This window comes from Cryptomeria japonica, chromosome 8 (genome assembly GCF_030272615.1).
Source record: "Cryptomeria japonica chromosome 8, Sugi_1.0, whole genome shotgun sequence".
Taxonomy (NCBI): domain Eukaryota; kingdom Viridiplantae; phylum Streptophyta; class Pinopsida; order Cupressales; family Cupressaceae; genus Cryptomeria; species Cryptomeria japonica.
The window spans coordinates 99,566,598-99,710,776 of record NC_081412.1 but is presented as its reverse complement, the minus strand read 5'-3'; the positions used below and the strand labels follow the sequence as shown (position 1 = coordinate 99,710,776).

The 144,179-nt window shown below is 36.3% G+C and overlaps 1 long non-coding RNA gene across 14 annotated transcripts; it reads left to right on the top strand.

Moving 5' to 3' along the window:
* The first annotated feature begins 34,960 nt into the window (after nt 1-34,960).
* On the top strand, nt 34,961-89,184 carry LOC131063806 (uncharacterized). Of its 14 annotated transcripts, none has more exons than XR_009111159.2 (20): nt 34,963-35,048; nt 35,665-35,718; nt 41,215-41,276; nt 41,396-41,599; nt 41,684-41,794; nt 41,911-42,050; nt 42,155-42,245; nt 42,401-42,600; nt 43,871-82,470; nt 84,450-84,513; nt 84,847-84,914; nt 85,059-85,123; nt 85,649-85,705; nt 85,855-85,919; nt 86,053-86,108; nt 86,184-86,248; nt 86,389-86,456; nt 86,601-86,664; nt 88,512-88,605; nt 88,724-89,184. It is a non-coding gene; the product is annotated as an uncharacterized LOC131063806 (long non-coding RNA). The 14 variants fall into 14 exon arrangements; XR_009111148.2 differs by lacking the exon at nt 86,053-86,108 and adding an exon at nt 86,763-86,835 and having other exon boundaries at nt 34,964-35,048; nt 85,649-85,709; XR_009111146.2 differs by having other exon boundaries at nt 34,964-35,048; nt 85,649-85,709.
* The last annotated feature ends 54,995 nt before the right edge of the window (nt 89,185-144,179 follow it).

The window sequence follows — 144,179 nt, the reverse complement described above, 5'->3', positions numbered from 1 at the left end:
AAAAAATCCACAAATTACAAGTACTAGACAAGGAATATGACGGATACCCATCGCCCTACCCAAATGCATCCTTCTCCTGTCCAGCATTGACGGGGCCTCATACTCACAAACCTCCCACAGGTAAAAATTAGCTGCATCTAATCGGTACTCCAGGATGACGATGCGAATGGGGATCTTCAAGATCCTCCATACATCTAGTAGAGTCACCATCGCCTTGTCAGTAGGTAGGTGGAAGGTGTTATGCCTCCTATCCCACCTCTCCACTAAAGTCGTCATCATCGCAGTGTGGGCTCGAATCCTCGGCCACCTACCCACAAAATGCAACCCTGCAGCAGCTAGGATCTCTAACTCATCTGACCGCAACCATCAATATAATCTCATGGTTGTCAACTAGTGCTCCCTTGACGCCAATGGTCCCAAATCCGCCTGCATCCAACAATCCAATTCATCGTCTCATATCCTTAATCGCTATCCTAGTCCATGATGCACTTATACGTTACCCCAAGACAAAAAATCTAAGCCTATTTTTCATCCATTTCTTCCTTAGTGCACACGCTGATTTAATCAGCGCTCGCGCCCAACCCATGGCACTTGCGCCATTCTACAAACCCATGCGTTGACAAACCCCCAGTTGGGACCCTAGAATGAACTAGAGCAAGCGCACGCGTGGCGCTGCCTTTTTGTCCCTCTTGACCTAATCCTACCCTACCCTAGCACAAGCGCCCGTGCTACACTAACCCTTTTCCCTCCCTAACCTAACCCTATCTTGCCCTAGCATGATCATTCACATCATGCTCCCCTTTCCCAACCCTAACCCTAACCCTAACTATCCCCGAGCATGAGCACTATAAGCTTTTATCTACAACTTCTGGCTCTTATTGGCCCTATAAGCTGTTCTGGCATTCAGTTTGTTTACCCAAGGCTAGTTTTTTTGCTTGGTTGGTTGTCCAGGATAGAGTTCTTACAGGCATGCAGTTGGATAGATTAGGCATTAATGTGGCTTTTCCTTGTGTTCTTTGTAATAAGAACCTGGAGTCCTCCTCACATCTATTTCTCCATTGTGATTTTTCTTATGATTGTTGGAATTGGCTGCTTAGTAAATTGGGCTTATCTTATGTTATAGGCAAGGACCTTGCCTCTCATTTTTATTCCTGGCCTCTCATGTTTGCTTCTTCTTTTTATGCATGTCTTTGGGTTATCTCTCCATCTATTGTCATTTGGAATATTTGGTTGGAACGGAATAACAGGATTTTTAAGAAGGTTACTTCCTCGGTATCAGTGGCTCTGCATAAAATAGAAGCCTCGATTTCGGAGGTTGCTTTGTCTTATATCTATAAGAACTTGGGAAGTCAATATTCTTTCTCGCATTAGGATAGAAGGATTACTAGGGTTTGGGGAGCCTTCTCGACTTTACCCTCTCATGGCTCAATTTCCAAGAGTTATAATTCTCTTGCGAAGCGGGCACTGGCTAAATGGAAACCTCCGCCTTGGGGTCACTTTAAACTTAATTTTGATGGTGCCTCCTGGGGGAACCCTGGGAAGGCAGGGGTGGGGATGGCTATCTTTGATCATAACGCACATCTCATTCTTGCTAAATGCCATGATCTTGGATATAACACTAACAGTTTTGCTGAGTTTCAAGCTTTGTCTTTAGGGTTGGATATGGCAATTTCTCTAAAGATCAAGAACATAGTAATTGAAGGTAATTCAATGGTTATTATTCAGAGTGTTATGAAGAAGAAATCTAATCGTTAGAAGTTGCAGTATTTGTTGAATCAAATTTTACAGAAATTAGATGCTTTTGATTCTTTCCTAATATGTCATTGCTATAGGGAAATTAACAGAGTGGTTGATTTCCTGGCAAATCTTGCCATTGAAAGTAAAGCTCATTTCCGGTTGGTTGATTCATCTAAAATTCCTTCGACAGTTTGGGAAGGTGTTCAAAGTTATTTGCTTTTTGGCTGATTGGCTGCCCACCCTCCTTGATTGGTCAAGTTCATCTTCTTTTTCACTTTATGGATGACTTTGTATGTGCCTTATATCTGATGTAGAAACCATACTTATGTATCTGTCATATATAATGCCATTTATAGGGCAAGGACATGGTTGATCATGATTTTTTTAAGGGTGGTGGCATGTGTGTTTGAATGTCTTTTGTTTTCGATCCTTCATAGCTTTGTGGCATGTGTGTTACTTTTTAATGTGTTGTACGATCTTGGGTTATTATTATTTGTTGAGGATTGGTACTGCATCGTTGTTCGCGCTGTGTGAGTTTTCAGCCATGGCAGATTTGGTATTATGCGATGATCATTTGTTTTGGTGGTGGCATCCTCTCCTTGATTTTTAGTTATGTTTGTCAATTTTTAGGGTTGTTAACCCGTGTGAAATGTTCAAACCATGGAAGTTTGCAATGGATATTTTGCATATCTGTTCTTGTCATTATGGTAAGTTGATGGCAGTTTTTTCATTAATAATTTCATGTGTTATCTTGTTTTATTGTGAGAAAAGCAACATTTTGTGTTTTATGGTTCAGTGGTTTTTTCTGGAGTTTCTTCTTTCTGCAGATGTCGTCTTCCCTAGCCTCTGGTATATACAGAGTGGTGCTCAAAGCTGGGGTATCAGGGGATGAGAATGTGGATAATGGTGACAAGCTTGGTAAGGTCTTTAATTTGTTTTCTCCTATCGTGGCTTTTGAATTCTGGAAACTTCTGGGGTGTTGTTGGCTGGAAATTTACCCTCATATTTCTTATGCTGAGCTTTTGTCTTGATTTGTTACAATCTGTTATGATGTTTTACTTGACGATGATTTGGTATGCCTCTTGGTTTCCACATTCATTTTTCCAACAGTATGTAATTGGGATATGGTTTCTTCTGCATTGGTTGATTATCGTTTTGATGTGGGGTCTTTTTATTATGGTGGGTTTCTTTCTTGCCATGAGCTCATGGTTAATGGTCGGTTTGGTCAATTATTGTATGAATTAAGAATGGGGTTGATTTGTGACACCATGGAAGATACACAGTCTTCTATGGATTTTCTGTTGTATCTGGTTCCTGATCAGTATGTGGATAAAGCTTGGGTGGTTTTTGAGGCCTTACACTCGTTGCTTTCTTTGGACTTTTTGTTCACTGATGCTGCTCGTTTGGCACTTCCACTGAGGGTTATTCCTCCTCCGGATTCAGCCCATGATCCTCCGAAGGAGAGTACTAGTTCTTGGTTTTTGCATATCTGACTGTTTTTATCTTGGAGTTGGTGGTATGGTTTTTGGATGCAGATTCTGAGGTTTTTTTGGCTACTGTTATGCTAGAGTTTTCTGGCAGTATCATATCTTTCAAGGAGGCTCTCTTTGGTTTCAATGTGGAATTGGCAGAAGTTCCTACATTTCTATTGTTTCTTGTCTCCTTGGTGGTCCTTCACGATATATTGATGGAATTTTGTTATTCGGCCCTTTATTTGGCAGCAGACTAGTTTTTTTGTAAAAGTCCTATGGGACCCTTGTATAATTTCAGATGTAGGAGTTCGGGGGATCATACTGGATATGTAACAAATGATGTAAGGGTAGTGTTTAGTTTTTTTTATTTTAAGGCTACAACCGGAGGTTTTCTTGCGGGTTCTTTCCTGCCGGTATGCCTTTTTTGAACCCGATGTAAACATATTTATGAATAATAATTAAGTTTAGTGGCTTGTCCACTTTTATCAAAAAAAAAAAAAGATGAATATGATTTCTTTCTAAATATCTCTAAAACAATGTGAAAATCAATTCTCTACTCAATACATAACTCAATGGATTTACAATAGATTTTTAACAAGAAGTGCAACTCTAGCTTTTTATATGTAAGGCAATTTTGGGATAAAAGAAAAATAAAATAGTTGGCAATTCGCATAAACATGTAATAGACATTACACTCCACTATCAATACTTATAGCTAGAGATTGAAATTTTTCCTCTTAGCATAACTAGTCTTAAACATATATGTATGGAAAATTTGTTCTTATAGTAACCAAATAGGGAATTTAACTTATATTAGGTTTAAAATAATATCAACTATTTAATTCTTTATCTATTGCATATTAATACTCAAAATCTTATGCTCAACCTTTAGTATAAGGTTAAAGAATATTTTTATATTAAACTATACGAGATACAAAATGGGGGCATTATATAATTAAAATTGTTGATATAATGTAAGCTCTTATTTTTTGTCGATACACTCCTCATTTAAAATGACATTTAACTCCACAAACACCCAAATATTCATCCCTTATATAACCATGACAATTTGTCTATCTCATATCATTTCCACTGTTATAGGTTTAACATTACAAGCATGGAAGTGCCCCTAAAATATTAAATTTTAAATGATTCAAGTTCAATCAACTCCCACACATTCTACTACTTGTTATGAGCTAAGTAACATGTGTGTTCATGATTTGATACTACTTTTTATGAGATGTTCATTTAAATTAGTCTATGGCATGGAGGCCAAGTTACCAATCACTCTTGAGTTACCAATCTACAGGCTACTTTGATAGGATGAACAGAAATAAGTAGATTCCATTTCTCAAAACATGTATGAGGACCAAGTTTGAAGAAATAAGAAGGGCTGCCCATGAGAGAAGCTCGTTAAGACAAAATAAAATAAATGAAATGCATATTTGATAAGAAAGCTATCAAGAGAAGAAAGCTATCAAGAGGGAGTTAATGGATAAGGGAAAGTATCATAAATTTGATGCCTTATGGGTTAATGTGTATTTAAAGAGATATGCAAACTTGCATAATTAATAAGCCTTTTCTGTTAATATATTTTTTGAGCATTTTCTTTGCATTGGCTTTACATTGTCCTTAATATTATTTATGTATTAAACTTATCTAGTGATATGCCTCATACTTCAGAGTTTTGACAGGTAAATGGATTGAGTTTTGACAGGTAAATGGATTGCAATATGATAGAGTCTAAATCTATGGATCACATCTAATTTAAGCTTTTAAAATATTGTATATCTATGAAATTCAAATGAAAGATATAGAACAATGATATTATTACAAAGATTTTGTATTTATCATATTTATTTTTATAATATCGTAAGATTTTTTATCTATCATATCTATTTTTTATAATATCGTGAAATTAAAAATAGGAATAAATATTGCTAAAGTAAGGTATAATAATCATGATTTTTCATAATAAAATTAATTTATTATTGACCCCATTCAAAATATTCAAGGAGAATTTTTTTTTGTAAAATTTGCGATGTACATATCAACTTGAAGATGAATATGATTTCTTTCTAAATATCTCTAAAACAATGTGAGAATCAATTCTCGACTCAATACATAACTCAATGGATTTACAATATATTTTTAACAAGAAGTGCAACTCTAGTTTTTTATATGTAAGGCAATTTTTGGAATAAAAGAAAAATAAAATAGCTGACAATTACCATAAACATCTAATAGACATTACACTCCACTAACACTACTTATAGCAATTTTAACTTTTTCCTCTTAGCATAACTAGTCTTAAACAAATATGTAGATATTCTTCAATGGAAATTTGTTCTTTAAAGTAACCAAATAGGGAAAACTCATATCAGGTTTAAAATAATATCAGCTAATTATGGATGTGTTCAAGTGTATTCAACAAAGCAATGATAAAATCTATCCTCTATTTAAGTATTTATCTATTGCATATTAAAACTCAAAATCTTATGCTCAACCTTTAGTATAAGGTTTAAGAATAATTTTTTTCATTAAATTATACGAGATACAAAATGGGGGCATTTTATAATTAGAATTTACTATTGGTACAATGTAAGCTTTTATTTTTCGTTGATACACTCCTCATTTATCATGACATTTAACTCCGCAAACACCCAAATATCCATCCCTTATATAACCATGACAATTTATCTATCTCATATCATTTTCATTGTTATAGGTTTAACCTAACAAGCATGGAGGTGCCCCTAAAATATTAAATTTTAAATGATTCAAGTTCAATCAACTCACATGCATTCTACTACTTGTTATGAACTAACTAAAATGTGTGTTCATGATTTGATACTACTTTTTATGAGACAACTAAACATATGTTTACGCGTTTGCAAAATATTGTTGATGTGTGTTCACAATATTAGGTCTCATTAAAATCACCATCCCCTTATCATTTGCAAGGAATGGGAAGGTTGAGTCTAGTAGTAAATGCATCATAAATAAATAAAAAACTTAAATGAAAACAAGAAGAGATAAAATGATGAATTAATGTCTTTGTTTGGGCAGATAGGGTGACATCCAAGAAGCCTACCAAAAGATATCCATTTGAATTAGTCTATGGCATGGACGCCAAGCTACCAATCACTCTTGAGTTACCAATCTACAAACTACTTTGATAGATTGAAGGGAAAGAAGTAGATTTCATTTCTCAAAACATGTACGAGGACCAAGTTTGAAGAAATAAGAAGGGATACCCATGAGAGAAGCTTGTTAAGATAGCAAAAAATGAAATGCATATTTGATAAGAAAGCTATCAAGAGCGGGTTTTAGATCTAGGACCTTTTCCTCCTATGATATTCTAGATCCAAAGATAAGAGAAATTATAATAAGTTTTATGCCCTATGGGTTGAGCCCTATGAAGTTACTAACGAACATGATCAGGGTGTTTGTGAGAAGTTGAGTCCACTTTTTGGCCAAAAAGTGGAAGTGTTTTTCCTAATTTTCAGATTTTGCCATGTTTGACCTAAAAATTTGAAGCACTTAAAGATTGAATCTTGGAAAAAGTCAATAATAAAAAATGTAGCACTCGGAATCTAGTTTCCAAATATGTAATTATTTTAATACCCAGATAATATAAATTGACTTTCAAAAGTGATTTCTAAAAACCACTATTTAAAAATGTCTATTTTAGGATCATACCATGCACGTATACAACCACCACTTTTTGACACAAATAATATTTTTTCAAACCCTTTTGGGAAAATATTTGTAGCACATTGAATATTGATGAGGATATTTTTTGTAACTTTTTTTTATTAATATTCTGTTTGACTTATTTGTTGTTTTAAAAACCCATCGTATACGACCACCATAATTTGACCCGAACTTATCATTTTTTGGAAGATTTTTTTTAATATTGAGAATAATTCTTTGTAGATTGATGTCATATAATTTATTTTTCAAAAAACATAAAAACAAAAAAGTTATTAAATAAATAAGAAAACTGAATATTTCAAGTTTATGGACCAAATCCAATACAAATTAATTAAAAAATAGAAAAAATAATCAAATCTTTAAAAATTTAATATAATTAGAATCTACACAACATTTGTTTTGAAACAAAAATTAGGAAGGCAAAACCAAGTTGCAGATGCATTATACTTCTGACAACAATGGAGAATGAGGTAGTTGGTTTTGATGCAATCAAAGATTTGTATGTGTGGCAATGACTTCTGAGAGATTGTGGAATTGTTGAAGAATCCAATAGCTAGAAATATGTCTCATATTCAAGGTGAACACTTTATGCAATATGGCTATCTCTTCAAAGAGAAACAGTTATGCATTCCAGTTGATTCCATAAGGGAGAATGTCATCAGGAAATTTCATAGTAGTGGTTTGGCAGGACATTTTGGCAAGGATAAGACAATAGCCTTAATAGAAGATAAATACTACTGGCCAAAGATGGAAAGAGATATAATCATATATGTGGCAAGGTGTACGATCTGTCAGGTTGCTAAAGGACACTCACAGAATATAGGGTTGTACATGTCACTACCCGTACCTCTAGAACCATGGATAGATTTGAGCATGGACTTTGTTTTGGGATTTCCAAATATACAACGAGGTAATGACTCTATTTTTGTGGTTGTTGATAGATTCAGTAAAATGGCTCATTTTATTGTTTGTAAGAAAACTAGTGATGCAACACGGGTGGCTAAATTATTTTTTTCAAAAGTTGTTAGGTTGCATGGTGTGCCAAAGACCATTGTCTTTGATAGAGATACAAAGTTCTTAAGTCATTTTTGGAGGACTTTATGGAAGAAGATGGGGATTAAGTTGTAGTTTAGCAGTGCCTATCAACCTCAAACCGATGGGCAAACAAAGGTAGTCAACCGGAGTTTGGGAAACCTGTTAAGGTGGATTGTTGGAGAGAAGCCCAAGCAGTGGGATTTGGCATTGTCCCAAATAGATCTACAGGTAAATCCCCATTTTAAATTATTTTTTATAGGAATCCTAAGGGTTTTCTAGATTTGGTGCAATTGCCCCTTGGGGAAAGAATCAATGATAATGTAGTAGCATTTGCAGAACACCTTCACCAATTGCAAAAAGAGGCAAGACAAAAGTTGCAGGAAAGTAATGAGAATTAAAAATCTATAATAGATGTTGGTCGGTGATATCGAGTCGTTAAGGAAGGTGATTTAGTGATGGTTTATCTGTGGAAAGAGAGGTTTCCTATAGGCACATACCACAAGTTAAAGTATAAGAAAGTTGGTCCTTGCAGGGTTCTCAAGAAGATCAATGACAATGCTTATCAGGTTGATTTACCACCTGATCTTGATATCTCTCATGTATTTAATATTTTTTATCTATACATATTTCATGGTGACATTCATGATGATGGCGGTGAGGAGGAAGTAGATTGGCAGTGGACACTTCCCAGTAAGAAAAGGGAGAAGATTGCACAGATTCTAGATAAGAAGACTGTTTGCACTCAGCAAGGAGAATACCATAGATACTTGGTACAATGGGATGAATTAGCACCAGCAGAGAGCACATGGATTACAGATTGGGAATTGCAGAAGTTGGATTGAGGTCAGTGGCAGCAATTTGAGGACAACCACTTGCAGGAGCTGCGTTCTTTTCAACCAGAGGAGAATGATGCAGGGACTTTGCAAGGTCATAAGTTTTGACTCGGTTGTCCGAATGGGTTGAAATTTTACGTGGACGTGTATCTTGAGGAGTTGATTGGATTTTTTATGGAACCCGTTTCGGTAGGGCCTCAAAAAATTTAAATTTTTTGTGCCAGATTCCTTCATCCAAGGCCTCAAAATTGGCTTTTGCTGGTTTTTTGGGTTTTTAGAAAGTTGGTTTTTTAGTTAATTTTGAACTCGTAATCTTTATGAAGTTAGAAAGTTGGCAATTTGTGCCATAGGAATGTTTTTTAGATTTCTAGAAGATTTCGCAATTTTTGGGATAGATTTGAAAATTTCCATAAAAGGCAAATTTTGGAATTTGTAAAAATCTGCCCAAAAAGGAAATTTTTAGTTGTTGATTAAAATAGGGACTTTTTCATTGTAATTGCAGGACAGTTGGAGTTTGGAGAGAAATAATAATGAAGAACATTTGATCCAGATTTGTGTTAGTTTTCTATTTTTATTTATTACATTGATTATGTTTTAACTAGCTGCATCAATTTTAATTTTGTCTGATAATTTTGTAAAAATGAGCATAAAAAATATACTAGACGTTGGTATTTTGTTACATTGTCCAACCTTGTAGATCCAAGGCTTAGGTTTGAGCATTCTATACCTTACCTAAATCGAATCTTGAGGTATATGGTGGGGTAGTTTTCAAATTTTTAAATAATGGGGACCCGTTATATAAACAGGAACCTGTTTAAATAGCGGGCCCTCGTTATGTTTTTTGTTGTGAAAATACTTTCACGAAACGGGGCCTTGTTATTTTCAATCACAGGACCTTGACCCAAAATATGGCCTCATTTAGAAAATAACAAGGCCCCATTACTAGCAGTATTTTTCCTAATGTGCACACTTCTCCCTAATTGGGGCCCAACTTCTTGCATCCACCCTTTGGATTTTAATTTGCACAAGCACAAAGAGGGGAAAAATAGTTATGGTTATTGTTATCAATGATATTTGCACCATGTTGAACTTGAAGAGTTCAACAGTCTCTTGAAATATGGTAATGATCTCAAGGTGTGGGTACCTTATGTGAGATCAAACCTTCGGGTTAAAGGTTTAGCTCCCTTCAAAACTTACTCTAAAAACTACTCCTAAACTATTGACTTTTCTGAGGAAAAGGGAAAAGGATACTTGAAAATGAACCTACGACTATATTCGTGATGCACTAAATTTGATATTTCAGACCTAATCACTAATTTGACACATAATTCTCAGCTATTCAAGTGACCTTTATGTACAACTTTAAGCATTCCATACATCCATACATCAACATTTTGTAAGAAGGTTTGATTATACAAAGTTCAAAAGAAGGAAAAGAGATTTTTCACAACTAATGACTGACGTTGCATGCTACACAACTAACAACCTACATGAATATATGTGTTCTATTGTTCTAAAGTGCTGCAATTGAAACATCTATTCAAGGATTTCATAAAACTCACAAGAAAAAATGCATCAACTAATAGAACACACACAAAAGAACAAGCTTTTAAAGGCAACGAAATTAAATTTTAGTGATGGAAAGGTGCTTTTACAATGATAAGCTCTGGAAAATATTTGAAATTTTCTTGAAAATGAAAGCTTACATCTATTGTTTCTATCAAAAGTTGATTGATTCTGAGTTACAAGACAACCTTTTTGCTTCGAAGAGTTTCAAAAGCTACAATAGTTGCAAAGATGAAAGCTAGAACTAGCCTTCAAAAGGCTTGACAATTGAATATTTATAAGCTTTACATGCATAGAAAGCTTGTAACATGTGTTGTTGGAAAATATGACAAGTGTCCTTGACTTGATGGTTGAAGAAGTCCTCTTTCTCTTGCTAGGTCAGATGTAGTTGAAAATGGTCATTTAAGACCCCTAAAAATGCTCCAAACTGCCCCTTTGACTAGTCCATAAGAGGTGTTAAATTTTTGCCCCTAGATGCTTGGAAGTGGCTAGAAAAGGTCTTCAATTGCCCCTATATCTGCTCCATCATCTAGACAACTCACCAGTCTACCCCTAGATGCTCTCCACATGCTTGAACAATTGTCATTTTTGCTTCAACTATCGAGGGGTCAAACTCAACTGATTTTGGGTCATAAAGACCTCCATAAATGCTTCAAATAGTCATCTAATAGTTTTAAACTCTCATCCCACCATACCATTATCCATTGGGAAACTCAAAATTAACCAAAATGGCCATTACGAGGCCCCAAAACTGCATGCATTTTGATTCTTTGAATTCAACCCTACTCAATATTATCATTCATGCTTCTTTTTTAGGTTGTCTTACTTCAATTATGATTATATCCCTTATTACTGTCATGGCTAAGTGCATGATATTATCTTTATTTTATGATCGCCTTGATTGATACTCAACCTTGACTACCCTTTATCATTAAAGACTTTTTTATAGAGTTGAAAAAAATGTTAAAAGAGTAGTAGAAAAAATTATTAATTATTTTCTCATAAAATAAAAAACTAATTTTTAATGAATTTTTTAAAGCATATTTCTATCATTCCATTGCTTCTCCTCACAAAAATTTGGAGGTACCCACATCATGGATCTTAAGATTAAGAAAAAATGGTTGTTGGTGATGATGGCTGATTTTTTGAAATATGAACTAGGTTGGTTAGAAATTTACTAGGTTTTTTCAACTTAATTTTATCTCCTTTCTATCCAAAAATGATGAGAACCCAATTCACAAACCTCAAAATATGATGAAATCTTTATTTTCATCTTTACCAACAAAACTTTTATGGTCACCATTTCTACATAAGACGCTATTAAGACTTGAAGATGCCTTTATTTGATATGGACTTTGTGACTAACTTCAATACTATAATGTCATTCATCATACACTCAAGTCTCCCACATATTCTTAATCACAAGCTTCTATAGATCTAACTTTCCTCTATCTTGAAGCTTCTCTCTTTTCATTTGAAACCTTTGCTTTTTTGCTAATGGTGACAATATGAGATTGTGCTTTACCCCTTCTTGACTATCGTACTTCATAGAATTATCAAAACAAATGGATCAATACAGTTTTTATGCATTAAACTGAGTTATCTTTTGGTATGTCACTGCTCACTACTACTCTTCCTTTTATTTCTTACAGAAGATCTTCACAAAATCATATCTCTGCTCATTGCCATTCTTTATTTCCATATGCATACCCTTGTTTCAGAGGAAAATAACAATCTTTAATAGCCCTTCAACCATCCCAACACTCCTCTTACTCATCTTTCCTTTATTTCCACATGAAACATCCTTGAAACAAAGCTATCATGGCACATTTTGAAGTTGGAATTGACAACAAGAAGTTATACATATCCTCTATCTTCTAAAACTAATGAAATGAGGTTGTATTTGATATGTCTTGCTACGTAAACCCTCCCATAAAACCGAATCTAATAAAAAACAATAGATCGGTTGCCATTGTATGCTACAATCAAAGAGTTCAAAGAAACTAGGTTCCCTTAAACAAAACCTAAGTCCCTAACTCAACACCAAGGCTTAATACTTTATGACTTGACACCTTACATGTAAAAATGGCAATAAATGAGCTTGATTAAAATGTAAATGACCTTCCTTCCAAATCTCATCATGGTCTTGAAGATTTTAATGAAGACAACCTCAATTGCAATTATAAAGGGCTTGTAACATGGGTTTGACCTCAAAATGGAGCTCAAACTCTTTTTTAAACAACTTTCCACAGTTTAAATACAACGTGCCCTTTTGGAGCCTTTAATAAAAACATAGGATGAATGAATTTTTAATTTTTTTTAACATTTGACCTTCTAATGCACCAACAAGCAATGTGGAACTTTACTTAGGGTAATCAAAAAACAGAGAAAAAGGACTTGAATCCCTTTTAAATGGATTTTAATAATTACCTATTTTTGACAAAAAGACAAAAATGGTAACATAATTGGGAAGTCAAAAATAGGTAATAGTTATATATGAGTTTTCCTTAGTCAACCCCCCCATTTTGGTGTTTCCACCTTCATGAATAGCCAAGTTGGATATAAGATAAAAGTGTGTGTGTGTGTGTGTGTGTGTGTGTGTGTGTGTGTGTGTGTTTCAAACCTAAAATTGTGTGAATAATATTATGCTGAGCAATATTGTGTATAAACTTGACAAGGAAACCCTACTCAAGTGTTTTAGAGTGAGTTGTCGATGAATCAATCAAAGGGTAGTGTACAAACCAACCTAAGAGTGCCTAAACATGTAAATAAATTATTAATTTTTAATCTAAAGTTTAAAACTCATAAATGTAAAAACAATATAGAATCATACCCATCCCTTAAGGACAGGTATAAGTCAATCACCAGTTTATGACTCCATATCATCCTCTAACATTCTTTGAAGATTCAATCATCTTTACAATAATGGTGATTGAACAATGTTAAAGACTTGATGTTGTTGATTGTCCTTCAAATTTGCAGACCTATGTGGTCAATTTGGCAGAGCTTTGCTATCATAAAGATTGTATGTCCAAATGAGGAAAGCTATTAGCTTTTAGATGAGTCACGAGGTTGATTTTTTATTTAAAAAATAACATAAAAATATCATAAACAAAAATTGAGACCAAATCTTATAAATTCGAGGCTGACAATCATAACATTTAAAATTTTGAAATTTTTTGGTGAGACGTGTGTTGGGCACCCTAGTCCTACCAAAATAAGTTATTCAAAAGGGAGATATGAGAATCTAGGCCTACATGCAATCCTAATTTTAGTTTTTAATGATGACTAATTAATGTAGAATAAGATAGTTAAATTTAAAAAAGGGATAGGACACATATCCTTGAGTTGGGGGATTACATTCGAGTCTAAAAGTGGTCTTAAAATTATCTAGGGGAGTGGAAACTAAAGAAAGTGCTAAGGAGGGGGTGGAATTGGGCTCACAATTAAGGAGTAAAATTTATGACATTACATTTAGGCCCCACTTTAGCAGTCATGCGATATTATGTTAATATGCAAGTTATAATTGTTGGCATTGTGTTGTCATTGATGTCAATCGGTATGAGATGACTACTGGTAGTAGAGATGTATGTGTAACACTATTATGAAGGAGTATAGGATGTGATATCTTGGATATCACCTTGTGTTGCAGAACATCGGTAAGGTAAGGATGAATGACCACTGGGGTCACCGGTTCATAAGTTAGTGCATGACTTGTGGGGGATGAGATGTTAAGGTGATCAATCATGGTACAGTGTATCACCGACAAGAAAAGCATGTTGACTGGTAAATAATGTGTTGACATGGAGAAGTCTAATCAACCAAGTGAGTGGTTGTCAGCCTGCAAAGATCGTGACTAGTGTACAAGCATGAAGAGGCAGAATGCTTAGATGTTGTTTGTGATGAGGAGGCAGAATGTTACCTGAATCACATCAATACTGGAGGAGAAGAATGAATAGATCACAGGTATGCTGTGAAGTTACAAAACAACAAGACTCCCACCTGATGAAGATGCAGTCATCATGAGAAGCAATGACTAATAGTGAAAGTGCCATCATCGGATCACATGTGCTTGTTTGAAGATATGCTGCACAAACAGGGGAGCCACATGAGTACATTGCATGATGCAAAAGTCAAGGTGTCACTTCACTGGTAAGAGAAACTTATCTCCTATTATGCATTGTGTGCATCATAGTGTTGTGAGATAAGGAAGAAGAAGTGTGCTTCAAGTGCATGAAATCAGGGATATGCACTGAACCGACTGAGAAGGCATGATTTAGATGCTAGTACAGATCAAGAGTGTTTACCGGTATGTAAGTCCACCGACAATATGGGCAAGGTGCAGATGCAGATGTCCTCCCACATTGTGGGAATGTGCATGCTTGGGATACACATGTTTGAAGACCGATGTAGGTGTTCCACTGGTAGTTCAACAAGTGCAGACATGAGGTGTTAACTGGTAGAATGTGGAATATCGACAAGGTTTGTAAACCGGCAAGAAAGAGGAACCGGTAGAGGATTTGGTCAGTGATCCTATTTGGACCGACTTGAAGAGCCAAGCTGGCAGATGGTCGACACGGATGCCACATGGAGTCAAGGTGGTGAACCTGCATTCAGATGAAGAAGGAATGTACACCAATGGAGTAGTTGCAGAGTTGGTCGACATTAATGGAAGATCCCACAAATCACGAGACGTGTTGTAGAGTCCTTGCAGAGGTTTGCGACTCGAGGTTTGGAGGACAACTACGAGACAACTAAGAGTGATTGAGAAGATCAAGGCAAACAACAAGATAGATCTTGGTGTTTGACCAAGAGATCAGTCGATAGGGTAAAAGTCAATCACCAAAGATAGAAGGCGCGATCAAGAAGGCATGGTAATAGCAGAGATGTACAATTGGTCATCAGGGAGATCAGATCGAGCAAGATCTAATTGGATTTGGTTTTCCTTGAGGATGATGAGGAAACCCTAACTGTCTAGTTTTTGAATTGGCTTTTGGCGGGAAAAGCTAGCTATATATATGTAGGCCAAAGACATTGTTTGTTGCTGCTGAATAGAAGATATTGTGCTACTGCGAAGTGTGTTACTTTTGCATGTAAGAGAAAATCAGCCAAGTGCTCAACGAATATCTCAGAAGGGAGTGAGAGTGAGTGAGAATCAGGTTGAAGTGTTCAACTGGTAGAAGAGCAGAACTGGTAGTGACCATACCGACAGAGCATAAGTCAAGGAGGTTGCAGAGAAGGCAAACAGAGAACTGACAAAGTGCTATACTGGTGAAGAGCAGAGAGTAAGGTGGAGATCCAATAGAGAAGAAGGAGAGGAGAGGTGTATCGGTAGAGTTTACCAACAGTCAAGCAGTAGATGAGAGCAGCAAAAGAGTGAGTCGATGTAGCAGAGAAGGTATCTCATCGATAGAGTAAGGTATATGTAATGGTGGCAAGATTCACTTGTAACAAGATAACTACTTTTTTATTTGAAGTTTACATTGTGATCACTGAGTTGTAGCTCGGTGCAGGGGTTGTAGTTCCTTTGGGTTGTAGCCCATAAACAAGTTAGGGGTTGGTGATCCTTGGTTTGGTGCCCTAAACATTGTAACAGTTTTCATTGTGAGGTTGGATTGGAGTAGTAGATTCCAGTAGCATTGTTCACCGAGGTTTTTCCCATCTTGGGTTTTCCTCGTATATGTTGGTGTTATGTGATGTCCCCTTGTGTGTGATTGCATTTGCGTTGGTCTCCCCACTAACCGGTAAGTCTATATTGAGTTAGATTTATTAACCGGTATGCTCACATAAGATAGCTAAAGGGAAAAGTTGAGAACCACTAATTCACCCCCTCCCCCTCTTAGTGGTGCATTGTGTCTAACGATAATACATAAAATTAAACATTGATAAAAAAAGGGTGCTCATAAGGATACCAAATGTAATCCCTAATATAGTGATAAAACTACAATAAAATATTAAGAATTGCATCCTAAACATTCACTTTCTTAACAAAATCTAAAATAACCTAGAATGCTTACTAAAAGTGATGAAATTTGAGGGTAGATATATGCCCCCTTAATTTTGGTTGCTTCTTATGTGGGTTTAATTTTGTAAATTGAATCCCCTTTACAATTTTACACTCCTTTTTGGGCCCTTCCTTTAGTGTGCCTCGTTTTGGGTCTTTTTTCAACCCATATTTGCCTTATCACATCCAAATTGTTGTCATATGCTCATGAGGTGACCTGATCCAATATCCTAGGTCCGTGCAATCTGCAACTACCTTTATTTTATGTTTTTCTAGGTGGACTATGCTAGTTAGCACCATAGTCCCTCCAAAAGGGACTCAAACTTGAACGTGTCAAAGTGCTCATTTTCACCATTTGTAATCTACTCTAGATAAATTGATATGACCTTTTAAAGTTAGCCTAAAAGTGAAAGTACATTGAACACCCTATATAAAGGCAACATCTCTAATTCAATTGATCATCTTTCATATCCCACAAGTACTATTCAAGCACTTAATTCCTTTATTCAAGAGAAGATCTGAGTACAAGGAGCATCAACCTACAACAACGTATCTTCAAATATGTTTTCATACTAGATTTTGTTATGATTTATCATATAATTGCATCAACACTTGGAGGACTTATCTAAAGAGCTATAAGGACCCTACCCTCAATATCTAACATAATTAAATAAATTACTCATTTAACACATGATCATCAAACATAAATTATGATCAATACAATTATAGGGTTAATTCCAAGCCTAGGGTTTGACCTAGGCAAACCCATATTCCATAATTTCTCTTCTTCAATGAGCAGGTGATAAGTTTGGAAGATAATTGCATAATCAAATAAAGACAATTAGATCCAACTTTTGCAAAGGTGAAAAGTGGAGGACAAGGTCGACCCACACACCTATGTTCGACAACTTTTTGATGAGTCTTTAGGACTTCATTCTAGACTACATTTTGATCCCAAAAAGATATATGTTTCTCGCATCCAACATTCTAAGGACAAGATCTCCTAGAGCATCCTTATCCTACACTTTCAAGCCCATATTCCAAAAATAGGTTCTTCTCATCTTCCTTATTCCAAATCTATATTCATGTTTGCAAATCAAATCTAAAATTACTTGTTCATGCTCATTTATGTCAATTTTGCATCTTCAGCTCTAGAACTTGCATTCAATTTAAACATTTCCATAGTTCATTTTCAACTCAAACAAGGAGACCTAAATCCCTCTTGTGCTCAATCATTTTCAATCAAATTTTAGATTGAGCCAAGTAGATTCACACTCTCCTTAAATGTAAAACCATTTCGGAAATAGGTCTAGTTCCTAGTTTGCATGTCTAATCTTGTGAACCTCATTTCCCACCATTACAACTAATAGAGAGAGGGAGAGAGTGTCCAAGAGGGAGAGTATAAGAGGGATAAATTTATAATATAAAATTTTATATCAAGCATATATCTAATATTTCTTAATACATTTTATATTATTATTTTTTGATCGATAACCTGGATATTTTATATTTCTTAAAAAGGAAAGATTACAAGCATAAAGTTGTTCAACAACATACCGCTACATGGGGTCTCGCCCCTACAAAACCACCAAAACCCAAGATAGACACCAGACCTACAAGTCCTACCACCATAAAAACAAACCATTCTTAAAAACTTCCCCACCCAAAACCCGACAACCCCAAGGGACCAGCCTATCTAAACCAACCAAGGGGCTCTTCCCTTGAGAAATTAGGAATGCCCTGAATGGGGCCTCCCACATGAGTCTCCCGCCCACCACCTAACATGGTTCTCAGCCTGCCATCTCGAAGAAAACTGCGCTCCACCACCTTTTCTTGCTTCCGAGGAATTTGATATCGGATCAGTGGCCACCCATCATCATCCAATGGCACCTCCGACTTGATTGGGGTCTTCTTACCACATATTTTTGCTCTTTCTGCCGGTCCCAACTCCTGCACAAAATTCACCATGTCCCTCCACCCCTTTCTCGCGTCCTCCATCTAGACCTCCACAGTTTGGGAAGCCAACCAAAGCACCAACCACTGCACATCTCCCATTTTCACACCAATCCTCCACCACGGTTCTTGCAACATCCTCAAACCTTTGCCAATTTATGCACTCACCACCACTTCCTCCAGCCCTCCTGACCATTAGGTCTCAGCACCAAGGATGTCACCTTCAGCACCTCCGCAGTCGAGCCACCCACCATCAGGACCAACGCCACAAACAACAATGAAATGTCCAAATTTGTTCATGGTCTACAATCGGACACTAGAAATTCTTCCCCAACCATCAAGCGCACAACCCTCCATAACACATCTCCATCAACCCTGAAAACATTCGACAACCAATTACATGAAATGCTGGCATCTGACCGTCTGTAGATAGAGAGAAATTGGCTTTCATGCTTCCCCACACTCTCGTCTAAAACCTACACTCACAAACCAAAACTAAAACCAAAACCAAACACTGTGAAGTGCCAAAAAGCCAAGAGCCAAGACCCTAAAATAGTCAGCGCCACAACAAGGAATAATCACTCCACACATAGCACCTCAAACCAAGCATCATCAACTGGACAACCCTCCAAATGCCACCATCATCACTCCTACGCCATTGTTGCAACTTGCTACTTGATTGTAGATCACAATCCACGAGAAACATCACTTCCCACATATCCAATGTCAAAAACAAACCATACCAGACTCAAAAACACAACTTGGGTTCTCTTCCCACATCTTAAGCAAAATCAACCAAATTCACGAGGACAAACATTTCGTAGGTCCTCAAATAAATTAAAGTTGCTCTCCAAAGAACCATTAGCTCCAACATTCGAAAGCTTGTCAGCCTTGACAATAGCCTCCCTGAGTACATGCGACACCTTGAACTCATCAAACCCACATAGAAGGAGATTCGTTCTTCTAATGTGTTTGTCAAGTTGTCAGGCCTCCATCCGCCCTTTAGCAATCCCATTCAACATAATCTGGGAGTCCCCCTCCAGATGGAGTCTCTTCACTTCCAATTTCTTTGCCAGAAGAATGGCTTCTATAGCCGCTTGACACTCAGCCTCATTGTTCGAACCATCCACCAACCTTTTAGCTCCAAAAGCTAGAATGCTTCCACATTTGTCATGAGCTATAACCCCTACCCCGAAGGTCCCGAGATTCCCCCTAGAAGCATCGTCAAAATTGACCTTAACCCAAACCTTATCTGGCGGAACCCACTCCTGACTTATTTCACCCTTCCTGTGAGGATTAGCCCTCAAAAGCCCATTAGCAGGCCTAAATTTGATCAAGGGCCAAATCACCAATATTCCAACATCAAATTAAGTAAAAGGAATCTCTGCCAAGTTAACCTGGGAAGCAACATTAATGACTAATTCCAAAATAGCCCTCTCCAATCTAATCAAAAAGCGTTCCATAGTTTCTGCTTTATCCTCAAACAATCTTCGGTTTCGTTCTTTCCAGACTTCCCACATTAAAGTAGAAGGTATAATCCTCCAAATAGCAGCAATGATAGAAGACTTACCCATGGCTGGCCATGATTCCAGCCAATCGCACAAATTCCCTGCCATCGGTCCCTTCCAACTCAGCCTCTACAACCCAAAACACCAAGCTTCCTGGGCAAACTCGCAATTAAGCAGAAGGTGATCCACCTCTTCCTCCTCCTTCATACAAATCCCACAACAGAATGGGCCTGCAAACCCCATTTTCTTGAGTCTATCACTTGTCAGAATCCGCTTATTACCTATCAACCAAGAGAAGACACCCACTTTTGGTAAACACTCTTTAGTCTAGCATACCTTAGTTTCCCAAATCTTCTTCCTGCCTTCAGTCCCCAACAAAGAATACCCCAACTTGACAGAATAACTACCACTCTTAACACCACACCAGATTATTTCATCTACTTCCCTAGAGCACATCACCTCTCTGCTATCAAGGATATCCCTCAACAGTCTTTCACCCGCCTCCTCCAAGTTCAAAACACGGGGATCCTTCCAGAACATACGTAGGCCCAACTCAGAAGATTCATGAGACAAAAAATCACACACCTTGGTACCCCAATGTTGAGTAGTCTTTAGCATAATCCGCTGGGGGACCCTGGTATCCAGCGATGGGCAACCGTCCTAGGAATCCTACCAGAAGCACGCCTTGCACCCATCTCCAATCCTCCATGAATACATTTTATATATTAATATAATAAATTATATCATTATATATATATATGTATGTATATATATATATATATATATATATATATATATATATATATATATATATATATATATATATATGTATATATATATATATATAAACATTTATATATATTAAATTAAATATATAGAATGTATATTGATATTAAATATTGTAGAATTATATTTAAGATATTATAACATATTATATATTATAGACTAACAAATTAATTATCAAAATATGAAGTTGAATTAACAAATTAATTATAATAAATAAAGTAACAAACAATTAAAAAACACACAAAAGTAATAGATATCTATTAGCAACGAATATCCATTTTTCTAACAAAATTTGTAGTTGTGGGATTTCCCTCGGTATTGCTTTAGGATTTGGCTTGGACATGCCAAAATTGAAAAGTCAACAACAAAAATGCGTTTATAAGTTTTCCTTGGTTTTCTAAACTTTGTCCATGTAGCTGATGATGCTTTTAATCTGAATTCGATGAAACGAAAAGGGTTTATTAGGGAAATTGTCAGCTTTCCACCAATATAATTATGCCTTATTTTGAATTTAATAAATAATTATTATTGATTCTCTACGTGTGATATGACTAAAGTCCTGATTGATAAGTTGATTGAAAGACATCTATAACTTTCAAACAATTTTACATTTTTTGAATCTGAATGATGCACCACATTCTATGATTCCAATATTATAGGATAAAAAATAATAATTGAATTTCATAAAGTTTTGACCAATTTATTTTGATTAGCCAGATTAGTTTTTATATTTTTAAAAAGTTCAAGTAAAAATTCATAACTATTTATTTACTTGGAAAAAAGTTACAAAAAATATGTGGCACATCTAGGCATGTGTCCTTTACATATATTTAAAGTTTCAAAAAAACATATTATGTTTTTCTTGTACTTAGGTCGGTCATACCTACACATGTTTTTTTATCTTTTCTTCTGAAAAATTTAATACTATTACATTGAAATTTCAAATTTTCACCAAATAGACTTACTTTTTTTTTAGAAAACAACTAGTAGCTTAGAAACTAAATTTAATTCGCTACAAATTTTGTTTTTACATATTTTTGAAATTATTTTGATAGCCTATTCAATTTTTGATGTCAAGTTGCCTAACTTTATTTTTCTAAATTTTCATCACCACTTGAGGGCCTAGTTTCCCCCCTCATGATCTCACACATGGATACAATAGAAAAGTCAACTTTACTACGCAAATTATAACAAAATTTAATTTGATTGACATATTTATGATACTTCTCTCTGAAACATAAATGTATTGTTGTTATTTAAAGGTGTTTGCATTATGTCATATCATGCTTATAGATGATCATGAATGTGTAAATGAATGCATATGAATATCCAAGTAGATGAATGTGATAGTATTGCATATGAACAACCATGCAGATTAATTAAGCAATACAAATGCATATGAAAATCCATGTAGGTGAATGTAATAGTAGTGCATATGAACAACCATGTAGATTAATGAAGCAATACAAATGCATATGAAAATCCATGTAGATGAACGTAATAGTATTGCATATGAACAACCATGTAGATTAATGCATTAATATAAATGCATATAAATAACCATAGAGAAATGTATCAACATAACTTACCATAGGAAGGATACATTGACTTAGGATCATCGGCATATGATTGCATTATGTGTTGTTTAAGCTATATTTCCAAGAAAGAGTGTCGAATATGGGTAAACAAATAAGGATGATCCTCTTTCAAGGAAAATTTGAGTTTTAAAAGTACTTTGGCCAAAGCCTAGTTCATTGAAGTAGATGAATTTCCTAGCAAATATACTTAATATGTTTCTCTGTCATATTCTAATAATATAACATTGCAATATCATATAGTAGATGTGCATGAAGATGTATCAAGTTGCACCAAGATTTCCATCCTACCATTGTCTCCAAGTAGCTAGGCTCTTCATGCAGGGTTGACAGTTCTTCATGTCAAGAATAAATCTAGGGAAGCATAATTGCTTTATAGTTGGTTGGAAACATTCTTGGGCCATGTTCCCTTTCTTGGCTAGTAGATGACCTTGTAGTTGGTGGTGAGCAAGGACTATTGATATATGTATATTTGTACTTATTGTAAATTGTATTTCATGTTGGATTGTTATCATCGTGGCATATATGCCACTATTGTAATCATATCGTATGTATATGTCCTTTCGTAGAATGAGCACTGTAACTCCAAGTTGTATTTCATTATTTATTTATTTATAGTGAAATGAATTTTTCACTAGCATGCTAGCATGTGTAACATAATAACAACAAATTTTCTTCTTGAAGAGTTCCTTTAGCACTGTATCTTCACACAATATTGGAGTTTTTACTTTTTAGTCAGTATATTGTCTTTCTCTTAAATGGCTTAGATTCTCTTTCCTATGATAATAATAATGGTTGTTCTAGTGATTTTCAAATCAACATTCCTTGCATGTTTGAGGTCTGTCTTCTAAACCCTCTAAGTTTGCAAATGAATCATCACTATCCTTGACTATGTAAGGGCATTCTTCATGGTCTCAAGCTTAAGAATAACTTTCAATTTGAAGATCTTTCTTTACATTGTCTTGAAATTGCTACATACACAAACTAACACTCCCTCCCTGCTACCATACACCACTCACACTCATGCCTTCTTTAAAATGGAAAATTAAGCCTTCCTTCAGCCAAATGATAGCCACTAACTTGGTTATTTATTGCACCATAATGGAGGGCATTTCAAATGTAATTCATGCCCAAGAATAATGCTAATTGAATATGCATGTTGCCACCTCAGCTTGACATGTGAGCAAACAAATAAAATACTATAATCTAACTCATTTATGCATGCTTCATGGCGTATTGTTTGTTATTTAATAATTTTAAAGATATTAATGAAGGTAAGTTGTGTCCATGCTTGTAAGGATATAACCTACGCATGACTCCCATTCACAAGCAATTAGAATATCTTGAAATATTTAATGTTTGGTAATAACACATATTTAAAATAAATTTATTGCTTACAAAGATATTCATTTAATTTTTGAATATATACTTGAATAAAAATAATATAAACCTTGATAATGAACATTTAAACATGAATGACAACCATGGATAAAGTTAACACTTCTCATCCATTGTTACTATGACTAGCTCATAGGTCGAGTATGGTTTTGACATGGACTTTGACAAGACCTCACATGGTTAACTATTCGACAATACTAAAAAACTTAACAACATACTCTATTTAAAAAAATTCTTCAAGAATGGCAAAAAGCTAGTGGTGGTGCAAAATGGCTATGATTGCTTGGTCCTCCTACACCCTATGCAATTGTTAGTTATTTTGTTATGAAATACTTTACTTTGGAGGGTTGTTACACTACTGTGCACGGCTACCATTTCTATATCATCAACCACATAAGGCATGGAGATAGAATTAATCTGTCATATTACCTTTTTACCTCATTGACTACTAGCAGTTCAAAGGGTGTTACCCCGCCACTCCACCAAGGGCTTATTTATGCCCCTTACAAATATGTGTTTAATCATTGCCCTCACCAAAACTGTTTTCTAACCCTCCCTATGAATTTTTAACCAAGAGATGAGGCCTCTGACTCATCTGTGAGAATTGAGCTCATAGAAATTGATGCTTTGAAGACGGGATTAGTGGACAATAAAGAAATCATGTTAGTAAACTTTCAACCATAAGCATAACATGAAAATGAATCCATTTCAAAAGAATATCAAGAAAGATTAGTAACAAATCAAATAGGAAAATAAAGAATTAGACAACTCTAATAATCCCCCCTATGCTTGATGATGTTGTCTCTTCTTTGTTCCTCTCCTCTCCAAGTCCCAAATGAGTGTAGCTCTCAGCTTGTAGCACTATCCATGGATGCCATATGAAGATTCAAGATGGTTGTAAATGAAAAAAAATGCTTATGCAAGTGTAAAAGGTTTTCTACGAGAAAGCTCCTAATGTCTATGTGAATTTTACTATAATAACAATACTCTAAAATGCTCTCTCCATTCTTTTTTTTGCGTGGGAAATGAGGTCCTTTTATAGGGAAAAACGTTGATTGAATGGCTAAGATTGAGTAGGCTTGTGAAGGGTCAAGATTGATGGATCGAGGATCCATGTGATGGCTTTCAACCCAATCCCATGATGAAAAGTGTCAACATGAGATGGCTTGAGAGGAGAGGGAAGAAGCATTAAATGCTTGAGATGACATGAGGGTAACCTCACGTGGGTTGGGTTATTGGATAAATCTATTATCCAAGGGATAAAATCTTGTGCAAGAGTAAAAGGGATAACCATGGTCAAAGCAATGAATGCTTGAAGAGACACATGAGTTAAAAGATGGTTGATTTAGAGAGAAAGTCTCTAACCAAGGGTTGAGTTTGAGTTAACCATAAATGGTTATTGAAGACTTTGGAGGGTAAATTGTTGGAGACACAAAGCCTTTAATGGTTTGTGAAGACTTTGCATGTTTTGAGAAGTTACCTTTTTCTTAAGGAATGTGCAAATGATTAGGAGGTGGATTAGGCTAATTAGAAGGGGTTAGAAGAATCTAGAACGGGTTTAGAAGAATCTAGAAGGAAGTTAGTGAGCAAGTGGGTGAGGATAAAAGGGGATTTTAATTAAAATAAAATTCAATTATTTCAACTAAAATCATGCAACTTGCATTTGTAGGAGAATGCAAGTGGGAGGGTTTTAGGGATTTTAAATAAATGATTTATTTTAAATGTGGAGAGGGGTTAATTAAACAAATATGCTTTATTTATTTAATTAATTGTCAGAACACGGTTTAATGAATTAAATTAAATAACTTGAATAATTTATTTAATTAATAGGAGAAGATGATTAAGACGAAACAATTAAATAATTTAATTAACTGTTGATTGATGGTTAAATAATCAAATAAATACTAAGTATTCATTTAATTAAGTAGACAGATTTGGGTGTCTATAGAAACTAATCCTTTATCGTCGAATGAGCACACCCCTATCTCCAAGACTAAAGGGGAAAAAACCCATGGTTGAGTTAGCTTCTAAAGCCCTAAAATTTGCCTTGCTCAAGACTAACCATAAAAAAGGAAAGTTGCAACCCCTATAAATAGCCTGGCTAAGGCTAGAAAGACTCAAAAAGATTCTAATAAGAAGCAAATAGCAATTGACTTAGACTTGCATGATTCAAAAGCAAAAGAAGAAGACCTGCATGAGAAGGAGAATCCTGAAGGGAGTTATAGGGAAAGGAGATTGGATCCCCTCCTTTCCAAAGACAAGAAAGTGAAAATTGATATCGAAGAGGCATCCCCTGAGTCGACTGAATGATGATGATGGTTCCCCTAGTGAGGGATCGAAGAATAAAAAATTACATATGGAAGGGGAGGATCAAGGGGAAGATAGTAAAGATGATTCATAGGGCTTGAGTGATTCCCAGGAGGAAAAAGGTTGATTTGAAACAAAAATCCCCACCTTAGGTTGATTTTGAGGATGTGGAAACGGTGCCTTGCTATTAGGACTCTCCTACTATTAAGGAAAATTTTCGTACCAAAAAGAAGTAGAACCAAACAATTAATCTTCAGGTTAGGGTCATGAACCTTGAGGCGAAGGTGGAGGAATATAGGCAGGGGTATCGACTAATGGGGGATTCCTTAAATGCCCTATGTGCTATCACTTATGGGGTCATGTAGAAAGTGGCCATGGGGTTCATCTCGGGGCAGAGAAAGATAAAGCAAAAGGTAAAAAAGTTGAAGGGAATGACAATCTACAACTAGAGTAGAATAAATATATGTTGTGCCCTAACGTATGGCAGGAGCAGATGCAATGTCTTATGCAGAACTGGAATCTCATTAAGGATGATTAGGTTGTTGTTGGGTTGGTGGTTTTTTTGGACTATTTTAAGTTTGAATTTTGATAATGATAGCTTTTGTTCAGGTCTCTACAAGTTTTATTTTCTGCTTTATCACTATGGAAATATGTTTAATTAGGCATGTGTGCCTTATGTTGGATGTTTATATTCAGACTAAGTACTCTGATACTATTGTAGAATCTTTTACAATTATATGCTAGTAGTTGTAATATTGATAGAAGGAAGTTGGGTAGGGTTATCATGTTTAGCTATGTGGGTATGGTGGTTTTTTATTACTTTTGAGAGTTGTTTTTTGTGTTTTTTGGGTTCATGTTTGTCTAATGCCTGTGGTTGTTTGGTTTCTCTCTAATTTTGTTGTTTTGTAAGGGCTCAGGGCCCCCTCCTTACTAAAGTAATTAAAAAGAACATACTCAGATTTTGACGCAAGACTTATGTGAGTGTGTGTGTGCTTTACTTGAGATGGCAATCACATGCTCATTCACAATTTCTATACACCTCTCTCTAGTAATGCTCTCCCTCTCCATGTTGGAGGGGAAAATTATTCCTACATTCAACTTAGGAATCCATCACAATGGTTAGTCCATTAATAGCCATGATATCGTAATCATCAATAAAAAATAATAATCATCACAATTCTTTGATTCTTTAATGTAAACATTCATGTTGCATTGTGCTTTTATCTAGAGATCATTTGAAGTAAAATTATTGATTCATGCATAATTAAACACATATTTAATTTAAATATTAAAAGTAACTACAAATAAAAAATTGGGGTGTGACATAAGGTAAAGGGCAAGCAGCTTATGGCAGACCTGTTTATTGTTCAGAACGAATTAAAATAGAGGTATGTTATATAGGTATGTTAGTCTACTATGTTGATGATTCTAGGTGATGATGTTGGTGAACTTTATAACATGGTGACACACTAACATCAAATCCTCCACTGCATTGGTGTATGTTATTTTCTCCCATGTCAATGAATCACAAGGGCTTTGGCATCACTTAACACTTGATGGCATTATGGCCAACTAACCTAATAGTAATTTCATACTTCGATTTTTAATTAATACATGTTTTTAGTGCATAATTGTGAATTTGTAAGGCTCTTAATTGCTAAAAAGTAGAAGCAGCCGGACTACAAAAACATTGTTGATTCATTGTAAGAACATGATGGATTTGAGTATCATGAAAGAGACAATATAAGTACACAAATGACAAACGAGGTTCTTTTATCTTTTGTATTTTTTGTCGTGAGCATTAGTGGTATCTCAACATTAGGTGTTGGGAAAATATTTAATAGTTAATCTAGTTTAGGAACACATTAGAGTGATTTTATCAAAGGGATTATAGCTTTAACAGTTCTATGAATTTTGAAAACTTACTAACCTTTACATAAAATCAATCTTTTTTGGTCATTATATCTTGAATGTACTCACTAATTTTAGCTATAAGTTTGTCATGAATATTTGGTTTGATTTTTGTAGCATGATATCATTTCCCACTGGACTCTAGAAACTACATCATTCAGCCTTGAAGCTTTTTATTTCATTTATTTTTATATTTACATATTTGTGAAGATGGTGTATGTCGACCTATTTGATACATTCTTGTGTTCTAATTTTCACTTTTAGTTGTATTGGGTAATATTATCTAGCTTGCAAAGATAATTTGAAATATATCTAATTGACTTTTTGGATGATTAAAAATGTTATGTGACCTTTACTTTTGATTTCCTTATAAATAAACTATGCATATATTCCTTGCTTATTTTTCGTTATTGTCATGTTTCTCCTACCAAAAACTAAGTATAAGTTGTTTTATTTGATTTACGATTTATGAGACCTTTAAATGACAAGTTTTATTTCTTATTTATCAACTACAAAGTGTTTTATCATGATTGGTCTTATTTGCTAGTCTTTAGGGAAGGTTAAGGAAACTTGAATTCATAAAGGATCTTAGAGTTATTTTGGAGGTCATTTCTAGAACTAAAAAGTATTACAATGTAGATTCTCTTTTAGATGAATAAAATATTGATCAATAGCTACTTGTCTTTTATAATATTCTTTTAAAAAATATAGCTTATGTAGCTTACAAAACTAATTTTATCATAATTTATGGTCTAGTCATTTGTGAAATATAGTAAATTGTCATTCAATCACAAAGGTTGTTGTTTGTATGTTTTATAATTCTAATTACAACAAGATTTTGCATGCAATTATTGAGGATTTTTCTAAGGATTGTATATGGTTCTATCATTTGGTTGCTAGAAAGTTCCTCATCTTGTGCTTTTCTATAATCTCTAAAGTTTGAATTATGAGTCCTTGTTATTGCCTTTATAATGACCTTTATTATTTGTTGAGCATTGCTTTTGTGTCCATTATTAGAGTTTTGTAGATTTTCATGTAACATAAAAGACAAGCATCATATTGCAAGTGTTTATTGTTCGGAATGAATTGAAATAAATAGGTCTCTTATTACCTCTTACCTCCAATATATAGGTATGTTGGTCTACAATGTGGATGGTTCAAGGTGGCAATGCTGGTGAATTCGATAAAATGACAACATATTGTTGTTAGATCCTCCAACGTGTTTGGATACATTGTTTTATCGCGTGCTTATGAACCATTAGGGAGTTGGTAGGACTTAACATTCAGTAGCATTGATGTACAACTCACTTGATTTAATAATTTCATACTTAAATCTGTAAGGCTCTTAATTGCAACAAAGTAGTAGTCAAATTACAACAACAATCTTGATTCATAGTAAGAGACAATACAAGTACACAAATGATAAATAAGGCTCTTCTATCTTATACATTTTTGTCTTGAGCATTAAAGTGTATCTCAATGTTGGATGTTAGGAAGATATCTGATAGGCAAAGTATTGCTCATGAACATGATATGGAATTATAACCTTAGCAATTATAAATTTCAAAAAATTGTCAATCTTTAGATAAAATCAATCTTTCCCAACAACTATATATCAATTTTGTGCTTCATTTACTTTATGAAAAATAAAATAATTTAAGTTGTTTAACTCATGAATTTAAGAGTTCGATATTAGTTGTATTTCTAATTCTGTCTTTCTATTTAATTTTTACTTTGAATGGACTTGTATTTTTTTCCTCAATTTCATATGGCTCTTTCAGGAAATCTTTAGTACTTCTAGCTTCTTCCTCTTCTTCCCCAATCCCAAATATCTTGGCAAGGGCTTTTACCAAGTGTAGCATCATAAATTGTACACCTTTAATTGGGGTGTCCAATTCCATGCTCTCCTAGCACTCATTTTAGTGTGCCTCATTCTACTATGCATTATAAGACTTTCATACAAATTTAATAAATGATTAATTAAAGAATACGAGTCCTCTCTTAATTCAAATATCATCACACTCTCATTTGGGCCCTTAATTATAGGTGTCCCCTTTATATTTCATCATTTTAATTCATTCTAAGTTCTACCCTATTTCAAATCTCAAGACATGTTCCCCCCACTCAAACATTATAATTTTTAATAAAAAATACACTTTTGGCATTAGGACCCTATTATTTCATGACCCTAAAAATTAGGGCCTAAGTTTTCGGGACAATGGCACCCAAGTTCCAATGTCTCACACTTTTTGGCTAAAATTTCAAGACCTATAATAGGTTGGTCTTGTCTTTTCTAGAACTATCCTTGGTGTAAAAAAATGATAATTCTAAGTTGGTCTTTTATTGATTCAAAGTTAGAATATCATATATCAGAGTCATTTTCCTTATTTGTGGTATCAATTGAAGGTGCAACTTTATGATACAGCCTTATGATGCAAAAATGTTGCCTTATGTGAAGTTCCAGATCTACAAATTCAAAGACAAATCAACAAATATCAAGTCTTCATTCAAGTTTATTCAGCATGATAGAAGCTTCAAGAGATGTTGGAGGATGCTAAGGAATCATTGGCTAATGATTGGTGTGCACCTCTCCCTAAGGGGTTAGGTATGATTTCATGTTGTTCTCATATTTTTTATAATTAAGATTTAAATCTAAATTTTATCATTTCAAGTTAGACGATTCATGCATTCTTGAGCTTGTTTACAATTCACATATAATCATATCATTTAGGATTTTTCTGTAACACACTTGAGTAGGAAACTAGTTTACTTTTATTTTTAGCTCATAAAAATCTCAGATACACTTAAGATTAAAGAGCACACACATTATTCCAGTTTCAATATTGGTTTTTTTTGGAGGTGGAAATCACCAAATAGGAGGTTGACTAAGGAAAACCCCTATATAGCCGCAACCACACCTTCTCTCCATTTTGCAGATTCAACTATAAGTTTGAGACAAAGACAAAATATTAAAAAGTGGTTAGAACTTAGAGATAAAAAAACACCTCCAAAGCTCAATTGAAATCACCTAGTCAAGGGCATTTGAGCGCTTGGGCACCACTGTCTTGGACAAGGGAATTTGGGTGTCATTGTCTAAGACAATAGAATTTGGGCAAAAATTCATCAGTTGGACAGGGGCACCTATGATTTGATAGAGAGCTAGTGTAGTGTTTCATAGACCCAAATCTAGATCAGTGTGCGAAAATTCATCAATTGGACAAGGGCACCTAAACGACATTGTCCACCTAGTTGTAGGTCATTTTTCAAGCATAGGTGCATTTCTAAGTTTCCTTCCATTTCTATACTTTCTATAGAAATTTAGTTTCTCTATAATATAATTTAATCAGTTTAATTGTTCATTCATGTTTAGAACCTAGTCACCTAGCATTTCAAGTCAATCAAATCAACTTTTAGAGCAACAAAGGAATATAATCCCCAATGAATTGTTTGTCTCTCTTGGATAAGAGTTAGTGAAGAATATTATCCCTTTAGTGGCTTTGTATTCCAATAGGGTTTTGGTCCTAGTCTTGCATATTCCCTTTTTCACCACTAAACACCAAGTCTCGTGGAGAACAATGTACTTGATGCATTTTTATTATTTTTTATTGACATATGCACTTATTGTTGGCCCAACCATTGTTGGTTCTCCATAATTCACTTCAAGAAGCTTTCTAGTGCAATCACTTGTGTATTTAACTCTTCTATTAAAGCCTTTTATAGTCTTATGGTATCAAAATCTAGTTTTTGAAACAAAAAATAAAAAACCTAATCAAAATAAATGAAATTAAATTCAAAACGTAAAACAAATTGAATAAATGAGAAAGAAAGACAAAAATTAAGAAAAACTAACCTTGATCCATAGCGTTTGGTGGAGAAATGTAGCATCTCGTTCGCAATTTCGTGGAGGAAAAGGAGGAAAAAACACCGTAGTCACGAGAAAATAAGACCCAGTTCTTTTTAATTTTATTTTTTTGACAGGTACCACATACACATTTTTTTAGGGCTTATGAGCGTGTATGCACTCACTTTCCTAAAAGCAGTGCGCACGCGCTCACTTTCCTAAAGACAACGTGTACGTAGTATCTTTTTTTTAGGCTTGGGAACAACAAACCTAAGCGCGTATGCGATGATTTCAAACTTTAGAACTGCATACGTGCTGCTTGTTTTTTCATGTTTTTTTGGGTGGTGTCCACTTTTCTGACCACCATCTTTGTGCACATACCCTTACTATAAAAGAACATTCATTTCACATAATCAAGAGTTAGTTTAGTACTAGTTCATGTTTAGTAGCAGATTAAAAGTTCACAATATTAAATAGCATCACATACTACATGTTCTCACAAGATTTTCATTTGAGGAACCACACAATAGATGTCAAGATTATTAATGGAAAAAATTCTATAGTCAAATCCAAAAAATTGGCTAGCTAACATTATGGATTTTGGAAATCTGATGATTTTAATTTATACTCTTCATGGGAGGGAACTTTACTTCAAATCCAATTATCTAGAGAAGCTCAAAATTAAAATTTTGAATAAGTTAGTAGACCCAATTTTCCTCAAAAGATGTCAAGATTCTCAATGACAAAAATTCTACACACTTAAATCTAAAATTATTGGCTAACTAGAATTGCACAGTAAATTGTGTTTGCATTTCACTGTAACTCAAGACTATAATATTATGCTATTCATAACCCTTATGACAAATATTTTTAATGTATTTCATAGTATAAATCAATAAAATCACCATTTTACTCATACCTTGTGTGTTTTCATTTTGTTGTCTGAATCTTAGAAGTATTTCATGTTAAGGTCGTATGATTAGATAGTTCTTGAGTTGAACCCTTCATCCATGATTGTGTCATTGTTATTTTTCCCAATTGTAAGGTTATCCCTCTTGGTATCATTACGTTAAAGAATGTTTCCATTGAAACTTGTCATCAAGTTATCTTATGGTTTATGTGAAAATATAGATGTGTTATTTTTGCTTAAAATTTTAGTTCTCATAAATTTGAAATACAATAAACATATGCGGACATTCTCTTTTAGATGATTGACTTATCAACTAGGTTACAAAAGTCATTGAATGACAACAAAGAGCTAACCAAATATATTATAAATTGCCAATATCAACACTTAGTTCAAGACCTCAAACAATAAGATTGACAATCTCTCCTAGTGCATTGATATAATATCTAAGGACTTAGTTCAAGACCTCAAACAATAAGATTGGCGATCTAAGGATTTTGAAAACCTGGCAATACCCTTTCTAGTGAAGATTTGAATCATATAAAATTTTTCACTACATATACAACGTCTAAGCTATGGTCAAACATATTTCCAACAAAAATAACATCAAGACCAAGTTGCTCATTATTGACAAATTCAAACTTTAAATTTTTGATCAACCTTCTTTCACTCCTTATCATTATTAATGTTTATGTCCATCATAGAATTAGATTGTTTATATATTATCTAAACTATATTTTCAAAACCTATATTCTCTTTTGAGCATCCTATAATAGAACTCTCATTTTGAAAGTTGAAATCTCCAAATCTATCTTCTCTTTTGAAAATGATGTAATAGAACTCTCATTCTGAAAGTTGACATCACAATGTATTAATGTAGACGAATTTCAATAGTTCATTATAAGCATAAGGATATAAATTGGAATGATCCTTAGAAAGTTAAAAATAAGGAAAAAAATAATATGAACACAGAAATAAGCTTCTGATAAACAATGTCTATTACGTTTCATTAATTACAATTAAGAGTTTTAAGCTCCATCACCCCATCCAACGGCACAGGGCACCTCTTCTTTTGTAGCCGTCCGATTCTATTTACGCTTCTTTTAATCTCGGTCAATTATAAGGCAAATTGGGCGATATGCCAATTCGTGTCCAATCCTGCCAGTGCCACATGTCAAGAACCTGCTGTAGCCGGTCGTTCGGACCGTACTACTGGCGTTCAGGGGTTTACATCCCGTTATACATGCCAAAGCAATTCGGTTTTGAGTATTATTTTGTTTTAAATTAAACTAGTTGGCCAGCTAGTCTTCTGGTTTTCTTTATGCTACAGAAGGTTCTCGCGGATAAATTTGGCGCTGAAATAGGTACCCATTTCAGAACACTTTTCCTCCGAAGATTTTGTTTGCATTGTTCTTTGCTAAATTAGCATAGATATGCTTCAGACAATGTAAAAGCATCGGCTCTAGCTCTGGTTTTAGAGTAATGTTGCATCCATTTTATTTTTCTTCTAACTGTAGGTATGTGATTTGCTTTTTTTGGGTAAATTTAGCCGAAATATCAGGGTTAGCATAACGTGTTTCTCTTTTGAAGCAATATCTTGCTCGTTATGTTTATGAAGATTTCTTATATTGCAAATGAAAATATATCTATTCTTCATATTTTCTTTTCTAAGTTTATGTTGGCGAGCTGGTCTTTTGAATTTGGCGCTGAAATAGGTGCCCATTTACAAGATTTGTAGCTTTCTGAACACTTTTCCTCCGAAGGTTTTGTTTGCATTTTTCTTTGCTAGAGCAGCATAGATATGCTTCAGACAATGTAAAAGCATCGGCTCTAGCTCTGGTTTTGGAGTAATTTTACCTCCATTTTATTTGTCTTCTTACTGTAGGTATGTGATTTGCCTTTTTTGGGTAAATTTAGCCGAGATAACAGGGCTAGCATAACGTGTTTCTCTTTTGAAGCAATATCTTGCCCGTTATGTTTATGAAGATTTCATAGATTGCAAATGAAAATATTCTCTTCTTCATATTTTCTTTTCTAAGTTCAAGTTGGCGAGCTACCGAGAGTTCTCGCGGTTAAATTTGTCGCTGAAATAGGTACCCATTTACAAGATTTGTAGCTTTGTGAGCACTTTTTCTCCGAAGGTTTTGTTTGTATTTTTCTTTGCTAAATTAGCATGTAAAAGCGTCGGTTCTAGCTCTGGTTTTAGAGTAATGTTGTATTCATTTTATTTTTCTTCGAACTCTAGGTATGTGATTTGCTTTTCTTGGGTAAATATATCCGAGATAACAGGGTTAGCATAACGTGTTTCTCTTTTGAAGCAATGTCTTGCTCGTTGTGTTTATGAAGATTTCTTAGATTGCAAATAAAAAATATTTCTCTTCTTCATATTTTCTTTTCTAAGTTTAAGTTGGCGAGCTGGTCTTTTGTTTTTCTTTACGCTACAGAAGGTTCTCGCGGATAAATTTGGCGCTGAAATAGGTAACCATTTACAAGATTTGTAGCTTTCTGAGCACTTTTCCTCCGAAGGTTCTGTTTGCATTTGTCTTTGCCAAATTAGCAAAGATATGCTTCAGACAATGTAGAAGCATCAGCTCTAGCTCTGGTTTTAGAGTAATGTTATATCCATTTTATTTGTCTTCTAACTGTAGGTATGTGATTTGCTTTTCTTGGGTAAATTTAGCCGAAATAACAGGGTTAGCATAATGTGTTTCTCTTTTGAAGCAATATTTTGTTCGTTATGTTTATGAAGATTTCTTAGATTGCAATGAAAATACTTCTCTTCTTCATATCTTCTTTCTAAGTTTAGAATAAATTCTAGTCGAGTAGCTGGAAAATCTATTATAGTCAAGGGTTTTGGAAGGATTTTAGTTATTGTGTTGTCTTCGTTTTTGCTCGTGTAATGGTGTACCTGTAGATCCTTGGGCTATTTTTCTTAATGCAGCTATTTTTTATGATGTTTTCTTCATTTAACTTTGATATATTTTTGTAGAAACCTAAAGTTTTGTTCGGGGTTTGAAATATTATAGTTAATGTCTGTGTCATTTTGTCTTATGACATTATTAACTGTACACTAAAATGCGGCTATCCTTACCAGATGTAGGTCACAGCAATCCTGTGTCAATTTGTTTAGGATTTGGAAAATAATCAGGTAATTCTATATTTAGAGATAGCTATTTTGCCCTAGTGCATTTGTTTTATTTTTAGTGCTATGCATGCATCTTAAGCTTTATTAACGTTTCTCTTCTTACTATTATCGCTATGAGATTCAATAAGAAAACATTTTCTAAAGGCTTGTAAATAATATATAAGAAAAAGAAAGTTACATGCCTATTAGTGTGTTTCTGTAGCTTTTTTAGCTTTTCTCAACCACATATTAGCACTCGAGGAAAATCTCTTGTAATTTGTCTAAAGATGAAAAAACCTTCATCTGAAGTATCCTATTGTTTGGGGATGTTTCCGTATGGGTCTTAGAGTTGGGGGCACGCTTTTGATATGTGAGACAAGTACCAAGGGTCAAGGTGTGAATCTTTAAGTAGCTATAATGTCCTGACCATTATGGAATGAATTTGCCCCTCATTATGTAACTCACCAGCATTCATTTTCATTTGGAATTTTTGTTGCAAACTAGGCGCAGCAAGCATTTATGCATGTCTGATTTCATATTTCACCGAATTCAAAGCACCGGTATGAATTAAAACTCTTGCCACTTAAGCAATATCATGCAAGGTATTTGCTAGTGTAGAGAATGAACGAATGGAGACCCTCATGCACTGATCTACAACAAAGCTACTTGTTTCTAAATTCTATATTATTCTTAGGCATGGGCCAGTTTGTAATATCCTCAAGTTTTGCTAGATCAGCTCTTAATTCACCTTTTTCATCCACATCTCAAATAGACTAGTGGTTTGCTTTGCAAACTCTCACTTCTTCATATTGCATAAAAGTTGTTTTTCCTTCAACACTTGAAAGACTTGCTTTAAATGAGTTGGATTTTATTTCCACGTGGAAATAAAAACTAAAATATTGAGTAGATACATTAATACACTTATCCACGAATGGTCACAATACACTATTCATGAATCTTATAAATGTTGTAACTACCACAAACTAAAAGGAACATAGATCCTATTTTGTTTTAAAGGTTGTCTTCCATATCTTTTGATTCATATACACTTGATGGTACCTAAATTTGAAATACAACTGTGTAAAGTATTTAGAATGCTGATGTTGGTCTAAAAAATAATCATTCTGGTATAGCGCATGCTTATTTACAGTGGTGAAATTGTTCAAGTTTCCATGTAGAAACTGAAAACTAAAATATTGTGTAGATGCATCGATGCACTTATCTATGAATGTTCTTAATATACTATTCATGAATCTCATAAATGTAGTAAGTATCACAAACTAAAAGGAAGTACCAACCATTGATATATACAAAATAGACTATTTTGTTTTAAAGGTTGTCTTTCGTATCTCTTTATTCATAGACACGTGATGGTACCTAAATTTGAAGTACATCTTTGTGAGGTATTTAGAATGCTGATGTTGGTCCAACAAATCATCATTCTGCTATACTGGATGTCTATTCACAATGGTGATCTTGTTCAAGTCTGTATGATCTTAGCACGTCTACGTTCTTTTAATCCTTAACAATAGGTGAAGTTCTTTTCTACCTCTAGTGGCATAATTTGGTTTTCCATGCCTCTTCTCTAGCAAATCCTCTGCCTGCTTACCTGATGGACATTTATTTAACAATGACATTTATATTTTTAATCTTCTTATTACTGCCTAATGCCTTACCAAGCACTAAAATCAAGTAGCAATGGATGAAGCTTAGGATACCACAGTCCCAGGATTTGCTTTTTTTAATTTGTGTGGGGAACCTGCCACTTTAACTATTACTTTTACTTCAACTCAACAGTTCAGAGCATTCATAGCACACAGTCGCTGAATTTCATAGCTTTTCTATGTTGTTAAGGTTGTGTTGATGCTACTCTATTTCTCTAACTATTATTTATTGATCCCCTCTCTTGTGTTTTCAATAGAACTACTTGGTTTTCCCATGAGATATTGTACTATTTATCTTTTGTTTTTCTATACTATCAATGGTACTTTCTGTTCCACTTCATTTTCCATTTTATGCCCCACTATCTTGGGTACTTAGTTGTTGTAGAACAAAGATATTTCAAATTAAACTTATTTTAGCTGTGTTGGGCTATTTTCTGGATGCTCTCGTACTTCGGTGCTGAAGTGTTTTACCTTTTCATCTGGGCTTATCTTCTGTGTTCCATGGAGATGCATCCCTGACCCTATAACCAGTGTCTTTATTTCTTTTCATGTTTTTGAGGTGGTGGGATTGTAGGGGACGCAACCTGGCCGCCCTCAAATCTTTTAAGAAAGTTAAAATATCACAAGGCAAATGCTGTTCCTGATATGGCAAGGGAGTTTGGACAACCCAAGGACAGCTTGGAATGGCTGAGATGCCCCCTTGACCATGCTAGGGATGTTCAGGCGTCCTGAGCATCCCTGGGAGAAAAGAGTATTTGCATAATTTATGAAGAGAATTTACTTATAGGCTACATTACTTATATTTAGTGGCAAATACTCATTTAACTATGATTCTGTATCACCATAAAGTACTCATTTGGCTGTCATTTTGTATCAATGTACAGTATTTATTGACTATATCTTTTGATAGATTGTACCATTGTAGCTATGGCTTGGTTCTGTTATTTGATATTGTATTAAAGGTTTCACTTTTCAGTGACTTTAGATACTCATTTGCTGAATATCACTTGATTATTGACTTTGTACACCTGATTTATTGAATTTTTTTTGACTGTATCGAAGATATTATTTTGTCATTATGAGTTGGGGACTGTAGATGCTCATTAGTGGATCTTGAGGATTGGTTATACTGCTGTTACTGTCTTAATTTTTTATTGCTGTTGTAGTTATACCGCTGTCACTGTTTAGAGATATAAACTTGCCTTCACCTATGAATCTGAATCATGATATGTTTATTGTTGCTATACTGCTTTTGTTGCATGTCAGTCTTAATTCTCTAATATTTATATTTTTATTGTTGTCACTGTCTTAACTATATATAAACACTGGCGCTATATAGTTAAACTTGTAGAAATTTTAGTAAACCCGCAGCCCCCACCACGAACAATATATGTACACGTATCTATGTACACATACACATGTATATATGTATAGTGGGGGTTTTGCAGAAATGAAAACTTCTTATTTGGATCTATACTGTACCATTGAGATTGCCACACACACACAAACACACACACACACACATATGTATATGTATATGTATCTCTACATATATATGTACATCTATATGCATATATGTATATTTGCATACATGTATGTATGTATGTATGCATATATATATTGATATATATATGCATACATACATACATACATACATATATATACTGTATACACACACATACATATACATATACATATACATATACATATACATACATATATGTACATACACATACATATACATATATGTATATGTATCTATACATACGTACATACAGTTCTCTCCTTGATGTCCTCACAAAATGGGCCCTAGACTGCCTATGTTGAAATACGTCCATTTGTTTGGACAACCTTGTTGCTGAAATGCAGTGGAATATAGCTTATCTTGTGTCTCCTTGTGTCTTTCCTGATATCTGTGTTTCTACGTGGCAACTCTTGGCAAGTCTGAATTAGGGTCGGTGAATCTGTAGCCGAGGCTTGCAAACTTGGCCAAGTTTGACATTTGAGATTCATGATTCTCAGTCGAGTCTGTGAAAACAATGGAAAATCAACTGGAAGGTTTAAAATAAAAACTATAATACATATAATTGCAATTTTTTTGAGTTTTGGTCAGTTTTTCTGCAGAATCCGAATCCAAGTGAAAAATCAGCTTGTTATTTTTCATCTAGTCTGACTAGTAATCGTAACACTATGCTTCTTCCCTACACTTCAAGGTATTTTCTTCTACTTCTTTACTTTTGGAATAGGGAAGATAGTTTTTCCAGATAGCTGAATTGGTGCCATTTTCTGCATCTGAAGGATATGTTTACACTACCCAATGGTTGTTCCTAGGTTATCCCAGTTAATTAATAGGATTCTTTTTGATAATGGACTTTTTGGATTTTCATTGACATGGAAAGATGATGGTGAGCACTCTTTTCTGGAGCATGTTTTTTGAAGTAGTTATATCCCCTTGAGTCTCCATTTGTATCTATTATCCTTTCTTTACATAAATTACCAGGAAAAGTTGTAGTTGGACCTGGGCTATTACTGTGCATGGTAGTTCTTTGTATGACTGAAAGCTTTATTTCAGTGCTTTATGAACAGGTCTACTTTAATTAATTATTAATGAACTAAGAGCTTCCCTGAATGATTTCAAATTTTACCATTCGTGTCAAGAAAATAGCCGCAAGTGCTCACTTGGAATCATCTTACATTTATAGAGCCTCTTTGTCTTCAACAATTAAATATCCTTTTACTTTGCTTTCTTGGCCCTGCACAAGTGTGCAATAAGCCTTGAGATTAGAGCATTTTACTTGCTGTTCCATAACACCTCCCATTCTTCCTAGAAGCCTTAGATTCTTGATTAAATATTGTGAACACAAACAAATTTGAGTTGCGAAATAGTAATGGAAACTCCCAAGTTTTTATCCTGGAAGCACCACGATGGAAAAACCAAAATGAGTGGTAATGACAAATGCCTTGGTACCTTGTTCTATTACTTTGGAAGAAGTACAAGTAGTGTGTGTAGCAATATCTACTCTCTACTTTCTGTCAATCTCCTTATAATTATGAATAACAGAGTTTCCTCACTTTTTACAATATTTCCAAATCCTCCATGATCCAAGCAGTTATTTCAACCTCCTTTTATGAATTCTTTTAAAGTTGCTAGAAGGTTCTCTAGCTGTAAAGTAATCTTTCTGTTGCTGGGGATGAAATGGTGTCCAAACATTTCTCTTTCTGGATTAACATAGTCAGGGGTCACTACTGCAGTTGTTGATCTGACCTGGAAGCTGCTGTGGTTGCATTATCGACAGACACTGCCATGGCCGCAGTCCTGTTCTTCTGGTCTGTTATTTCTGATTCTCATGGAATCCTCTGTTTGAGCTCTTGAATCCTTTGGAATCTTGGATCAATGCCTTTCAACTTACATTATTTTGTGCAAATAAAAACAATTTTGTTTTGATTTTATGTACCAAACTAAATATTTTAAAATGCAGACCTGTTATACTTTGAATTAAGATTTCTATAACACAAATATTGATCAATTTTAGTTTTAATTTTTAATTGGTTCAAAACTACCCAAAAGTACCCAAAACCAGCCACATCCTTGTAATCTCAGTGTCATCTCTGTTGCTAAGTTATTGGCAGCAAGTTATTTTCTTTGTTCTCCAAAATCTGTAATCAATTCTTAATGTCAAAAGAAATTCTGAATTTGCAAAGAATGTTCACAAGATTGGGATTTTTTTAAATTAAGTTCTTGTTATATTTGTTTATCTAGATTCCTTTCTTTCAATGAGACAACTGTAACTTTATCATACTTAATAGCTCATGTTAATACAATTTGAATGTTATGCTATTGGTTCTTGGATTCCAGGATTGAAAATTCTGCTGTTAAATCTTGCTGATTCTTTTCAGCAAAATGGCCTATCTATTATGGTCAGCTCTCTGGGTCCAACTTTGTTAGAGATGGGTTGCATTTTTTTTCAAAATTTTTGAAAGTCTTCTAATGCTCAGCATGCACATCTATTAAATGATGTGTGTTCTGGTTCTGTCAGAGTAGAAAGGCACTTACTGGGAAGAGAATACAGGTTTTTGAATTTGTTGGTAAAGAGACTATAGATCTGCTAGCCACAGATACAGGTATTGATATTGAAAAAGATGACTGGGAGATTGAGCAAGGTGAAACTGAGGAATAATGCTCAGAAGAAGCCACTTTTGGTCGATGCTTCTACATTTATGGAGGTCCTTAGCAGCTGGAGGTAATTTGCTACCATACTATGGCTTTTTCTAAAACTGCAATTGAGTACTGTGTAAGGATCTGAAAAAATTCAATTTATTTTCAGAAGCTGGAAACTTTGTCAAATCATTATGAATTACTATGGAGTAGAACAAGAACAAGACTTCTGGGGGAAGATAAAGCTGCTTTTGATAGAATGCTCAAGCAGATGCAACAGGTATTTACATTAAGCAATAAAAGTGATGGAGGAAATTTTGAATTTGAGTAGGTTAAAAATGTTGAAAGTGGAGAAACAGGCAACATAAATGAGATGAAATTTTTTTGTGATGAAAGTGCCAGCAAAGCAGCTGAGATGGAGAGAATTTTAAGTTTGATAAGGGTAAAAATGTTGACAGTGGAGAAACAGGCAACGGAAATTAGATGAAAATTCATTGTGATGCAAGTGTCAGCAAAGCAGCTGAGATGGCAGTAGGGTATACCTTAAAATAGTCTTATCAGTTTTTTATGTTTATTTTTTGTAATAAAGTCTCTATACAGTCTGAAGACCTTAAACATGAGTGATTATTGCATTTTGCAGCTTTACGGCCACATTTGGGGAGCTTTCTCTCAATGAAATAGTCTAAAAAACAGCTGATCATCTTGAGGCTATTAGATCTGAAGGAGTGCATGTAAGGGAAAACATTTGTGAATTTATTTACTAAAAGATGAATGCAAAAGTAAGAAAGTTTGTGAATTTTATTATAAATTTATTGGCACTTTTGAAATCTACATTAAGAGCCTAATGCTGTTTCTGAAATAACTTTATTATGCTTCATTCTGGCAGAGGCTTTTAGAGTTGAGCTATCTTGGAGCATCTCAGCTCCTCTTGACAAAAACTCAAATGCACCAGGTGACAAAGTAATGGATGGGTATTCTCTTATAATTGGATGATCAGATGATTATTTTTTAAAGCCAAAGCTTGTCAGATCCAAAGCACAGTCCATGGCCAGTGGTAATGAGGCTGCTTCAAACAGTTTTAAACAGGTACGCTGAAGTACATTCATAGTTTTACTTTAAGGAAAGTGTTTGTTTCCCACCATAAATGCATTTAAAAATGTAAAAAACTCTCAATAACTCAACTTATCAAATTTTGCAATGCATGCATGTGATATTCCACAAGATCTCTTTTGTACGAATTTTATATGCATATCATTGGGAATCTTGTAGTAAGTGGTTTCCAAGGGATTTTCTAAGTGTTTTGTCTTTTAACTACAGTTCAATACAAAAGAACTCAATTGTCAATCTCTCACAGCGATGCCTATCCTCGAATGTCATAATTTATTAAAGGTTGCATAGGTTTAGAAGAAGCCTTTTCATTGGTATATATTATTTGTCCATGTCTTGACATACATAGGTAGGTGCATCCATCCAATGCTTGAGCAGAGTCATAGGAATAGATAGCAGACTTGGTGAGTACTTGCCAACTTTTTCTCATGCTGAGTAATTGCATAAAAAAATCACCAGAAATACTCCCTGAATTTTTGGCAAGTATTGGCTAAGAAATTAGCGACTACTTGCCAAAAAGTTGACTAGTCCATGTGGAAATCTCACTGCTGGCACACATAAAGCGTATCAGGTAAAAAACAGACTAAAAAACACCCAAAAAACAATAATGTCCCCTTCCTAACTAGCCCTAGAATTTTCCCTAAAATCACAGTTGCAACAAATTAGGGTTAGAGTTATGTGTTACCAAATAAACATCTCTTTAATGATGCGATCTTGGATTTGAATCCTGCAATCACAATGCTAACAACATATGCAAATATACACATATATATGTTTAATAATTAGGGCTAGGCAATTATATCATATTCATAGATTATCAATAATGCAAGTATATTAGGGTTTGGGAGAAGAGACATGATGGGTCTGCCTGAAGCCATTTCTATACCAAGCCCAAGTGTGGATGTATACCACAGCCCTCTTGCTTACTTTGCGGCTTGTACATGCTTTGCCAACCATGTCTTGTATCCGTACAGATATTTGCCATCTTGTGGAGTCAACGAGAGGTTGTAAGGGGGTTCCTTGACTCTGTAAGTGCCCTCTTTGTCTTAGGTCGCTATAGTCCTTGTAGGAGGGCCTACTTACCCTTATCTTATACCTCAAACCTTCTCCCAAAAGGTGGATTTCAGACAGTATGCATTTCTATGAATGGAATATATGCTGTTATAGTGTTTTTTGAATCTAATGAAGTCATTCGTTTGTTGTGCTGAACTATGCATTAAAGAAGGTTGGTGCTTGTTATCGTGGACAGAAAAATGCTGCTCAGGTGAAGAATACACAAAGAATGGATTGGAAAGTAAAGGACTGTTCAGTGATTTAAAACATACTGTAAGTATTTTTCTAATCTAAATTAACCATTGGATCTGGTCTGAAATCTTTAAAAAATTTAATGTTTTCCAATTATTTTTGCATGATGGGTTAGTTTTTTAAATATTTGGTGATTTGTTGACGTTTGCAGATTTTTTTAGTTATATTGAATCTTTTTAAAACAAAAACGCTTGAGAAAATAGATTTTCTTCCGTGTGGACCAATTTTAAAATATGTTTTTTGCAATTTTTTTGAAATCATCATTAAAATCATATCTCTATTCCTGAAATTACTATTATGTGTCGGACTCCTCTATGCTGAATGTTAGTTTATCTAGAATATATGGGTTTCTGAATGTAATTTAGAGGAACTTGGAATAGTAACTAAAAATCATTTTTAAAGTTGAAGAAATTATTTTGCTCAAAACATAGTTTAAATGATCTGAAAACTAATACTATATATCGAAGAAGATCCCACATCGATATAGTATGCTTCAACCGATACTAAATTCATTTTACGAGAACATTAAAGTGACACCTATTGAAAGGATTATATATGATATGGTATTTCCATAGTCTACAGAAATGATTTCAAGTGCTTTTGGTAATAAATGTAGGGATTTTCTAGGGCAAGTTGTTAGCCTGGATGTGGCTGGCTGCCCTCTTGGAGTCAACCCAATTATGGGTATTAAAAAAGTGCTCCCCTTTGAGAAGTGCTCCCTTGCTAGGGTTGCAAATAAAGTAAATGAAAATTCTTTTGCTAGAGCAGACCTCATTAAGTTTTTCTTTTGCTAGAAAAGACCTCATTAAGTTGGGCACACCCTTCTTGGACAAAGAAATAAAAAAGACAATAAATATAATGCTCCTCAGTTCACCAACATGAAGGAAAGCAACCGCTGATGAAGGGGTACAATTTGCATATGTAAAGAGATCATTTGGGATTCACATTATCAAGAATTCATTTATTATATTCCCATCAAGAGCAGATTCTAAGGTGAATTATTGCAGACCTTATGAGCAAATTTTAAGGTGATTTATTGCAGACCCATGAGCAAAAACTATTGAAGATTCCAAACAGGTTTAAAGAAGCATTTTTGAGCAGATTTGTGGAGGGGAGGTAGTTCTGATTCAAGAAGAAGATCAAGTACTTATCATATCATTCTTTTATTGCGTTGGTGCCTCATACTCAAGGAGATCGATGTCTCTTGCTGCGTTGGTGCTCAGTTGTGGGGAATGGCGTCTCCAATGGGTTGGTACCCACAAAGATTGTAAGAACTTTCTAATACAAAAATAATATGTTGCCGTAGTTTTATCTTGCAAGGGTTTCCATTCAAATTGTGTTCTTCTTGCCCTCTTGCTTGCGAGATCTTGCATTTGTGGATAATTGTATTGCAATATTGCTTTTGTAATTGTTTATGTTTTTAAAAGTAAAAGTTTGTTGTTATACTAATTCACTCCACTCTCAGTATAATTGAGTGTTCTTCAATTGGTCTCATAGCGGGTTCATTCAGATATAGCCTAATTGCTTGAAGGTAGATTTCTAAGAGCACTTATGTTTGAACAAGAAGGATACATATTCTTGTCAAACAAGGCACCATTCTTTGATGGGACAAATTATGCCTTTTTGAAGCATATGGATGGAAACCTACTTGAATGCCCTAGGATATGATATTTGGCAATTGGTTTCCAAACTAATGGCACTACCATAGAATAGTAGGGACCCCTCTGTTTGATCTCTATTAGTAGGCAGGCATGTTACGTATATAATAATCGGGCCCCTACAATTCTATGGGTTCTTTGCCCTACTATTTTATGGACAAACCTACCAGAATTGTGGGGGAGCAGTGAATGGCTACACACCTTCATTAACTCCCCCAATCAATCATACCAGGAAGAAAGAAAGTGAGGACATTGTAAAAGCCAAGCATGAGATTTTGTGTGGATTATTTGAATAATTGTTTGTGAAGGTATGCATTGTAAATCAGCTAAGGACGTGGGATAAGTGTAAGAATATCTATGAAGGACATTGATCAAGTGAAAAAGGCAAAGCTTCAAACACATTAAGGACATGAAAGCCTCAAGATGGATGAAGAAGAGATTATAGCCTCCTATTTGCTTTGTGTTGATGATATTATAAACACAATAAGAGGTCTTGGTGAAGAAGTTGTTGAAGCCGTAATTGTTCAAAATGTACTAATGTCCTTGCCTTTAAAATTTGATTCCAAAGTTTCAGCAATTGAAGAAATGAAAGATTTAGACAAATTGACAAAGGATGTGTGTGTTGCATGGAATTCTTACTCCCTATGAAATGAAGATTGAAGACAAACCATCAAAAAGGGAGGCCACCTTCAAAGCATCAATGAAGGGAAAGATCTTATAAAGTATGTGAACCAAGTGATAGTTCATGCAATGAAACAGGTGAAGAAGAACTTCACCTCATGGGGAAGCTAAAGAAAGGTTTTAGGAAATATCAAGATAAGTTACCATTTAATTGCTTTGTGGTAGATTAAGACACTTTGCTTCTAAGTGCCCACTATAACCTCTATGTCCTGCCATTGGGCCACCTCGAGGGATGAGTATCCACGTGGGGAGCTATCGCCTGTCTCTTCATCAGACTTGTTGTACTGGCGCCATTCAAGCTCAAAACGCTTGTCCAAAGGAGTGTTCTTGATGTTAGCCCTGGGTTGACTCACTTCTAGTTGGTAGACCGAGAAATCCTCCCTCTTTTTCCTAGGCCAAGAATCTAACTTCATGGCTTCCAACATGGTCTGGGGGATGGGTTTCACGGGATTGTACTTTTGCATGATGGAGTAAAAGCTCAACCACGGGGGTTGTTTTAGCACGGGAAAATCATTGAGACCCACATAGAGATTTGGGTCGTCCACTTGTGGGTTAGTGTGCCCTTCACACGAGCTCTGTGGTTAGTGTTTTATCGCATTCTTTCTTCTAGAAAGGCACCCATCTGGGTCACAACTTAATGTATCATCAATCACTACCAAGCCGAATTGCACCAGCTTAGATGTCAGGGCGTTTTCTACAATGTTTGTTTGAACAAGAGTGATGGGGCCAATAGTTTTGTGGTCCTCTGTAATGGAGATGTCATGCTTCCTTGCCCCTATGACCCTTTCAATTCTCACCAACTGTCTTGCAATTTTGAGGGCGAGGGTCCTTTCGGTGACATAGGTAGGTAGGCGGAAGGGCTCCTCTAAGAAACCATGCACTCGGATAAAGGAAAAATCACTATCTAAGAATCAGTCACAAGGAGGGCGCTCATTGTACATCCAATTCATCTGAACTTGAGAAAAATAGGCAAGTGGTTCAACGGGGATTGAACCGAGGTCTCTAAAGATGAGAGCTAGGAAACAATAGCCAATCACATGTATTGGCTAAAGAAAACCTCATTTTGATGCAGAAACATGTAAACAAGGATTGATGCGAATTTGAAGCACTGAAACTGCTGAAACTCGATTAGCTGCTTGATCATTTCTCTGGCCACGAGGACAAATAAGTCAAAGTGAAAAGACCTCCTCTGCTTCCAACATTTCAACAAGAAGCCCATCATTGCAGGAGTGATCTCTCGGTCATTGTCATGACTGCATAACCATGCAAGAGTGGACGAAATATCCTTGAGGTCATCTTGTCTCAAGTCACCATAAGACAAGGGGAGTCTTGGGAGTCCGATTGATGGACTTCGATTGAGGGCACCATGATAGAATAAGACATCTCTTTTGGTATTCCAATATTCTTCCATGACAGCTTTTGAGAACACCTCCGTCCCTTCGAAAACGGGACAACACATCATGTCCCTTATGGCCTCTAGGGATATTACCATTTTCAGGAAAGAGTTGCTAATTGAACAAGAAACAGGGTCGAACCCGTTGGCACACGCAACCACGAACTCTGGATAGTGCGGAGCCATGGGAACCACAAATTGAGGGGCACCACTATTCTAGAAATTAGCTGCCGTGGACTGAGGCTTTGCCCTGTAATGAATCATTCTCCTGCATGCGACCTCTTCGAGGTTCTTGGGCTGTTTATGCAGCTCGGGCTCAACCACACTGTCAAGAGAATCTATCACTGCAGATGCGTTGCGGGTAACTGACTTAGACTTGGCCTTAGTCCTCGGATATTCCGGCTTGAGCGGAATGGATGGCGTGAGAAGAATAAGAGAGTTCGCCGAAAACGTCCACCCATAATCTTTCTTGAACAAAACCAGAGGGAGTCGCTTCTGCTTCCATTTTCTTCAAGAGAACTTTCCTCTCAACTCTCCAAAAGTTTTTTGGGTGCTTTAGGTTGCAAATGAGCAATAAGATGGATGTCTGGCGACCTTCCTCTTTTAATGCACTACATGCCTAGATCTTCGCGAAAGAAGGTATTTAATGACGAGCGTCCATTTGCATGTATGCCAATTCATTTTCTAGTGGTAATTAATCTTGAGGAGGACGAGCGCCGCCATCTATGTTTCCCAAGAGAAAACCTACTCAGTCCGTCGTTAATCGGAGCCACTTGAGAGGATTTGCTTGTTCGGACGGATCTCCCCCTTAATGAAGAATAACAACAACCAATAGGGCTCGCACAAATTAAAAGTCCTGCGGAGATTATGGTTTAAATACGATGTACCTATACATACGCGTGGCATCTAAGGACATCGCCTCTTTCTTTGAGGTACCAAGCAGGACGTTTGCCAACTCCGAATCAAACTTTGCCTACTTGTGTGAATTGATGAGGAATGACAGATGTGTCAGAAATTGGGAGCATTGGTATTTTTCATCAATTGTCACCTAGAGCTGAGAATTCGTTATAAATGTCTTTTCAAACATTCCTTTACACAGTATCAGCTTCAACGACGAAGCTTCTTGAGGAAATGGATACCCCTGTTAGGCTCGTCAGTAGTAAGGCTCAGGTCGCTTTCCTCGGAAATATTTCAGACAGAAGGCTGCAAAGGATGACAAGGTAGAAGAATCTCTTGATCATTGCTGCCATCAAATGGTTGCTTGGTGAGGACTTCATAGATGACGTGGACAAATACCGTGTAAACATGGACATTTGTTCGTGTTTCGTGGCTTCACTGCTAGATTCTGGGATGACTGGGCTTCGGACCTCATAGCTCACTAAAGCACTTTTCTCCCGTGATTATTTGGGGGGTTTGGAGGATGTTGTGGCATACCACATCCCTTTCAGAGGCCTAGCTCTGGCGTTGGATTTGAGGCGTTTCATCACTTCTGGTGAGGAGGTGACTTGGCACTCGCTTATTGGCGGTTTGAGAACAATGACGTCGTCATCTCATCGCTTTCGAGCGAAGCTTGCTACAAAGTATCTCCTCCGGATCCACTTGACAGTTCTTGTTCCGGATGGCATCGAATGGTACACTGACTTCAGGGATTACATATCCCCACAGGTCCTGACGCCGCATGTCCAACCCAATCTGGTTCTCGTGTCCATATCTCAGGAGCCTGGCAACGTTTTCGATCACAAGTGGTCAGAGGGGGAAGATACTGCAGATGATGCTGGCGACTCTGATTTCCAGATTGAGGATGATGAAGATGAAGAGGATCCTTGAGGAAATGGCATCCTGCCTTTGAAAAATTCATCTTGCTTCTTGATGTTAAAAATTAGGCTGGAGGCCTACTGATGAATTATAAAAATACTCATAACATAATGATTTTCTTTTTGCTTAATTATGGCATATCTTGTGATTTTCACTTTGCTTCGGGAATGCATGAGGAAAAATAAATAAATAAATAAAGCACACGAAGAAACATATTTACATTATGTACATATAAGGAAAAAAATTCACTAATGGAAAGGCTTAAGGTGGAATCCGTTAACCGGGATTCCGAGAGAAAATCCCTGCATATCTTTGAGATCAAAGGCATTGAAACCTTTGCAATTCGTAATGCAGAAGGGCCCCTCCTAGAGACCATCAAATTTGTCATGCTGACCGGGTTTGGCTGCCCTCTCATTGTACTTCAAAACGAGGCCGCCTTGTTTGAAACCTGGGTCAGAACTTTTCTTCTTATCAAACCACCTTTTGATGGTTTGCTGGCGGTTCTAAAGGGACGAAAATGCTGCTTCCCTTGCTTCTTCTAGTTCCATAATTTTCGCCAGTTTTGAAGATCAAATTTCTTAGGTCATACAAAGGAGAATTCAACTCCAGGCATGGGACAAGGAGACAATTTTTAGTTGGAAGAACTTGACAACAAAATGGGGATGTGGAAAGAAAGAATCGAATAGTTCAAAATGGCTATATCCATGTTAAATGAGTCAAATTTATTTGACACTTTTTGGAGAGATGTAGTTTGTGTGGTAGTCTATATTTTGAATCGTGCACAAATGAGAGTAAATGATAGCAAACACCATATTAGTTATGGAAAGGAAGGCCTGCAACAGTGAAGTATGTCAAGGTGTTTGCAAGCACATATTACATAAGGAGAGTTGAAGACGATCTAGGAAAGTTTGATTCTAGAGCCGATGAAGGAATATTCGTAGGCTACTCAACAAGAAGTAAAGCATATAATGCTATGATATTTGGCACACAAGGTTGTTGAAATTGCAAATGCGAAAGTAGATGAAGGAAGATACTATGAAGGAGTTCAAGATGGTCTTCAAAATTTGGAAGTTTGCAAAGAAGAGGAAACAAAGGAAGAAACTAAGAAAGAGATTGTTGAGCAAAGGGACCCAAAGACACCACCAACAAAACCACTCAAGACCCCATCCAAATTTGCCTAAAAGAATCATTTAAAAGACTTGATCATTGGAAACAAAGATATAGAGATTTAGACAAGGAGGTTATTTACTAGCACATCAAAACATGCTAATCTATGCTTTCTCTTAAAAATAGAACCAAGGGACTCTACAAAAGCTAGGACAAGAATGCTATGGAATGGGAACTAGATCTAATTGAGAAGAATGAAACTTGGGAACTTGTCCCAAGACCTAAGGATAAGAATGTGATTGGCACTAAATTGAATTAGGATGGCCAAGTCATAAGAAACAAAGCAATGCTTGTATGCAAAGGATATGCTCAAGGTAAAGGAATTGATTTCAAACAAACCATTGCCCTTGTTTGTATAATAAGAGATGGATGTGAAATTATGCTTCCTAAATGGAAACTTGGAGGAAGAAGTGTACATTGAACAATTAGGAAGATTTCTCCTATTAGAGAATGAGGATCATGTTTGCAAGCTAGAGAAGGGACTTTATGGAGTAAAACAAGCCCTAAGTGCTTGGTACTCAAGCCTAGACAGGTAATTTAAAGAGCAAGGTCTCAAAAGAGGAATTGCGGATAACAATCTTTATATCAAGAATGAAGGAGATGATTTGTTGATTGTTGTGGTTTATGTGGATGATATCAATTTTGGAGGTAGTAGTGACAAGACGTGCCAAGAGTTTGCCACAAATATTTAGGAGTTTGAAATGTCAATGCTTGGTGAGCTGTCCTTCTTTGCTCGTTGCAAATTTCCCAACCAAATAAGGGAATATTTATTTCACAAACCAAGTATATTAAGGAGATGTTGAAGAAATTCATGATGGATGACTACAATCCTGTGAGCACTCCCATGGTTATAGGATGCAAATTAAGTAAGGATGATGGATCTATTGAGGATAACCAAACTCTATATAGGTCCATGATTGTGAAATTTATTATTGGTGGCACACTTTCAGGCAACAACAAAGGAAACTCATGTGGAAGCTATCAAACAATATTCAAATATCTAAAGGGCACTATAGATTTTAGGTTGTGGTATCTACGAGGTGAAGATTTCACGCTTAAGTTATTACAAATGCAAATTGGGTTGGTAGTGTTAAGTTAAGTACTAGTGGAGGACCATTCTTCCTTGGTAATTGTTGGTAGGAATAGAGTAGCTAAACAGACTTCTAGAAATCATGCCGCATTGGACTTGCGAAGAGTAGTAATTAGAATATAGCAGATAGATTAGGGGTACTAAGCATGGGCCACGTCCCATCTAGTAGGTACAAACATATTGTAAGATAGGATCGCCATTAAAAAGGTGAATATAAGGAAATATACCGAAGGCATAGGGAAAAGATAGAATATACCAAAGGACGATATACAATGGAATGCATATGAATGCATAAGGTGATATAAGGGTGTATCCGATATATGGAATGAATACAATCAATTACTTTTGGGACTCAATCTAATGTGTTATGTGTGGTTGTCTATTTTCCTTAATATGACGGTGTAAGGGGTATTAGACTACAAAATCAGAAACTCATTGGGGTTCAAAACTTTGGTTTGTATCCCCAGATTTCTCCTCTTGTAGACTACAAAATCAGAAACGCATTGGGGTTCAAAACTTTGGTTTTTATCCCCAGATTTCTTGCTAACATTGGTTTTGCAGTTGGGACCTTGGTTAGGTCTTATTGAGAACAATGGGGAAAGTTCTCAAATTTAAACATCACAAGAGGATGGAAATTATGGCAAAGGTAAGGTTAGAGCACACCAGTGAGGGTGTTGTTGAGTGTGCCAATGTGGGTGTTGTCGGAGAGAAGAAAGATAGTGAGGGAAGGGAAGAAAAGACCCTTGAGAGTTATATTTAATGACCAAATAAGGGAAGATGATTACTAAAAACTTTGGAGAAAACTATTCAAGGATATGGAAGATCTAGGAGACTAGGGGGATGTAGTACCACAAAGGCTCCTACCCTACCATAGTCTCTCACAAACCCTAAAAACAAACCAGACTTGTCCACTATTACAATCATTCTAGATGACACATTCATGGAATTTTCACAAACTTCGGAGAAGTTCTTTCCCTTAAATGACATATATTTGAAAGAATTAGTTAATAGAAGTATAAGGAAAATGAGAAAAGAGGGGAAAAGGCAAAGAAGAAAAAGTCATGTTAACAAAGAAGGAAAAGCCATGTCACTACAAACAAAACAATGAAACGTTGCTGCAAGGAATCACAACCCCCTGAACAAGAACAATTCCCACAACCATATAAGAGTAGGAGAATTTTGATAGAAGAAATATTGTTGATAAAAGAAGAAAAGAAAGAAGCAAAGGTGACATAAAAGAGCACTTGGGAAGAAACTTTGGCAAATGAATTCATTTTTATAAAATTAAAATGAGATAAGGGTAGAGAGGAGAAGCTTTGGATAATCCAAATCATCAAGAAAGAGAAAAATCAAAGCCCTCAAATTCCAAGATCCAAACCAGAAAAGAAATAACATAGGATGGAAGCCTTAATTAAGATGCTTGTTTTTGGCCAAGACACTATTGAAGCTGGAGAACATGTGTTCCAATTGGAATCCCTATGGGAGAGGAAAGGTGTGAAAGAAGACAAGGAGAGTGTTGGATGCTATTGAAGCAAGAGAACATGTGTTCCTATTGGAATCCCTATGGGAGAGGAAAGGTGTGAAAGAAGACAGGGAGAGTATTGGATTTTGTGTTTTGTTTAAGGAAAGAAGAGTTAGACAGGTAGTTTGGACAAAGTTAGGGATGATTTTCTAGTAAAATTTGATACTTAGGCTATTATATCAAGAGAAAAATGATAGAATTGGTGCAGAAGGAGAACGAGCCTATTAAGACCTAAAACAAGAGGTTCACAGAAGTATGCCACAAATTGGAATAACCATTGTAAAAAAATATAAAAAATTGAATGCTTCACTTCCAAATTACAGAAAGACAGTTTGGATGGAAGAATCCTCGACTCTTATACAGACTCGAATACCATGGCCTACCAAATATAAGCCTAGCCTTGGAGGAATCTGGAAAAAGTGGAAACTAAAGAAAATTATAGCCAAGGGTAAAAAAAAGAGAAAGTGAAAGAGATATGGTGTACATATTGTTCTCTAGAACAACATATTTGAAATGACTGTCCTAAAGCACAAGGGGAAAGAACTGCTATTTCAATACATGTGAAAGTCAAAACCATTAAGGCTAATGCAACATTCTGTGCTATTTGGTGCAAATTGGATACCCACTTGATTGAATGTTGTCCATTTTACCAACCTCCAATCCAAAATTGAGGAACTCATTGCCATCAAGGATGCGATAGTCACAATTGTAGTGCGGATGAAAGCATCGATATAGGATACAAGTAGCCCCACTAAGAGAAAATAGGAATGCTTGTGCCATGTAGAACAACTCAACAATATTGCATTGAGGATAGATGACAATACAACAATAGAGGAGGTAGAGGCCAAGGAAGAAATACCAAAAGGAGGAATGATGCTACATGCTTAACTGTGGAAAGTGGGTCATTATGCATCTAAATGCTGGGATTGGAACAAAAAAAGATGTATCGCTTCTACTGAGATAAAGATCCTGGTTTGTTTAAATGTCAACATACTAGGCATTTCTTCCAAAATGTTGGAACCCCATTAGGGAGTAATGACTTGTACAAAGGACCCTGAATAATCTAGAGAGTGTCAACACAAAGAGCAATACATTGCCAAAGGATGGACATATGGTCCTTCAATACATCCAACAAAGAATACTCTAGAGAGGAACAAGTAATGGAAACAAAGAAGAAGAAGACCAAACCCAAGAAGGAAGCCATTTTCCTCACCAGACAAGGAACTAACATTGAGAGAAATAGACATAAGGAGGTTACAGAAGAATATGAGCCCTCTAGTTTGGGAGGAAGGACGAGCTCTTTCGATCTACTAGCAATCAACAATAAAAAATAATGCACAAAGCTAAACAACATATCATACAACAAGAAGAAGATTAAAGATGTTGATGGATTTGGTCTCCCTAGCATCAACAAAAGACTTAGTAGTAAAATTGAAATAGTTGGGGAAGTATTGGAACAAACGAAATTAGCAACAAATTAATGAACTGTCTAAGGAACATAATTGGAAGAATGGTCCTTTGCTCATCATTGTACATTTAAATGACAATATGTAATATGTAATAGTAGATTTGGTGCAAACTTGAACATCATTTCGACTATCACCTAGGACAAGCTTGGTAGACCTACACTTGTCTAAACACCCATAAATATAAGCCTAGTTGATGGATCCATTATGGAGACGCTAAGGACCATAATTGGAAGAATAGTCCTTTGCTCATCAATGTACATTTAAATGATAATATGGAATATGTAATCGTAGATCTGGTGCAAACTTGAACATCATTTTGACTGTATGCCTAGCTTTCTGCTTTTTAAAATCATTACCAATGAAGGAGAATATTGTTTGGGATGAGAACTTATCCATAGGGAAGCAAAAAGCCCACTTGGATTTGTAAGGGTAATGGAACAGAAGTCCCAAATTTTTCTTAAGCATTTAACCATGAAGAGCTGATAGATTGGGTAGGTGTGTTGGGAGGCCATTTTGATGTGGAAGAAATTTAAGACCCATCGATAGTAAATTTGGCATAGACAAAACTCAAAGGGCATGTTGCACTTTGGTGGAGGAATTGCATGCAGGGGTTGATATTATGCTCTAATACCATGTAGAAGCCAACGTTCAACTATAGGAGCCAAGAATCGTCTACAAGCAAAACACTTGTCGCACAAAAGAGATCAAGCACAGAATGTATGCTACATAACAAGCAAAGAATTTTGGATTATTGCACAAAGAATGATTTAAGATAACATTGGAGGTACAATTACAATGAATGAATGAATCCTTATATTGGAGGTAAATTTCCGACGACAATTGGAGGTACAATTTCAATGAATGAATGAATCCTTATAAAAGATGAATGAAACCCTAGGTGCAAACCCTGATGTTAATATTAGAACTAAAGCAAAATAACGCCCTGTTGCACTAAATCAATGGGATCTATGCATTAGTCAATTTCAATTTTAATATTAGAACTAAAGCAAAATAACGCCCCGTTGCACTAAATCAATGGGATGTATGCATTAGTCAATTCCAATTTGATAAGGCACAACATAAGATGAGGATGATTGAGATGGGATCTCAATGTTAGGAGTAGGAACATGAAGATAGGCGTTCGTTCCAACCGAACATATAATACCTTTGATATACTCAAGCTACTCTTTAGTATCGCCATCAAAGGGTATGAAATCTGCATGTGCAAGGGGAAGAAGACAATATGTTTCTTGTTTAGATATTTGGACTGAATTTCCAATGATAATTGATGAAGATTTGGTCAAGATTGTATAGTGAAGAATTCATGATAGCTTTAATGGCTATTACTGGTTTTTGTTCGAATGGAACTGTGCTTGTGAAGAGGTCAGTAGGAAACAAAGAAGTTTAAGCTTTGATAGACGTAATTGGAGATCAAAGAGCTCTATAAATTGACACCATTACAAACCCTTTGGTAAGATATGTTGCTATGGGTATAATATTTACCTTCGAAACAAAGAAGGTTCTACAATAGCTATTTCAGTATATGTTGCTTATCATATGGCTAAGACATCAATGAACTATAATTTGTGTTGAGCAATCTTGATTGACTAAGAATGATGGTTATCCTTTTCATTTGAGATCATTGATTGTATGCCTAGCTTTCTACTTTTTAAATTCATTACCAATCAAGGAGAATATTGCTCGGGATGAGAACTTACCCATAGGGAAGCAAAAATGCCACTGGATTTGTAAGGGTAATGGAACAAAAGTCGCAATTTTTTCTTAAGCATTTAACCATGAAGAGTTGATAGATTGGGTAGATGTGTTGGAAGGCCATTTTGATGTGGAAGAAATTTATGACCCATCGAGAGTAAATTTGGCATAGACAAAACAAAAAGGACATGTTGCACTTCGGTCGAGGAACTGCATGTTGGAGTTGATATTATGTTCTAACACCATGTAGAAGCCAATGATCAACTATAGGATCCAAGAATCATCTGCAAGCAAAACACTTGTCGCACAAAAGAGATAAAGCAAAGATTGTATGCTACATAAGAACGAAAGAATGATTTAAGATATAATATTGGAGTCACAATTACAATGAATGAATGAATCCTTGTAAATGATGAATGAAACCCTAGGTGCAAACCTTGATGTTAAAATTAGAACTATAGCAAAATAACACCCTATTGCACTAAATAAATGGGATCTATGCACGAGTCAATGCCAGTTTGATAAGGCACAACATAAGATGAGGATGATCAAGATCGGATCTCAATGTGAGGAGTAGGAACACAAAGATAGGCGTTCGATCCAACGGAACATATAATACCTTTGATATACTCAAGCTCCTCTTTAGTATTGTCTTCAAAGGGTATAAAATCTGCATGTGCAAGGGGAAGAAGACAATATGTTGCAGGTTTGGATATTTAGAGTGAAATTCCGATGATAATTGATGAATCATTGGTCAAGATTGTATAAAGAAGAATTCGTGATATCTTTAAAGGCTAATACTGGTTTTTGTTCGGATGCAACCGTGCCTTCAGTAGGAAACAAAGAAGTTTAAGCTTTGACAGGTGTAATTGGAGATCAAAGAACTCTATGAATTGACACCATTACAAACCCTTTTGTAAGATATGTTGCTATGGGTATAATATTTACTTTCGAAACAAAGAAGGGTCTACAATTGCTATTTCAGTGTATGTTGCTTATCATATGGCTAAGACACGAACGAACTATGATTTGTGCTGAGCGATGTTGATTGACTAAGAATGATGGTTGTCCTTTTCAATTCGGCAAATTGATTGTATGCCTAGCTTTCTACTTTTTAAATTCATTACCAATGAAGGAGAATATTGCTTGGGATGGGAACTTACCCATAGGGAAGCAAATATGCCACTTGGATTTGTAAGGGTAATGGAACAGAAGTCCCAAATTTTTTCTAAGCATTTAACCACAAAGAGTTGATAGATTGGGTAGATGGGTTGGAAGGCCATTTTAATGTGGAAGAAATTTATGACCCATCGAGAGTGAATTTGGCATAGACAAAACTCAAAGGACATGTTGCACTTTGGTGGAGGAATTGCATGTAGGAGCTGATATTACGCTCTAATACCATGTAGAAGCCAATGATAAACTATAGGAGCCAAAAATCATCTGCAAGCAAAACACCTGTCGCACAAAAGAGATTCAGCAAATAATTTTGAATTATTGCACAAAGAATGATTTAAGATATAATATTGGAGGTACAATTACAATGAATGAACGAATCCTTATAAAAGATGAATGAAACCCTAGGTGCAAACCCTTATGTTAAAATTAGTACTAAAGCAAAATAAAGCCTTGTTGCACTAAATTAATGGGATTTATGCATGAGTCAATGCCAATTTGATAAGGCACAACATAAGGTGAGGATGATTGAGATGGGATCTCAATGTGAGGAGTAGGAACAGGAAGATAGGTGTTCGATCCAACGGAACATGCAATACCTTTGATATACTCAAGCTCCTCTTTAGTATCGCTATCAAAGGGTATGAAATCTGCATGTGCAAGGGTAAGAAAACAATATGTTTTTTAGGTTTGGATAATTCAAGTGAATTTCCGATGATAATTGATGAAGAATTGCTGAAGATTGTATAAAGAAGAAACCATGATAGCTTTAAAGGCCATTACTGGTTTTTGTTCGGATGGAACCGTGCCTGTGAAGAGGTCAGTAGGAAACAAAGAAGTTTAAGCTTTGATAGGCGTAATTGGAGATCAAAGAGCTCTTGATGAAGAATTGCTGAAGATTGTATAAAGAAGAAATCATGATAGCTTTAAAGGCCATTACTGGTTTTTGTTCGGATGGAACCGTGCGTGTGAAGAGGTCAGTAGGAAACAAAGAAGTTTAAGCTTTGATAGGCGTAATTGGAGATCAAAGACCTCTATGAATTGACAACATTACAAAACCTCTGGAAAGATATGTTGCTATGGGTATAATATTTTCCTTCGAAACAAAGAAGGTTCTACAATTGCTATTTCAGTGTATGTCACTTATCATATGGCTAAGACATGAATGAACTATGATTTGTGCTGAGCAATCTTGATTGACTAAGAATGATTGTTATCCTTTTCATTTCGGATCATTTATTGTATGCTTAGCTTTATACTTTTTAAATTCATTACCAATGAAGGAGAATATTGCTTGGGATAAGAACTTACCCATAGGGAAGCAAAAATGCCACTTGGATTTGTAAGGGTAATGGAACAGAAGTCCCAATTTTTTCTTAATCATAAAACCATGAATAGCTAATAGATTGGGTAGATGTGTTAGAAGGCCATTTTGATGTGGAAGAAATTTATGACTCATCGAGAGTAAATTTGGCATATACAAAACTCAAAGGACATGTTGTACTTTGGTGGAGGAATTACATGTAGGAGCTGATATTATGTTCTAATACCATGTAGAAGCCAATGATCAACTATAGGATCCAAGAATCATCTTCAAGCAAAAACCTGTTGCACAAAAGAGATCAAGCAAACATTGTATGCTACATAACAACCAAAGCAGTTTAGATTATTGCTCAAAGAATGATTTAAGATATAATATTGGAGGTACAATTACAATGAATAGAATGAAACCCTAGGTGCAAACCTTGATTTTAAAATTAGAACTAAAGCAAAATAACGCCCTGTTGCACTAAATCAATGGGATCTATGCATATGAGTCCATGCCAATTTGATAAGGCACAACATAAGATGAGGATGATTGAGATGGGATCTCAATGTGAGGAGTAGGAACACAAAGATAGGTGTTGGATCAAACAAAACAAATGATACCTTTGATATGCTCAAGCTACTGTTTAGTATCGTCATCAATGGGTATGAAATCTGCATGTGCAAGGGGAAGAATACAAAATGTTGCAGGTTTGGATATTTGGAGTGAATTTCTGATGATAATTGATGAAGAATTGGTCAAGATTGTATAAAGAAGAATTCATGATAGCTTTAATGGCTATTACTGGTTTTTGTTCCGATGGAACCATGCCTGTGAAGAGGTTAGTAGGAAAGAAAGAAGTTTAAGCTTTGATAGGCGTAATTGGAGACCAAAGAGCTCTATAAATTGTCACCAGTACAAACCCTCTGGTAAGATATGTTGCTATGGGTATAATATTTACCTTCGAAACCAAGAAGGTTCTGCAATTGCTATTTCAGTGTATGTTGCTTATCATATGGCTAAGACATGAATGAACTATGATTTGTGCTGAGCAATCTTGATTGACTAAGAATGATGGTTATCCTTTTCATTTCGGATCATTCATTGTATGCCTAGCTTTCTACTTATTAAATTCATTACCAATGAAGAAGAATATTGCTAGGGATGAGAACTTACCCATAGGGAAGCAAAAATGCCACTTGGATTTGTAAGGGTAATGGAAGAGAAGTCCCAAATTTTTTTTAAGCTTTTAACCATGAAGAGCTGATGGATTTGGTAGATGTGTTGGAAGGCCATTTTGATGTGGAATAAATTTATGTCCCATCGAGAGTGAATTTGGCTTAGACTAAACTTAAAGGACATGTTGCACTTTGGTGGAGGGAATTGCATGTAGGAGCTGATATTACGCTCTAATACCATGTAGAGGCCAATGATCAACTATAGTAGCCAAGAATTATTTGCAAGCAATACGCCTGTGGCACAAAGGAGATCAAGCAAAGATTGTATGCTACATAACAACCAAAGAATTTTGGATTATTGCACAATGAATGATTTAAGATATAATATTGGAGGTACAATTACAATGAATGAATGAATCCTTGTAAAAGATGAATGAAACCCTAGGTGCTAAACCCTTTATGTTAAAATTAGAACTAAAGCAAAATAACGCCTTGTTGCACTAAATCAATGGGATCTATGCATGAGTCGATGCCAATTTGATAAGGCACAACATAAGATGAGGATGATTGAGATGGGAACTCAATGTGAGGTGTAGGAACAAGAAGATAGGTGTTTGATCCAACGGAACATTCAATATCTTTGATATACTCAAGCTCCTCTCTATTATCGTCATCAAAGGGTATGAAATCTGCGTGTGCAAGGGGAAGAAGACAGTATGTTGCAGGTTTGGATATTTGGAGTAAATTTCTAACGATAATTGATGAAGAATTGGTCAAGATTGTATAAAGAAGAAATTATGATAGCTTTAAAGGCTATTACTGGTTTTTCTATCGGATGTAACCGTGCCTTTGAAGAGGTTAGTAGGAAACAAAGAAGTTTAAGCTTTGATAGGCGTAATTGCCAATTGGAGATCAAAGAGCTCAATGAATTGACACCATTACAAACCCTTTAGTAAGATATGTTGTTGAGCAATCTTGATTGACTAAGAATGATGGTTATCATTTTTATTTCGGTTCATTTATTGTATGCCTAGCTTTCTACTTTTTAAATTCATTACCAATGAAGGAGAATATTGCTTGGGATGAGAACTTACCCATAGGGAAGCAAAAATGCGACTTGGATTTGTAAGGGTCATGGAAGAGAAGTACCAAATTTTTCTTAATCATTTAACCATGAATAGCTGATAGATTGGGTGGATGTGTTGGAAGGCCATTTTGATGTGGAAGAAATTTAGGACCCATCGAGAGTAAATTTGGCATAGACAAAACTCAAAGGACATGTTGCACTTTGGTGGAGGAATTGCATTTAGGAGCTGATATTATGTTCTAATACCATGTAGAAGCCAATGATCAACTATAGGATCCAGGAATCATGTGCAAACAAAACTCGTGTCGCACAAAAGAGATCAAGCAAAGATTGCGAGCTACATAACAACAAAAGAATTTTGGATTAATGCACAAAGAATGATTTAAGATATAATATTGAAGGTACAATTACAATGAATGGCTGAATCCTTATAAAAGATGAATGAAACCCTAGGTGCAAACCCTGATGTTAAAATTAGAACTGAAGCAAAATAACGTCCGGTTGAAATAAATCTATGGGATCTATGAACGAGTCGATGCCAATTTGATAAGGCACAACATAAGATGAAGATGATTGAGATGGGATCTAAATTTGAAGAGTAGGAACACGAAGATAGGCGTTCAATCCAACGGAACATATAATACCTTTGATATACTCAAGCTCTTGTTTAGTATCGTCACCAAAGGGTATGAAATCTTAATGTGCAAGGGGAAGAAGATAACATGTTGGAGGTTTGGATATTTGGAGTGAATTTTCGATGATAATTGATGAAGAATTGGTCAAGATTGTATAAAGAAGAATTCATGATATCTTTAATGGCTCTTACTGGTTTTTGTTCGGATGGAACTGTGCTTGTGAAGAGGTCAGTAGGAAACAAAGAAGTTAAAGCGTTGATAGGCGTAATTGGTGATCAAAGAGCTCTATAAATTGACATCATTACAAACCCTATGATAAGATTTGTTGTTATTGGTATAATATTTACCTTCGAAACAAAGAAGGTTCTACAATTGCTATTTCAGTGTATGTTGCGAATCATATGGCTAACACATGAATGAACTATAATTTCTGCTAAGCAATCTTGATTGACTAAGAATGATGGTTATCCTTTTCATTTGGTATCATTTAATGTATGCATAGCTTTCTACTTTTTAAATTTATTACCAATGAAGGATAATATTGCTAGGGATGAGAACTTACCCATAGGGAAGCAAAAGTGCCACTTAGATTTTGTAAGGGTAATGGAACAAAAGTCCCAGTTTTTTCTTTTGTATTTAACCATGAAGAGCTGATAGATTGGGTGGATGTGTTGGAAGGCCATTTTGTTGTGGAAGAAATTTATGACCCATCGAGAGTAAATTTGGCATAGACAAACCTCAGAGGACATGTTGCACTTTGGTTGAGGAATTTCATGTAGGAGCTGATATGATGTTCTAATACCATGTAGAAGCCAATGATCAACTATAGGATCCAAGAATCATCTGTAAGCAAAACACCTGTCGCACAAAAGAGATCAAGCAAAGATTGTATGCTACATAAGAAAGAAAGAATTTTGGATTATTGCTCAAAGAATGATTTAAGATATAATATTGGAGGTACAATTACAATGAATGAATGAATCCTTGTAAAAGATGAATGAAACCATAGGTGCAAACCATGATGTTAAAATTAGAACTATAGCAAAATAATGCCCTGTTGTAATAAATAAATGGGATCTATGCATGAGTCAATGCCAATTTGATAAGGCACAACATAAGATGAGGATGATTGAGATGGCATCTCAATGTGAGGAGTAGGAACTCGAAGATAGGCGTTCGATCCAACGGAACATATAATACCTTTGATATACTCAAGCTCCTCTTTAGTATCGTCATCAAAGGGTATGAAATCTGCATGTGCAAAGGGAAGAACACAATATGTTGCATGGTAGGATATTTGTAGCGAATTTCCAATAATAATTGATGAATCATTGCTCAATATTGTATAAAGAAGAATTCATGATATCTTTAAAGGCTAATACTGGTTTTTGTTCGAATGGAACCGTGCCTCTTAAGAGGTGAACAAGAAACAAAGAAGTTTAAGCTTTGACAGGCATAATTGGAGATCAAAGAGCTCGATGAATTGAAACCATTACAAACCCTCTGGGAAGATATGTTGGTATGGGTATAATATTTACTTTAAAAACAAAGAAGGTTCTACAATTGCTATTTTAGTGTATGTTGCTTATCATATGGCTAAGACATGAATGAACTATGATTTGTGCTGAGCGATCTTGATTGACTAAGAATGATGGTTATCCTATCCATTTTGGATCATTGATTGTATGCCTAGCTTTCTACTTTTTAAATTCATTACCAATGAAGGAGAATATTGCTTGGGATGAGAACTTACCCATAGGGAAGCAAATATGTTGCTTGGATTTGTAAGGGTAATGGACAAGAAGTCCCAAATTTTTCTTAAGCATTTAACCATGAAGAGTTGATAGATTGGCTAGGTGTGTTGGAAGGCCATCTTGATCTAGAAGAAATTTATGACCCATCAAGAGTAAATTTGGCATAGACAAAACTCAAAGGACATGTTGCACTTTGGTGGAGGACTTGCATGTAGGAGCTGATATTATGATCTAATACCATGTAGAAGCCAATGCTCAACTATAGAAGCCAAGAATCATTTGCAAGCAAAACACCTGTCGCACAAAAGAGATCAAGCAAAGAATGAATGCTACATAACAGGCAAAGAATTTTGGATTATTGCACAAAGATTGAATTAAGATATAATATTGGAGGTACAATTACAATGAATGAATGAATCCTTATAAAAGATGAATGAAACCCTAGGTGCAAACCCTGATGTTAAAATTAGAACTAAAGAAAAAAAACGCCTTGTTGCACTAAATCAATGGGATCTATGCATGAGTCAATGCCAATTTGATAAGGCACAACATAAGATGAGGATGATTGAGGTGGGATCTCAATGTGAGGAGTAGGAACATGAAGATAGGTGTTCGATCCAACGAAACATGCAATACCTTTGATATACTCAAGCTCCTCTTTAGTATCGTCATCAAAGGGTATGAAATCTGCATGTCCAAACGGAAGAAGACTATGTTTTTAGGTTTGGATAACTCAAGTGAATTTCTGACGATAATTGATGAAGAATTGGTGAAGATTGTATAAAGAAGAAATCATGATAGCTTTAAAGGCCATTAGTGGTTTTTGTTAGGATGGAAGCATGCCTGTGAAGAGTTCAGCAGGAAACAAAGAAGATTAAGCTTCGATAGGCGTAATTCGAAATCGAAGAGCTCTATGAATTGACAACATTACAAAACGTCTGGAAAGATATGTTGCTATTGGTATAATATTTACCTTCGAAACAAAGAAGGTTCTACAATTGCTATTTCAGTGTATATTGCTTATCATATGGCTAAGACATGAATGAACTATGATTTGTGCTGAGCAATCTTGATTGACTAAGAATGATGGTTATCCTTTTCATTTCAGATCATTTATCTTAGCTTTCTACTTTTTAAATTCATTACCAATGAAGGAGAATATTGCTTGGGATGAGAACTTACCCATAGGGAAGCAAAAATGCCACTCGGATTTGTAAGGTTAATGGAACAGAAGTCCCAAATTATTCTTAATCATTTAACCATGAATAGCTGATAGATTGGGTAGATGTGTTGAAAGGTCATTTTGATGTGGAAGAAATTTATGACCCATCGAGAGTAAATTTGGCATAGACAAAACTCAAAGGACATGTTGCACTTTGGTGGAGGGATTGCATGTAGGAGTTGATATTACGTTCTAATACCATGTAGAAGCCAATGATCAACTATAGGATCCAATCATTTGCAAGCAAAATCGTGTCGCACAAAATAGATCAAGCAAACATTGTATGCTACATAACAACCAAAGAATTTTGAATTATTGCTCAAAGAATGGTTTAAGATATAATATTGGAGGTACAATTACAATGAATGAATGAAACCCTAGGTGTAAACCCTGATGTTAAAATTAGAACTATAGCAAAATAACGCCTTGTTGCACTAAATCAATGGGATATATGCATATGAGTCCATGCCAATTTGATAAGGCACAACATAAGATGAGGATGATTGAAATGGGATCTCAATGTGAGGAGTAGGAACATGAAGATAGGTGCTCGATCAAATGGAACATATAATACCTTTGATATATTCAAGCTCCTCTTTAGTATCTTCATCAAAGGATATGAAATCTGCAGGTGCAAGGGGAAGAAGTCAATATGTTGCAGGTTTGGATATTTGGAGTGAATTTTTGATGATAATTGATGAAGAATTGGTCAAGATTTTATAAAGAAGAATTCCTGATAGCTTTAATGGTTATTACTGGTTTTTGTTCGAATGGAACTGTGCTTGCGAAGAGGTTAGTAGGAAACAAAGAAGTTTAAGCATTGATAGGCGTAATTGAAGATCAGAGAGCTCTTTAAATTGTCACTATTACAAACCCTCTGGTAAGATATGTTGCTATGGGTATAATATTTACCTTCGAAACCAAGAAGGTTCTACAATTGCTATTTTAGTGTATGTTGCTTATCATATGGCTAAGACATGAATGAACTATGATTTGTGCTGAGCAATCTTGATTGACTAAGAATGATGGTTATCCTTTTCATTTTGGATCATTTATTGTATGCCTAGCTTTCTACTTATTAAATTCTTTACCACTGAAGGAGAATATTGCTAGGGATGAGAACTTACCCATAGGGAAGCAAAAATGCCACTTGGATTTTTAAGGGTAAAGGAACAGAAGTCCCAAATTTTTCTTAAGCATTTAAGCATGAAGAGCTGATAGATTTGGTAGATGTGTTGGAAGGTCATTTTGATGTGGAAGAAATTTATGACCCATCGAGAGTGAATTTGGCATAGACAAAACTCAGAGGATATGTTGGACTTTGGTGGAGGAATTGTATGTAGGAGCTGATATTACGCTCTAATACCATGAAGAAGCTAATGATCAACTATAGGAGCCAGGAATTATCTTCAAGCAATATACCTGTGCCACAAAGGAGATCAAGCAAAGATTGTATGCTACATAACAACCAAAGAATTTTGGATTATTGCACAAAGAGTGATTTAAGATAAGAGTGATTTAAGATATAATATTGGAGGTACAATTACAATGAATGAATGATTCCTTGTAAAAGATGAATGAAACCCTAGGTGCAAACCTTGATGTTAAAATTAGAACTATAGCAAAATAACTTCCTGTTGCACTAAATAAATGGGATCTATGCATGAGTCAATGCCAATTTGATAAGGCACAACATAAGATGAGGATGATTGAGATCGGATCTCAATGTGAGCAGTAGGAACATGAAGATAGGCGTTCGATCCAATGTAACATATAATACCTTTGATATACTCAAGCTCCTCTTTAGTATCGTCAATAAAGGGTATAAAATCTGCATGTGCAAGGGGAAGAAGACAATATGTTGCAGGTTTGGATATTTGGAGTGAATTTCCGATGATAATTGATCAACCATTGGTCAAGATTGTATAAAGAAGAATTCATGATATCTTTAAAGGCTATTAGTATTTTTTGTGCGAATGGAACTGTGCTTGTGAAGAGGTCAGTAGGAAACAAAGAATTTGAAGCTTTGATAGGAGTAATTGGAGATCAAAGAGCTCTATGATTTGACACAATTACAAACCCTTTGGTAAGATATGGTGCTATGGGTATAATGTTTACCTTCGAAACAAAGTAGTTCCTACAATTGCTATTTCAGTGTATGTTGCTTATCATATGGCTAAGACATGAATGAACTATGATTTGTGTTGAGCAATCTTGATTGATTAAGAATGATGGTTATCCTTTTCATTTCGGATCATTGATTGTATGCGTAGCTTTCTACTTTTTAAATTCATTACCAATGAAGGAGAATATTGCTTGGGATGAGAACTTACCCATAGGGAAGCAAATATGCCACTTGGATTTGTAAGGGTAATGGAACAAAAGTCCTAAATGTTTCTTAAGCATTTAACCATGAAGAGTTGATAGATTGGGTAGATGTGTTCGAAGGCCCTTTTGATGTGGAAGAAATTTATGACCCTTCGAGAGTAAATTTGGCATAGACAAAACTTAAAGGACGTGTTGCACTTTGGTGGAGGAATTGCATGTAGGAGCTCATATGACGCTCTAATACCATGTAGAAACCAATGATCAACTATAGGAGCCAAGAATCATCTGCAAGCAAAACACTTGTAGCAAAAAAGAGATCAAGCAAAGAATTTTGGCTTATTGCACAAAGAATGATTTAAGATATACTATTGGAGGTACAATTACAATGAATGAATGAATGAATCCTCATAAAAGATTAATGAAACCCTAGGTGCAAACCCTGATGTTAAAATTAGAACAAAAGCAAAATAACACCCTATTGCACTAAATCAATGCTATCTATGCATGAGTCAATGCCAATTTGATAAGGCACAACATAGGAATAGGATGATTGAGATTGGATCTCAATGTGAGGAGTAGGAATAGGGAAATAGGTGTTCGATCCAATAGAATATGCAGTACCTTTGATATACTCAAGCTCCTGTTCAGTATCATCATCAAAGGGTATGAAATGTGCACATGCAAGGGGAGGAAGACAATATGTTGCATGTTTGGATATTTTTAGTGAATTTGGGACGATAATTCATGAAGAATTGATCAAGATTGTATAGAGAAGAAATTATGATAGCTTTAAAGGCTACTACAAACCCACTGGTAAGATATGCTGCTATGGGTATAATATTTAGCTTCTGAACAAAGAAGGTTCTACAATTGCCAATGAAGGAGAATATTGCTCAGGGTGAGAACTTACGCATAGGGAAGCAAAAATGCCACTTGGATTTGTAAGGGTAATCTAACATAAGTCCCAATTTTTTCTTAATCATTTAGCAATGAATAGTTGATAGATTGGGTAGATGTGTTGGAAGGCCATTTTGATATGGAAGAAACTTATGACCCATCGAGAGTAAATTTGGCATAGACAAAACTCAAAGGACATGTTGTAGTTTGGTGGAGGAATTACACAAGTAGGAGTTGATATTACATTCTAATACCATGTAGAAGCCAATGATCAACTATAGGATCCAAGAATCATCTGCAATCAAAACTCGTGTCACACAAAAGATATCAAGCAAAGATTGTATGCTACATAACAACCAAAGAATTTTGGATTATTGCACAAAGAATGATTTAAGATATGATATTGAAGGTACAATTACAATGAATGACTGAATCCTTATAAAAGATCAATGCAACCGTAGGTGCAAACGCTGATGTTAAAATTAGAACTAGAGCAAAATCGCGCCCTGTTGCACTAAATCAATGGGATCTATGCATGAGTCGATGCCAATTTGATAGGCACAACATAAGATGAGGATGATTGAGATGGGATCTCAATGTGAGGAGTAGGAACATGTAGATAGGCGTTCGATCCAACGGAACATATAATACCTTGATATACTCAAGCTCCTATTTAGTATCGCCATTAAAGGCTATGAAATCTGCATGTGCAAGGGGAAGAAGACAATATGTTGCAGGTTTGGATATTTGGAGTGAATTTCCGATGATAATTGATGAAGAATTGGTCAAGATTGTATAGTGAAGAATTCATGATAGCTTTAATGGCTATTACTGATTTTTGTTCGAATGGAACGGTGCGTGTGAAGAGGTCAGTAGGAAACAAAGAAATTTAAGCTTTGATAGGCCTAATTGGAGATCAAAGAGCTCTATAAATTGACAACATTAGAAACCCTCTGATAAGATATGTTGCTATGGGTATAATATTTACCTTCGTAACAAAGAAGGTTCTACAATTTCTATTTCAGTGTATGTTGCTTATCATATGGCTAAGACATGAATGAACTATAATTTGTGCCGAGCAATCTTGATTGACTAAGAATGATGGTTATCCTTTTCATTTGGGATCATTTATTGTATACCTAGCTTTCTACTTTTTAAATTCATTACCAATGGAGGAGAATATTGCTCGGGAGGACAACTTACCCATAGGGAAGCAAAAATGCCACTTTTATTTGCAAGGGAAATGGAACAAAAGTCGCAGTTTTTTCTTAAGCATTTAACCATGAAGAGCAGATAGATTGGGTAGATGTGTTGGAAGGCCATTTTGATGTGGAAGAAATTTATGACCCATCGAGAGTAAATTTGGCATAGACAAAACTCAAAGGACTTGTTGCACTTTGGTGGAGGAATTGCATGTAGGAGCTGATATTATGTTCTAATGCCATGTAGAAGCCAATGATCAACTATAAGATCCAAGAATCATCTCCAAGCAAAACACCTGTCGCACAAAAGAGATCAAGCAAAGATTGTATGCTACATAAGAACGAATGAATTTTGGATTATTGCACAAAGAATGATTTCAGATATAATATTGGAGGTACAATTACAGTGAATGAATGAATCCTTGTAAAAGATGAATGAAACCCCAGGTGCAAACCCTGATGTTAAAATTAGAACTATAGCAAAATAACGTCCTGTTGCACTAAATAAATGGGATCCATGCATGAGTCAATGCGAATTTGATAAGGCACAACATAAGATGAGGATGATTGAGGTCGGATCTCAATGTGAGGAGTCTGAACACGAAGATAGGCGTTCGATCCAACGGAACATATAATACCTTTGATATACTCAATCGCCTGTTTAGTATTGTCATCAAAGGGTATAAAATCTGCATGTGCAAGAGGAAGAAGACAATATGTTGCAGGTTTGGATATTTGGAGTGAATTTCCGATGATAATTGATGAATCATTGGTCAAGATTGTATAAAGAAGAATTCATGATATCTTTAAAAAGGCTATTACAGGTTTTTGTTCGTATGGAACCATGCCTGTGAAGAGGTCAGTAGGAAAGAAAGAAGTTTAATCTTTGACAGGCGTAATTGGACATCAAAGAGCTCTATGAATTGACACCATTACAAACCCTCTGGTAAGATATGCTGCTATGGGTATAATATTTACCTTCGAAACAAAGAAGTTTCTACAATTGCTATTTCAGTGTATGTTGGTTATCATATGGCTAAGACATGAATGAACTATGATTTGTGTTGAGCAATCTTGATTCACTAAGAATGATGGTTATCCTTTTCATTTCGGATCATTGATTGTATGCCTAGCTTTCTACTTTTTAAATTCATTACCAATGAAGGAGAATATTGCTTGGGACGAGAACTTACCCATAAGGAAGCAAAAATGCCACTTGGATTTGTAAGGTTAATGGAATAGCAGTCCCAAATTTTTCTTGATCATTTAACCATGAATAGCTGATAGATTGGGTAGATGTGTTAGAAGATCATTTTGATGTGGCAGAAATTTATGACCCATCGAGAGTAAATTTGGCATAGACAAAACTCAAAGGATATGTTGTACTTTGGTGGAGGAATTGCATGTAGGAGCTGATATTACGTTCTAATACCATGTAGAAGCCAATGATCAACAATAGGATCCAAGAATCATTTGCAAGCAAAACACCTGTCGCACAAAAGAGATCAAGCAAAGATTGTATGCTACATAACAACCAAAGAATTTAGGATTATTGCACAAAGAATGATTTAAGATATAATATTGAAAGTACAATCATAATGAATGACTGAATCCTTATAAAAGATGAATGAAACTCTAGGTGCAAACCCCGATGTTAAAATTAGAACTAAAGCAAAATAACGCCTTGTTGCACTAAATCAATGGGATCTATGCATGAGTCAATACCAATTTTATAAGGCACAACATAAGATGAGGATAATTGAGATGGTATCTCAATGTGAGGAGTAGAAATCTGCATGTACAAGGGCAAGAAAACAATAAGCTGCAAGTTTGGATATTTGGACTGAATTTCCGATGATAATTAATGAAGAATTGGTCAAGATTGTATAGTGAAGAATTCATGATAGCTTTAATGGCTATTACTGGATTTTGTTCAGATGGAACCGTGCCTGTGAAGAAGTCAGTAGGAAACAAAGAAGGTTCTACAATTGCTATTTCAGTGTATGTAGGTTATCATATGGCTAAGACATGAATGAACTATGATTTGTGCTGAGCAATCTTGATTCACTAAGAATGATGGTTATCCTTTTCATTTTGGATCATTGATTGTATGCCTAGCTTTCTACTTTTTAAATTCATTACCAATGAAGGAGAATATTGCTTGGGATGAGAACTTACCCATAGCAAAGCAAAAATGCCACTTGGATTTTTTAAGGGTAATGGAACAGAAGTCCGTAATTTTTCTTAAGCACTTAACCATGAAGAGTTGATAGATTGGGTAAGTGTATTGGAAGGCCATCTTGATGTGGAAGAAATTTATGACCCTTCCAGAGTAAATTTGGCATAGACAAAACTCAAAGGACATGTTGCACTTTGGTGGAGGAATTGCATGTAGGAGCTGATATTATGCTCTAATACCATGTAGAAGCCAATGATCAACTACAAGAACCAAGAATCATCTGCAAGCAAAACAACTGTCACACGAAAGAGATCAAGGAAAGATAGTATGCTTCATAACAACCAAAGAACTCTGGATTATTGCACAAAGAATGATTTAAGATATAATATTGGAGGTACAATTACAATGAATGAATGAATCCTTATAAAAGATGAATGAAACCCTAGGTGCAAACCCTGATGTTAAGTTAGACCTAAAGCAAAATGATGCCTTGTTGCAATAAATCAATGTGATCTATGCATGAGTCAATGCCAATTTGATAAGGCACAACATAAGATGAGGATGATTGAGATGGGATCTCAATGTGAGGATTAGGAACAGGAAGATAGGTGTTCGATCCAACGGAACATGCAATACCTCTGATATACTCAAGCTCCTCTTTAGTATCGTCATCAAAGAGTATGAAATCTGCATGTGCAAGGGGAAGAAGACAATATGTCGAAGGTTTGGATATTTGGAGTTAATTTCTGACGATAATTGATGAAGAATTGTTCAAGATTGTATAAAGAAGAAATTATCATAGCTTTAAAGGCTATTACTGGTTTTTGTTTGGATGGAGCCGTGCCTGTGAAGAGGTCAGTAGGAAACAAAGAAGTTTAAGCTTTGATAGCTGTAATTGGAGAGCAAAGAGCTCTATGAATTGACACCATTACAAACCCTATGGTAAGATATGCTGCTATTGGTATGATATTTACCTTCGCAACAAAGAAGGTTCTACAATTGCTTTTTCAGTGTATGTTGTTTATCATATTGCTAAGACATGAATTACCTATGATTTTTGCTGAGCAATATGACCTATGATTTGTGCTGAGCAAACTTGATAGACAAAGAATGATGGTTATCGTTTTCATTTCGGATCATTTATTGTATGCCTAGCTCTCTACTATTTATATTCATTACCAATGAAGGAGAATATTGCTCGTGATGAGAACTTACCCATAGGGAAGCGAAAATGCCACTTGGATTTATAAGGGTAATGGAACAAAAGTCCCAATTTTTTCTTAATCATTTAACCATCAATATTTAATAGACTGGGTAGATGTGTTGGAAGGCCATTTTGATGTGGAAGAAATTTATGATCCATCGAGTGTAAATTTGGTATACATAAAACTCAAAGGACATGTTGCACTTTGGTGAAGGAATTACATGTAGGAATTGATATTACGTTCTAATACCCTGTAGAAGCCAATGATCTACTATAGGATCCAAGAAGTATGTGCAAGCAAAACACCTGTCGCACAAAAGAGATCAAGCAAAGATTGCATGCTACATAAGAACGAAATAATTTTGGATTATTGCACAAAGAATGATTTAAGATATAATATTGAGGGTACAATTACAATGAATGACCGAATCCTTATAAAAGATGAATGAAACCCTATGTGCAAACCTTGATGTTAAAATTAGAACTAAAGCAAAATAACGCCTTGTTGCACTAAATCAATAGGATCTTAGCATGAGTCAATGTCAATTTGATAAGGCACAACATAAGATGAGGATGATTGAGATGGGATCTCAATGTGAGGAGTAGGAACACGAAGATAGGCGTTTGTTCCAACAAAACATATAATACCTTTGATATACTCAAGCTCCTCTTTAGTATCGTCATCAAAGGGTATGAAATATGCATGTGCAAGGGGAAGAAGACAATATGATGCAGGTTTGGATATTTGGAGTGAATTTGCGATGATAATTGATGCAGAATTGGTCGAGATTTTATAAAGAAGAATTCATGATAGCTTTAATGGCTATTATTGGTTTTTGTTCGGATGGAACCGTGCCTGTGAAGAGGTCAGTAGGAACCAAAGAAGTTTAAGCTTTGATAGGCGTAACTAGAAATCAAAGAGTTCTATAAATTGACACCATTACAAACCCTCTGGTAAGATATGTTGCTATGGGTATAATATTTATCTTAGAAACAAAGAAGGTTCTACAATTGTTATTTTAGTGTATGTTGCTTATCATATGGCTAAGACATGAATGAACTATAATTTGTGCTAAGCAATCTTGATTGACTAAAAATGATGGTTATCCTTTTCATTCGGGATCATTTATTGTATGCCTAGCTTTATACTTTTTAAATTCATTACCAATGAAGGAGAATATTGCTCAGGATGAGAACTTAGCCATAGCAAAGCAAAAATGCCACTTGGATTTGTAAGGGTAATGGAACAAAAGTCCCAATTTTTTCTTAAGCATTTAACCATGAAGAGTTGATAGATTGGGTAGATGTGTTGGAAGGCCATTTTGATGTGGAAGAAATTTATGACCCATCGAGAGTAAATTTGGCATAGACAAAACTTAAAGGACATGTTGCACTTTGGTGGAGGAATTGCATGTAGGAGCTGATATTATGTTCTAATACTATGTAGAAGCCAATGATCAATTGTAAGATCCAAGAATCATCTGCAAGCAAAACACCTGTCACATAAAAGAGAACAAGCAAAGATTGTATGTTGCATAAGAACGAAAGAATTTTGGATTATTGCACAAAGAATGATTTAAGATATAATATTGGAGGTACAATTACAATGAATGAATGAATCCTTGTAAAGATGAATGAAACCCTAGGTGCCAACCCTGATGTTAAAATTAGAACTAAAGCAAAATAACGCCCTATTGCACTAAATCAATGGGATCTATAAATGAGTCAATGCGAATTTGATAAGGCACAACATAAGATGAGGATGCTTGAGATGGGATCTCAATGTGGGGAGTAGGAACACGAAGATGGGCGTTCGATGCAATGGAACATATAATACCTTTGATATACTCAAGCTTCTCTTTCGTATTGTCATCAAAGGGTATAAAATCTGCATGTGCAAGGGGAAGAAGACAACATGTTGCAGGTTTGGATATTTGGAGTGAATTTTCGATGATAATTGATGAATCATTGGTCAAGATTGTATAAAGAAGAATTCATGATTATCTTTAATGGCTATTATTGGTTTTTGTTCGGATGGAACCGTGCTTGTGAAGAGGTCAGTAGGAAACAAAGAAGTTAAAGTTTTGACAGGCATAATTGGAGATCAAAAAGCTCTATGAATTAACACCATTACAAACCCTCTAGTAAGATATGTTGTTATGGGTATAATATTTACCTTCGCAACAAAGAAGGTTCTACAATTGCTATTTCAGTGAATGTTGCTCATCATATGGCTAATACATGAATGAACTATGATTTGTGTTGAGCAATCTTGATTGACTAAGAATGATGGTTATCCTTTTCATTTCGGATCATTGATTGTATGCCTAGCTTTCTACTTTTTAAATTCATTACCAATGAAGGAGAATATTGCTTGGGATGAGAACTTACCCATAGGGAAGCGAATATGCCACTTGGATTTGTAAGGGTAATGGAACAAAAGTCCTAAATGTTTCTTAAGTATTTGACAATGAAGAGTTGATAGATTGGGTAGATGTGTTGGAAGGCCCTTTTGATGTGGAAGAAATTTATGACCCATCGAGAGTAAATTTGGCATAGACAAAACTCGAAGGACATGTTGCACTTCGAATGATATGTTGTTGAGCAATCCTGATTGACTAAGAATGATGGTTATCTTTTTCATTTTGGATCATTTATTGTATGCCTAGCTTTATACTTTTTAAATTCATTACCAATGAAGGAGAATGTTGCTTGGGATGAGAAGTTACCCATAGGGAAGCAAAAATGCGAGTTGGATTTGGAAGGGTAATGGAAGAGATTCCCAAATTTTTCTTAATCATTTAACCATGAATAACTGATGGATTGGGTAGATGTGTTGGAAGGCGATGTGGAAGAAATTTATGACCCATCAAGAGTAAATTTGGCATAGACAAAACTCAAAGGACATGTTGCACTTTGGTAGAGGAATTGCATGTAGGAGCTGATATTACCCTCTAATACCATGTAGAAGCCAATGATCAACTATAGGAGCGAAGAATCATTTGCAAGAAAAACACTTGTCGAACAAAAGAGATCAAGCAAAGATTGTATGCTACAAAGAATTTTGGATTATTGCACAAAGAATGATTTAAGATATAATATTGGAGGTACAATTGCAATGAATGAATGAATCCTTATAAAAGATGAATGAAACCCTGATGTTAAAATTAGAACTAAAGCAAAATAACGCCCTATTGCACTAAATCAATGGGATCTATGCATGAGTCAATGCCAATTTGATAAGGCACAACATAAGATGAGGATGACTGAGATGGGATCTGGATGTTAGAAGGCCATCTTGATGTGGAAGAAATTTGTGATCAATCGAGAGTAAATTTGGCATAGGCAAAACTCAAAGGACATGTTGCACTTTGATGGAGGAATTGCGTGTAGGAGCTGATATTATGCTCTAACACCTTGTAGAAGCCAATGATCAAACTATAGGAAGGCAAGAATCATCTGCAAGCAAAACACCTGTCGAACAAAAGAGATCAAGTAAAGATTGTATGCTACATAACAACCAAAGAATTTTTGATTATTGCACAAAGGATGATTTAAGATATAATATTGGAAGTACAATTACAATGAATAAATGAATCCTTATAAAAGATGAATAAAACCCTAGGTGCAAACCTTGATGTTAAAATTAGAACTAAAGAAAAATAACGCCTTGGTGCACTAAATCAATGGGATCTATGCATGAGTCAATGCCAATATGATAAGGCACAACATAAGATGAGGATGATTGAGATGGGATCTCAATGTGAGGAGTAGGAACATGAATATAGGTGTTCGATCCAACAGAACATGCAATACCTTTGACATACTCAAGCTCCCATTTAGTATCGTGATCAAAGGGTATGAAATCTGTATGTGCAAGGGGAAGAAGACAACATGTTGCAGGTTTGGATATTTGGAGTGAATTTCTGATGATAATTGATGAAGAATTGGTCAAGATTGTATCGAGAAGAATTCACGATAGCTTTAAAGGCTATTACTGGTTTTTTGTTCGGATGGAACTGTTCCTGTGAATAGGTCAGTATGAACTAAGAAGTTTAAGCTTTGATAGGCCTAATTTGAGATCAAAGAGGTCTATGAATTGACACCATTACAAACCCTCTGGTAAGATATTTTGCTATGGCTATAATATTTACAAACAAAGAAGGTTCTACAATTGCTATTTCAGTGTATGTTGCTTATCATATGGCTAAGACATGAATGAAAAATGATTTGTGTTGAGCAATCTTTGATTGACTAAGAATGATAGTTATCCTTTTCATTTCGGATCATTGATTGTATGCCTAGCTTTCTACTTTTTAAATTCATTACCAATGAAGGAGAATATTGCCTGGGATGAGAACTTATGCATTGGGAAGCAAAAATGGCACTTGGATTTGTAAGGGAAATGGAACGTAAGTCCCAAATTTTTCTTAAGCATTTAACCATGAAGAGGTGATAGATTGGGTAGGTGTGTTGGAAGGCCATTTTGATGTGGAAGAAATTTATGACCTATCGAGAGTAAATTTGGCATAGACAAAACTCAAAGGACATGTTGCACTTTGGAGGAGGAACTGCATGTAGGAGCTGATATTACGCTCTAATACCATGTAGAAGCCAATGATCAACTATAGGAGTTGAGAATCATTTGCAAGGAAAACACTTGTTGCACAAAAGAGATCAAGCAAAGATTTAATGCTACATAAAAAGTAAAGAATTTTGGATTATTGCACAAAGAATGATTTAAGATATAGTATTGGAGGTACAATTACTATGAATGAATGAATCCTTATAAAAGATGAATGAAACCCTGATGTTAAAATTAGAACTAACGCAAAATAACGCCCTGTTGCACTAAATCAATGGGATCTATGCATTAGTCAATGCCAATTTGATAAGGCACAACATAAGATGTGGATGATTGAAATGGGATCTCTATGTGAGGAATAGGAACAGGAAGATAGGTGTTCGATTCAACGGAACATGCAATACCTTGGATATACTCAAGCTCTTGTTTAGTATCGTCATCAAAGGGTATGAAATCTGTATGTGCAAGTGGAACAAGACAATATGACCTATCGAGAGTAAATTTGGCTTAGACAAAACTCAAAGGACTTTTTTGCACTTTGGTGGAGGAATTGCATGTAGGAGTTGATATTACGCTCTAATACCATAAAGAAGCCAATGATCAACTATAGGAGCCAAGAATCATCTGCAAGGAAAATACCTGTCGCACAAAAGAGATCAAGCAAAGATTGTATGCTACATAAAAACTAAAGAATTTGGGATTATTGCACAAAGAATGATTTAATGTATAATATTGGAGGTACAATTACAATGAATGAATGAATCCTTATAAAAGATGAATGAAACCCTAGGTGCAAACCCTGATGTTAAAATTAGAAGTAAAGGAAAATAACCCCCTTTTGCACTAAATAAACTAGATCTATGCATGAGTCAATGCCAATTTGACAAGGCACAACATAAGATGAGGATGATTGATATGGGATCTGAATGCGAGGAATAGGAACAGGAAGATAGGTGTTCGATCCAAGGGAACATGCAATACCCTTGATATACTAAACCTCCTCTTTAGTATCATCATGAAAGGGTATGAAATCTGCATGTGCAAGTGGAAGAAGACAATATGTTGCATGTTTGGATATTTGGAGTGAATTTCCGATGATAATTGATGAAGAATTGGTCAAGATTGTATAAAGAAGAATTCATGATAGGTTTAATGGCTATTACTAGTTTTTGTTCTAATGGAACTGTGCCTGTGAAGAGGTCAGTAGGAAACAAAGTAGTTTAAGCTTTGATAGGCGTAATTGGAGATCAAAGAGATCAATGAATTGACACCTTTACATACACTCTGGTAAGATATTTTGTTATGGGTAAAATATTTACCTTCGAAACAAAGAAGGTTCTACAATTGCTATTTCAGTTTATGTTGCTTATCATATGGCTAAGACATGAATGAACTATGATTTGTGTTGAGCAATCTTGATTGACTAAGAATGATGGTTATTCTTTTCATTTCCGATCATTGATTGTATGCCTAGCTTTCTACTTTTTAAATTCATTATCAATGAAGGAGAATATTGCTTGGGATGAGAACTTACCCATAGGGAAGCAAAAATGCCACTTGGATTTGTAAGGGTAATTTAACAAAAGTCCCAAATTTTTCTTGAGCATTTAACCATGAAGCGTTGATAGATTTGGTGGGTGTGTTGGAAGGCCTTTTTGATGTGGAAGAACCTTATGACCCATCGAGAGTAAATTTGGCATAGACAAAAACTCAAAGGACATGTTGCACTTTGGTGGAGGAATTGCATGTAGGAGCTGATATTATGCTCTAATACCATGTAGAAGCCAATGATCAACTATAGGAGCCAAGAATCTTCTGCAAGCAAAACACCTGTCGCACAAAAGAGATCAAGCAAAGATTGTATGCTACATAACATCCAAAGAATTTTGGATTATTGCACAAACAATGATTTAAGATATAATATTGGAGGTACAGTTACAATGAATGAATGAATCCTTATAAAAGATGAATGAAACTCTATGTGCAAACTCTGATGTTAAAATTAGAACTAAAGCAAAATAACGCCTTTTTGCACTAAATCAATGGGATTTATTCATGAGTCAATGCCAATTTGAGAAGGCACAATATAAGATGAGGATGATTGAGATGGGATGTCAATGTGAGGAGTATTAACATGAAGATAGGCGTTCGATCCAACGGAAAATGCAATAGCTTTGATATTATCAAGCTCCTCTTTAGTATCGTCATCAAAGGGTATGAAATCTGCAGGTGCAAGGGGAAAATGCAATAGCTTTGATATTATCAAGCTCCTCTTTAGTATCGTCATCAAAGGGTATGAAATCTGCAGGTGCAAGGGGAAGAAGACAATAAATATGTTGCAGATTTGGATATATGGAATGAATTTCTGATGATAATTGATGAGGAATTGTTCAAGTTTGTATCAAGAAGAATTCATGATTGCTTTAAAGGCTATTACTTGTTTTTGTTCGGATGGAACTGTTCTTGGGAAGAGGTTAGTAGGAAACAAAGAATTTTAAGGTTTGATAGGCGTAATTGGAGATCAAAGAGCTCTATTAATTGACACCATTACAATCCCTCTGGTAAGATATGTTGCTATGGGTATAATATTTACCTTCAAAAAAAAGAAGATTCTACAATTGCTATTTTAGTGTATGTTGCTTATCATATGGCTAAGACATGAATGAACTGTGATTTGTGTTGAGCAATCTTGAGTGACTAAGAATGATGGTTATCCTTTTCATTTCGGATCATTGATTGTATGCCTAGCTTTCTACTTTTTAAATTCATTTACCAATGAAGGAGAATATTGCTTGGGATGAGAACTTACCCATAGGGAAGCAAAAATGCCACTTGGATTTGTAAGGGTAATGGAACAAAAGTCCAATTTTTTTTTTTTTCTTAAGCATTTAATCATGAAGAGATGATAGATTTTGTAGGTGTGTTGAAGGCCATTTTGATGTGGAAGAAATTTATGGCCCATCGAGAGTAAATTTGGCATAGACAAAACTCAAAGGACATGTTGCACTTTGGTGGAGGAATTGCATGTAGGAGCTGATATTATGCTCTAATACCATGTAGAAGCTAATGATCAACTATACGAGCCAAGAATCATCTGCAAGCAAAACACCTGTCGCACAAAAGTGTCGCACAAAAGAGATCAAGCAAAGATTGTATGCTACATAACAACCAAAGAATTTTGGCTTATTGCACAAAGAATGATTTAAGATATAATATCGAAGGTACAATTACAATGAATGAATGAATCCTTATAAAAGATAAATGAAAGCCTAGGTGCAAATCCTAATGTTAAAATTAGTACTAAAGCAAAATAACATTCTATTGCACTAAATCAATGGGATCTATGCATGAGTCAATGCCAATTTGATAAGGCACAACATAAGATGAAGATGATTTAGATGGGATCTCGATGTGAGGAGTAGGAACATGAAGATAGGCGTTCGATCCAACGGAACATGCAATACCTTTGATATACTCAAGCTCCTCTTTATTATCGTCATCAAAGGGTATGAAATCTGTATGTGCAAGGGGAAGAAGACAATATGTTGCAGGATCCTTCGGGAATGGAGAGAGATGAGGGTCTCCGAAGATCTCCCAAAGGCAAATCCAAAGTATGTAGTATGTAGCACACATAGTGTCAAAATCAACACTAGAACCAATCACACCTACAACATGGTATATGAGATTACCTCAAGCTGATTGAAGTATGAGTCTATACAAGTAAGGCAACATATCTAGCCACCTTAGATGTGTTAGAATGTCATGTCCCCAAGACTCTTAATTGCACTTAGGTAGGCAAACAATTGAAGGATGAACAAAAAAACAAAAGAGATACATGGTTGTATATGTTATAGTGATTTTTTAAAAATGTGAACAAGGTTAAGTTTCAGACAATCATTGCTGTATTATGACATAGTAAACATAAATGATAAAAGACAATGTACATACTACCATCTAACATTATTTTTTTAAACATTACAAATATAGAGCAAAATAAAAGAATGTATTGACATCTATTTGATTTAGACACAAGATGCTGGCATATATTATAGCGATTTTATTAAATTTGAAGGTGGTTAGGTTTTAGACAATCATTGTTGTATTATGACATAGTTAACATAAGTAATAAAAGACAGTTTCTAACATTATTTTTTTAATATCATAAAATATAAAGTAAAATAAAATGATGTATGCATTGTTGAACTTATTTTGAGATGTATTTGAGTTACACACATGATGCTCATAGATTTTATGGTGATTTATTTTTATTGTGAACAAGGTTAAATTTTTTAATAATCATTGTTGTATTATGACATTGTTAACATAAGTAATAGAAGACAGTGTACATTCTACCGTCTTAACATTTTTTTTTATAATATTATAAAATTAAAGTGAAATAAAAGGATAAATGCAATGTTGAAACTTATTTTGAGATATATTTAAGTTATACACACAGTGCTCATAAATGTTATGGTGATTTATGTTTAACGTGAACAAGGTTAATTTTTAAGATGTATGCATTGTTGAAAACTTATTTTGAGATGTATTTGAGTTACACATGATGTTCATAGATATTATGGTGATTTATTTTAAATGTGAACAAGGTTAATTTTTAGTCAATCATTGTTGTATTATGACATTGTTAACATTAACATACGTAATAGTAGAAGACAGTGTACATATTACCATCTAACTTTATTTTTTGGTATTACAAAACATAGAGAAAAGTAAAATAATGTGTACATTGCTTGAAATTCATATTCATATTTATTTGATTTATAGAAAATGCTCATAAATGTTATAGAATGATCTTAAATTAGTTCCTTTACTTCACAAGTAATTGATATGTTCACTATGCAATTATAGAATATTGAATTTGATGTTAATTATGATATTAATGTAATTTATTTTGCCATTGAAAATTACTTATTGTATGATATCACTATTTCACATATTGACCCTTCCTTTTTGATTATTATTTATCTTAATCAATTGTGGAATGACAATGGTTATGTTAGGAAATGCTGTAATTTACTAATTCTATGCATTAAGTAGAAATTATTTTACTAATTAATTTAAATTCAAATAATGGTGAGAAATGATATTGAAACTAATTTTAGACCAATGAATCTTACTAATGCATTTTTGTGTCGCTTGATGAGGATACAATTGTGAGTGGAGCACGTACTTCATGAAGTCTTCAAATAGCTTTAAAGGGAGTGATAACTAAACTTCTATATCAAGAGGAAGGAATGCTAATTGGACTTCAAGAAAGTACAGGTGGTAAGTTGTGTACATTGAATACATAGATAGGGTAAAAGATCGATTTTAACTGGTATGGTTTCATTTCCTATGAAAACAAGTTTGAATTTTTCACAGCGAGGTCAACAAAAAATATAATTATTTAAGCGTGCATATGTTTGGATGCATGAATTTCACGAGGAATGTGTTGAAAATTAGTGTCAATGGGGAAAGGGAGATTCACTAAAACACTATTATTTTACTTGTAGTCCTAAATCACCAAAACACTATTATTTTACTTGTAGTCCTAAATGGTGATTTGATATTCAAGAAAGAGTTTGAATGTTATGGCTTTGTGGGTTTATTGCCTCTTGATATTTTTAGTCAATTTTTTTTATTTTTTTATTTTTTTATTTCTTCTAATTTGGAAATCATGTGCTTGGATAACAAGTTCCTTGATTTTTTTGTTAGATTTCAAGTGCATATTTTCAATGGCTTGAAAAGGTCTTTAAAATTCACATTTTTGTATTTTTTTTTTGTAGTTTTAAGGACCCTAGGTATACACCTAATGGTGGGGCATTTTTGTATTATTGCCTCTTGATATTTAGAGTCATTTATTTATTTATTTGTTATTTCTTCTAATTTGGAAATCATGTGCTTGGATAACAAGTTCCTTGATTTTCTTGTCAGATTAGATGTCAAGTGCATATTTTCAATGGTTTGAAAAGTGCTTTAAAGTGCTCATTTTTGTAGTTTTAAGGACCCTAGGTATGCACCTAATGGTGAGGCATGCTTTGGAGATTATATTTTAACTTACGGTTGAATTTTAAAACCTTTTTAATGGGATTTTAGGTTGGTGGCGAAATTTGAGAGTTGAGAGATGGAATGGATGATGTGTCATCGTCCCATTTCATCCTCCAAGGTTTGTTAAGGTCCGTTTGGGGGTGGAGGACTTCCCACCATGAACCCATTTGGGTGGACATATGGAAGCTTCTTGGGAGGGAAAATCTCCCAACTTTCATGAATCAACATGAAAGTGAAATGGATATTGAAGGTGACAAGTGTCACCTTCACAATAAAGGATTTGAGATGTTTATTTTCTTTGGTGTCAATGCGAAAGGGGTACAAGTTTTGAATGGTCAGGATTATTTTCTTGCTTCTTTTGGTGTTTTTGTTCAAAGAGAGGTTAATCTTTGGAAGAGGAGATAGGTATGGAAGTTGATTTTGATATGCATAAAGTAGGAGGCTCACCTCTACAGCTGATGTAGAAAGGAAAGTCTTCCTAGCTCTAGTTTGTCTTATGTTGATTTTCATGAATACTATTGATTTGGAAAAGTTTCTTTGTTGAGAAGGCTACGTAAAAATAGTTGTGAATCTTGGATTTATAAAATAATGTGGAATTCATATTTTTGTAATTGATATAAATCATTAGTTTTTTTATATGAATTTGTTTGTGAGTTGAAACAACTAGATTTGAGATTTATGTAATGTAGAGTGAGTTAATAGGAATACAATGTTCTTTTGCGAGTAATGGATTTTGGTGGGTTCACCTGCTTGGGGGTGGGGATTGCTAGGGCCTTTTGATGACCTAATGATACCATGTTTGGATGGGTGGAGAGCTTGTGTTCTTCTGTTGGCATGTTTTTATTGAAATCTCATACTATAATTTGTGGATACGGTTGTTAAATAGTTTTATTTCTTCTAGAGATTTATGCCTTTTGAAGACCTTTATTATATAACTAAATATAGGAAGATGTGAAGTTCCACCTATAGATGGATATAGAAACTTAATTACTTGATTTTGATGATATGGACGTGTATTATGATTATGTTGCACGTGTGGAACAGTTAAATTATGATGTGATCTTAATTATGATTATGATTACATTGCACATGGCCTATTTCTGTGTCAGCGTGTATTTTCTGGTCATGCAAACATCAAATGAATTTTAGTTTACACTTATCCTCAACTGTACAACGATAGTATAATAGAAAGTTTCTGAATTTTTTTTTTTGTGCAGTGGTTAACTGAGTTGCAGCATTATGCTCCTGGTGTGCTAGTTCTTTTGGTTGGAAGAAAATTAGGTTGGTAAAATTTTCAGCTGTTTTGGCTATAAAGATGCTATCTATATCAGTGATTATAATCTGCTCAAGCAGTGTGTAAGTATGTTTCTCAGTGTTTCATTCAGTTCCAAAAATATTCCTTTAATATCATGACTGATATTTGAGTTGCAAATCATTATTTATTTGACCATCGTGGTTCAGTCCCTGTAACAACTGCAGAAGTATGTTTCTTGCTTTGAAGAATTGTTTTCCTATTTTTACTTTGTATAGTGCATCAAATAAATTTTAGTTTACTCTAATTCTCAACTGTACAGCGATATTATAATACAAAGTTTCTGATTTTATTTTGTGCAGTGGTTAACTGAGTTGCAGCATTATGCTCCTGGTGTGCTAGTTCTTTTGGTTGGAAGAAAAATAAGTTGGTAAAATTTTCAGCTTTTTTGGCTATAAAGATGCTATCTATATCATTGATTATAGTCTGCTCAAGTAGTATAAGTATGTTTCTCAGTGTTTCATTCAGTTCCAAAAATATTCGTTTAATATCATGACTGATATTTGAGTTGCAGATATCCTTGAGGATAAACATTTTTTATCTGACCATCCTGGTTCAGTCCCTGTAACAACTGCAGAAGTATGTTTCTTGCTTTGAAGAATTATTTTCCTATTTTTACTAATGTATTATGCAAGCATCAAATAAATTTTAGTTTACTCTTATTTTCAACTGTACAATGACGGTAAAATTTTCATTTTTTTTGGCTATAAAGATGCTATCTATATCAGTGATTATAATCTGCTCAAGCAGTGTATGTTTCTCAGTGTTTCATTCAGTTCCAAAAATATTCTTTTAATATCATGACGCATTTGTTTATTTATTGAAAGTTGTGAAGAGCTTTATAGCTGCTCTCGTTAAAACTGCCATAACACATTTGTTTATGCTAATACACATGGTCTGACACCATGACAATTCTGTTTATTCATCTTAGCTTAAGCGATCCTTTATTAACTGCAGAAGTATGTTTCTTGCTTTGAAGAATTGTTTTCCTATTTTTACTTTGTATAATGCAAGCATCAAATAAATTTTAGTTTACTCTTATTCTCAACTGTACAATGATAGCATAATAGAAAGTTTCTGATTTTTTTTGTGTGCAATGGTTAGCTGAGTTGCAGCATTAGGCTCCTGGTGTGCTAGTTCTCTTGGTTGGAAGAAAAATAAGTAGGTAAAATCTTCAGCTTTTTTGGCTATAAAGATGCTATCTATATCAATGATTATAATCTGCTCAAGTAGTGTGAGTATGTTTGTCATTGTTTCATTCAGTTCCAAAAAATAATCCTTTAATATCACGACTGATATTTGAGTTGCAGATCTTTCTGAGGATAAACATTATTTATTTGACCGTCCTGGTTCAGTCCCTGTAACAACTGCAGAAGTATGTTTCTTGCTTTGAAGAATTGTTTTCCTAGTTTTACTTTGTATAATGCAAGCATCAAATAAATTTTAGTTTACTCTTATTCTCAACTGTACAACGATAGTTGGTAAAATCAGGTTGTTCAAATTTTCAGCTTTTTTGGATATAAAGATGCTATCAATATCAGTGATTATAATCTGCTCAAGCAGTGTAAGCATGTTTCTCAGTGTTTCATTCAGTTCCAAAAATATTCCTGTAATATCATGACTGATATTTGAGTTGCAGATCTCTCCAAGGGTAAACATTATTTATCTGACCATCGTGGTTCAGACCCTGTAACAACTGCAGAAGTATGTTTCTTGTTTTGAAGAATTGTTTTCCCATTTTTACTTTTGTATTATGCAAGCATCAAATAAACTTTAGTTTACTCTTATTCTCAACTGTACAACGATAGTATAATAGAAAGTTTCTGATTTATTTTTTTGTGCAGTGGTTAACTGAGTTGCAGCATTATGCTCCTGGTGTGCTAGTTCTTTTGGTTGGAAGAAAAATAAGTTGGTAATTTTTTCATCTTTTTTGGCTATAAAGATGCTATATATATCAGTGATTATAATCTGCTCAAGTAGTGTAAATATGTTTCTCAGTGTTTCATTCAGTTCCAAAAATATTCCTTTAATATAATGACTGATATTTTAATTGCAGATCCTCCCTGAGGATAAACATTATTTATCTGAACATCCTGGTTCAGTCCATAACAACTGCATAAGTATGTTTCTTGCTTTGAAGAATTGTTTTCCTATTTTTACTTTGTAAGCCACTCGAATGTCTTGTCGATGATGTTTAAGCGGGGCTGTTTGCTACTAGGGAGAGGAACTAAGGAAACATATTGGAGCTGCTTCATGTATAGAGTGTAGCTCTAGACCCAGCTTGTAGTAAGGTTGAAACCTGTATCATCACTTATCTCCCTATATTTGTTTATATTTTCACTGCCTAAGAATTAAGGGCTTCTTTTTAGTCACTCAATTTCGAAAAGTGTGGTGTGTGTTTAGGACCAATACTGTGAATCAATATCTATAAACACCTTCGTAGGGTTTGATTTCTACAAAAAAACAAAATCTGTCTATCATCAGTCAATGTTTTAATGGTGTTGGCAAACATCATCAGGGAACTCATAGTCATAATTTATGATACAATGTGAGCATCAATGAAAATTGTGTCCTCTATCAAATCTGAAATCTGTTTGATTTGTAACAGATTCTTGCATTGGTTGTTAATGTTCAATCATTCATATCTAATATGTCTAATTTTTGTAATGAATAATGATATACGTTCGTATTTGGCTCATAAGTCAAATTTTCGTTTCACCTGGAGACCAACAATTTTCCATAGAACAATTCTCACAACCAACATCCTTGATCCACCATATGGCCGATCTATTCAATACCAGATTGAACAAAAGTATTACAAATTTGAATACCAAGAAAATGTTTGGGAAGTTGGAAACATATACCTCAAAATTTTATGTTGTTTATAGAGATATTGAAAGTACCGGTGTTCCATATCACCTTTAGATTTTTCCATATAAGATTTAAGAATAGTTTGTATGGAGTACACTCCACGGATGTGTAATGTTTCTGGTAGGAACCCTTTGTGATAAAAAGGAACACAAAAACAAAAAAAAAGGAAAAGGGAGAAGAAAATTCTGGACCTCATTACTGAAATACAAACTGCATGTCTTGAGTTTGTTGTTTTGATAGTTGATTGGAATAAGTGAGTTTTCAACAAAATTCACTAAGCCATTATGAAACTTGCAAGATATAGATAGAGAAACTCAGTCATGAACAACAGCAGTAACATGCTAGAAATACTCTGTACAAGAACCAAAGGATGTCTGTATTGATTTCTTCGCACTTATTTAAAAAATATAGAGGCTAAAGTAAGGCTGGACTAAAAGCTCAGTATATCCTTGTTTCCTTGGCATAACCCACATTTTATAGATACAAAACATCATCATCAAACCATGCTAAAATAATTATTTTTATTTCTCCTCCTCGCATGTGATTCGGAGACCATACTGAAGAAAGGATCTTGTGACCATAATAAAAAAAAGTGTGTTTTGAATCTTGATTGTAATCACTCTTGACTCGGAAAAAGTGCAACCAAATAGCAAGTCTTGCTTAAAACTCTGGTGTATGGAACTGGTAAAGTAGAATTTGATTTAAAAAACAAGGTTACCCGCCTGTATCTATTCATTGGAGTCTTCTACTTTTCTTCTTCTGAGTTTACATACAAAGATTTGAATCCTTGACCTTACTTGGTGGTAATGCCAATACCTTTGTTAGCCAAATGATTTACAACTCTGTTTCTGGTTCTGCAAATATGTGTAAGAGGGAAAATAGGCAGTTTTGTGACCAACTATAGTCTTTTCTTCAAGGAAAGATAGTCATATCCTTTCAACACTAGCAACACATTTACACAGCTATCATAGCTATCATTTCAATTGTCATCTATATTCAATTCAACTATTTTTGGGTTTTAAAAGTTGCTATTTTTTTCAAATGTGTTCCCCGATCAGAGAATTATCTGTATTTTTGTTTGTTTGCTTGCATAAAGGAATTTGGCCTGTGCTCACTGATGGTTCAGCCAATCGCCAAAGCCATCAGCTACCAAAACACAAGAGGAATAGCAGAGGGTTATCCTGTACTAGGTATTTTTTTATGTTACTGTGTGTGCAGCCCAAACTTGAGCTAGAAAAATAGATATTTTTGAACATTGAATGTGTCTTCAAATATAACCATGGAAGTCTCTTTTTGTGGGTTTTGTAGAATATTATGCAAGATATTCGCAAAGGATATAGGAACAGCAAGGCTTTCTTCAACACCTATAGCAATGGTAACAACCAGTCTTGTGAAATTGGTGACAACATCCAGTATTGCAACAACAAAGTTTGCATACCAGCTTTTTTTGTATACCAGTCTTGTGAAATTGGTGACAACATCCAGTATTGCAACAACAAAGTTTGCATACCAGCTTTTTTTGTATACATAATTCAATGGTTATATCAATCGCTTGTTAGTTGGTTTGCATACCAGCCTTCTTTGTAAGGTTATGCCAATGGTTCATAGAAATATCTCGAGCAATTTCATGCTTATTGTGAGTTTATTATTACTGCCCAAACTCAAACATCTTGATGGTTTAATGACGCCTGACGAAGGCATTCAACTTTATTGGAATAGAAAACATACTATGATCATGTATCGTTAGTTTGTCAAATTATTTTTTTTCATATTCTTTCCTCTCCGCTACTCCATTTGTTACTACATCAAGAGATTTTGATTATTTATTGAACATCAAGAGGCGATTGGTGGCGAAGTATGGGATATGATATAAGTTTAACTGCCCATCTTTCATGTAATATGCTAATGTATTCTCTTTCAATATCAATCTTGGCTTTTACTGTCAGACTAATTTGCATCCTGCATCAATTAGAAGAGGTATATATCCTACTTGATATTCTTGAAATTTTAATGATCCATCAATTGTCTAGAAGATGCACATATCTGTTCTGTTGTTTTTTCTTCTTTAAGATTATGGTCAATAAATACGAAATGTTTATTATTCAATGTAAAAGAAATTTAGATATGAATATAAAATCCATAGTCCAAAACGCTTCTTTTTAATTGTCTTTTGCTTCCATTGCCTCCCTGTTTATTCTATAAGTAGTCCTTGTTTCATAGAATTAGCAGAATTCTAGTAAGAAAAGTTGTTTTTTAATCCCAGGCATATAAAAGAAATTACTAGCTGCACTCAAAGTCTCAATAAATTCAACAAGTTATCTGAGCACCAGCTAATTACTATCCTACTGAGCTGGATTGCTCTCCTTTTTTTGTAGTGTGATCTACAGATTGTACACATTCGGTATCCGTGGGTTTTTTAGAGTCCGATATTATATTTTTGTGAATATATAATGATTATATTTGTATTTTGACTTTGTTATATTTGTGAATAACGTAATGATAGTGCAGGGTAAGATGAAAGAACTCAACCTGACATTTTTATTATGTGGCAAATACCATTTTCAATTTAATTTTTTTCCAAATAACTGGAAATATTCTAAATATTCTATACTAATTTATCTCAGAAGTAATCAAAATTCACTTATTTTCATCATACAAGGACATTGATACCATTGGTTATCAAGTACTCCATTGAATGATCTCAACATAAATATAGTTAAACATTGCATGGTCTTATGGTGTTATTTAAGCTGTATTTATTCATTCAAATATTTATCAATATTTAGTAAAAGCCAATTGTTGAAGATTATAAAGCATTAAAATCATTAAATCCTTTGACTTGAAAAAGAGCCCATAATTACCTTGTTCATTGAATTTTTGCAACAATAAGGGGTACGTTACATATCCAAGCCTTAATAAATAATTATTTCTTCTATTTTGGATGGCTTGCCAAACACTATATACATGTATTTTCACACGAAAAATATAAAATAGAAGATTGAGGGAATACAAATACAATTGGGAATTGCTAAGTTGATTCTTGATTTGCCTTAATAAATAATTATTTCTTCTATTTTGGATGGCTTACCAAACACTATATACAAGGATACGAAAGAGGGAGCATTGACATGTATTTTCACACGAAAAATATAAAATAGAAGATTGAGGGAATACAATTGGGAATTGCTAAGTTGATTCTTGATTGCATATATTATTAGATATATTATTCTAATAATATTCTTGACACTTGTCTAAAATTACACCTATTATAATATTAGCCTTCCAATTTTTTATTTATTGTAGCACACACTACTTAGATGCATAAAAAGTAAGACTTGTGCACTAAGTGAGTTGCATGCTAGTAACACTATAACATTAAATTTATAGGCCTTTTTCATCTAAACATATATGTGTGTGTTGGGGGTATAAATGTACATGTTTAGGCTTGCTATGTTAGGTTACCATTTCTCAAAAACATATTTAGAATAAGGAATTTATTAATATTCGTGGGATAAATTTATAGGCCATGTTCAACTGAAAATATGTTTTTTGAACATAATTACAAATTTAACCATTCATTATGAAATGAGTATTAATGAGCAAGTTAACATATTTAAAAAGATTCATTTCCATTCAATTTCACTATGATAAGAAACAAATTGCATTCATTTAATCTTTAAGTTTAGGTTCATTTTAGGACCTAAATCCAAATGTTCCTACAATTCTTTTGAACAATAAATAATAATCACATATTTTATCTAGATTGTACAATAACATCATTTCAACTAGCCACCATAAATCCTACAATCATTTTACTTAGATTACTTCATTGTTTACATCATTCGCCTCGTAGGCATCCAAAATTATAATTACATTTGATATCCTCGTAGGCATCCAAAATTATAATTACATTTGATATCCATATAACACATCAACAATATAAATAATGTATGAATCTACCTCCAAACTACAAAGTAAACTCTATCCAAGAAAAACATCTTGAGTGAAAAGCAAAACCAATCCTACAACGAACAAGTTCAAAATCTCTGATGGAAGTAGGCAACTACCATCCGACCATGTGGAACCTGAAGGACCACCCCCTATGCTAGGAGATAGACATATGACCCACATTCAAGCAAGGGTAAATAAATACAAGGTCACTACCTACATCCACAAGATAACAACTACAAGCAAGGAACACAAAGATGAACAACAAAACAAGGACAACTCAACAAAGACAACTCCAAAGGACTTAGAAAAATATAACATGAGTAGGACACTAGTGCTTACAAGGGAAGAGTGTCATCATATGCCCTCAGTATGGGTTATCCTGGTAGTCTCTTTCGACCCTGACCCCTCATCCAAGACTCTTGTGGAATCAACATAGGTTTCATGAGGACAAGGCAGTTGATCTTGCCATTCGAGGCCTTTCCAATCTCATCTTGGGCTTGGACAAGCACCGAAGGTCATGAGTGAGGCATTACCATTATCTTGATTAATGTGAAATACTACCCAAACCCCTGAGTACATTAATTAAGGTTCACTTGTTAAAACAACTCTCCTAATGGGTTGTCCTAGCAATCACTTAGGATCATGACCCCCATGCAGAGCCACTCTCCCTTATGACATTATGCCTACCTAAACCAAAGCATAAGTATAAGATGTAACGAGGATCATCCTCAAATGAACATCAAAATTTGATTCAATTAAATCACATAATAGATATCTGAAACAATGTTGCTTCCACAAAGCATCAATATCAATATCTCAACAATAGAGCACATAAGCCTCGATCTAATAGAGGAATATCACGAGATAACACCAAAAGATAGTCAAGCAACCGTATAAATCCATAACACAATCCTATACAAACCATCTAATAATAATTTTATTGACAATCAAGACAAAAACCCATTACCCAACCTATGGAGCCCCCAGGTGAATCAAACCCCAACACTTGTGCACTTGCATGCCTGATTTGCACCCTTGTAGGAATTATTTGTGCCCTACTAAGCCTTATTTGTGCCCTTGTAGGTTTGACTTGAACCCTTGTAAGCCTGTTATGCGCCCTTGTGCAAAAACTAGTGTTTGTAGAAAACCCAGACTTTGACCAATCAATAAACCAATAAAATGATTCAATTTCTAGAATATGATCAAGACCCATTTGAGAAGTTTAAGTATAATGTCTAGAAAAACATTGAAATATGAAAAATATAAACATTTTGATAATACAAGATTTTGTTCTCTAGAACTACTTGTTTAAAACTACTTGTAGAGCAAAGGTTATAGGTTAGGTCAATTGGGCCAATATGCTATCTCCCACAACCACCATTGGGATTATTTAGGCACACTCTGACCTATGAAACCAAGTGGAGTCTATGCCCTGTACTTGCAACCTTGCATCACAAATGAACACATATACAAATATAATATATACAATATGTACACACACATTGATGAAGGGAAATCGTGACATCATATGTCTCTCCTAAGAGAGAGTGATAAGACATCCCTTGCACCATAATTAGGAACAAATGCATAATATATGAATCAATATCTCAATACACTTCAACTATCATGATCAATCACATTTCACAATATAACTAAATCCATTAGTTAATGGGTTAGCAACCATAAAATAATATGCATCACATAACATAACTTATTCATAACGAAACATAAACATAATCCATTATAATATGAATATTAACATGGCATATATCTAACTCTAACATCGTAACAGAGTCTCATGAAAATAAACCATCATAAAATGTAGCATCACCAAAGCCACATATAAAACCAAAGAAATCACCATGAGTCCACCCAAACATAATTAATGTCTAAACATAGAAGGGGTATCACACATAAACCTAACTTCAATAATTATCCAGAACGTAGAATCAACATCATCAACGTAATCATAATGAATACACCAATATGAAAGAAAATATGGATATAAAGAATGAAACAAGAAGCAAGGAGCATCAAGAACATGAACAAATCCATAAGTATCTATCACATCGTAACATAAAGGATGAATCAAGAAGGGGCACTACATGTACTATAATTTATGTGTTAGTATATTTCATATCTTACAATGGAGTCATCTGGGATTTTATTTGAATTGATTTGGGTTGCTGGTGTATATTTTGGAATACATAATTGCATCTTGCAATAGAGTCTCTAGATTGACCCGATTTGGGCTATTGTTAGTGGAAGAAATAGATCAACATGTTTCAACTATAGAATGCTAGGGTAACATGTTATTGGTATTATTAAAAATGTAACTATACTTGGAGGGAGTGGTAGTGGAAACAAGTAGTAATTTCATAAGGTTAATAATTGACGATGATTGTTTTTTATTAAGGAAAAAGCAGGTTTTGAAGGGGCCCCCAAAACCTTTACAAGCAGAACTTAAACAACAAAGCTACAAGAGACAAAAAAGAACAGAAACCACAAAAAAACCAGCGGAAACTGAAGAAAACCCAAAAAAGCCCCAAAAAGCCAGCAAGCCTTCCAACATTCAGATTTTTTCCAGGGCTTTAGCCAGGGTGTTGCTGATATCATACAACTCTTTGATGTTGTCTTTGAAGTTGGGGGGATCCTTTGCTGAGGCAGCCACAACTTTCTTGATATTGGCCCTGGTTCTCTTCACAGTACCGCCCACCGGATTAGCATCACCACTTCCAGTCTGGATGGTCTCTTCTTCCAGGTCAAGATCCACGACCGGTTTAGGAGTGCAGGTGTGATCAACGACCTTGGTGATGCCCTCCAGGTTTTTGATGACAATAGAGAGGATACTTGGGATAACTCCCATCAGATTTTTCATCGCCTCTTTTCCCTCTTCCAACGATTTTACCTTATTCTCCAATTCCTGCTTCCAATTAATCTGCTCTCTGTTTTCATCCTTCCTTTTTTCATCCATTTTAATCCCTTTCCTGTCTAGGTTTTTCAGGGTCTCGTAGGTCCATCTATCGAAATCCATTCTGGCCTCAGAGAGCTTCTTGAAGTTATCCAGGATAAGCCTTTTACTAGCATTTTCCTTGACCTCGCTATCCCTATCCTCAGTCAGGTCCTTCTCAGAGTCTTTGTTCATTTCCTTCTCGGAGTTCCCTCTGGTTTCCTCGTTATCCTTGGGTTCCGCTTCTTCCATCAGATGGCTGTTGTCCTTACCAGGGTGTTTGCTGAGGGTAGGGGTTTCTTGACCAGGCTCATTATTGCCACTTTCTTCCTCGTTTCCCAGCTCCTCATCTTTCCAGCTATCTTCACCGTTGGAGTCATCCGTCTCCATACCACTGCTTTCCTTGACAATGTCCTTTGTTTCCAACCTAGGGACGCTTTTCCTTTTTTTGCTGGAGGACGCCTTCTCCTTGCTAGTTTCTCCCTCTTCCATCTTTCTCTTGCTCGGAGAGGTGGAAATCCTCTTATTCTCTCGCAGGGCGAGGGTTTTGCAATGCTCATTGATGAGCAGTAGAAGCCCGCAGTGGAGAATTGGGCTGGAAGGGTTAGTCTTGTGTTTGTTGAGGGACCTGGAGAGGGACCAAAAGAGGTAGTATGGCAGGGACACCTTTTTGTTGTGTCTGAAATGGTTTAAGAGCACGAAGTGGTAGGTGTGGGCCTTGGAAAAACGACCTTCAACCGTGATGTACTCCATAATTGCGTTCAGAACCCAGCCCCACAACTTCTTGATGTTTGCAACTTCGTAGTAGCCCCTAGTAGCCTTGCCAATTGATGATGATTGTTAGTGTTGGAATGAAATCAATTTTAAGTGGTAACGGGAACAAATAATTTTTAGATTGCATGGTGGGTTTGGGTTATTACCTAACATGAAAATTGACAACCATGTTAGTATCAATGTGTCAGTTAGGCCCAGCCAAATAAAACATGATACCATCTACAATATTTCTAACTATGAGGAAAGATTGATAACAAGTATCATGTCATAGAAAAATAAATTATTCTAAATAGTTATGTAAGTAAAAAATGTAGGTAATGAGATCAATTATCACACTACAAAAAGAGAAGAACTGTAGCCTCACATAAAAACAAAATTAAACAAGACATGTACACCCATAAGTAATTACAAGAAAGACCAATAATAAACTAGTAAATTATGATATTGAATTATCTTTCAATCATGGGGAAGGTATAAAAATTGAAATGATGTTTGGATCTTAAGGGGTAGATTACTTAAAAATTGGAAAAATATCCCATTTTTTAGGGTTCTCATTGATTCTAACTAAGAATGAAAGTTATTCAGTACACATTCACAAGAAAATTAATATATTTTTTTTCCTTAGTGAACTAATGTCCAAAATACATGGACTGAAATTGTTGAGTTATAAGAGTAGGTTCATCTATGATGTTATTCGATCTTGAATCCTTAATATAATTATTTATCAAGCTCTCAATGATATCTTTGGAGTCACCCTTGACTTCCAACTTTTACATTTAATCAACTTGAGACCTTTGAGGACCACCAAAGGTTTAACTTTGTTATTAGATTTGTGTCTTGGATAAAAGCAATCACTTTGATTTTTTTTTTCCATTGAAGTACATCATTATTCAATCCCTAACATAACGTAAATTACCATGTGTATTACTATTCATGTTTAATTAATGAAAGCCAGCCTCACATGGCTTTGATGATTGTGCTTTTGTATTATAAGGGCTAACTAAATCTATATTAGTAAGAGGGAGGGGACTTATTTCAATTTCTAATGGACTCAAAATTATTAAGACAACAAAGAATAGTGAACATTGGATATTGTTATTGGTGTGTAGGATTGTATAGGAATCCCCTATATGTCCAACTAAACATTTGTAGTAGCTTTGAGCCCTTGGAATACATAAAGAAGAATATTTCTAAGGCCAAAATCCTTCCAAACATTAGCCTTGATACTATTTGGGGGTCCATATTTATTAATTTTTAAAACATGTGATAGAACCTAGGTTCACAAGGGGCTCAAGTGCTTCTTCCCTCTACCATTAAAATGACAAGATAGGGAGATATGATCACTTTTATAAAAAAAATGATACTAATACAACTAATAATTAATGTAGAACCTTAAGACTATATGATCTAAATGTTGGTCGTGTTCTTTGTTATAATTCAATTAACACATATTATGGAAAAACATTAAATCATACATAAATCCACATGATACAAGAAACAACGATTTTTGTGGGAAACCATTTCAAGAATAAAAAAAAACACCAATAAAAGGTAGTTAATGTTATGCCCCTAACCCTATAATGTGTATTGAGTTATGAGTAGTCAGCTTATAGTTACCTTAACTCTTCAATAAACTACATAATATTTATTATTGTTGGTGTAAATAATTATTCATCATGGATATTATTACACCTTACTTAAGTTTACTTAGGAAATGCATTTCATAGTAGTTTGGGTATGAGACAATTGGGTGTTTGTGCCACATTGGGATAGTGTGTATAGGAGAATTTCCACATTTTATGGTGTGATCTTGTTACTATTTTATCATACCCACTTATTGTGGACTGATAATTCCACCTTTGGTGGGTGATCCACATAATGTGAAATATTTTATTGTTTCTCCTACCTACCACACCTATTTCCTACCTACCCTTGTTTCTTATCGATCCACATGTCATGTTTGTGTGCTCACATATCCATATAGCCTTGCCTATATATGCAGGCTCATCTACATTGTATGTAACAACTATTGATCATTTATCTATTGATGATAATACAATTTATTCTTGTCCTATATTTTGTCTTTTTATTTTGTACATTTCATTGAGCTCTTATCTTGGCAAAATCTCACATGGTATTAGAGCCATTAGAGTGCCATTGGTTCGCCAATTGAGAGAAATTTGGGGTTTTGTATTTTGGAGCTTGTTGGGTCAAATTTGAGATCACCATTGGATTAAGTAGGTTCGAGAAAGTTAGAATCGCCTTTTGTTTCGTCCAAATTTGACATCTGAGGCCAAATCTAGAGTCGTTTGAAGGTGGAGAGTGGTGACTTGTCATTGTGCTTAGAAGGCCCCAAAAACCCAAGATCAACTGTCAATTTGTCGAAATCGACTTCCATCCCTCCAATTTGAAAAAATTCACCTTCCTGGCCCGTTATACGGACTTGTAGGTACAGGTGTAATGTCCCCACTAGTTAGAGATCATTATTCTGCAAAATAGATTGTTAGAATATAACAAATATATATATATATATATATATATATATATATATAAAATCTAATTTGCAATTTAACTTAAATTACTTAATTAACACTAATCACAATTCTTATCTAAAAAAAAGGATATGAGTGTCGTACTGAGATATGTCCTTAGGCGGTTGTGAAGCTCGCCTTCTTGGAACCCATCTTGGTTCCAAGCCATCCAGGAAATCGAAGGTTAATTTGATTCCTGTCTTGGATGTAATTTCTTACACCCAAGCCATCCAGGAAATCGAAGGTTAATTCGGTTCCTGTCTTGGATGTAATTTCTTACACCCAAGCCATCCAGGAAATCGAAGGTTAATTCGATTCCTGTCTTGGATGTAACTTCTTACACCCAAGCCATCCAGGAAATCGAAGGTTAATTCGATTCTTGTCTTGGGTGTAATTTCTTACACCCAAGCCATCCAAGGAAGACCATATGTCAATTCCTTGCCTTGGACGATGCATCTCATCATCCAAGTCCATCAGAGGGGACCGACCAGATCCGTCTCTTCTTGGATGAACTTAGTCAACCAAGCCATATATATGCATATAGATATTCAATATATATTGCCTACCAGGGATTACCATAATCCCTCCATTAAGCTAAGGGAGTTTCCTCCCTATAGCCTCCATCATATAATCACATTTACATTGCATTTTCATAATTGATTACTATTTCCCATTCACATTTACATATCCCTAACTTGACATGTATTCCATAACATATATTCAGAAAATGTTCAGTATCAAAAATTCATATTTATTAACTTATATACCTAATTATTCATTGATATGTATTTATTAACATATGTCTATCCATATTCATTAACATCTGAAAACATTCATTAACATATGTATTAAATTTGTTCATTACTATATTTATTAACATATGTATTAGATTGTTCCTTACTATATTCATTAATATATGTATTAAGGTATTCTTTATTTATATTCCTCAACATATGTAACATCATGGTCATTATATATATTTATTAACATGTATAATAAAATATCCATACAAAACTTACCTGTGCATAACCTGCTGGCGTAGCTTGCTAACTTTTCTTTCCAACCACGTAGCAATCTCCTATCCTCTCCCCTCCCCCTGGTCCTGCGATTGTGTGGGTTTTATAACCATGGAGGTGGATAGTCGTGCCCCTCCACGGGGTCCCTTCCGTGGGAAGGAGTGTGACGGGTCGCAACATAGGCTGCGACTACCGTCACACCACTTCCGTTCTGAGGGAAGGGGTGTGATGGTAGTCGCAACCTATGCTGTGGCTCCCGTCTCACCACTTCCCACAGGGGGGAGAAAGGGGGGGTCCACGTGACTTAAATGTATTTAATTATTTTCCCAACTTAAAAATATAATACTTTATTCCCCTCTCTAATATATTTAAATATATTAATGTATTTCCCCTTCTTAAAATATAATAATTTATTCTTTGTAAAATAATATATTAATATTATTTAATAATTTATTTCCTCCTTTGGTATATTAACCATATTTAATATATTACATTATTTTAATAATTGACTTTATCACACTTCAAGAATAAGTATTAATATATATTAATTAAAATTAATTATTTAATAAATTTCAAATAACCATTCATTTGTTAATCATTATATTAATTAATAATAATATTTCCCTCATTTAGGATCGATGTAACAATCAAAGAGGGGACATGACAACATGTTTGAAATTAAAAAATATATATATATATATTTGTTTTCTGTTATTTTTTCAGAAATTAAAAAAAAATAAATTAAATTCGTATTTTAATTTTGGGGAGGGGGAGCATTTTAAATTTTTTTTTTTTTGGAGGGGGGCCAGGTTTGTACTTGCGGGTACTGCAAGCCCTAAGGCCCGTAGTGTACCTACGACGCAGTTCCTGCGGCCTCCATAGTGTACCTGCGCAGGGGCCCGCCGGTCTTTTTTAAAAAAACAAACAAACTTTGTTTTAATTTAAATTTTCAAAAAATAAAAAATTTAATAATAAAAAAAAGTTTTTTTTAATAAGTTTTTTTTTCTTTGATAAATTTTAATTAAAGGTTTTTTTATAATTTATTTATTTTAAATGATTTGCGCCTTTTTAATAATTTTTTTATTAATGTTTTTTTTTAAATTAAAAAATTAAAAAAAAATCATGATGTTTTTTTCTTTATTTTTAATGAAGTTTTTTTTGCATGGTTTTTAATGGGATTTAAAAAAAAATCTTTAAAAAAAAAAAATATCATGGAATAAGTCAAATTGGGAACACTATTTTTTCTTGTCACTTCATACCTGTATACAACGCTTCCAACCGACAGCTAGGGGGGGGGCTATTGCTCCTATATTTTGCTTGACAACATCCCAATCAGAGGCATCTTCATCTGCAGTATTCTTCAAGGCTTCTTTGGTGGCATCATCTTCATGTTTCCAGATTTGCACTATATCATGTTGTATGCTCTTGAATGAGCAATGTTGTACTCGCACTATCATAAACTGCCACACTTCTTTGTATCTTGTCTTTGATGACTATTTGATGTAATCCTCTTGTACACTTAGATTAGGAATATCTTGTGAGACTTGGTACATGGCTCCAGTTGAGACTTAGATTGTACACATTTGTGCATGGCTCTCGTGAGATTTTGATTGTACCAGTATTTTTGCCATTTACAAGTATCCAGATTATTCTCATAGCAGGTTGTCTCCATGCCTGATCTTCATTTTGTTGCAACGAGTGATTCATCGTCATCGACATGGTACCTAGTTTTGTCACACTTTGACATTATTGGTGCAGCATTGGCTCTCTTTCTTCCTTATGGGGAGGTATTTTGGTCAACATAATTGGACCATCTTTGCAGGAGATTTTACATTGAGGGGGGCTTCATGGTCTCTTCTCCTCTCTTATTCATCATTGAGAGCATTGTGTGCTTTCATCATCTCTCTTTTGGGGGGAGTTTTTTCCCATGTGGTTTTTCTCTCTTTCTCCGTTTGTGAGAGATTGCATTGGTTTGCTTTGTATTTGCATTTGTACATGGGTACCTAACATGGCCACGTAGCCGGGACCCATCTTGCATTGCTTAGTTGCATTGTAGACTTAAGTACATTCCCCTAAGTTGCACTTAAGGGGGGGTGTTGGTGTAAATAATTATTCATCATGGATATTATTACACTTTACTTAAGTTTACTTAGGAAATGCATTTCATAGTAGTTTGGGTATGAGACACTTGGGTGTTTGTGCCGCATTAGGATAGTTTGTGTAGGAGAATTTCCACCTTTTATGGTGTGATCTTGTTACTACTTTATCATATCCACTTATTGTGGAGTGATAATTCCACCTTTGGTGGGTGATCCACCTCATATGGAATATTTTATTGTTTCTCCTACCTACCACACCCATTTCCTACCTACCCTTGTTTCTTATTGAGTCACATGTCATGTTTGTATGCTCACATATCCATATAGCCTTGCCTATACATGAAGGCTCATCTACATTGTATGTAACAACTATTGATCATTTATCTATTGATGAGAATACAGTTTATTCTTGTCCTATATTTTGTCTCTCTATTTTGTACATTTCATTGAGCTCTTGATCTTCGCAAAATCTCACAATTATAATCATTAAATTTATATTTAAGTCATCCTAGGAGTTATATTTAAGTATATAAGTCAGTCTAGGTGGTATCCAAAGCATTAGTATGGTATGTATAGGAGGTATAGGTTAGTTATTATCAACATATTGAGTATGGAGTTCTTATTGAAGACTATTGGAGGTATCCCCCTCAAAGTGGATTAGGAGGTTTCCCCTCAAAGTGACATTATTATCAATTATTTGTAGCATATTTTTTATAATATGTTATTCTTGTAAAAGTTATTTTATTAACTTGTGGTATCAAAGCATGATCTTAACATTGTGAAGGCAAGGCTTTTTCATCAATTTTGGAGGTCATTTTGGAAATTACATATCTTTCAAATTTGAGTGAATTTCTTTCTAATTTTTAAATGGTTCTTTAAAGATATATTGAAACACCTTCAATCCATTTTTTAGATTAATTGGAGCATAATCGAGCGAGCTATTGCATAATGAGCTTTTCTATCCTAAAGTTTTGTAAAGTGCATATCTACTAGATTTGATCGAAGTTTTGTCTAATTTGTAAAGGGTTTTGTAGAAGGTTATTGAAGAGTCTATAGTCTTGAGTTTTAAAGAAATTGGAGCAGAAATAAGTGACCTATTTTAAATTAAGGTTTCCAATAAATTCACCCTCAAGACTGCAAATTATCTAATTTCTTGGAGATTGTTTTGGAAAAAGTGATATATAGGTTTTATTAAGCTACCAAAAAATCAGATCATTTTGATTTATTTTATGTTATTTATTACAAATTTATTATGTTGGAACTTTTTCGCACTTGAGACGTAACTTGTTAGACAAACTTTTGGTTTGGTAGATTTCACCTATCCTCTTTCACAATGTGTATGTGGTGTCTTTTGTGGAGATGTTAAAGATGGCATAATCTACGAGACACAATTGAATGGATCCTCATGTCTTCTTGTCCAAGTTCTTCCAATCTTTATCTGTCATAGTAGATGGCTTCTTGTCTTGTGAAATCGGCCATCACTAATCTCTCTCTTAAAGGAGATCCTCCATATTCATATTCCACATCTCGTAACTAGTGACATTGAATTTCTCAATATCCCGACAAGAGGTAGAGGTCATGTGAGAGAGAGAGAGAGAGAGAGAGAGAGAGAGAGAGAGAGAGAGAGAGAGAGAGAGAGAGAGAGAGAGAGAGAGAGAGAGAGAGAGAGAGAGAGAGAGAGAGAGAGAGAGAGAGAGAGAGAGAGAGAGAGAGAGAGAGAGAGAGAGAGAGAGAGAGAGAGAAGGCTACTACTGTAGCCAAAAAACCTTCAACACTTAAGAAAATGGTGAATCTTTGCTAATAGAACTGTTAGTTGTTATACTAAATGGTCAGAAACAAGGTGAAGAAATATTACAAAGATTACTTTAAACTTAAGTGTGTGCAAATACGAGACTAAAGATTAACCCCTTAAATGTGTGATTGCACAATTAATACAAACATGAAAACAATATTACCAAAGATAATACCAAGTTTACATGAGAAAACACTTTTAGGAAAAAAATCCATAGAAGAAAGAGAGGAAAGTATATTATTAACCTAGAAGATTTGTACAAAAATACACTTCTCTATTTATCTTTGTTGAATCTAGTAGCACCTAAATACCTAAACTTCAAACAAGAATAAAACTTAATGAAAACCCTCTCTAGGCCACATTTTATATGCACAAAAAAGAAACCTCCATGAAGTATGACATAAATATCCAAAAACCCAATGACCCCACCTATAAATCATAATTATGCAACTAAAAATAGCCACTTACAAATGCTCTTACAATTGTCATAAGGTATCTCTCATGTATGGGCACCTAGGGACCAAGATAGCAATATTTTGTCATAGAATCATATGATGGTTGCCATAACTATCATAGATGCTATTCAAAATTAAATGTGTCCAAAAAACCCAAAATGGAAGACTCCAAGGTGGAAACCAAAAGGTAGGTGGGTTGCTTTTTGTCTTTCAATGTAACTCCAAAGAGTGAAAGTAACATGCCAAGTTTTTGCCAGTAAACCCATATTCACCGTGGGTAGTAGGAAACATGTTTAACTACAATTAAAAAGTCATTTACCATTTCCATTTAACCCCTTTCATCTCTTAAGGGTGAATTACAAACAATATTAGAAGAACTAAATATTACAAATATTTTACAAGGTTGTTGGCACCTAAATCCTAACATAGATTTCTAACGAGAATAAAAAAATTACAATGAATAAACAATATATAAACAAAAATAATTTAGTTATACTCAACATCATAAATCAAATTAGCTAGTCAATGTATGGAATTACACATAATGACACAAACTCCAACAACCAATTGTATTAATTTGAAATAGATCTCTATGATAATGAATTGTCATGAGAGTTAATACAACATCAACAAAAAATAACTATAAATTTGAAACTATAATTCTCATAGTACACTTCCCTAGAAATTGTTATGATCCAATGCAATCCTTAATTAAGAATACCCAAAGTAACAAATGGTATCCATTGATCACAATCTCCTATGGATTTTCATCCATGAAATATTACTTAAACACAAAGTACCTAGAAGATATTGCTGACATTTCATGCCCCCTCTTTTATTACCCATAAATTATAACCAATCCAAGAAATATTAATGGGTTTATCATACTCAAATATGCCTCTTCCTTAAGTTTTATTCGAAAACTAATTTGAAAAATCCAAAAAAGGTCAAGTCTAGGGCCTTTTATTGATGTTGGTCATGTCAGAATTTTAAGTCCTATAGGGGCATTTGGACCAAATAAAGTGGTCCAAGTTCCTTCCCTTCTCTCAATCCCCACTTTTCCTCTATAATTGAGTTCATGTTGCTCCTTGAGTTCCTCTCGCTAGTTCATTAGAACCAAGTCCAATGGTCCATTTTTGTAAGAAATCTAAGGGATGTATATTGAAGTCTTGTACGCTAAGAATTCCTACTGTTGTAATCTTCTACCCCAGACTTAGTCCTATTGAAGAAAAAGGAAAGGTATCCAAACCTAATATTAGTTGTAAATCAGAATAAGAATAACATATACACACAATATATGAGAATTTAGAATTATTTGTATTCATTATATCAATAGGTATTCATTGCATTCCTAATATCTCCTTATAACTCACTAACCCCATATATTCTTCTTATTACACCATACTACTAGTCAATAGATCTCACTATCTACTAGTAGTTATAATCAGGGACATGACCCTTAGATAACATCCTTAAACTACAATCTATCTACCAAACTTTGCATTTTGGATTCTTCTTTTTGGTAAGATATGAAGCATCTCTGGATCTATCTCTATACTTTATTTTCTAGCCAACATCATCCCCTCTTTAAAACTTTGACTTGTCCTCAAGTCAACCAATCTTCAAGAGTATATTCTTGTAGATCTCATGCAGAGACTTGAAGTTATCATCCCACTATTTTCAATGTCTAAAGTTAATTTATATGCATGTGCAATTGTACTACATGGTTCTTTTCCTCTAAAAGTGTATTGGGTATCTATATGTATTTGAGAAAATTTTGGGCATCCTGAATTATGTCAATGATGTGTGCCAACCATAAGCTGATAAACTGCCTTAGTTTATGAAATTGTTTTTGGGATTTATCCATTTTCTCCTCGACCTATTAGTACTGACAATCCAGGTCTTCAATTTCTACTCTTTCTGGTCCATTCAAGTCTTTCATCTAATCATATGTTTGTGTGACTTTGAGGATCCAAAGTCAAAATTGACCATATGAGGGTTAATTGAGTCTACAAGGGTTGGCCACTACAAACAATACTTGTGTAGTTGATTTATTTCTACCTTTGTGTTATTTGTTGTAATTGTTGAACTCTAAAGCTAACAATTATAAGATACAACCTTAGGAAGTTTTGCAAATGTGGGACTATATTGCCATTCATAGAACAACCTTTGGGATTTTAGAAGTTGACTTTTCATTCTCAAGGGGGAGGTAAAGGAAAAAGGAATTGAAAGCACAACATTGCTATAATAAGGTGATACACCTTAATATTATAACAAATCCATCTATCATATAGCATAATACAATCCCAATTTCATAAGTTAGTACAAAATCTAAAAGAATATTTAACATTATTTAAAAATCAACATACTTAGGACATAACTGAAATCACAAAATCTAAATAATGATATCTAACAATCATAATCTCTTAAAGAAGAACATAGGGCGTCAATTTAAGTAATCAAACAATGATAACACACTATAGAAATAACTAGTTCCCAATATCATGTATTCAACCTCTATTTTATGAAGGAAAATTCTAAGGTTTGAGAATTACATTAATAAACTATAATTTATTTCTAAGTGTTTTTTTACACTAAAACTATAAACCTCTCAAACAAAGCCAGTCCATGCTTAAATAGAAAATCCATTTTCTTTTGAAATAAAAGTCATAAATAGAAAAGATTCCATCATTTTTCTTTCTATGAAAGCCATCAACATGGAGGTTGTTGCAAGTATTTGATCAAATAATCATTTCAGCTCCTTCTTGGGAAGTGATGATGTCATTTGTCTATTCTACTTCTTTAGTTGAAATTGTTGGTCGAGCTGGGTGAATCATATAAAATCGAGACTTTGAGGATAATTTTTTTTGTGTTATAGAGTTTGCATAGTTATGTTGTTCATCAATCTCCCTTCTTCTCTTTACAGTGGGCCCACTTTAAAATTGATCAATGGCTCAAAAAACAAAACAACTTGAACCTTGAACATTCCTTGGATTAGGCCAACTTGACAAATGGTTGAATGGGGCTAAGGAACACAACAAAGTTCCTTCAATAAATTGTTTCATTTGGCCTTCTGATAAGACCATTTTATCTAGAACTAAGGGGGAAGGGAAAACTAGTTGAATCAACTGTCGAATATGGCTTTTCATTGCTCGAACAGTCTGATCTAAGACATTGAGGCATGCCTTACACTTAAGAGTTTCCTTGTTGCAATTGATTCAATAGCCTTTTTAGTCACTTGTCTTTGATCGCCCAATTCTACCGCAACTAGAATCTTTTTAGTTGTGCTACATAGCTTTTACACAAATAGTTGCAAATCTACAACGTTTGGGGTCACCGATGAAAGAATATGCTCTATGATGGTGCTAACCTCTACTCTAAGCTTTCGATAGTTAAAAATGAAGTAGATATATCTTTTATCCTTTCCCAATATGAAATATATAGTTGTTTAAGCATGAGAAGCATATTAGTTTTCCCAAATCATCTTTCAACAACAGGAGTTGGTGATGTTTCACCTGAATTTCTTATTTGAGTTGTTGTTGTATGTTCATGGATCTTCTGTTGGATCTGTGTCACTTCTTGAATTTTCTCTTTCAATTTGATCTCAATGGTCTCTCTCTTTTCTCTATATCACTTCAAGCAAGAGATTCAATTAACTCTTTTTTTAGATTATCCTTTTGGCTCTGCATTTCCTCTTAAAATTGTTATTGCACATTGATTGAATTAGAGAGGCTATTTTTCATTTATACCAACTCCTTCTTTTGTCTTTAAATTGGAACTTTACCATTTCCTTTGCTTTCTTTTCAATATCATTTTGGGCTCGAGCCTCACTTAGCTCCTTTTGGAATCATTTGGATTTGAATTTCTTGTTGTATCTATTGTCATGCACTCTTGAAATCAAAGAGGCACTTTTGCACTTGAATCAACTTCTCTAGTTTTTCTTGCAATTTTAATCTTGCAGTTGTAATGTTGGGAAATAAAGTTCACTAGTTTATATGCATGCAAACTATGAATCAAACCTATTTATCATAACACCACACTTATAAGGAGAATGAACTCAATAGGCTCAAACTCAAACTTATTAAGAAAATGTTGACCACAAGGTGAATTTAGTACTCCTTGATTGAGTTGAGAGTGATTATTGAAATGATATAAATTGAATGCAAGAACTAGGATTGATGATGTAAACTTGACAATGATTAGCATGCACAGATAGTTTCTAAACATATATACAAACATGATGTACAAATTTGGAAACGGGAAGTAGAGAGGAACACGTGGTTGAAATTTGGGCTCAGAAATCAAGGATAGAGATGTTAGGCGTCCTTGTCCCAAAATTGTCGAATGTAGACAATGAAAATAATTTTGGTATCGGGATATCACTCTAAGTATCTCCCAAAAATTTCATTAGAAAAGCATTGGACACTGATGCTAGACAACCTTGTCCTAGTCTTTTTACTTCTTCAAAATCAGTTCCTACATATCTCAGTCTGCTCTTTCAAATCTATATTTGTAGTCTTCAGATCCTATTAGCTACAAACATACGAGGAAAAAATATTATTGGGTTGATAAGGGATTTCCTAAGTCAAACTCTAGGTTTGGAATCAACTCTATGATGAATTGAAATGAAAATGAAAGTGTGCCTTGGTAGGGAAGAGGCTAGATTTGAAATTAAAATACTTGATTGAAATGTTATACCTTTATCAACCTTCTTTGCCTTGTAGTCTTCATGAAACGATTGATGTTGTCATGTAGGAATTGGGTATGTGCAAGATCATGGGGGGCCAAAAAGTGGCAATAGAGAAAAAATGCATTTTAAACCTTTCCAAACACGCCAAAATCCACTTTGACTTTTTGTTTGGGTTGGCCAAAATCCGCTTTGACTTTTTGTTTGGGTTGGCCAAAATTGGATATCTGTTAATATCAGATATTTGATATTAACGAATATCCTATTTGTGATGTCACTATTGTGATGTCATACTTTTTCAAATCGGATATCCAATTTAAAAATTGGATATCCTTTTTTCTCAACATAAAAAGTATAGTTTAGTAAAATGGGCATAACTTTTGCGTTTCTTATTAAAATTTTGATTTTTTATAGGCATTGGAAAGGTAATTCAGAGACCTATAAAATGGATAAGGTATTTTTATGATATTATAAACCAAAAATCAATTATAATCATTTGAAGTTAGTCCTTCAATTTTAAAACTTTAAATACTCACAAATTTTGCATACAAAGTCTCATTTTTTTCCTATCACCTCCTTTATCTATCACTTGTCTATCTATACTTATATAAATATATTTTATATATCTCTTTCTTCTCTACTTATGTCACTTATTTTCTCATACCATCTAGATAAATAAATTCCCAAGTTACATGTATCTCTGCATATATCTCCATCTTTCTATTCCCATCTCTCCCTCTCCCACTCCATCATTGTCACTCCTTATTTCTGTATTTCTCTCTAATAATATCTCTTCTCTCTATTTATCTCCCTCCTCTACCTTATCCTACCTATACTTATATATTACTTGTCTCCATCACCTCCTTTCTCTCCCTACCTTGTCCCCTCTATCTCTATATCCCTGTAGATCTATCTTCATGTATATTTATATCTCATTATCTCTAAGTCTCACTTATTCACTCCATCTCTCCCTCCAGTTGTCTTACTCTATCTATCACTTTCTATCCATATCTATCTCTATCTCCATCTTCACATCTCCATCTCTTTCCCTATCAATCTCTCTTTCTATATGTTCATCTATCTTTATATATCTTCCTCTATACATGATTAATCTACTTCTCTGTCTCTTCCTCTATCGCCCTCTTGAAGTATCTTACCCTTTCTCTACCTTTATCTCTTTATTTACTCCATCTTTATATATCTCTGGCTCTCTCCCCACCTCCTTCTCTATAGTGCTTTTATATATCTCTATATCTCCCTCTTTCTCTGTCTCCCTCTCTATCTATCCCTATCTATAATCTCTATATCTCTTTCTCACTCTCTTGCACTATCTATATCTCTCTATCTATCGATATTTCTCTTCCTTTATATCTCTCTATCTCTTCATTTTTTTATCTCACTCTCTTTACCCCTCTCTATCTAATTTTCTCCATCTCTTTATATATTTATCTTTGTCTTTACCTCTCTCTTTCTCTATATCTATTCATCTCCCTCTCCCTTTATCTTCATTTTTTATCTCTATCTTCCTCTCTCCTTTTCAATAACTAGATATGTCTACCTCTTTCTATCCATCCTTGTCCTTTAGTTTTTCTCCCTCTCACTTCATACTCCTTAATATCTATATCTCTATTCATGTCATTGTCCTTTAGTTATTCTCCCTCTCTTTAGCTCTTCATCTCTCTTCACCCTTATATCTCTCCTTATTTGAAACTGTTGGTGTAAATAAATATTCATTTTGGATATTATTACACTTACTTAAGTTAACTTAGGATAATGCATCTCTTCATAGTTTGGATTTGAGACACTTAGGGAAGTGTGCACATAGGGATAGAGCTTGTAAGAGAAATTCCACCTTTTGTGGTCTTATTTTGCTGTTACACTCCACATTCGGTGGGTCATCCACCTCTTGTGGAATATTATATTATTTCTCCTACCTACCCTTGTTTCTCATTGAGCCACATGTCATATTTGTGTGCTCATACATCCATATGGCCTTGCCTATATAAGCAGGCCTCTATTCATTGTATTGGTTAATCCAGTTGATCATTTGCATATTGATGAGAATACAGTTTGTTCTTGTCATTCTATTGTCTCTTTTATGCTTTTCATTGTGCCCTTGATTTTGGCAAAATCCTACATGGTATCAGAGCTATTGGGGCTTCATTGATCGGTTTTTGGAGACATCGTGGAAGGCTTCTATTTTCGGATTTGGGGATCTTCATTTTTTGGGGGCGTCATACAGCGATTTGGACATCACCATTGAATCCGGGAAGCCGTTTCCATAAATTTCGACCTATTTTGGTGAGAAATTTTTTTTCCCCATTTTGGCTATTATGGTACGGATTTCGAAATTTTTTTAAATTTTTTTTTTTCGAAAAATCAAAAAATAAAATAAAAATTAAAAAAAATAAAAAAGTTTTTTTTGGGGGTCCGCAAACCCCCCCCGTTGTACAAGTGTTGCAGGTTTTGCAGGTACGTACCTGCGCTGTCGGAGCCGCTCGTACCTGCCGATCTCCCCGCTGCCGTCCGAGCCTGTACCCGCTGGTTGCTGCGCCGTGTACTCGTCGGCCGCCTCGTTTCCTTGCCGGCTGTGCTCCCTCCCGCCGGCCGCTCCTGCCACCGTGCTCCCTCCCGCTGGTCGCTCTGACTACCGGCTACTCCGCACACTGCCGCGCCTCCAGCTCCGGCGACGCGCAGACTCCCACCACTGGCCAAAGACCTCCGACGCCGTCCAATCACCTCCGGCGACTGCCACGCAGACACCTGTCAGCTGCCGGGACCCCGCCACACAACACACACGGCATACCTCCGTATGCCACATCATCGCGCCACGTCGATCATACGGTAGCACAGTCACCGCACCACACAGTCCGTCAGTACAGTGCCACGTTATCATCCGTACTGCACAGTCAGCAGTCTGTACAGTACAGACGCCCAGTTAGCAGGGAGGCGAAGTTTTTGCGACGATCATACAGCCATCAAATTTAACACAGTGACTTGCTAATGTCAGCGCCACATCAACACTTTTTGAAATTTTTTTGACCCCTCTCCATTGGGCTTTTCAGTTTTGCAGTCCAACTTTGAAAGGCTATATCTTGCTCATTTTTGCTCCTTTTTTGGTGCAATTTTTTTTGAAATGGGCTAGAATTTCATGATCTTCACAGTGGTGTGGTTATTTTTTGATTTTGGTGCACAGGGTTTTCGGAATTTTTGGATTCTCTCAGCTGTACCTGTCCAATCCTCAATTCTGCAACTTCAAAGGCCTCGTTTGAGCTCATACGACCTCCTTTTCAGGTGCCATTTTTTTTGAAAGTGCTTATTTTTTCATCTACTTTTAGAATCTATGATCATATTTCAAATATTTTGAGTGACAATTGTACTTTCAGTTATTGGTCTTATTTGGCCTATTAGGTACTTGTAAATTGCTTGGATCTTAGTTAGATCTCTTGCATTATCAGTTTGAGTCTCTTTTGACCTTATTGAGGCAGTTGTAAAATTGTAATCAGAAGTCCACTTTGCCATTTTTTGCAAGTGGCCCATTGTATACGCACTACTTATAAAGTGCCAAATCATCACATTTGGGGGGGTTTTTTTGATTGAGTGAATTTGGGGGGGTTTCTTGTGTGATTGTGCCTCTCTTTGTGCTCTTTCCATTCTTGTTACAACGAGTCCTAATATATTTCCACCTTTAACTCCACATAATTATGCATCATGGAAAATTAAAGTATGGAGTAAACTAATGGAAAAGGGTCTCACACACTACATAGATGGAACAATAATAGCACCACCTGATCCTAAGGCTGATCCAATTGCTCAATTAGAATGGCTCATAAAGAATTGCATGGCTCTTGGAACCTTACGCAAGTATGTATCAGATGACCTCATTTTTCACATTGAGAAGTGTAAAACAACCAAGGAGGCTTGGGATATATTTCAGAAATTGTATGGACAAGTTGATGAAATCAGAGGCTATCAAATTGACAATGAGCTCACCAACTTAGATCCCAAGAGTTTTGATACAATCCAAGATTATGTCACCAAAGCAAATGAGCTAAGAGCAAAGCTTAAGGATTGTGGAATTGACAAAAAGGATGCTCAATTGATATTCAACTTGTTGGACAAGCTTGCACTAGAATATGCAGCATTTGTATCTAGCTTCCAAACTCATCGTTTGACAGTGGGGAGTTCTTATGTTATGCCTTCATTTGATGCTTTCATAGAAATGTTAATATTGGAACAAACTAAGTTGTTGAATATGGGGTTTCTCAAGTCTTCAAAGTCCAAGGCTTTGGTGGCTAATCAAGGGAATCAAGGAAGTCAAGGCAAAGATTCCAACAAGAAGAAGAAGCAATCCAAGTCTAAGCCACACCAGGAAAAAGGACAATCATCCTCTCCATCACAAGGCGATTTTTTATCCTCTTCCAAGAAGGGGACACCACCTAAGAAGGATAAACCAACTTGTGCATATTGCAAAAAGTATGGTCATGATGAGCATCGATGCCACGCAAAGCAAGTTGATGAGTTAACCAATCTTCTCAAGAAAAACAACATCAACTTGCCATCCGCCTACACAAAGAAGGATTCATCTCCTTCCTCTTCCTTACAGTCTAAGGGAAAAGGGCAAGCATTTGTGGTTACAACAGGTTCTTCACAGCAATGGATACTTGACTCGGGTGCCTCATATCACATGGGTTCTACAAAGGAGCAGTTTTCTTCATTGGAGCCATCTAAGGTACCTCACATTTACATAGGTGATGACACACAAGTAGAGGTTGAAGGGAAAGGTTTAGTTGACATGGATGATGGAACATTTGAGAATGTTCTCTATGTTCCTAACTTGTCTACCAACCTTCTCTCCATCTACCAAATCACTCACTATGGGAATGGGAAAAAGGTTGAGTTTACACCAGATTCAGTTGTGGTAAAGGAACTTGATGATGATGCCTTGGTAGCAGTGGGACAAGTCAATGACAACTCAAGGCTTTATTCATTTTCCCACTTTGTGCCAAGTTCACCTTCTAGGGCCTTTCTTACTCATTCAAATTCAGAAAGTAAGCTATGGCATGAGTGGTTTGGTCACCTCAACTACCGCTATCTTCAGCAGCTAAGCACTAAAGACATGGTCACAGGTCTACCTCGAATCAGTTTTTCAGAGGGTGTATGTTCAGGTTGTTCCATGGGCAAGCATCCCGAAGAGAAGTTTGATAAAGGGAAAACTTGGAGAGCTTTGGAAGTTCTTCAACTTGTTCACAGCGATGTAGCAGGTCCATTTCCAACACCTTCATTCAGTAAAGCCCGCTATGTTCTTACCTTCATTGATGACTACTCCCGCTTCACTTGGGTCTACTTTCTCATTCATAAGAGTGAAGTATTTGACAGATTTCAGGACTTCAAGACTTGTGTGGAGAAGCAATCAGGGAAAGTGGTGAAGATTCTTCACACAGATAATGGAAGGGAATATGTGAACAAAAGACTTGAGGATTTTTGTAAATTTGAGGGGATTGATCTTCAGCATTCTGTTGGATACACTCCACAATAGAACGGGGTTGCAGAACACAAGAATAGAACTCTCAAAGAAATGGCTAGTTGTATGGTACATGCACATTCTCTTGATCCCACCTTTTGGGCAGAGGCTATCAGTTGTGCCACACACATCCAGAATCGGGTTCCTCACAAAGCTTTGCAAGGTATTACTCCTTTTGAAGCTTGGGCTGGTAGGAAACCGATTGTGAGACATTTCAGAGTCTTTGGGTGTCCAACATGGGCTCGCATACCTCCACAGAAATGCAAGGCATTGGAACCTCAGAGTCAACCTTGCATATTTGTTGGATATCCTAAGGGTGTTAAGGCATACAGATTGATGGATCCAGAGACACATGAGGTATTCATTGAGAGGAGTGTTCAGTTTGAGGAAAGCTCTCCTAGCTTAGCCTCTCTACCTCCTCCACCTTCCTCCATTGTGGATAGTGATGTTAGTGATTTAGATAATGAGACTCCCTCAACTCTGACTCATAGGGTTACACCTCCGCAGGGTCCACTTGCAGTTGAGGAGCCTCGTTCTCCACCTCCACCTAGACCTCGTTGGGCTCGACAGACACTTGAGTCCGCGGGTTCTCTTGTTGGGGATCCTTTAGATACACGGAGTACTCGATCACAACTTCAGGATCTTCCACATGCATTCATTGCTACCGCTTCCGATCCACAGACATTTAGGGAAGCATCAGGGGTTCCTTAGTGGGACCAAGCTATGGAGGAAAAGTATAGTTCCTTGATGAGGAACAACACATGGGATCTAGTCCATCTCCCTAAGGGGAGAAAGATGGTTCGATGTAAGTGGATCTATCAGACCAAGTTTGCAGCAGATGGTAGTGTGGATAAGTATAAGGCTCAGCTTGTTGCAAAAGGTTTTTCTCAGGTTGCAGGTGTTGACTATACTGAGACCTTTGCACCCGTAGCCAAGATGAACTCCATTCGTTTGACACTTGCTATTGCTGCAGCTCATGGTTGGGCTGTACATCAGATGGATGTGAAGAGTGCTTTTCTTCATGGTGATCTTGATGAGGAGATTTATATGGAGCAGCCACAGGGTTTCATCCAGGATACTTCCTTGGTTTGTAGACTAAGGAAATCTCTCTATGGCCTTAAGCAGGCCCCTAGGGCTTGGTACGCCAAGATGGATTCATTTCTTCTCTCTGCAGGGTTCACCAGGTGTCATTCCGATTCAAATGTCTACATTTTGCGACAGGATGACTCTCACTTGATACTTGTGCTCTATGTTGATGACTTGATCATTACAGGGAGTACTTCATCCATCATTAGCAGGGTCAAATCTGCTTTGCATGACAGATTTGCTATGACTGACTTGGGTCTTTTGCGCTACTTTCTCGGGATAGAGATTTCATAGTCACCTTCTGGGATTACACTATCGCAGCCCAAGTATGCTCTTGATCTACTTGCACGCTTTCATATGGCTGATTGTAAGCCTGCCCCGAATCCCTTTCTTTTAGGAGTCAAGCTTGAGGCTCACTGTTCTTCTCCACCAGTTGATGCCACTTTGTATCGTCAGCTTATGGGTAGTCTCATCTACTTGACTCATACACGCCCTGATATTTCATTTGTAGTTGGCATGGTTTCCCGCTTCATGCAGGATCCACATGAGCTTCATTGGAAAGCCACCAAACGCATCCTTCATTACATCTAGGGTACACATCACTATGGGATTCACTATGCAACAGGCACAGGACTTCGCTTGGTTGGTTACACAGACTCCGATTGGGCTGGCGATCTAGGTGATCGTAAGTCTACTTCTGGTTACAGTTTTCACCTTGGTTCGGGCCCCATTTGTTGGCAAAGAAAGAAGCAACATGTTATTTCTCTCTCTTCGATTGAGGCTGAGTATCGAGGCGCTGTTAACGCAGCGACTGAGACCATTTGGCTCCAGCAGATTCTCACAGAGTTTGGATTCACCACTCCACGACCGACAGTTCTACATTGCGACAATCAGAGTGATATTGCAATCTCGAAGAACCCAGTCCAGCACCAGAGGACCAAACACATCGAGATTCATATGCACTATATCCGAGAGCTCATCCAGGAGCAGGTCATTGATTTGCAGTATTGTCCTACAACAGAGCAGGTTGCTGACATATTCACCAAACCTTTCACTGAGAGTAAGTTCCAGCAGTTGCGATCTCTCTTGGGGGTGTGGGATGTGTCATTAGGGGGGGTCAGCTGACTTCTCCTTCCTCTCTTATGGGGGGGACTTTTTCCTCTTTGAGGTTTTGTCCTTCTTCTTTGAGAGTCTTTTGTACATTCATCTCTCTTTTGGGGAAGAGTTTTTTTCCCACTAGGTTTTCTCCCTTTCTCCGTTTGTGAGAGATTGCATTGCATCGTTTTGCTTGCATTTGCATATTGTACATGGGTACCTATCATGGCCTAGTAGTCGGGACCCATCTTGCATTGTTGACTTGAGTCTTCATTCCCCTAAGTTGCACTTAAGGGGGGGTGTTGGTGTAAATAAATATTCATTTTGGATTTTATTACACTTACTTAAGTTAACTTAGGATAATGCATCTCTTCGTAGTTTGGATTTTAGACACTTAGGGAAGTGTGCACATAGGGATAGAGCTTGTAGGAGAAATTCCACCTTTTGTGGTCTTATTTTGCTATTACACTCCACATTCGGTGGGTCATCCACCTCTTGTGGAATATTATATTATTTCTCCTACCTACCCTTGTTTCTCATTGAGCCATATGCCATATTTGTGTGCTCATACATCCATATGGCCTTGCCTATATAAGCAGGCCTCTATTCATTGTATTGGTTAATCCAGTTGATCATTTGCATATTGATGAGAATACAGTTTGTTCTTTTCATTCTATTCTCTTTTATGCTTTTCATTGTGCCCTTGATCTTGGCAAAATCCTACAGAAACTTAGTACATATGGTCTCCTAAGGGGTTATATGGTGTCCTAAGGGGTCATAAAACAACATATGACCCCTTAGGACACAATATGACCCCTAACGACACTATATGGTTTCCTAAGGGGTCATATGGTTTCCTAAGGAGTCATAAAACACCATATGACCCCTTAAGACACAATAAGGCCCCTAATGACACCATATGGTATCCTAAGGGGTCATAAGACACCAAATTACCCCTTAGGACACCATACGACCCCTAATGACACAATGGGAATCCTAAAGGGTCATATGGTGTCTTAAGGGGTCATAGGACACCATATGACCCCTTAGGACACCATATGACCCATAGCACCATATAGTGTCCCAAGGAGTCATATGGTGTCCTAAGGGGTCATAGAACACCATATGACCCATTAGGACACAATACGACCCCTGATGACACCTAAGGGGTCATATAGTGTCCTAAGGGGCCATAAGACACCATATGACCCCTTAGGACACCATACGACCCCTTACGACACCATCTTCCTCTCTCCTTTTAAATATCTAGATATGTCTACCTCTTTCTATCCATCCTTGTCCTTTAGTTTTTCTCCCTCTCACTTCATACTCCTTAATATCTATATCTCTAATTATGTCCTTGTCCTTTAGTTCTTCTCCCCCTCTTTAGCTCTTCATCTCTCTTCACCCTTATATCTCTCCTTATTTGAAACAATACATATGGTCTCCTAAGGGGTTATATGGTGTCTTAAGGGGTCATAGAACACCATATGACCCCTTAGGACACAATATGACCCCTCACGACACCATATGGTGTCCTAAGGGGTCATAAAACACCATATGACCCCTTAAGACACAATAAGACCCCTAATGACACCATATAGTGTCCTAAGGGGTCATAAGACACCAAATTACCCCTTAGAACACCATACGACCCCTAATGACACAATGTGGCATCCTAAAGGGTCATATGGTGTCGTAAGGGGTCATAGGACACCATATGACCCCTTAGGACACCATACGACCCATAGCACTATATAGTGTCCCAAGGGGTCATATGGTGTCCTAAGGGGTCATAGAACACCATATGACCCATTAGGACACAATATAACCCCTGACGACACCTAAGGGGTCATATAGTGTCCTAAGGGGTAATAGGACACCATACAACCCCTTACAACACCATATGATGTCCTAAGGGGCCATATGGTATCCTAAGGGGTCATATAACACCACATGACCCCTTATAACACAATAAGACCCATAACGACATGATATGGTGTCCTAAGCGGTCATATGGTGTCACGAAACACCATATGACCCCTTTAGACACAATATGACCCCTAACGATACCTAAGGGGTCATATGGTGTCCTAAGGGGTTATATGATGTCCTAGGAACCTTTAGGACACAATATGATCCCTTAGCACACCATACAACCCCTAAGGACACCATATGATGTCCTAAGGGGTCGCAGGACACCATATGACCCATTAGGACACAATATGACCCCTAAAAACACCTAAAGGGTCATATTGTGTCCTAAGGGGTCATAGGACACCATATGACCCCTAAAAACACTTTATGGTGTCCTAAGGGGCCATATTGTGTCCTAAGGGGTCATAGGTCATATGGTGTCCTAAGGGGTAATAGAACACCATATGATCCCTTAGGACATCATACGACGCATAATAACACCATATGGTGTCCTATGGGGTCATATGGTGTCCTAAGGGGTCATAGGAGACCATATGACCCCTTAGGAGACCATACGACCCATACAAACATAATATGGTGTCCTAGAGGGTCATACAACACCATATGACCCCTTAGAACACCATACGACCCATAACGACACCATGTGGTGTCCTAAGCGGTCATAAGACACAATATGACCCCTTAGGACATAATATGACCCCTAACGATGTCATATAGTGTCCTAAGGGGTCATAAGACACCATATGACCCCTTAGGAAACCATAGGACCCCTTACGACACCATACGACCCTTTATCACACCATATGGTGACCTAAGGGGTCATATGGTATCCTAAGGGGTCATATAACACCATATGACCCCTTAGAACACAAGAAGACCCATAATGACACGATATGGTGTCCTAAGGGGTCATATGGTGTCACGAGCCACCATATGACCCCTTAGGACACAATATGACCCCTAACGATACCTAAGGGGTCATATGGTGTCCTAAGGGATTATATGATTTTCTAGGAACCTATAGGACACAATATGACCCCTTAGCACACCATACCACCCCTAACGACACCATATGGTGTCCTAAAGGGTCCTAGGACACCATATGACCTGTTAGGACGCAATAACCCCTAACGACACCTAAGGGGTCATATTGTGTCCTAAGGGGTCATAGGATACCATATGACGCCTAACAACATTGTATGGCGTCCTAAGGAGTCATATTATGTCCTAAGGGGTCATAGAACACCATATGACCCCTAACAACACAAAATGCTCCCTAACGATACCTAAGGGGTCATATGGTGTTCTAAGGGGTCATAGGAAACCATATGACCCCTTAGCACATCATACAACCCTTATGGAACCATATGGTGTCCTAAGGGGTCAATAACACCATATGACACCTTAGGACACCATATGATGCATAATGACACCATGTGGTGTCCTAAGGCGTCATATGGTGTCTGAAGGGGTCATAGGACAACATATGACCCCTTAGGAGACCATACGACCCATAACAACATAATATTGTGTCCTAAGGGGTCATAGAGCACCATATGACCCCTTAGAACACCATACGACCCATAACGACACCATGTGGTGTCCTAAAGGGTCATAAGACACAATATGACCTCCAACGATGTCATATAGTGTCATAAGGGGTCATAGGACACCATATGACCCCTTAGGACACAAAATAAACCTTAACAATACCTAAGGGGTCATATAGTTTCCTAAAGGGTCATAGGACACCATATGACCCCTTAGAACACCATACGACCCATAACAACACCATATGCTATCCTAATGGGTCATATGGTATTCTAAGGGGTCATAGAACACCATATGACCCCTTAGGGCACCATACAACACATAACAACACCAAATGGTGTCTTAAGGGGTCATAGGACACCATATGACCCCTTAGGATGCCATATGATCCATAGCACCATATAGTGTCACAAGGGGTCATATGGTGTCCTAAGGGGTCATAGGACACCATATGACCCATTAGGACACAATACGACCCATGACGACACCTAAGGGGTCATATAGTGTCCTAAGGGGTCATAGGACACCATATGACCCTTTAGGACACCATACGACACCATATGGTGTCCTAAGGGGTCATATAACACCATATGACCCCTTAGAACACAAGAAGACCCATAACGACATAATATGGTGTCCTAAGGGGTCATATGGTGTCACGAGACACCATATGACCCCTTAGGACACAATATGACCCCTAACGATACCTAAGGGGTCACATGGTGTCCTAAGGGGTTATATAATGTCCTAGGAACCTTTAGGACACAATATGACCCCTTTGGACACCATACAACCCCTAACGACACCATATGGTGTCCTAAGCGGTCGTAGGACACTATATGACCCATTAGGACACAATATGACCCCTAACAACACCTAAGGGGTCATATTGTGTCCTAAGGGGTCATTGGACACCATATGACCCCTAACGACACAAAATGATGCCTAACTATACCTAAGGGGTCATATGGTGTTCTAAGGGGTCATAGGACACCATATGACCCCTTAGCACATCCAATGACCCCTAATGGCACCATATGGTGTCCTAAGGGGTCATATGGTGTCCAAATGGGTCATAGCACACCATATGACCCCTTAGGACACTATACGATGCATTATGACACCATATAGTGTCCTAAGGGGTCATATGGTGTCCTAAGGGGTCATAGGATACCATATCATCCCTTAGGAGACCATACGACCCATAACAACATAATATGGTGTCCTAAGGGGTCATAGAACACCATATGACCACTTAGAACATCATACAACCCATAATGCCACCATGTGGTGTCCTAAGGGGTCATAAGACACAATATCACCCCTTAGGACATAATATGACCCCTAATGACATCATATATTTTCCTAAGGGGTCCTAGGACACCATATGACCCCTTAGGACACAATACAACCCCTTAGGACACAAATTAAACCCTAATGACATGTAAGGGGCAATATAGTTGCCTAAGGGGTCATAGAACACCATATGACTCCTTAGCACACCATACGACCCCTAATGACACCATATGGTGTCCTAAGGTGTCATATGGTATCCTAAGGGGTCATAAAACACCATATGACCCCTTAGGACACCATATGATATATAAAAACACCAAATGGTGTCCTAAGGGGTCATAAGACACCATATGACTCCTTAGGACATAATACGACCCCTTAGGGCACAAAATAAACCCTAACGACACCTAAAGGGTCATATAGTTTCCTAAGGGGTCATAGGACACCATATGACTCCTTAGCACACCATACAACCTCTAACGACACCATATGGTGTCCTAATGGGTCATATGGTGCTCTAAGGGGTCATAGAATGCCATATGACCCCTTAGAACACCATATGACACATAACAACACCAAATGGTGTCCTAAGGGATCATAGGACACCATATGACCCATAACAACACCATATGACCTCCTATGGGGTTACAGAACACCATATGATCCCTTAGGATACCATATGACCCATAATGATACCATATGGTGTCCTAAGGGATCATAAGACACCATATGACCCCTTAGAACACAATATGACCCCTAATGACATCATATAGTGTCATAAGGGGTCATATGACACCATATGACCCCTTATGACACAATATGACCCTCATATTGTGTCATAAGGGATCATATGGTGCCCTAAGGGGTTATAAAACACCATATGACCCCTTAGGACACCATAAGACCCATAATGACATCATATGATGTCATAGGACACCATATGACCCGTTAGGACACAATATGACCCCAAACGACACCTAAGGGATTATATGTTGTCCTAAGGGGTCATATGGTGTTCTAAGGGGTCATATGGTGTCCTAAGGGGTCATAGGACACCATATGACCCCTTTGGATACCATACGATCCATGATGACACCATATGGTGTCTTAAGGGATCATAGGACACCATATGACCCCTTAGGACACAGTATGACCCCTAACGACACCTTAGGGGTCATATGGTGTCCTCAGTGGTCATATGATATCTTATGACCCCTTAGCACACCATACAAACCCTAATGACACCATATGGTGTCCTAAGGGGTCATAGGATATAATATGACTCCTTAGGACACCATACGACCCATAAAAACACCATATAGTGTTTTAAGGAGTCATATGGTGTCCTAAGAGGTCATAGGACACCATATGACCCTTCAAGACACAATATGACCCCTTAGCACACCATATGATCCCTAACAACATCATATGGTGTCCTAAGGGTTCATAGGACACCATATGACTCATTAAGACACAATATGACCCCTAATGACACCTAAGGGGTCATATGGTAAAGTTAGAGGTGAGGATAGGTATGATAGAGAGATGACATTTGGGAAAGAGAGAATTAGAGAGAGTTGGGGGTAATTAGGGTTTGGGAGGAGAGGGGGGATGGGAAAGTATCAGCAAAGGGAAAGAGGAAGAGATGAGGAGAGAGGTTCAAAGAGAGAGGTCTAGAGATAAGGTAATTAGGGGAAGGGGAGGGGGGAGAGAGAGGGAGTATCAACAAAGGAAGGGGGGGAGAGATGAGGAGAGAGCCCCGTGATTACCCTCTCTCTAGTCTATCTCTTTGTTAATACTTCTCTCTTCCCCTCTGCTCCCCCTAATTATCCTCTCTCCATCACTCTCTTCATCTCTCTCCATGTCTCTCTGGTGTAGGATCACCCTTCCAAGCTCTTCCTCCTTTTTTTTGTTGGGGTTGTGCTTCTTTTGAAGCCATTATGTATGTAATAAGAGCCATGAGCTCATTTGTGTTTGACTAGGTCCTAGTTTTAGGTCCTTAGTGTTTTTGTTGTGATTTATTGTGCAGGAGAGGTTGAGTGTGCTTGGGATGTGTGTTAGGCCTTATTTTCTTGTTACTGTCCTTAGGATAGCCCAAAATAGGCTTAGGAGTCATGAAAAGCAACAATGGCAAAGTTGCTTAAAAGATGCAAAAAGTTGCAAGACAACTTTTAAAAGTTGTCAAGCAACTTTTCCACCCAAATGGTCAAAGACCCTTGTTGAGTGTGGAGAGCCCTAATTTTGGCATACTGACTGAGGTATGGGTAGTATAAGTATTTTCAAACCCTAAATGAATGGGTTGGATGTCAGATATTGTACGGCCTAAACAAAGTGACCTGACTATGACTGTTTGTTGGTTACCAGTCAGTTTGAACGAAGCAACCAAGCAAGTTAATGGATTGATTTATGTGCATAACTATGTGGATTGTCTTCTATGGTGTAAATGATTTCATTGCGAGCAATTAGATTAGGTTTTTATTTGCAGATTGAGTGTGTTTGTAAATAGTTTGTAAATTGCCTTCTTACTGTCCAGTTTTGGACAAGATTGTGTAAATGGTTGCATAACTCTTTTCCCCATTGTGGAACCACCATGAAACCATGGGGAATGAGAATTTAGACCTTGTAACATATTGGAAAGCAAGAAGGGCCCTTGAAAATGCAAGGAGGCCATCAAGAGACCCAATCATAGGCGAGATTGAATAGTGCCCGACTAGGAAGGGTTAAGTTGCAGAGGTCTTAGAGAGCAAGGTTGGTCAGAGAAGAGAACACCCTTTGAAGGAGTTGGAGAGGGGTGAGAGAAGAATCATTGGTGTGAAGGAGAAACTTCCACCAATCCAGACAAGGTGGCAAAAGAAACAAACCCACACTGTGACCCTGGTAGCCCTGAAAACCCTCCTAAAAACCCTTAAAAACCTTAAAATCTACCTAGGGCACTGTACGACCTCTTGGAGGCATAAAACCTAGTAAATCCTTGAGCCCTTTCCAAATGAATGGTAGTCCATTTTGGGATTTTGGGTTTTTTGTGCATCATTTGTGAGAGGGAGCCCTAAAGGACCGGGTAGGAGGCCTAATTGGTCAAAATTCTTGTAGCCCTATTTTGTAAGCAAAAACACAAAATAGTGAAATCGGTAAGGGGTTGGAGTCTTGAAACTTCTTGGGGGCACATGAATGGGTGGAAAGAAAATGAATTAGACCTGATATAACCTTTCTAAGACCTTGGAAGGTGTAGAACAAGCCTAGCCCTTATTAGCCATAATAAGGGGTTTTGAGTCTCATGAGTAGGTGAGACCTTAGGAGCAGCAATGAAACTCATTGGTGGGTGGATTTGGCAAGGTCAGGGGATTCATCAAGCTAGGGAAGTCCTAGAGACCTTAGGGTGTGAAGAGAACACCAGGTGATCTGAGGAAACGATCCAAGAGCATAGACTAGGCTAGTCTATCCCAAACCACATCCCATTAGATTGGTATCAGAGCAAGTGAAAGATTTGTTGGACTGTGTATGTCTCTATATACTGGCGAATCAGTAGGGGAGAGCACAATGGTTACTAATGCAGAGCTGGCTAGAGAGGTAGAAGAGCAGAAGGAGAAGAACAGACACCTTGAAGCAGCTATGAGTGAGATAAGGGATAAGCTATAGGAAGTGGTGGATTAGAGGACACAAGAACCTTGGGGTGAAGACACCAAAGATAGAGGCAAGAAAACCATTGACTTAGATGACATTATTCCTGAACCAGATCCCTTGTCTAATGAAGAACCTTTTGTAAAGGCTATTAAGGCTTTGAACACCAAAGCTTTTGAAGGATTGCCGCATTTCAGTGGAAGAATAAACATAGAAACTATTATGGAATGGATTGAGGGCATGTAAAACCACTTTGAGTGTGAGGGAGTGACAGAGGGTCAAAAGGTTAAAGTTGCCAAATCAAGATTAAGGGGAGCAGCTTTGACATGGTGGAAGTACCTGCAAGAAGAAAGGGTTAGCATGGGGAAGCTACCTATTGCCAATTGGAAGGCCATGGTGAGTAAGATCAAGGAGAACTACTTACTAGAGGATTATGAAGTTCAACTTCATAAGAAGAGATAGGGTTTGAAGCAAAAAGACCTTGACGTGAGCTCCTACATTGAAGAATTTCAAAAACTTTGTCTTAGATCCAATGTCCAAGAAGATGAATCTATTAAGGTGGCTAGGTATCTAAGCGGCCTAAAGTGGAACATTCAAGAGGAGATAAGCCTATGGACTCCTACTACTGTTCAAAAATGTCATCAGCTTGCTGTCAAGGTGGAAGAGAGGAACAAAAGGAAAGGAGACTCTAATAACAGGGGTAGAGGCAGAGGTAGAGAACAAGTGAATCACCGAGGTGGTTACCAAAGCAAAGCAAATGAGTAGAGAAAACAAGTTAACTGAGCAAGGCAGTGAAACCAATCTTAGAGGGGGCCATTCTAGAGGAAGAGGTGCACAAGGTGGTCCAAGTAGGGGTAGAGGTACCGGCAGAGGTAACTCCTACTTTGCAACTATGAAGTGTTACAAATGTGGTCAATTGGGACACCCGACATATAGATTCCCTGACAAACCTACCTCATCAAACAGTGGAAAGAAGGTTGCTTATGCACATGAAGACTCTTCAAGTAGCAAGACACCTAAGGTGGACCATATTGAATCAAAGATTGGAGAAAATATGATGTTCAATAGGGTCTTGATAAGACAGCCAGTCAAGAGTGAACCTAAGCATAAGAGAGCATTGTTTAGGGTGAGATGCAAGATACTTGGTAAAGTGTGCAAGGTGATAGTTGATTCAGGGTCAACTGATAACATAATATCAGAGGAGGCAACCAAGAAGTTGAAACTTACAAGGATACCCCACACTAACCCATACAAGGTGACATGGTTGAATCATGAGCAGAGTGTGCTAGTCAATGAATAGACTTGGGTATAATTTTCTATTGGAGGATACAAGGATAAGATCCTTTGTGATGTGTTGCCTATGGATGCTTGTCATCTGTTGCTAGGGAGACCCTGGCAATTTGATAGGAAGGTGATCTATGATGGAGAGGAGAACTCCATATCATTCAAGAAGGATAGCAAGACCTTTAAGATTCAGTCTTTGACAGAGAATGAAGAGGGCACTTCAAGAACACCTAGTGTCTTAATGGCTACTAGTAAAGAGTTCTTAAACTTTCTACATGAGGAGGAGATAGTGAAGTGTGCCATCTTTGTGAAACCAAAGGAGGTAGTAGACAAGTTGCATGCAGAAGTACCCACAAAGGTGAAGCAAATGTTGCAAGAGTATAAGGACATAGTGAGTGATGGAGCACCTGCAACACTCCTAGAAGGTTTATAAGCCATCAGATAGACTTTGTTCCTGGGGAATCCCTACCTAAAAAAGCAACATATAATCTCACACCTGATCAGAATAAGGAAGTAGCAAGGCAAGTGCAGGAGTTATCGAAACAAGGACTGATTAAGAAGAGCATCAGCCCATGTGCAGTCCTGGTAGTGCTAGCATCAAAGAAGGGAGGCAAGTGGAGAATTTGCACTGACTCAAGGGCAATCAATAGGATCACCATAAGGTATAGGTTTCCTATTCCTAGAATAGAGGATTTGATGGACTGTCTAGGAGGTGCTATGTATTTTACCAAGTTGGACCTTAAAAGTGGTTATCACCAAATTAGAATCAAGGAGGGTGATGAGTGGAAGGCTGCTTTCAAGACCACGGAATTATTGTATGAATGGCTTGTGATGCCATTTGGACTCACCAATGCCCCAAGCACCTTCATGAGGTTGATGAATGAAGTGTTGAAGGATTTCACAGGCAGATTTGTGGTGGTGTACCTAGGTGACATTCTCATCTATAGCAGAACCAAAGAGGAGCACCTTGAGCATTTCAGGTTAGTCTTAGAGAGGTTGCATGAGGAGAAGTTATCCATCAACCTAGAGAAGTGTGACTTCTTGAAGCAAGAGCTGGTCTACTTAGGATTTGTGGTGTCTAAGGGAACCTTGAAGATGGATCCAAGCAAAGTGGAGGCAATCTTGAATTGGCCTGCACCTAGAACAGGGACTGAGGTAAGGAGTTTCCATGGATTAGCTCAATTCTATAGGAAATTTGTGAGGAACTTTAGTGGCATATGTGCACCAGTTCTTGACACCATAAAAGGAGGCCTTAAAACTAAGTTTAAATGGACTGAGCAGGCTGACAAAGCATTTCAATTGTTGAAGCAAGAAGTAGCCACAAAACCTATCCTTCTCCTACCTACGTTTGATAAGCTATTCACATTGGAGTGTGATGCAAGTGGAATTGCAGTAGGTGGTGTATTGAGTCAAGAGGGAAGACCTGTGGCATTTTTTAGTGAGAAGCTTAATGAAGCAAAGAAGAAGTACTCAGCCTATGACCTAGAGCTATATGCTTTAGTGCAGTCTTTAAAGAAATGGAGGCATTACCTACTTCCAAAAGAATTTGTGGTGTTCACAGACAACTAGGCATTGAGTTATATTAACACTCAAGAGAAGCTTAGCAATAGGCATTTGAAATGGATGGAATACCTCCAATCCTTCACCTTCACCATCAAGCATAGGAAGGGGCAACTTAATAAGGTGGCAGATGCATTAAGCAGGAAGTTGTTGACAGTTCAAGAACTACAGTTGTAGAGCATGGGAATAGAAGGTTTCAAGGACCTCTATGAAGGAGGTGAAGACTTCTCATCAGCTTACAATGTTTTCAAGGAGTTTGAGAACCATTTCCATGGTGAGTATGCAGATTACACTCTCCAAAATGGTCTCTTGTTCAAGGGTAATCAGTTATGTGTACCAAGGGGATCCATGAGGGAAAAGGTCATCCAAGAGAAACATAATGGTAGTTTAAGTGGACACTTTGGAGTCAACAAAACCTTGGACTTAGTACAGAGGTACTATTATTGGCCAAAGTTGCCAAGAGATGTGAAGAGGTATGTGGAGCAATGTGGTGTGTGTCAAAGAGCAAAAGGAGGATCAAGCAATGCTGGTCTCTATCAACCATTGCCGGTCCCAAATAGACCTTGGGAATGCATAAGCATGGACTTTGTAGTAGGACTTCCCAAGACTAAAATAGGTATGGACAACATCTATGTGGTAGTAGATATATTTTCCAAGATGAGCCATTTCATTCCATGTAGGACTACACATGATGCAAGCTATGTCGCACATCTCTTCTTTAAGGAGATTGTTAGAATTCATGGACCCCCTTTAAGCATTGTGTCAGACAGGGACAACAAGTTCATGGGCCATTTTTGGCAAACATTATGGAGGAGACTAGGAACTAACTTGTCATTTAGCTCAGCTTACCATCCACAAACAGATGGTCAAACTGAAGTCATCAATAGGGTGTTAGGCAACTTGTTGAGGTGTTTAACTAAGGAGCATGGTCAGACATGGGACCTAATCATTCCTCAAGCAGAGTATGCATATAATGACAGTGTGAATAGGACCATTGATAGAAGTCCTTTTGAGGTTGTGTATGGCAGACATCCAAGAGGAGTATGTGAGTTAAGAGACCTTGGTACTTTGGAGATGAAGAGTGGACAAGTAGAGGACTTCACTCAAACCATCAAGGAAGTTCAAGAGTAAGTCAAGAAGGCCATCCTTGAATCCACTAAAAAAATGAAGGCAAAAATGGATGAGAAAAGGAGAGAAGTTCAGTTCAAGGTGAGTGACTATGTGATGGTCCATTTGAGCAAAGCCAGGATGCAAAGTGGTAAGCCTACCAAACTGCAAATGAGAAGGGTAGGACTCTGTAGAATCCTGTCACAATATGGTAAGAATGCTTACAAGATTGACCTGCCTTCAGATTTGGCTATATCAGCAATCTTTAACGTTGCTGATCTGATCATGTACAAGGGTGAGATAGAAGGGTAGACTGAGAATCAAGACAAGGTACTACAAGACCTAGATGTTAATGCCTTACCACAGGTGAAGAAGCTAATAGCAGAGGAGATCTTGGAATCTAGAGTAAAGAATTCCACTAGACACCAGGTCTACATGGAACACTTGGTGAAGTGGGCAGGTCAGCCTGACTCTGAAGCTACCTGGGTTGAAGAGAGCAGGTTCAAGACACTTGGCATAGACCCGACTCTCATCTCTTCTTCTATTTCTTAGTTGTGTGTAGAGGGGGAGTATGGTGCAGGAGCACCCTTCCAAGCTCTTCCTCCTTCTTTGTTTTTTTGGGGTTGTGCTTCTTTTGAAGCCATTATGTATGTAATAAGAGCCATGAGCTCATTTGTGTTTGACTAGGTCCTAGTTTTAGGTCCTTAGTGTTTTTGTTGTGATTTCTTATGCAGGAGAGGTTGAGTGTGCTTGGGATGTGTGTTAGGCCTTATTGGCTTGTTACTGTCCTTAGGATAGCCCAAAATAGGCTTAGGAGTCATGAAAAGCAACAATGGCAAAGTTGCTTAAAAGATGCAAAAAGTTGCATGACAACTTTTAAAAGTTGTCAAGCAACTTTTCCACCCAAATGGTCAAAGACCCTTGTTGAGCGTGGAGAACCCTAATTTTGGCACACCAAATGAGGTATGGGTAGTATAATTATTTTCAAACCCTAAATGAATGGGTTGGATGTCAGATATTGTACGACCTAAACAAAGTGACCTGACTGTGACTGTTTGTTGGTTACCAGTCAGTTTGAATGAAGCAACCAAGCAAGTTAATGGACTGATTTACATGAAAAACTATGTGGATTGTCTTCTATGGTGTTAATTATTTCATTGTGAGCAATTAGATTAGGTTTTTATTTGCAGATTGAGTGTGTTTGTAAATAGTTTGTAAATTGCCTTCTTACTGTCTAGTTTTGGACAGGATTGTGTAAATGGCTGCATAACTCTTTTCCCCATTGTGGAACCACCATGAAACCATGGGGAATGAGAGTGTAGACCTTGTAACATAATTCAAATAAAGTAGGGCCCTTGAAAATGCAGGGAGGCCATAAAGAGACCCAATCCTAGGCAAGACTGAATAGTGCCCGACTAGGAAGGGTTAAGTTGTAGAGGTCTTAGAGAGCAAGGTTGGTCAGAGAAGAGAACACCCTTTGAAGGAGTTGGAGAGGGGTGAGAGAAGCATAATTTTTGTGAAGGAGAAACTTCCACCAATCTATACAAGGTGGCAAAAGCAACAAACCCACATTGTGACCCTGGCAGCCCTGAAAACCCTCCTAAAAACCCTTAAAAACCTTAAAATCTACCTAGGGCACTGTATGGCCTCTTGGAGGCCTAAAACCTAGTAAATCCTTGAGCCCTTGCCAAATTAATGGTAGTCCATTTTGGGAGTTTGGGTTTTTTGTGCATCGTTTGTGAGAGGGAGCCCTAAAGGACCGGGTAGGAGGCCTAATTGGTCAAAATTCTTGTAGCCCTATTTTGTAAGCAAAAACACAAAATAGTGAAATCGGTAAGGGGTTGGAGTCTTGAAACTTATTGGGGGCACATGAATGGGTGGAAAGACCATGAATTAGACTTGATATAACCTTTCTAAGACCTTGGAAGGTGTAGAACAAGCCTAGCCCTTATTAGCCATAGTAAGGGGTTTTGAGTCTCATGAGTAGGTGAGACCTTAGGAGCAGCATTGCAACTCATTGGTGGGTGGATTGGGCAAGGTCAGGGGATTCCTCAAGCTAGGGAAGTCCTAGAGACCCTAGGGTGTGAAGAGAACACCAGGTGATCCAAGGAAAGGATCCAAGAGCATAGACTAGGCTAGTCTATCCCAAACCACATCCCATCACCCTCCCTCTCTCCTTTTGTTGATAATTACTCTTCTCCCCCTCTTCTTATCCGATAATTACACCCAACTCTCTCTCACATTATTTATTTCCCTCAATTACCCCCGATCACCTCTCTCCTCCTATGGGTTTATAAATACTTCCCTCTCCTCCTCTCCCCACCCACTAATTACTCTCTATGTCTCTCTTCACCTTTGTCCCCATCTCTCTTCTCTCTTTGTTGATACTTTCCCCTCTCCCCCTCGCCTCCTACCCCATAATAATCTCAAACTCTCCCTCTCATTCTCTCTTCACCCCAATCACCCCTCCCTCTCTCTCTTCGCCTTCCACTTGATTACCTCTAGCTCTCTCTCACACACTCTCTCTTCCCCCCAATTAATCTCTCCTTCTCACCTCTCTCCCCCTCTCCTTTTTTTGATACTTCCACATGCCTCTCCTTGTCCCCTCTGAATTTTGTTGCTAGAGATGAGAAGGAAATTCATAGAGACTAGTCTAGATCTTAGGGAAGAGAGAGTGACATAGAGGAGGAAATTATGAAGAGGTAGAAATATAAGAACCTTGTAGAGCTTGAGAGAATGAATGAGGTATTCAATGATAGTTAGAGATATAGGTCTAGAGAGAGATGTATAAATATGGAAAAAAGAGAGGGAGGAAGAAACAAACAGGTGGAGTGATAGGTTTAGGAGAAAGAGGTGGAGAAAGGAACAAACATAGATAACATGGTTTATCAAAATTTATCGAACTCAATAAAATTCATAAATTTATTATTATTAATTAATTACTTATTTATTTTATTTTGAGATGAATTTAAATGAATTATAATTATTTTTTAAAACAAATAATTTAAAATATACCTATTCCATATCATAGAGCTCTTAATTACCTTTCCAATGCCTGTAAAAAATAAAAAATTCGATATAAAACGCAAAAGTTATGCCCAATTTACTAAAATATATTTTTTAATTTTTTTTTCAAAACGGATATCCGATTTTAAAACATAAATTTTTCCCTCCATCTTTTTCGTTCAAGTTTGCTTTGGGATTTGGCTCGAAAGTGACAAGCCTGGAAAGTCAATTGAAAAAACTTGTTTTTCAGTATTTCTTGATTTTCCAGATTTTACACTGGTTACTGACAAGTTTTTACGGGCAAAATTGATAAAACGAAAAAGGGTTTTTTAAGGATGTTCTCAGCTTTCCAACAATATAAGGCTTGCCTTATTTAGACTTTAATAAATAATAATTATTTATTTTCTAATTGAATTTTGACAAAAATCCTCATTGATAGACGTTAATATCTATTATAGGAAAAAATTAAAAAAAAGAATTTCATAAGGTTTTGACCAAGTTAAGGTGGTCAGATGTAGGAGTTTTTGAATTTTTGAAAAGTTGTAGTAAAAAATTCATAAATAATTATTTACTCTATAAAAAATTATAAAAAAATATATGTCACATCCGGACATGAATCTAATACTTATATTATAAATCTTATAAAAAAATATTATGATTTGATTGTGATTAGGGTGGTCGGACATACACCTACTTCTTATCTTTTTCTTGAAATTTTTGTACCACTGCATTGAAATTTGAAATTTTCATCAAATAGGATTTTTTTTCTTTCAAAAAGCAACTAGTAGCTTAGAAACTACATTCAATTTTCTATAGATTCTCTTGTTATATATTTTAAAAATAATGTTCATAACTTATTCAATTTTTCATGTCAAGTTGCATAACTTTGATTTTTTGAAATTCCATTGCCACTTAAGGGCTTGTTTTGGCACACCATGATCTTGCACATACCCAATTAATGGATATCTTCATAAGAAATTGATCATGGATGCCATATTTAATGCTTGAAAGATCTAAATACTTCACCTCTCCTTTGTTGCTCTAATGATTTTTGACTACTTGCCCACTTGAATTTAGAAAATTGTGGAGAGATGTCTCAAATGAGGGGGTAAGACTTAATTTTATACATACCCTCATCAAAAATATTAAAAATTATGAAGAAGGTTGACACAGAGAATAGGTTTCCACATAAAAAAATTCCAACCATTAGAGGGTTTAAAATTGGGCCCCTTTTGTCTGGACAAGGGTGCTAGGCATCCCTATCTAGGAGGGCAAGGGTGCTAGGTACTCTTGTGTTGGGAATTAAGGTGTCTCAACCTTATCAAATTCCAAATTATATATTTATTATTATTCTATATGTTTCCATGATTATTTCATATTTATGTAATTAAATAATTGTGCTCCATCATAAGGGGCATGGGTTTTGTTAGTTGGCATTTTTGCCACATGTCGTTGCCTTAAAAATCAAGGTTTTAGTTGTCAAAATATGCCCATCAAGTGATATAACATGCATGACCAATTTTTAAGGATGTTATGATGGATTCTTTGACAACTATAAGGGCTAAAAGTGGTGTGAATAATTTTAGACGTGAGAATTAGTTATTATGACATGCATAAGAGCATCCTTACATTTGTTATTAATAGTCTATAACACAAGTAAGAGTATCTCCTATATTTGGGGGATTCTTATAACTTGGAAGAAATTTTAATGTCATGTAAGAGGCTATGCTTGGCATGTAGGAGTCATATGGATTTTTACCATGGTTTTTTGAAACTTTGTTTTTCAACCCATGGGAATTTTCTATGGTGGTAAACTGAGCCCCCAAGGGTCTGTATATTTAGGGGTTGAGTTAAAGACAATATAAGTTGTTTTACAAGTACACAAATGTTGTTGGAATTTTGGTACTTAGTTTTCATTGATGTCAACCGGTGGAGATTGAGCATGGTAGATGGCTGCTTGGATAATGATGAGGAGGCAAAATGTTAAAATGTACAACTAGTACAGGATGCTATATCGGTCAACAGGAGAAGAACACTCTACTAGAAAAGGGTTTTACCAGTATGTGTTTGTTGGACTGAATGAACATTGAAAATTTGTGTCTTGATTAGTATGATGTTGTAGTGATGAAAGTGGTGTGGAGAGGAGTTCGAAGAAGAAAACTTGAGAAGGGATTTCGATCAAGTTACAGTGTGAGTAAGAAGGCAGACCGGTCAGAGGACCCTATCGGTAGATTCATAGTCGAGCAGTTGAGCCTTATCGGTAAGGCGTAGTAGAGCAGGTAGCATCCCATTGTGACACAACATACTGAGAGACTATGCGTGAGAAGGAGAGAAAGATAATGGAAAGTTAATTGATTCAAGAGCTGTAGAATTCATTTGCAGTAAGAAGCCTAAATTGTACTCAAATAGCATCTCAATATACATTGCCAAGTTGGAGCTTGGTGCAGGGGTTGGTGCTCCTTGGGTTGGTGCCCTAAAAGTGCAGGGGTTGGTGCTCCTTAGGTTGGTTCCCTAAACTTTGTAACTGTGTTTTATTATGAGGCTGGATTAGAGCAGTAGACTTCAACAACTTTTCTCATCGAGGTTTTTCCCATATTGTGTTTTCCTCATAAATCTGGTGCTGTGAGTTGGTTGTGTGTGCATGCTCACTTTTCCTTTCTTTCTTATATTACTGGTTTGACTGTCTATGTGATTAAGTACATAACTGATATTATCAAGCTAGATGAGAAAAAGAATAGACCCAGGAACCACTAATTCACCCCCCCTCTCAGTGGTACTATGTGTTCAACAATTGGTATCAGAGCCATGTTCCCAAATATCTCTAAACCTTGGGTAGATTAAGGACTTTGAGCACAATGGAAAGAAGTGAGTCTGCTTCCTCAAAAGCCCCTTTGTTTGATGGATCTAACTATGCCTTATGGAGTATAAGAATGGAGACATATATTTCATCTCTTGGCTTTGATGTATGGATGTTAGTCAAGAATGGGTATGTTGTTCCTAATACTCCTCCCACTGATCCGGATGTAAAGAAGGAGTATGAAAATAATGCAAAGGCTAAACATGCCATATTAAGTGGACTGTCCGATAATGAATTTGTCAAGGTCATGCATTGTGTTTCGGCAAAGGAAACATGGGACAAGTTGCAGAGATTGTTTGAGGGAGATGCAAAGGTCAAGGAGGCCAAACTGCAAACTCCAAGGAGCCAACTTGAAAGCATCAAAATGAAAGATGATGAAAAAATCACAGAATACCTTCACAGATTCGATGAAAATGTGAATGCAATTAGAGGACTTGGTGAAGAGATTACATATGAGATTCTTGTCAAAAAGATACTTAGATCTCTCACTCCCAAATATGATACTAAAGTGTCATCCATAGAAGAAGCTAAAGATCTGAAGACTTTCACTATGGATGAACTATTTGGTTCTTTGACAACCTATGAGATGAGAACAATCGGTGAGACTTCCTGAAGAAAAGAAGCTGCTTTCAATACCACCAAAAAGGGGAAGGAAGTTGTTACTCTTAAATAATTCAGTGAAGACTCTGATACTGAAGTAGCAGACTTTGTCAGGAAGGTCAAAAGAGGATCAGGCTGGTACAAAGGAAAGTTGTCACTTAAGTGTTTCAACTGTGGGAAGGTAGGACACTTCGCTGCAAGCTATCCTCACAAAGAAACCGGTGGAGATGAGTCAAGTGAGTTCAGAAGATCTATCAACAAAGACAAAGAAATAAATGACCATTGATAGGGAAGAGAAGACTACTGAAACCAAAACACTTTATATACCATTGAGGATGACACAACAGATGACAAGGATGCATCAGAAGATGATGACCATGAGAACCACAAAAGAGTAAATCTTTTCATGGCATTTGACAAACCTGCTCCTGAAGATGAGGAAGAAGAGGATGTTGAGGTTGAAGTGGATTTGGAAAGTGAACTTATCAGTGCACTTGAAGAACTAAGTAAAACAAGAAGAGAACTCAAGAGAGTTAAGCTTGTTGTAGTAGATGAACAAGATCTCTTGAAGCAGTCTCTGGAAGAATCCAGTCAAATCATATCTGACTTAAAGCTACAGCTGGAAGAAACTAAGAGGATCGGTGAAGCTACAACCCTTGACTTGACAAAGAAAGAAAAGGAGCATCAAGAGCTGGAAGTAGAAATAACAAAGCTCAGAAAGGAGCTTGAGAAAAGCAAGGAAGAAATAAAAATAAGAAGCAAGTATGAAGGCAACACTGAAGCTTTGGATAAGATGTTGAGCAAACAAAAACAATCCAAAGACACCGGTGGCTTAGGCTTTGAAGTTGGTCAAGGATCAACCCACAAAGGAAAATATGACAAAGAGATAATGTTCACTTCTTCAATTGAAGGAGAAGAAAATAAGACATTCACTATAGGCAAGGAAACCGGTAAAAAGACATATGCTGATGTTGTTAGAAATCGACATCCAAACCGGCATACAAAAATGAACCGGAGGTCACATTTCATGCACAAATTTGTAGATCCGAGGAGGAATGCCAGGATTGACCAAGAAGGATTCACTAGATTCAACAACATGAATGGAAGACCCTCAATAAGGTAGTTCCATTCTGGACCAAGACAACACGATTAGTATGTATCAAATTTACATGGTTACTGTTACCGGTGTAATAAATTTGGGCACAAAATAGTTGACTGTAAGTTAAACAATAAACCTCCTACGAACTTTGAAAGTAGAAATTCATTTAATACACTCCAAGATATGAATTTTTTTTTCTATTAGTGCAATGGATATGGACATAATAGCTTTGATTGTAGGACGAACCAACCGATATCCTACAATAGCATTAAGGATGCTTCTTTTAGTGAAAACATAAAGTGCTATAATTGTCAAGAATTTGGACACATAGCCAGATTATGCAGAAACAAGAAGATCAAGTAGGTGAAGGAAAATCCTGATCAAAGACCGGTATTTGACCCTAAGTGGAATTCAGGAGCTGGCAATAACAAGGAAATCAAACTGGTTTGGGTTGAGAAAGAAAAGAAAAAAGATGAATCAAGTCTCATTGTGCAGACTGCCTTGCATGTTGAGAGGAAAAATCTATGGGTAGTGTGTGCGGGAAAAGCGGGTCAATGAAACTTAAAATGCAAAAATGTGGTCTCAAAGAGGCTTGTTCACACACCCACAAGACTTCTTAGTGCAAGTTATGGAGTCATGAAGAATGACTCAACTTCCCAAGATTGGTTCCATGGTTCTCTATCTCACAAGGTCCCTCAAGCCAATTCCTTTTCTCTCAGATCACTAAGCAAAGTGGCTTAGGGATGACGAATGCAAGAATGATGGATGCTTATGAATAATTTAATTATGAAATGCATCCTATCTATGTATGATTCTACAAATACAATAAACTAGATTATAAGATGACAAGATTAGTAGCAATACTATCCTAACATGATATACTAGTTTATGATTTAAGCTAATGATAAAGGAAATAGTCTAAAATGCTTATTAGATTAATTCCTATTACAAAGAGAAGCTAGATGTATTGATAAATTTGAGCATAAATGAGATACTAAAAGCTTGCATGGATCCTTAAAATGGAGGAATGAGAGCTCTATTCATAGTGAAAATAGGGAAATGGATGGTCAAGATTGAAGGAGTTAATCAAGTGTCAAAATTGAAAGTTATCAATCCATGTTTACAATTTTCACCAATGAAATGGTGACAATTGTCAACATAAGACTGGTTGAGAGGATATGAAAGAAGCATTAAATTCTTGAGAAGACCTTATGGTTACATTAGGAGGTAAAGGTTAAGGTTAGGTTAGGGTTATCCAATGGATAAATCTTTTATCCAAGGGGTAAACTCTTGTGCAAAGGTTAAAGGGATAACCATGGTCAAAACAATGAATGCTTGATGAGACCCCTGAGTTAGATGGAGGTTAAGTTAGTTAAAAATTCTCTAACCATGCCACTAAGGGTTAGTTAAACATTAATGGTTTGAAGACTTTGGGGACAAATTTGTAAGAGTCCTTCCAAATTTAGGGGTATTCAACAAGTTAGCTTGTTGAATGGATAAAGGCTTTAATGACTTTTGAAGACCTTACTCCAAATTTGAGAAGTGACCTCCTCAAATTTAGGGAAAAGGGATAATGGATGGGTTTGGGTTAATTGATTAGGATTAGATAGATTCTAGAAGAATTTAGGAATAGGGTTTAGGATGCAAGTGGGAGATGTAGGAAAATGCAAGTGGGTGATGGAAAATAGAAATAATTAAAATAAAATACTTTATTTCAATTTGGTTGCAAGTTGGGAAATTAGATAAATTAGATTTATTCAATTTGGGGTAAACTATTAATTAAATGTATTTAATTAAAAAGTAAGAAGAAGGGATTTAATTAAATAAAATGATTTATTCAATTAAATGTATGTAAAGGGCTTAAGTGAATTTAACTAAATAAATTGAATAATTTATTTAATTAAATAGAAAAATGTGGGTGATTTAATTAAATTAGATTTAACTAAATAGAGGAATGAACATTAAATATTCATTTAGGAATATGGTCATTTTTATATGTCTACATTTTGCCCCTCTTTGAAGTGACGTGTGTGCACATGTTGATTCAAAGAAAATGATGTGTTGCCATGATTTAGTTATGGTCAATTTTTATGTCGGGATGTTCATGTCGTGCCCTAGATTTGATAAACGATGTGCCAGATTTGATAAATGATGTGCCAGATTTGATAAATGATGTTAATAATGCCCCCTCGGGAGATGAATCAAAAATTTTGAACATTTGATTTGATTTGGAATTTTTTGATAAATTTATGGCATTTTAAATTTTTGTCTATGTTGAATGCGATAAATTGATTCATCTCCCGATAATGATGTTTGGTAGGGTTGTATGAGACACCATGAGCAACTTACACGTTCCTCCATATAACCATAATTTTGATTTCCCCTATAAAATGGAAAAAGTGATTTCTTTTTGTCTTATTTGTGCTTGTTGACTTTAGAGAAAGTGACACTTGGAGAAATGTCAACATGTCGATTCGAGCGCATGTGGAGGTATCAGAGGCCCATCGTGTATGGACCACTGGTAAGTCAACCTTTTGACCCCTTTTGGATTTTTTATTTTGTCATTTTTATCATGTTTTCAATTTTGTCACGTGGATTTGTCGGTTTAGTGCATCGGGGTCAAAGCGTAGCACATACGATAGGATTCGTAGCGCGTAGGGTTCAAGAAAATAGGATAGCATCCAAAAAATTAGGGTAGTGCATCTATAGGTTAGGTTAGTGCACCAAGATCATAGTGTAGCGTAGAGGGTAAAATGGGTAGCACATAGGAGATACCTAGCGCATAGGGTTTCTAGGGGTCGCATGGGAAGGCCTAGATAGCGCATAGGTATGACCTAGCGCATAGGGTTAGATTTGTAGCGCAAAAGAAGGATAAAATAGCGTATAGGGTAGTTTAGTGCTTGGGGTAGGTTAGGTTGCGCTTTGAAAAAAAGGGGTAGTGCGTAGACACTGGCTAATGAATAGAGTGGATTGGGTAGCTTTGCGAGGACAGGGTAGCGCATAGTAAGCAGTTTAGCGCATAGACAAGATTGTTTAGCGCATAGGGAAAATTTTTGGTAAAGTATGATTTGTGGATGAATAAAATTGGTAGGTTGATGCCAGTTTTGCTGGGATAGGTGCAAATTGTCGGTCTGCGCGTCTGCTATCATTGTTTTGATAAGTTGTCCAATATGAGTTCCGATATAACTTGATTTGATTTGCAATTTTTCAAGTTGATATAGATTTGATGCTGATTTGATATGATGTGGTGTTTGATATGAACTTGATTTGATTTACATTGTTTCAAGTTGATATATATGTGGAGTTTGAGTTGTTTTACAAGCTGCATTGATTGTGGAACTTGAGTTGTGTTACAAGTTGATATGAATGTGAAAGTTGAGCTGTGTTTCAAGTTGATTTGATGTGAAACTTGAGTTGTTTTACAAGTTGATATGATTGTGAAACTTGAGTTGTGTTACAAGCTGATATGATTTGATATGAAAATGGAATGATATGATGTGGAACTTGATTAGATATTCAAAGTTTCAAGTTTTGATATGAATTTGATTTTGATATCTATGTTTTTGATGAGGAAACTGATATTGGACTTATTTTTCTTTTCGACAGGAGTGCCTTGGAGTGGTTCAGTCGCATGAGTGATTTCTAAGACCGTGATCATTGATACCACGATTGACATAGGCTGATAGGGATATTATTGAGAGGTGTGGCATGTCCTCATTGTTAGAGATGCCTTGGTTTATCGTGAAACGAGATTTATTGACAACATTGGCTGAGAGGTGGCACAGTGATACAAACACCTTTCATTTGGAGACAGGTGAGATCACAGTGACGCCTGAGGATTTTTACTGGATTCTATGGATTCCTGTGGTAGGTGCATTGCTACCGTATGAGCAGACTGAGGGTGGGACCAAGGCACTTCGCTAGATTCTGCAAGATGATACCATTTGCGGGTATGAGATCTCCTGGCAGGAGTTCTTAGATTTAGATTACGCTCCTCTACCATCAGTGCTGGAAGGTTTCATAAGTAGTTTCTTATGTCCCGACTGTAGGTCGAAGGGACTAACAGTGGGATGGGGATTGGTTCTTGAGGACATGGTGACACAGGGTCGCCAATTTACATGGGGGTCAGCTATGCTGGCCCATTTATACAGGGATTTGCATCGGGTGGTATATTTGGGTTATGGTAGTCTATCAGCCGGGTTACGTTGGTACAGGTATGGGCATGCAAGAATATTCCCATAGCTAGGCCACTGGCGGATAGAGATAGGCCTGTTGGGTGTGCGTACGCATACGAATATCAAGGGATAGTTGTCCAGCGTAAGTGGGGCAAACTAGAGCACTGGAGGAGAGTTTTGGATGATATTGATACGGTTGTCTGGTGACCATATACAGGTTGTGAGGTATGGGCAGAGGATGAGATGGAGATACCCTATGTATATATGTCGAGGTATCTGATAGGGCAGACACCCTTTGTTATTGAGGGTTTTTTGCATAGCCGGGTGCTGCGGCAGTATGGTCGACAACATGGGATTCCACAGGGAGCATGTTTTTATGCTCGACGCAGATAAGAAATTCCAGAGTGGGGACCTATGATTGATAGCACAGTGAAAGTTGAAGAGTTCTTCCACTTAGCCATCTAGATATGGAACTATGCTCTTGAGATGGTGGATGTTGGGATGACTGATGAGTTTGTAGCACTCTTTGCAGTGCGTGCAATGGCTAGGATATCTGATCCAACAGAGATGATTCCCGCTTTTGATGATGAGAAGGATGATCAACCTGAGAGGTTAGGGAGATGGGGAGAGGCTTGTGAGGAGGTGATGGAGGAGGAGGCGATGGTGGAGATGGTGGAGGAGGTGGCCGAGGTCAGCGAGGGGATAGAGGTAGATTGGATCGAGGGAGGAGAGGAGATAGGGGTGGAGATGGTGGTGATAGAGGAATACTCATGGAGAGAGCAGTGCGGAGGGCTGTGGTGGATAGAGGGAGAGGAGGTTTGGCTATTAGAGCTAGGGTTGAGGAGAGGGTTGGAGAGGTGATAGCGGTGGTGGGAGGGCATGATGATTTCAAACAACTAGCCCAGAGGAGGAGGTCAGATGTTTTACCTCCACCTGCACCGAGGATAGATAGAGGGACAAGGGGTACCCCTTCATAGGTACCATTGTAGATGCAGATTCTGATGCATGTGGAGGATGGGTAGATTAGATCGCTACAATTGTTAGTGTAGAAGTTGCAGATATAGTTGTTGGCGCATCAACGTTAGATTATTTAGCTGACCACAAAGCTTGATACTGAGATAGAGCATTGGGGTCGAGCAGAGGAGCTTGCAGTGAGTTTTCAAAGAGTGACAATAGGTGGCCCAATGAGAGATACCTTGAGAGAGCTGGTTTTGAGAGCCAAGGAGGCGTAGTACTACCAAAGACATTATGAGGATGCGGTGCCTAGGGAGCGTCAAGTGTAGAGTTTCACCGCGTCAAGATCCAGTTGATATCGAGAGACTGGGTCGAGGACAGAGAGAAGAGGCATGACAAGGCCTCCTAGACAGGATCCACTTGGAGATCCAGGTGCTGGGACATCTGTAGTGAGACTGTCTCCTTCAAGAGATAGTCATACCTGAGAGACGTTGTCTCTATTGTATTGTGATCATTTTGTTGTATTGGCACAGACATGACATATTTTGTACATTGATCATTTTTGAGATATATATATGACATCATTTTCTTTGATCCTTATGTGATGTGTTATGGATTATGCTTTCTATATGATTTTGTTGTTTTTATGATGATGCAATGCTTAGATAGATGCATGGGTTTTGATATGGGATAAATATGATGTGATAATGCATGATGTTGTGAGATGTATCTTGAAAATGAGATGTATGATAATGATATGTAACTAATTGTAAAATGATATGCAACTAATTGTAAAATGATATGTAACTATTTGTAAAATGATATGCAACTATTTGATTTTGATCATCCTCAGTCTGCATTCGTCATCCCTGTATAGCCACATTTTAGTTGCTTTCTTTGTAGGTATCATCATTGAGCATTGATTTGTTTTTGGGATATGTTGAAAATTTATGCAAGCATAATGGTATAATTGAACCATAATGACTTGAGAAAATTTACATGATTTTTGATTTTTTAAGATAGCACAAGCGTCAAGGTATAATTGAACCAAGATGACCTGAGTGCGAATTGCGTATAAACAGACAAGATTAAACCATTTGTATGTGTGATGTGGAATCATGTCTTCAGTGATATGTTGTGAATCACGTCTCGAGAAAAGTATTGACATAGTACAAATGATTGCCTCACAGACAAAAAACTAAAAAATATTGGAGTCCCCATGACTTTCTCCAGCTTGAAGCATTTAGGACACTTCTTTGCAAAGTGATAAGAGTCTTTTTCCATTGTCGACCAGTAATATCCCATTCTTAGAAGTTTTTTAGTAAGAGTAGGACCACTTGAATGTGTGTCATAGATACCTTCGTGAAGCTCTTGTAAAGTGGAGTCAAATTCATTACGATCAAGCAACGAAGAAGAGTACCATCTAGACCTTGACGGTACAAAGTATCAGCAGTGAGAGTATAACGGGTGGCTTGCCAGATAAAGTTGCATTTTTTTTATTTTGGGATAGGTCAATGGGTAGGATATTGTTCTTAAGATAGTCATTTATTGGTCAATATAATGGAGAGTCCAAACGTATATTGGTCCATATAATGGAGAGTCCAAACCGGTCAAGGCATAGATAACATAGGCTGGGGAGAACGGTTGCTCTACCAGAAACTCGTAACGATTCTGTTGCTCTGGAATTTACAGTAGTGAAGTGATAGTAGCCATTGCATCGGCCGCTCTGTTGTCCAACCTTGGTATTTGCTCGAAGGTGATGTATACAAAATATTGTTTGAAATCATCCACCATTCACTTATATGGCAGCAACTTATCGTCCTTTGTCTGATAGTCATTGTTGATTTGATTGATGACTAGTTGTGAATCTCCATAGACTTTTAATTCTGTGATTCTCCATTCTATGACCATTTTGATGCCTATAACTAATGCATCATATTCAACAACGTTATTTGTATACGGAAACATAAGCCTATATGATCTTGGTATGGTATGCCCTTCAGAAGTGATGAACAAAATGCCAACCACTGAGCCATGTTGAGTATAGGATCCATCAAAGTATAAGTTCCATTGTGTTGTAGAGATAGCAAGAACGTCTCTATCTGGAAATTTGATCTCCATAGGTTGTTTTCCAGGTAGTGGTGCTACCGCCAGTTGATCTGCAATTGCTTGTCCTTTGATAGCTCATCATTCTGTGCAGTAGATATCAAACTCACTGAGAATCATGACCCATTTAGCCAAGCTACCTGTAAGAGCTGCCTTGCTGAGTAAATATTTGAGAGGATCAATTTTTGCGACTAGCTTAATTGTGTGAGCTAGCATGTAGTGCTGAAACTTTTGAGAGGCAAATACCACTGTTAGACAAGCTTTCTCAATGAATGTATAGTTGAGTTCATATCCGTTCAATGTCCTACTGAAGTAGTATATAGCTCATTCCTTGCCCTCTTGATCCTCTTGTGCTAACAATGCCCCTAGTGATATGTCTATTATTGAAATGTAGAGAATGAGTGGCTTCCCTGCTATTGGTGGTACAAGAACTGGTGGGTTCATTAGATACTACTTGATTTGATAAAATGATTCTGCACATTTGGCTTCCCATTTGAATGATACATTTTTATGTAGTAAATGATTAAATGAGAGACTTTTACATACTAATTGAGTGATGAATTGCCTGATTGATTGGAGCTATCCTTGTAGAGATCTGAGCTGACTGATGTTCTTTGGTGGTGGCATCTCCATAATGGCTTGTACCTTTGCTGGATCCACTTCAATACCCTTAGCTGAAACTATGTAGCCTAGTAACTTGCTTGATGTAACCCCGAAGACACACTTCTTAGGGTTGAGCCTGACTTGGAATTTCTCCAATCTTTCAAAACTATTTTCTAAGATGTTTAAATGATCTGCTTTGGTGAATGATTTAGCTAGTAAATCATCCACATAGTCTTCCATGAAGGTATGCATCATGTCATGAAAGATCATCGTCATAGCTTGTTGATAAGTTGCTCCTGCATTCTTTAAGCCAAAATTCATGACATTCCAATAGTATGTTCCCCAGGGACAGGTGAATGTTGTTCTATCTTGATCCTCTGGGGCTATCTTGATTTGATTATAGCCTGAAAAACCATCCATTAGTGATAGCATTGCATGGCTTGCCATGAGGTCTACAATTATGTCAATACTGGGTAAAGGAAAGTCATACTTGGGACAGGCTTGGTTGACATCTCTAAAATCAGTGCATATTCTGATACTGCCATTTGGTTTTGATACTGGTACAATGTTGGAAATCCATTCAGCATAGTCGATAGGTTGAATGAACCCAACATCTAATAGTTTCTTCAGTTCAGATTTAATCATGAGTGCCACATGTGGATTCATCTTTCACAGTTTTTGCTTGACTGGCTTAGCTCCTAGAGTAATGGATAGGTGATGTATGATCTATTGTGGATCAATCCTAGGCATATCTACATATGACCAAGCAAAGTTGGTTTTCTTTTCTTTAAAAAAATTGATAAACTCTGATCTTTCTTCCTTTGTCAAAGATTCGGCTAGGTGTATATTCTTGGTTGCTTCTGTAGTACCAATGTTGATTGATTGAGTGGGCTCAATCAATATGGGTGATCGCTCATGATAATTCTCAGGAAGAGTGTCAAGTCTCCCAACTTTAGGTTCCTTAAAAAGGTTTTCACCCTTAGATGCATCCTTTATTTTTACTTTTTTTGTGATCTATTGCTTCCATTGACTGGTTTTCAGCAATAGATC